The sequence below is a fragment of the Lactuca sativa genome, chromosome 8, assembly GCF_002870075.4.
Source record: "Lactuca sativa cultivar Salinas chromosome 8, Lsat_Salinas_v11, whole genome shotgun sequence".
Lineage (NCBI taxonomy): Eukaryota > Viridiplantae > Streptophyta > Magnoliopsida > Asterales > Asteraceae > Lactuca > Lactuca sativa.
Window position 1 is genome coordinate 238,316,826 of NC_056630.2, and position 144,179 is coordinate 238,461,004.

Consider the following 144,179-nt stretch of genomic DNA (forward strand, 5'->3'; position numbering starts at 1 on the left):
CAAATGTCTACGTAACAACTTCCTCTGGGTTCTGCTTGAACTCTCCAAATTCAGAGAGAACTAAGGTCTAAATTGAGTGCTCCAGATCTTCATCTGTGGAATACAGCTCTCGCAGCCGATCCCAGATTTCCTTTGTTGTACTGCAAGAACTCACCAATCTAAACGTGTCGGATTGAAGAGCGAATCGAATTAGTCTCAATGCCTTAATGTTGCATTGAAACTACTCATTTTCGTCCCGAGCAACATCTTTCACGTCTTTCAACAAATCATTGTATTCCTTTTGAGTTTTAATGATTCTAGATGTTCCTAAATGAGCAAATGGGCCAGATACAATAGCTTCCCATATCAGATACCCATTATCTTCAGATCCAATGACATAGTCTTCAAAGTGGTGCGTCCACACTTCGTAATCTTGAGTGTAGAGAATTGGAATCTTGGTTGTAGATCCTATATTGTTTGAGATGTTAATAGGATTAGATTGAGAATCGTCCATGCTTGATCGTTTAACCTGTTATAAGATCAGACTTTGTAATACGTAATATTAGGGCAAGATGAATAATTAATGAGATACGTCAATTATGGAGTGATGGCTTAATAAATATCAATGAATGCAGAATAAACACTAATCACTCCTTTCACAGAAGAGATGTGTATGAATTACACAGTCTCCTGCTCTGATACCAATTGATGAGTTAAGAAACTCTTTGACCGTTTAGATCTTTAAACAAGTTAATCACAAAGGCATAAACATAAAAATCAAACACAAGAGTGAATCAAAATATGTCGAATGATTCAATAGATTCAAGCCTCAGCAGAGCTCGACAAAGAACTTCCGATGTAGAGGCTACTAGGGTTACAAACGATAAAACAGTAAAAAAATCTATGAATGATCGACTTCCAATCTTACGTACAAAGATGCATGCAAGCATCTATAAATACTAAACCCTAGAAATAACTCACGGATGGACTGGCCCAATCCGGATACAAAAAATGGACTAAGGAACGAGCCCAAGACGCAATACTTAACGGACCCTACAAGAATGGAATAACGCAGAGCTTAATAGTGGTTTTCATATGTTGTTGTTCATTTGGATACAAAATTAGTCTTGGTTACTATTTAACTTTTTTACATGTGTATGGATATACTTACGACAAATGGTATCAAGTTAGTATATGTAACTTGAAATAAAATATCATCATTGTATTATGTGTCTGGTAAATAAAAAATAAACCATGCAGATGATATTATCTTAATAATTTTTTTGTGTAAATTTGTTATTGATAAGATATAATAGAAAAAAAAAGAGTAAAAGCAAGTTAAATACTTACATAGAAATGGAATAAACTTCCAATTAGGAAAATGAATATAGGAATGAAGCATCAAAGGTGAAATGTCATGTTTTGCAGAAAAGATAAAAACAAAAAACTATGAAACTACTTTACTTACTGCTCTAGAAGCTTCTTCAGAAGTAAAAAAAGTAATAACTTGATCCGAAAAGTATAGCACGAAAAGAAGAAGAATATTGTGAGGGATATTTTTTATCACAATTATTTCTTCTTATCAAAAGCTCAAGCAATATACACCAGACGCGTACAACACAGTAAGCATTGTAAAATTTTTAAAATTTTAAAAACAATAATTCAATAAAAGGACATTGTTTTATATTAATGTATGCCATCTCATAAATGATATGAGGCCCACATAACATGAAGCTCCTACTGTATTTCTTGTTACTGGTACCTATTGCAAAGAAAAGACAGTACATCATCATTCTCTAATTAACTTTTAGATAGCCGAATTCAATAACAAAAAATCTCCCATGTACACCAGCAAAAGAGATTATAATCATACAAAGAGTTCCCCTTTTTATTTCTCAGCCAACGGTGAGTAGTGGACTGAATTTGCTTTCATATCTTGATTGCCATGAACATTTTTTGACCATGCTATGAAAAAGTGTTGATACGATAATAAGGATGCAAATATAGGTTTCATATCAAGAAAAAAGATAATGTCACAAAATACCAACTTACTTTTTGATTTGTCCTACTCAAATTGTAGTTTTTTCAGGAAAATTTGGATAGCTGCTGAACATGCATCAACTACATATGAATATGATATGCATTATTGGTAAGAAGTTGAAGATCCTCTTCCTCACCAACTCAGAGATCTATGTTGCGGGCTAAAGGAATAAACTGAACCGTAGCTGACGGTTAACTCAACATCAAAATCTATAAGAATGTTATAAAATGGTGTCATACCATCACAAAATATTACAAATTGAGAAAAAAAAAAGAACTATGATAACTGGCCAGACCTACCAAATTGTATTTCAAGATGAGTCAAAAGAGAAACACATTTTTAAATGACCAAAAACAAATATGAAACATTACCTCATCTAGTTCCATTCTTAAATTGGACTTTATTAACCTTAACAGATGCTTTTGATTCATTAATGTATGTTTTTATCTCCAAATTCAACTATCATATCAGTATTTTCCCAGTTACTCCAGGGTAATTAACAAATTATTTGATTAGTCCTGCATAAAGGGAATTCGTTTCTCATTTTGTGACATAATCTAGTTACATCATTGGAATTTCACATTTAAGCAACAAAAAGTGATATAAAAAGATTAGAAAAAAAATCACCATCACAAATAAGGTTTGAAAGATTCAATAGATTTGTGAAAGAACTCCATGAAATCAAGAATCATAACTTATTGATCAATGTCAGAGACATGAACAGTTCTCCTAATCACATCTTCTCGTTATTCTGTTATTCATCATTCATTTCCCATGAGTAAAGAAACTCAGAACAATTGTTCGTTTCGGAAATTATCATCAAAGAAAGTAAATGAAAAGAGAAGAGAAAATACATACCGTTCACCATTGATGTTGGGAAAAGCGGTTAGGATAGTCTGAAGGAGGAAATCGTTGATGACAGAATAACCGAAGCGAACAGCAACACCAACAAGCGGTAAGTTATGTAAGGAAGTAGACCAAGTACCTTTGTCGTAAGCTATGAATTAAAGATGACTGCATCTGTTTCTTGGAGTATCCATTGACATTTCCTTTACGATTCATCCTTGAGTTCAAGGGGTTGTGAGAGGCGATGTTTAGGTTTTGAGAGTTCTTGTAGAACTGCCGACAATCATGGAATCATTTGCTGTAATTTTTGAATAAAACAGATTCGTAGTTCTCAAAGGAAACCGATTTGCAGTTCTTGAAGAGTGGGTGGTTCAAGTTTGGAGAAATCGAGTATTCATCTGAACAGATAGTAGGAGGAGATCGTGCGCGAGGAAGACGCAGGTGGAGAGGAAACCGCAGTTAGTCAGTTGTGGGAGCGAAGAAACTGTAAATGTTGAGTTATTACAGCTGAGATGTGTTGGACGGTTATAGACCCACCGTCATTCATAGTATAGAGAATGTAACTAGATATTTTGGATTGTTCATAAACCGTGACATATTTCATGAATAGTGTCAACTAAATTTCAATTACTTTTGCTTTTGTAAACAATTTTCTTTACTCAATATTTTAGATTGTTCATAAATAGCTAGTGACATGTTCCACTATTTTTGGCAACACTTTAATATTTTCCTCTTGAAATGACATTTCATAATAAATTTTTATAAATTTGTATTATAAGTGTATAACTTGTTATAAAAAAATTAGATAATTTTTAATATATTAAAAATGGTATAAATTTGAATTCGTATTCTAAATTAACGTTTAATATTGTAATTTCATATGTAATTTTGTTATATATGTCATATTGTAATTTAATGTTTGATTCATATTCTAATTACCGTTTAATTCATATTGTAATTTTGTAACACTATAATATTTCAAATATATGAAATAGTGTATCAATTTGAAGGTATCTGTTATGCTATGCTTAAAATAATACTTAAAGTTTCTAATAAACTAATTTATACATAATATACAATATGGGTTAAAAGTAAAAATTTTAAAACTAAGATATATAAATAAAATGATAGTTAAAAGTGTATTAATTGTAACAAGTTAAGGAGGCCTTATAAATATTAGAAAAAACCCCGAGCTTCGCTCGATGCCATGCTTTTTTTTTTTTTAATTGTGGAAGCATCCTTAAAAAAAAAACCAGAAGGCAATTAATAAATGACTAAAAATGTAAAAGTTTGAAAAGTAGTTTGACAAAATAAAAGTCCACAAAAGTTTACTAAGAGACTAAAATGTAAAAGTTTGAAAAGTGGTATGACAAAACCAAGATCAACAAAATTTTATTATTTCTAAATTGTTCAAGCTTTTATATATATATATATATATATATATATATATATATATATATATATATATATATATATATATATATATATATATATATATATATATATATATATATATATATATATATAGGGGTGAAATCTGTTGAGAATTCATAGTTTTCCGAAAACCCGAGAACTAAAAGTGGAGCGTTAGATCAAAACTAATTCATTAAGGACATGATCGCAATCTTAACAATCTCATTTAATGTTTATTTTTTGTGTTATTGTAAATATTAATAGAAATGCCTAAAAATTACATAATAAATCAAATTTTGGATTTTTAAAAAATAGTATTTTTCAGTTTTTTTTAAAAGTGCAGATTTTTTAATTTTTTTATAGAAAACATGAATTTTTGAAAAAAAAATGAAAAAAAAATATTTTTTTTTAAAAAACTGCAATTTTTTATAAAAAAAAATTAAAAATCAATAAAATTAAAAACACCGGAATATTTAAAAAATACTATAATTTTTTAACCAAAAAAATCAACATTTTTGGTACATTTATGCATATTTTTACAAATGCATATATGCATATTTCATTTACTATAATATTTGTAAAGAAATCATAAGAAAACTTATTTTACTTACTAATCTATAAACAAAATACAATAAGTATTTTATTTGATACAATATAAAATATAAAAAACAAAAAATGCTACCAAATTTCAAAGCGTTTTCATGTATTCGTGTCAATATTTCCATATTTTCTACAATTTATCATTTTTCACCTCATCAATATTCACCATAATTTCTTCCAAATCTACAAGAAAATTAAAAAGAAATTGATTGATGCAAAAACACTCACAAAAATACATATACGAATCACATATAATTCATATGTGATTCACATGTAAATCACATGTAATTTATATGTGATTTACATATGAATCACATGTGAATTACATGTGAATCGCATGTAATTCATATATGAATAACATGTGATTTGCATTTGAATCATATGTGAATTACATGTGATTTAGATGTGAATTACATTTGATTCATATGTAAATTACATGTTATTCACATGTAAATCACAAATGATTCACATGTAAATAATGAGAATTAAATGTGATTCACATGTAAATCACAAGTGATTCATATGTAAACCACAAGTGATTCATGAAGCTCAATAGAGAAGCAACTACCAAAAATCAGATGTGGTTAATTAGCTAATAGATAAAATATAATTTTATGAACAAATGAGCTGCAATTTTTATCACATTCGTGTATAAGTTGATCAGCATTGTATAGGTAATATTAATATGTAAAAGTTACTATTATGCTTTACTAAAAAGTGGTGGGGCTAATATTAATATGTGAATGTTGATCGTTTATAGTTTTATTAAACTTTTTAACAATTTAAAATGTAGATATTTACCTGTAGAGAATATTGTCACACCCCAAAACCGGAACGACAGAAACGTTCTGGGGTGGATGACGTCATGTCAAGTATCACAACATATGCAGTATAGTAATCAAAGTACAACAACCATTGCATTAATAGTAATAGTTTTACATGGTTTACATTACATAGAAACATCATAGTAATACAAGTAATAGTAGGTGTAGCTTGGTACTAAACTGTCTTCATCAAAAGCTCCTAGAATGTACCTGTCTATTGCTTACCTGAGAATACAAGTTATTTGAAAGCGAGTATCAACATTTTTACAAATGCTGGTGAGTTTATACGTATTTAGTGTCATTTTATCCAAATAACTTTATATAAGTAGTAGTTTTAGAGTCTATAGTGTATTAGGGTCCTTTCCAGAAAATCCTATATTTTCTAATTAAAAGCAGTCTTCTACCAAGACTGGACAGAGTTATGTTGTAAAAAGTAGTTTTCCCTTAAATACTATCATTATCAAAATACGGTGTTTGACTTTAAAGAAAGTAGGAGAATATCAGGGAAAATAATATATGCCTCAACAGTGAAGACTGCTGACTAAGGCAAAGAAATCATAGACTCCAGGAGGGTGTCGAATGGTCGACATGCCTGGCTCAGTCTAACAAAAGGAGACACAGACCCCAGATGGTATCAAACGAAAGATATGTCTAGCAAGGCCTAAAAACAGTGGACACAGACCCCAGACAGTATCAACTGAATGATACGTCTAGCAAGGTCTAAAACAAAGTGAAAAACACAGACCCCAGACAGTATCAAATGAAAGATACGTCTAGCAAGGTCTAAAACAAAGAGTGAATGTGAACTTGTATGTAACCATGCTGATCGAAAATGGAGTATCCGGTGACCCTCCAGGTCACGCGTAGTGGTAGTGGTAGTAGTAGTGGCAGTAGTAGTAGTGGCTTCATGTCACCCATGGGCCTTACCGGTGCAGATTGTAGCTAGTAGTCAGGGTGTGGGAGTGTCAGTCCCGTATAGATCTATACACATGATGTTCGCTCTCCTTCCCGGAGACTCTGGTTACACGACATTAGCGCAATGAAGCGCCGTAGTGGGAAATAGTGTGTCACATTCTAAAGTAAGAGAACTGGACTAATGATAGAGACTCATAACAGAACTGACTATTGTAACCCTATATGGCTATGCTTGTATACATAATATATAACTAATGATCAAACGACCTTCGGACGGACATCCGATCCCACCAGACCACATCTCAACGAAGAAAAGGAAATAGGGCGAACAAGCCTTCCTAATTCCTTTGAACATTATTTATATATATATCTATACTAGCACAGGCATACATTTAACTAAGTTTAAGTGTTTAACAAGTATAAGCGTATCGTGAAGTATAAGCGTATCGTGAAGTAGTAGCGTATCGTGAAGTAGAAGCGTTCCTCGAGTGGGAGTGTTAATAAAGTACAAACGTTTGTGAAGTAGTAGTATTAATAAAGTAGGAGTGGTTCGTGAAGTAGTAGCATAATTAAAGTAAGAGCGTTAATAAGTGGAAACGTTAATAAGTAGGAGCGTATCACTGAGTAAGAGTGTATCACGAAGAAAAAGCGTAAACAAGTATAAGCGTATTTCAAAATGGAAGTGTTAATAAAGTAATAGTGTTTAACTAAGTAGGAGTATAGAAACATGGAAGAAAACTTTGGAAAAACCTTTATGCTTAAGAAAATCATAACTTGGTATTCTTATGTAAAATCAGTTTGAAAACCTTTAGAATTCCTTTGGAAACCTTTCATAAACAAGCTTTAAGGGAAACTTTGATAAAACATTCAGTGCGAAAGTCAATTTGAGGAAGCTTTGTACAAGTAAAAACGTTTTTGAAAAAAACCATTTGCTGTATCATATATAGTAAAACAGTTGACATTGTAAGAAATCCCTGTGCATGCGGGTTATCAATCACATGTGATTGATATGATAACTGGCATGTTTAACTTGTATCCCCCCCATAAAAGTATGTAAAATCATTTAAAAGGTTCATTATGGGGTATGAACTCACCTGATGTAAGTAGATCCGACGAAGGTGCCGGTTGGGTGCTCGGTGTCAAGTAAAGACTTGAACACACTTAGTGACCTATTAACATATGATAACATATGTTTACATACAATTAGTACATATAATACTAATTAAACAAGTATACGCATCCTAAAGTGCGGAAAACACTTTGATAAAGTGCTAGGGGTGTCCCGGGTAACATCTAATGGTGTGCATGGATTAGGAATGGAGTTTACTCTCCAAGAGTAAACTCTATATATAGAGTTCACGGCCCTGGGACAACTCCCCATGAGTTTACGGCCGTAAACTCATGGTGAGGGTGTTCTAGGATGCTTAAAGGCCTCATACCAATTGTGGAATTTTGCTAGGTTCAAATCTAATGTGTTTGATTGGATTTAAGGCACTTATATGGACCAAATGGGAGTTTACGGCCCTAGACTAGGGATTTTACGGCCATAAGCTCCTATGTACATATCTTTTGGTGTTTTAAGGGCTTAAATGGTAGAGGATAAAATCACATGCATTTTTCCAAGTCAAATGAAGGAGTTTGGGCACCATTTGGGCACTAAATGGGAGTTTACGGCCCATGAACCACCTCTATGGGAGTTCACGGCCGTGAACTCCTACTCCCTTGGTTTTATTTAAGTTTAAGGCCCTTACAACTATGGTATTGCATTCAAGCTATTTTTCCAAGGCCATAGGGGGTGTTGAGGGCATTTCTAACACAAGGAAATGAGTTTACTCCCCATGAAGGGGAGTTTACGGCCCAAGCACAATCTTGGGCAGTAAACTCATGTTTACTCCCCAAAATGCTAGTTCAAGGTGTTCTAAGTCCGATTCCATAAGCCTACAAGTCATATCTAAGCCTTAGGGACAATTTGGAGGGGTTTTGGGGCTTAAAAACCCCATTAAATGGTGTTCACGGCCCAAGAGTGTTCTTGGGCCGTAAACACATGATTTTGTCCCTATTTTATGTTTTAAACTCGAATTTGCAGGCTAGGTAAGTTATACAACGAGTTATGATAGTTTACCTACTCGTTTGGGGCTTGAAACAGACGATTTTTGGCTCGAATTTAAGTTGTAGAGAGAGAAAGAGTGGGGAGAGTGTAAAAAGTCTCTAATGGACTCCACTCACCCTTATATAGGGGTTGGAGTTGGGGCTCAGTGGAAATCTACCCGATACTGCTGTTAAACGAGGCTTTTTGGTCGCACCCGGTTAAACGGTCAAATTTTGACTTGGTTGCAACCACACATTTTTAAGGGTATTTTGTGGGTGTTTCTAATTTGTTTCAACCCTTACCAAGTCATTATAAAAGTCTTAATTTAATTAACCTCTTACAAAAGGTTAACGGACAGTTAAATAAGCGAGGCTTATTAACGGAAAAGGTTAAAAATGACGGGATAGATTTCGGGTTGTCACAAATATGCACAAGTCAATAAAGCTTCACATTGATCAAGCTTTTTCTTGTGCTGCTACAGTCGTAAGTTCAGAAACCCACTCAATTTGTCACCTCCAACTATAGAAAATCAATTTATTTACAACATCATTCATTTTTATAAGCTTCAAATGAGTAGGTATTAAAAGATATAAAACCAACTCTTGATAGTGTAGATTGTAAGGAGGATCCAATCGATTTCATTACTTGAATGCATTGACCAAAAAGTAACACGACATAATATGGATAAAAACATAAAACAATTTTCTCATTGATCCCCAATAAACCACTACAAAGCCAACACATTTAATTAAAACCAATTAGTCAATCATGTCCTTCAGTGTGTGTGTCTGTGTGTATGTGTCTATATATATATATATATATATATATATATATATATATATATATATATATATATATATATATATATATATATACACACACATTATAACATTGTACTTTATGGTATTCGTTGTGCAAAATTGCCCTCACATTCAAAATTTCTTACAAAACAGCCAATGACATTAAAAATTCATTACAAAGTAGCCTCCAGTTTTTTTAATTTCTTACAAAACAAGTCATTAAAATAGTAACCAAAATACAATTATTTAATTGCAATCCAACTTTTATTAGGAAACATAGAATTGACATAACTAAAAAGTAATCGCATTGATTTCATTATACTTTTTAAAGTTTATTTTAAAAACACATTTTTAGATTCAACATTTTCAGATTATGATTATTGATAGATTGACAACCAATTTTACCACTACATATACCTTGAAGTTAAAAATATATTTTTAAAGAATATCATCATCATTCAAATAATCAATAAACCAAAGGTTTTAGTGAATACATGTATATATATATATGTATATATATATATATGTATATATGTATATATATATATATGTATGTATATATGTATGTGTATATATATATATATATATATATATATATATATATATATATATATATATACACTCTAATAACTGATAAAATAGCAATAGCAAATTTTTTGATCAATTGGTCTCATTCTCGACTTTAACAGTAAAAGCATAATTTTCAAATTCTTGTGTAGATGATATGCAAATAACACCATCAACATCTTACTTAATCAACTAAAACCTGTCATTTTGTCCTTGGTCTTAACATTGACCGAAAATTAGAAAAACTTACAACCACTACCACCATTTATAAGCTTAATATTATCAGTTTCTCTCAACTCTTAAAGAATGCTTAACATTATGGTAAAAGGATGATTACTAGTTTTAGACCAACATATGTTACATGAAAGACTTCACTTGCATTCGACAAACTTATTTCAAGCCTTCAAACATCAAGTGGACAAATCAAATATATAAATGATTGTTCACCATATCCACTATTATCACTATATCTATATCTTCTACCAACAGATGAAAAACTTACCTACAAAACGCTTGTCCATAGCTTGCAACTCTCAGTAGTGTCTGTTGTAGTGAAGGATCAAACTTATGTCCTGTAGCATCTACACAATGTTGTGGTGAAGGATCAAACTCATGTCCTGCAGCATCTACACAGGCTTCAACAGCCTCAGGCAACGATGTTTTTATTAGCCTCAAATTTTCATCAGCCTGAAATGGAATAAATTAACATTACAACTTAGAAAGAAAGAGTGAAATGTAAAGTCTAATTCACATTTCAAAGATCAAAATGAAACATAGACCTAGGAATCACAGATAAAATCATATCCACTATACAGAGATCAAGCTCCCAAATATTGTGCGAGATTGCATCAGAAATCCATAATTTTATTTGGGATGCATCAGAGGAAATACGACATGTTAGACTGAACTTTTCTAAATTTGATACATCCCGCATCCGGAGGACCGTTTCTATAAAGTTCATAAAGGAAAAGTTCATGAAGGAAGTGACCTTAGATAGATGCTTGTCATCAATCTCTCAAGGATAAATGAAAGGAACTATGATTAATTGAAACTGTGAAAAAATAACATAAACCAAAAACATGAATACACGAGGAAAGTACCTGATAACGAGCAACAAAGTCGAAGTGCTTTGGCAAGAATCTGGTGTAGAACATGTCGAAGATAGGCTGGAAATGAACTCAGACGACAAGGCATTAAGGTTTAGCGATTAATTCCAGATCTGGAGGACGATGGTGTTTATTTTGGGGAAACTCGGGCGAGTCGATAAGTGATCGATCGGCGGATCGGCGGAGGAGGTGGAGATAATGCAACAACGTTGGAGATCAATAAACATGGATTGACAGTCGCCGATGAAGGGAGGAGGGAGACGACAAGAGAGAGAGAGAGAGAGAGGTAGAGAGAGAAAGTATTTTGGTGATTTCCTCGTTTAATTGGCAATTTAAATTTTGTTTATTTTCTGGATTGACAAATTTACCCCTTAGATCTATTGATAATAACCTAAAATCTCCTTAAATTCACTTATATTTACAATTATGCCATCTTTAATCTAAGCCCTCAAAATTTTTGATCTAACGCTCCACTTTTAGTTCTCGGGTTCTCAGAAAACTATGAGTTCTCAAATGATATTTCTTCTCTCTCTCTCTCTCTCTCTCTCTCTCTCTTTATATATATATATATATATATATATATATATATATATATATATATATATATATATATATATATATATATAGTAATGGATGAAAATGGTGGGTCTTGTCTAATGTTTTAAAAACCGATTTGAACCAGTCAGTCGAATCGGTTGGACCAGGAACTGGGAGAATGAGCGGTTCAACTATCACCGGTTTTACGTCGATTTCTTAACCTAATTGAACGGACCGGTTTTTAGAAAAACCCGGTTGAAATGGTCAAAATAAACCGATTGAATCGGTTAAACGGAATAAAATTACATGAAAACTAATCATTTACATAATAAACGTTGGTGGTTTTTTTTTACAAATACATTTAGTTTTCTCTATATAAAAACATATGGTAAATGTTATAAAGTTTTTTGATATGTTTGTATTTATCTAAAACTATATTTTGTTTCGGTATTATACTTTATTTTGTTTTTGACGTATATAGATTGATGTAAAACACTAAAACTTATAGCTATATGTTATTTTAATGTATTTGGATTAATCTACAACTTATTTTTATAGGTATTTATAAAGTTTGAACTAGTAAACATCAAATTAATGATTTATATATGTATGTATGTATTGGAAAATAGGAAAAATGATGAAAATTATGGAAATCGGTTAACCCGACGGTCGAACCGAGAACCGGTCATTATACCGGTTAAACTACAAAACCGATTTTTATAAACATTTAAAAACTCCCATATTTTTACCAATCTTTTTTGAAACACCCATTCTTTTTGCGAAAAAATCGATACATTACGCGGAAGTTTTGATTCCGTTGGAAATCCGTCGGTAAAACTTTTCTCCGAAGGAATATTAAGGATTTCCGTTAGAAATAGCCCTTTTTCTAGTAGTGTTGGAGCGAAGGCAGATATTTTGTGACAATAGTACAACCATTGTACGAAGTTGAGCTCTCTTTCTTAAACAAATTAACCGAATATGGTACTTAAAAAGATGTTCATTCAAGGACTCTAAGATCTACTTCTACTAAACTCTAAGCCGTTGTGCGTTAATTTGCTCTTGGAAACGTAACTAAGGTTGTTCCTAAGAGCATGTTTGTTGTATCGGGTAATTTGTTCCACAGATTAATTTATTGCAAAGATGAACGAACTAATTAATTTGTTACAAGTATTGTCTAAGTAATAGTAAGTATATCGATAGCAAACGAGTGATCTGGCCATGTAATCAGATATAATCGCCATCATAACAACTAAAGAAGCTTCAAGAAGTCAGTACATCATTTGTTGTTCCATGGGTCTCGTAAATAAATGAAATCTTGCTACTTTTTTGAGAGTGGAAAACCAATTCCATGTCGAGTTGTAGGAAACGCAGCAAACAAGAGGCTGCATACCACTCCGACACCAATTGGTAATGTCGACAAAATCTCCTCCATCACTTCCGATGGTTTAGGATAGAAGCAGTTGACTACATTCTTGTCGACACCTGCTACTGCCACAAAAACTACCAACGACAAAAACCCATGAAAAACATCAATAAACCGCATCTTATACTCACTCGTCATCTCTCGTGGAACCTTAGTCAATCCATCAATAACCCAGAAACCTGACGAGGTCGCCACCCCATAGAAAACCTTCCCATTCTTATCACGAAAGCTATCACTAAAGCTCAACACAAAGCAAGAGATTCCACAAAGAAAAAGGAGGATCAACGTTAAAATCTGGTTAAATTGGGTCCGACATTTGCCTTCATGGGTGAAAACTGGAGCAAGGATCTGGAACGTGAGAACAGTGCCTGTGGGAAGAAGGTTGGCTAGATGAGCTGTGATCTTGAAGGTTTTCCGAACAGCCTTTTGTGTCACCGTCTACTTCTGCTTCCGTTCCAACATAGGTTCGTTCAGTTCATCATCTAGGCTCATTGTCATGCAGTTTTCGATGATTATATCTATGATCTCTAATGTCAATTTCTTCAATATCGGGAGTTTGATGTTAAAATTTGTATTATATATAGCGAGCTCTATATACATATAAGGACAACCAAAAGTGCAAAATGTGCAGAAAGTAAGTTGTGTGTGGCAACGTATGATGAATATATTTGAGAAAAGTCTTACGGTTTAAATATAAGACTTAAACACGAAAAATGGGGATCAAGCGTTATCTGTTAATTGTCGACTGTTTCTAGTTCAAGAAGGTTGTGAAATGAAGATTTGCATTTAATTGAGTATGTTACAAAACATCTGGCCTATTTTTTCAAATTTTTGTTTGTGGATGTATAACTATTAATATAAAAGTTCACCAATCACATTCAACTCGATTATGATATTGGATCGATTCGTTTTCTTTTTAATTGGTTTGTTCGCATGGAATGGCAAATTCAGAATCTATTGTTTTTTTTTCTTACCAAAATGGGTATCTCTTTGTAGTTATTTGGTTCCTTTTCTAGATTGTTGTTGGTTTATAAAATTCATGGATTTAATAAAAACTCGATTACGAGATATAAAGATTGTAAAGACGAAATATAAATGTCAAAAGATTTATACAATTTTGATTTGTGATTCGATTCTTAAGATGAGTTGCGTAGCCGGGTTTCCTTATTGTAGTCCGCACGGGCTTAAATCAACTATTAGCCTAGAAGGAAGAGAGTCATTCCGTCATAACTTATTCAACCCACTGTTACATCAATTTTTTTTTCTCTTCTTTATCATCCATTTATTCCAACCTACAACACCTTGAAACTCTATCTTTCACAACTCATTCAACCCATTTGCATAACCACTATTTTTTATTTAATTAAATAAAAAAATTATAAATAAAATAAAACATAACACTTTTTCTTTAAAAATAAACTTTTGCTTATTTTTTTATAAAAAAATCTAAAATAATTTGACAAACTAATTAGTTGTTGTCAAAGTAATTATTTGACAAACTAATCGACACAAAATTAATTACTCAAAATTGATTATTGTGATCCTTTGATTATTTGAGTGTTTATCAAATTGATTATGTATTTTATAAACAATTGAGAAAGAGGACACTTTTAACCCAACTGAGCCCAAAATTAAATACAGTGAAAAGAGAAGCGATTTTAGGATTCCAAAGAGAGGGCGCCTATCTTCTTAGACCGCAACGATCTAGGGTCTTTTCTTTCTTTACCTCCTTAAAATCATCAAAATCGAACCCTAAATTCCAACCGATCTTCACTCACTCATTTCTTTCATCTCCCTTAAATATTTCTGCAAAGATTTCCTTCAACAACAAAAGAAAGCATGGATTCTTCACGCATTTAACAAGAGGTTACGGGTTCACCAATCCGTTGCAGAGTAGTAAATCGTACAACTCGCTTCTCCCACCGACGACGGTACTACATCCCGGCGGTACTACACCCCGACCTAACTCGATCTCCAGCCTATTCCTGACTCCGTCCTCCCATATAGATATGTATAATATACATTGTATATATTGCTTTGTTAAATACTAGGTTAATATCCATTGAAACCACAGTCGAGAAAAAAAAATACTATTGATAATTTCAAATTGTAATTTTCAAAGATTAAACTTTTGTATGTAAGTTTATAAGGATTAATTAAAATTAATATACATATTTGTCATGAATATCCGATCTACGTTAAATTTTTTATATGAATGGCCCCTGTTACTTCTTTGGTGAAACTTAAAAAGCGTAATCATTAAACATAGATTTGCAAACAAAATTTTTTATATAAAGCTCAATGTCGTAATTATATAATTGTGAATTAAATTAATATGTAAAATTGTTTGAATATACAAATGCTCTTTATGTATAGATTAGATATAATGATCATATATAATGAAATATAAAATTTAATAGAATTAAAAAAAAAAATCAATCATAAAAATAACATTATTATGTTTAAAATTATAAAGTAAGATACTATTAAAAACATTCAAGAACACACAAAATGATAAAATAAATTACAAATCAAAATGATGAGTAAATATGTGTTACTAATGCTAAGGTTGTGTTTGACGTGTCACAACTACCTGATAAACTAACTTATTTTTCAAGTTCTTTTATGTTTTCGTATTTGACAAGTCAAAAGTAGCTTATAAGCTACTTATACTAGCTTTTTAGGAGTTTGTTTGTTTTTTTTTAATTTTCCAAATATATCCGTAAATTAATTATAGAAACAAATACTCTTAAATGTCCTTTTATGTAGTTTTATATATTTCAGTTAGTTTTACCAAACATCATTTTTTATCAGATAGTTTTTCAGCTATCAGCTAGCTTTTCAGCCAGTACGCCAAACATACCCTAAATAAAAGGTGTTATAAACATTTGTTTGGCACAAAGCTTTTGGAAGCGTTTGGGAGCTTCTAGTTTTTAGCTTTTGACAAAACGCTCTAGTTTAAACAAAAGTTTCGTTTGGCAGTACGAGCGTTTAGCTTTTTAGTTATAACAAAACACTCCGATTCTAAAAGCTACTTCATGTAGCTTTTAACAAAACGCTCCGAAGCTTTTGAAATCAATTTCCATATAATTACCCTTAAAAATATATTTATATATTTTTTATTTTTAATCAATTGTCCTTTTATGTAATTTTATATATTTCAAAAGCTTCCAGCTACTTTTTCCAAACATTCATATAACAAATAAAAGCTATAATTTACCGCTACCAGGTACCAGCTACACGCTACCAGCTACCCGCTACCAGCTAACCGCTACCCGCTTCCAGCTAACAGCAGTTTTGTCAAATACGCCCTAAGGATTTTGAATATATTATATGTTTGGTAGGCATGTTTTAAAATCAATGAATTCATTTAACTTAAATTTATTATTTGATTTATTTTTGTAGAATTTGAAATTTATAAAAACATTTAGATCTTTCAGTCGGAAAGGGGCGAGAATTAGGGGGTTGATAACAAGGATTTCAAAACCGAATCCTTTAATAGAATTAGATACCATTTTGCTAATCTAACATTGAATATTTTAATAGAATTAGATGCCATATAACTCATCGGTTCCTGATTTCTAGGCTTTAAGTTAAAAAAATTAAATGTTTACAAATTATAATTGTTGATTTTTATGGACAGATTACACGGATGAGTAATTGAGTGAGAAAAAAAGAATTACCACGATAAACTCACAAGTAACAAATGTTTGAGAATAAAATATACTCGTTTATTAGAATAAAGATTATTGTATTCGAATATTAAATTATAAATTTACAAATCATTACGTGAGATTCAACTTTTTTACTTGTTTTTTAAAAGTTTTAATCTCTAAGAACCGGTATCTTATGACCTATATGTTTGACTACTGTTTTTTAATATTCCTTTGATTCTTTCATTTGTGCCAACTTTATTCTTCATGGTGAATCATCTTTCTTTTTCTTTTAACTTCAAGGGTATTTTAATCGATTTTTAATTCCAGTAAACCAATAATATATGGTTCTTGAATTTGTGATGTGTTTGGTTGATACAATTTAGAATGAAATTGATTTTCTTTTGTAAAATTTTTATTAATAAAGAATTTATAATGTACATTTTAAAGAAGATTGGAAAGTTTGGAATTGACTGCTTGCCCTTTCTCATTGAACATCGACCAATATAAATACACAAATAATTCTTATAACTAAGGAAAGGATGTACACTATCAAATTGTAACATCCATAAAATTCGAGCCAATTTAAAATTTTTTAAATCATATAAAACCATTTAGTTATTACAATTTTTTTTTTCAAAATAGTTTAAACATCAGTGTTCCCATAAATCATAATCATCAATCGAAGAAGTGTACGGTCACGCCTTCGTCTTCCCGCGGTCATCCACTGAACCTAAAACAATAAACTGAAACTGTAAGCTCGAAGGCTTAGTGAGTTACCCCCAAAATACCAACCTCAACATTACCATAACCATATCATATAACAAACAAAAAACATCCATGCATCTCGAGTCTACAATGTGACTGGTCCGCCCGCACCGGGCCTTTAGTCTACCTGGTCCACTCTCTGAGTCTACAGTCTGACTGGACCGCCCACGCCGAGCCTTCAGTCTATCTGGCCCACTCTCCGAGCCTCGGAACGTCTGGACCGCCCTCTCGGGGCCTTCAGCCTATCCGGACCGCTCGTCGGGCCTTCGGCCTGACTATGTGTCCTCCGGGGTCTGCAGTCTATCCAGTCCGTCCTACATATGTTGGCCTACAACACAAAGCAGGACCCTCCTCAACCCAACGCCAATCAAACAACCATGTGCACATATAACAGATAATCACATAACAATCGAAAGACAAACAAACCGATCTAGCAGATCATCTAGCATAGTAACATCCTAACCAGGATACCGACCTAACCGGCCACTAACATAGCATCATCCTATATACCAGGATACCGACCTAACCTGGTCACTAAACATAATATCATCCTAACTAACAGGATATTGATCTAACAGATCAATAAACATATTAAACAAACCAATATACAGTCCGAGAAAGGGCTGGCCTTGGTGCCTTAGACCCTATTGATATAGTGAGTATAACTCACCTCGCAAGTAGTGTTGTTGCACCGAAAACCTCTGATCGCTGTCTCACCGGAAAACCCAAACTATCACATAATAAATGTCGAGTTAATACACAACATAACAGTCTTGGCTAAGGGGTCCACTCAATCCATCATTTCCATTCTCTTTTATTTGGCCAATGCCCAATTCCAAGTCCATAACCTTGAAAGTCTTTATGCAAGGCCCATTATTGGCCCAATTTACTAAATTGGGCCCAACTTCCTTATTGGGCTTAACCGCATTCTCCGCTATCACCAAAACTGGTCCAAAACATATCTACTTAGAAATTCCAGCTAGGCTCAAACCCAAAGCCCAAATCACCAAAAGTCCACAGAAGGCGTACATTGGGCGTACCCTAAGACTACACGGGGCGTACACGAGTCTCGCATTGACTGGAAAACGGGGTCATTGACTTAATACGTTGGGCGTACAGAACCTTACGTTGTGCGTACGCAGGGTTTCACCAAAACCCTAATAAGTGCTTAATGGCTTAAGCACTTAAGCCCAAACTCCAGAACTAGTGACCAAATGTGCCTAGGACTCATAAAGTCTCGAACATTATTACTTTGTGTTGGGTTTTTGGTATTATACATCCTATGGTGCACATACAACCCTAAATACCTTGGATCTATGTTTTCTCTAATTATACATGCAAATGGTTTCCAAGGCATTCAACCTATAACTAGCATACATTTGACATTAACCATATAAGATACTAGTTAGGATGACATACCTTTTGATGGATCTTGAAGTCTTGGTGTATTTGGCCTTAAAGAGCTTAGCCCCAATAGTGTGGAAGCCTCAAATGAAGTCACAACACATCATGGACAAAGGTAGAACTTGAGAGAGAATTCCATGCACCCAAAAACACCCATGAACTCCAAGAATGACTCAAGTGGCGTTTTTTAGGCTAAGAGCATGTATTTATATGTATGGATTCCAAGGGTCATGGGTATAACCCAAATCCATACCCATGAGTTTTATGATCCATGGTTCATGTGACCCAACTCTTTATGTATCCATACAAAAACTTGGTCCAACATGGATCATAAGCCCAACACATATAAATATAACTAATTATCATAATTAGTCCCCATAGATTTAATTAGTCTCTTTTGATCACTAAATTAATTCCAAATTAAATCTTGATCAATACTAATTAAAACATATGATTTCATATTAATATATTATAACTTATAATATATTAATAAACCATAAATTACCTTCTCTCAAAAGTCCATCCTAACAAATTTTCCTGATGATATGCAACCCAAATGGACCATGCTACACTCGGTTTGAGTACATACCAATAATAGTTATGGGGTTAGACATCTAATCCAACAGTCTCCCACTTTGATAAGTCTAAAACTATCATTGCAAGTATGACTTCATAACCCGACTAGCAATCGTAACTCTTAAAGCCGCTGTCGAACTCTGAACAAATCAATGACATGTTCATTAGATAAGGGATCGTATACTCCTCCATTCTACATATCATATGGACTGATACATGGATTATAATCATTCTCTCTGTCCATTTGTTGTTTCCCGATTTCCGATTTATGACGACTGACTGATTGAACAAATCAAATCAGTCATGGCTTGGCCAAGCACTCACAAGTTTCATCATTAAATCATCGATGGGCCCACAAATATCGCTTTTATCCCTTTAAGGATAAAAGGAATGGATAAACTTCGACTCATATGGCTTGTTATACTGCTTGTTGAATCATAGACAAATGCGCGTTTTATAACATTGAGTTACCAATGCGTTTTCGTGCAATCAATGTATAACCAACTCATAGTAACAACTCATATCTCTAGGTTTGAAGAATATAGGATACTATCGTCTCATGATCACTCGTGATAAAATCCATGAAGTGATTCAAATGAGCGTGGGTTTAATCCAATACTCAGAACTTATGAGTACTCATGAGTGTTGTAACAACTCTTGCTATGTCCAACATCCTAGACATCTACAAGCCAACTCATGACAGTCTTGATTTAATACCTACTTCCATTGTATTAACGACTGTGGATGGTTTGAATAACTTAGTCATTGGAGAAGAATGGCCTAGTTATTTTGGAAGTCAAAACATGCAAAGTGAAACATAAGAATAATACTAATCCTATATGGCCCCAACACTTTGAGAGTAAATAAAACACCTTTTATCTAAGCACCATATTGATTACTCATTATTCAATGTTTCGATTTTATCAACTTTATACTTGAATTTAAAAAACACTAGTTGTCCCATGTTCCAAGCATGTACACTATGTTTTTCTAAACACCAGTTATGCCATACACAAAGTATGCACACTATGTTTGTTTACGATCCTTAGTTTGTGAAATAGATCGATTGAATATAATTCCAATGATTCTCATTTCACACTCCCAAAATCCTTATCGAAAAATGTAAGAATTCCAAATTCCTGCCATTTACCGAAATATGTTAGATTTTAAACTTATATGCACTGATCTTCTGTAATGATTATGCACAAAGTCACAAAGACTTGTCACCAGACATTACAGATTATTCCAATGGAGATCAACTCCATGGAAACGAAGTCTCATATTCAAAGTACATTGCTTTGAACATCCCTCTTGCATTAAGTTTTCTAATCTTACACAGATTGAATAATTCCACCTATGAGAATATTTCCATATTCCCATTTTGACAATCACTTCTGAACAAGAGTTGCCTCTTTTCAGAATATGTCAATATGGTCCTTCCAAAATTAACACTATACTTCCAACTGTCCCTGAGAAACCAATCTTTGGTAAACCTTAGATTCTCTTCGACAATTGTTTAATCATTTTAGTCATATCCAATTCTAGACCTTTTCCCTTCTTAATGCCCTAGGCATTTGGAAAATTTAGAAAGGATAAATATTATAGCACATGTAATCGATCATATACTCAAAGCATAAGAGACACGATTCATGCTATAAAATTTTTATTTGCAATGTTCTCAAAATTTGAATATGAGGAGGGATATCATAATCATAATCGAATTTTGAGAACACAATATATAGAATTTTCTTATGTGGAACCATTCCAACATAAAATTCATATATATATATATATATATATATATATATATATATATATATATATATATATATATCTTTGACTAAAGGTGATTAAAATCTCAATCTAAGCTTTTAGAATTGAAATGAAGTATATCCTCTCCCTTAATTATAGCAAAACAACTTTTCCAACCCCTACAACTTCAAGAATTGAAACTTTGTTTTCTATAATTAACATTGCTAACTTGCAATACTTATCATAATTATCATGCTCCTACTAACATGATGATTATTAGCATAACACTTATGCTCCCACTAGCTTTGACATGTATCAGAAAACAGATGGACTTCTAGAAGTCAATACTTTATTGACTTTCTTACTAATGTTCAGATTTCTTATATAAGATTGCTTTGACAAGACTTTATCAAAATCATACACCTTTTCTTAGATAGCTCACATGTGTGTCTAAACAATTTAAGAACTATGAAAATGGATGTCGTAATCATAGTCTCAATTTTTTAGACCTTTTCCATTTCTCATAAGTCCATGTTAGTGTGCCGGTTAACCACGCACGCTCCACTAACGACTTTGAGAATGCAAAGATCACAATTGCTATCTACTTCAAAATCTACTTAGTGAAAGCGTTTCCTCACCATCATTTTAATGAATTGGAGAGAAACCTTATGACACTTAGATTTTTTATGGTGTAAGTGTTCCTATCCATGTGAATTTTTCATAACCTTAATCACAAGAATATGTCAACACAATAGGTTACAAACCTCAAGTTGTGTGCTAGTGATTAACAATAGGTTTACTCTTGATTAGTTCTTGAAACTATTCAAGATCTTTAAGACTCCCGATGTCCTCTTGACATATAAGATTCTTTTTGTCAAGAACCATTCCTTCACAAAACAAATATTCAAGAGTTAGTGCAGATTCTTATCAAGTTAAACGTTTCTCACAATTGGTCTTAGTTGGTCTTTGTCTTAATCAAAACATCACAACTTACCAATTTCAAATATACTAGAGTAAGAAAACATTTTACTCTACATTTGACAAGTGTTTTAAACCTTTCTTAAGATTATGTCACTCAAGTTACAATCTTATAGTATGACTCTAAGATTTGATTTTGGAACGAAGTACGATTTATCTTTTGATTTAACCATTTCAACAATTCATGATTCTTCTCCTTAGTCAAACAACTGCACTAATGTGTCCTTAGAGAATTAATTGTGATATGGTTTCATAATCACTAATATAGTCATAAAACAATATACTCAAGTACTCTCCCATCTCTTTAAATTGGAGAAACTTTTATCTTTCTGCCTTATTTGATTCTTCTCATCCAGTATGCCATACATTGAAACTTTTCCAATGTTTAAGAATTACACTTAAACTTGTAAGCATAACCATATTTACTAAACTTTAGTAAATCATAACAAATAATCGTATTGACCTTTGTGGTGAACCTGATCAGCGCACAACCAAGTGTACCCAATCCTTTAGTCCTTCACTCGACTCACACATACATGTGAACAAGGTCTTAGTCTTAATTTACCAAAGATGAAAATTCTCATTCATCACACAATACAACTTTCATGATTCCAAGTTTCTATCCAACTGAAACTTAGGTGATGAGAATCTTTCCTTATTTGGTAAATTATGACACTACCATAAATGAAAGAATCATATTTTATTTTCCAATATTGCTTTCAATGGAAACATATAAACAACAATTTTTCACAAATGCCATGGTAAGGATACTTAAAATAAATAAATCATTTTATTTTATTTTATTTTAAAACTTGCGGAAAAATCGTATCCTTACAATGCAAATACATATGAAAACTATGTTGATATCTATTCCTAAGCAATCTATCGTAACTCTTAAGCTGTTGCTCAAAATTCTGATCACCGAACCATTTTCACGATCAGAATCAACATACACTTTCTTTAAGCTTCCTTTGATTTTCTAGAACATCAAAATGTAATTAGATTACATTATGTATTAAGAATCTCGAAAAGATACTTAATAGATTTAGATAATAGACTTTACCTGAAGTAGAGTCTAACTTTTGACTTTACCAGATCTTTCAGGTAAATCTGGCAGCTTCGCAACCAATGTCCTTTCTTTTGGAAAAAGAAACATATGGACTCTTTGGAAATGGTACATGAGTCTATCTCAGACTTATGCTTTCTCTTTACCATTAGGTCAAATGACTTTACCATGGTCGATCCCTTTCCATTAGGAAGAGAGAGCTTTTCTGTACTTCTAATGTTACCATTGTCAATGTCCATGGAAGTTGATCTTCCAATTAAATTTTGCTTTACCAGTGCCCCTAATCATTGCTGATTTAGCAGCATCAAGCAAATAGGTAAGATCATTAAGGGTCATGTCTTGATCTGTCATCAGGGTGTGACTGAAGAACCAAGTCAACAGCCAGCTACCTCGAGACTTCGACACCCGACTCTCCCAGCTTGCCAATAGGGATTGAGTGACCTTGAACTTTTCAAGTATTTGAACTTGTGGGATAGGGAGAATAATTGGAGGAGGTGGAGGAAGTGAAGCATGATTTCCAGTCCCATTAATGCACAACAAAGGGATTAATCTTTCACCTTGATTGCCATGTGGGATATCATCTTCAATAGGAAAGCTTGTTCCTAATGATTTGGGAAGACCATAGTTGTCTTAACTAGACATCTATAATGGGAGAAATTCAAGTTTACTTGATTTAAAGTCCTTAATATAACACCCAATATGAAATATTAAGGCTAGGATCCAACAACCTATTTATAACCGGAAGAGGGATGCCGTAATCCAAGCTATAAAATAGTTGAAGGTAGGTAAATGACGATTTACCAATTTCCACCATGAAAATGAAATATAATTAAGTTTTAATTGGATTTGAAACTCCTAGATCTTTTGAGATACATTGAACTTTCAATGGCATGTTTGAATCTCGATTGTGCCCTCTCAAGTTTGTGACTGGGATGCTGAGGATCACCAAACAAGGTGTGAATAACCATGTAAATTGACTTGTTACCCTCAACTTTATCACTTAATTGATGTGCCGGTTAACCACACACGCTCCACCAATCTATGATAAAATTGAGTTACCCTTCGCCACACATTGTTAGTCCCATGTTAGTGTGCCGATTAACTACACACGCTCCACTAATGACTTAACAAAGGTCCAAAGTGTAATTTCATGGGTTAGCACCATTTCACATTTTCCTAAGTAACAAATATTGAGAATTTATAAGTGTTTAGTTACTTAATATTTATCATTATACTTTTAATAAAGGGAGAATTATAGTCTTTATCCTACCCGTTCGGCTAACGACCCTCCACCAGTCAAGGAAGCGGTGGGTGAGAGTGGACATCCATTAAACTGTCATTTTATAGGTAGTAACCTTATACCCCCTTATAGACCGGCTTCGTGAATGAGGCCTACTAATGGTAAGATTGTCTTTATCTTATACATATCTATATAATTAAAATTATAATAATACTATAAGGGTTGAATTTTAAACTTTTAAAATTCTAGGGCTTTATTTGGAATTAAAGCATTCATAAGTAAATCTTTACAAATTCCAAAACTTGAGGGCAAGTTTTGAAACTATTCAAAACTCTTTGATTTTCATAACTTATGATTTTAATTAAAGTTTTAGAGACTTAAATGAAGAGACTCTTGAACATCCATCACTTGAGGAGAAGTTATGGAGTTCATAAAAACTATTTATGAGAAAAAGACTCTTCATTTTGTAACCTATGGCATTATTTATGCGTTTTAAGAATCATAAATGTGTCTTTTCATATAACTTGAGGACAAGTTACAAAAACACATTTTATGAACAATTTGTAGATTAATTTGGATTGAAAACAACTAGCACAAACTTTTTTCATTAATCTAAATTAACTAATAAAACAAGGTAACACGAAAAAACTCTTGTAGTAAAGTGACTCAAATTTTACAAATAATTATTTTTCCATAAAATCAAGTAATTATCTTAAAATTTGACTAACTTCATGTTTTTTTCCTTTTTGTTTTCAACTTTGAAAATCAAACATTTGCATCAAATATAATAGAAAACAACTAATGACTCTAATACCGCTGTTGAGTTTTTGGTATAATACATCCTGTGGTGCACATACAACCCTAAATACCTTGGATCTACGTTTTCACTAATTATACATGCAAATGGTTTCCAAGGCATTCAACATATAACTAGCATACATTTGACATAACCATACAAGATACTAGTTAGGATAACATACCTTTTGATGGAGCTTGAAGTCTTGGTGTATTTGGCCTTAAAGAGCTTAGCTCCAATAGTGTGGGAGCCTCAAATGAAGTCACAACATATCATTGACAAAGGTAGAACTTGAGAGAGAATTCCATGCACCTAAAACACCCATGAACTCCAAGAATGACTCAAGTGGCGTTTTTGAGGCTAAGAGCATGTATTTATATGTATGGATTCCAAGGGTCATGGCTATAACCCAAATCCATACCCATGGGTTTTATGATCCATGGTTCATGTGGCCCAACTCTTTATGTATCCATACATAGACTTGGTCCAACATGGATCATAAGCCCAACACATATAAATATAACTAATTATCATAATTAGTCCCCATAGATTTAATTAGTCTCTTTTGATCACTAAATTAATTCCAAATTAAATCTTGATCAATACTAATTAAAACATATGATTTCATATTAATATATTATAACTTATAATATATTAATAAACCATAAATTACCTTCTCTCAAAAGTCCATCCTAACAAATTTTCCTGATGATATGCAACCCAAATGGACCATGCTACACTCGGTTTGAGTACATACCAATAATAGTTATGGGGTTAGACATCTAATCCAACAGTCTCCCACTTTGATAAGTCTAAAACTATCATTGCAAGTATGACTTCATAACCCGACTAGCAATCGTAACTCTTAAAGCCGCTGTCGAACTCTGAACAAATCAATGACATGTTCATTAGATAAGGGATCGTATACTCCTCCATTCTACATATCATATGGACTGATACATGGATTATAATCATTCTCTCTGTCCATTTGTTGTTTCCCGATTTCCGATTTATGACGACTGACTGATTGAACAAATCAAATCAGTCATGGCTTGGCCAAGCACTCACAAGTTTCATCATTAAATCATCGATGGGCCCACAAATATCGCTTTTATCCCTTTAAGGATAAAAGGAATGGATAAACTTCGACTCATATGGCTTGTTATACTGCTTGTTGAATCATAGACAAATGCGCGTTTTATAACATTGAGTTACCAATGCGTTTTCGTGCAATCAATGTATAACCAACTCATAGTAACAACTCATATCTCTAGGTTTGAAGAATATAGGATACTATCGTCTCATGATCACTCGTGATAAAATCCATGAAGTGATTCAAATGAGCGTGGGTTTAATCCAATACTCAGAACTTATGAGTACTCATGAGTGTTGTAACAACTCTTGCTATGTCCAACATCCTAGACATCTACAAGCCAACTCATGACAGTCTTGATTTAATACCTACTTCCATTGTATTAACGACTGTGGATGGTTTGAATAACTTAGTCATTGGAGAAGAATGGCCTAGTTATTTTGGAAGTCAAAACATGCAAAGTGAAACATAAGAATAATACTAATCCTATATGGCCCCAACACTTTGAGAGTAAATAAAACACCTTTTATCTAAGCACCATATTGATTACTCATTATTCAATGTTTCGATTTTATCAACTTTATACTTGAATTTAAAAAACACTAGTTGTCCCATGTTCCAAGCATGTACACTATGTTTTTCTAAACACCAGTTATGCCATACACAAAGTATGCACACTATGTTTGTTTACGATCCTTAGTTTGTGAAATAGATCGATTGAATATAATTCCAATGATTCTCATTTCACACTCCCAAAATCCTTATCGAAAAATGTAAGAATTCCAAATTCCTGCCATTTACCAAAATATGTTAGATTTTAAACTTATATGCACTGATCTTCTGTAATGATTATGCACAAAGTCACAAAGACTTATCACCAGACATTACAGCTTATTCCAATGGAGATCAACTCCATGGAAACGAAGTCTCATATTCAAAGTACATTGCTTTGAACATCCCTCTTGCATTAAGTTTTCTAATCTTACACAGATTGAATAATTCCACCTATGAGAATATTTCCATATTCCCATTTTGACAATCACTTCTGAACAAGAGTTGCCTCTTTTCAGAATATGTCAATATGGTCCTTCCAAAATTAACACTATACTTCCAACTGTCCCTGAGAAACCAATCTTTGGTAAACCTTAGATTCTCTTCGACAATTGTTTAATCATTTTAGTCATATCCAATTCTACAGCTTTTCCCTTCTTAATGCCCTAGGCATTTGGAAAATTTCGAAAGGATAAATATTATAGCACATGTAATCGATCATATACTCAAAGCATATGAGACACGATTCATGCTATAAAATTTTTATTTGCAATGTTCTCAAAATTTGAATATGAGGAGGGATATCATAATCATAATCGAATTTTGAGAACACAATATATAGAATTTTCTTATGTGGAACCATTCCAACATAAAATTCATATATATATAGATATATATATATATATAGATATATATATATATATATATATATATATATATATCTTTGACTAAAGGTGATTAAAATCTCAATCTAAGCTTTTAGAAATGAAATGAAGTATATCCTCTCCCTTAATTATAGCAAAACAACTTTTCCAACCCCTACAACTTCAAGAATTGAAACTTTGTTTTCTATAATTAACATTGCTAACTTGCAATACTTATCATAATTATCATGCTCCTACTAACATGATGATTATTAGCATAACACTTATGCTCCCACTAGCTTTGACATGTATCAGAAAACAGATGGACTTCTAGAAGTCAATACTTTATTGACTTTCTTACTAATGTTCAGATTTCTTATATAAGATTGCTTTGACAAGACTTTATCAAAATCATACACCTTTTCTTAGATAGCTCACATGTGTGTCTAAACAATTTAAGAACTATGAAAATGGATGTCGTAATCATAGTCTCAATTTTTTAGACCTTTTCCATTTCTCATAAGTCCATGTTAGTGTGTCGGTTAACCACGCACGCTCCACTAACGACTTTGAGAATTCAAAGATCACAATTGCTATCTACTTCAAAATCTACTTAGTGAAAGCGTTTCCTCACCATCATTTTAATGAATTGGAGAGAAACCTTATGACACTTAGATTTTTTATGGTGTAAGTGTTCCTATCCATGTGAATTTTTCATAACCTTAATCACAAGAATATGTCAACACAATAGGTTACAAACCTCAAGTTGTGTGCTAGTGATTAACAATAGGTTTACTCTTGATTAGTTCTTGAAACTATTCAAGATCTTTAAGACTCCCGATGTCCTCTTGACATATAAGATTCTTTTTGTCAAGAACCATTCCTTGACAAAATAAATATTCAAGAGTTAGTGCAGATTCTTATCAAGTTAAACGTTTCTCACAATTGGTCTTAGTTGGTCTTTGTCTTAATCAAAACATCACAACTTACCAATTTCAAATATACTAGAGTAAGAAAACATTTTACTCTACATTTGACAAGTGTTTTAAACCTTTCTTAAGATTATGTCACTCAAGTTACAATCTTATAGTATGACTCTAAGATTTGATTTTGGAACGAAGTACGATTTATCTTTTGATTTAACCATTTCAACAATTCATGATTCTTCTCCTTAGTCAAACAACTGCACTAATGTGTCCTTAGAGAATTAATTGTGATATGGTTTCATAATCACTAATATAGTCATAAAACAATATACTCAAGTACTCTCCCATCTCTTTAAAGTGGAGAAACTTTTATCTTTCTGCCTTATTTGATTCTTCTCATCCAGTATGCCATACATTGAAACTTTTCCAATGTTTAAGAATTACACTTAAACTTGTAAGCATAACCATATTTACTAAACTTTAGTAAATCATAACAAATAATCGTATTGACCTTTGTGGTGAACCTGATCAGCGCACAACCAAGTGTACCCAATCCTTTAGTCCTTCACTCGACTCACACATACATGTGAACAAGGTCTTAGTCTTAATTTACCAAAGATGAAAATTCTCATTCATCACACAATACAACTTTCATGATTCCAAGTTTCTATCCAACTGAAACTTAGGTGATGAGAATCTTTCCTTATTTGGTAAATTATGACACTACCATAAATGAAAGAATCATATTTTAGTTTCCAATATTGCTTTCAATGGAAACATATAAACAACAATTTTTCACAAATGCCATGGTAAGGATACTTAAAATAAATAAATCATTTTATTTTATTTTATTTTAAAACTTGCGGAAAAATCGTATCCTTACAATGCAAATACATATGAAAACTATGTTGATATCTATTCCTAAGCAATCTATCGTAACTCTTAAGCTGTTGCTCAAAATTCTGATCACCGAACCATTTTCACGATCAGAATCAACATACACTTTCTTTAAGCTTCCTTTGATTTTCTAGAACATCAAAATGTAATTAGATTACATTATGTATTAAGAATCTCGAAAAGATACTTAATAGATTTAGATAATAGACTTTACCTGAAGTAGAGTCTAACTTTTGACTTTACCAGATCTTTTAGGTAAATCTGGCAGCTTCGCAACCAATGTCCTTTCTTTTGGAAAAAGAAACATATGGACTCTTTGGAAATGGTACATGAGTCTATCTCAGACTTATGCTTTCTCTTTACCATTAGGTCAAATGACTTTACCATGGTCGATCCCTTTCCATTAGGAAGAGAGAGCTTTTCTGTACTTCTAATGTTACCATTGTCAATGTCCATGGAAGTTGATCTTCCAATTAAATTTTGCTTTACCAGTGCCCCTAATCATTGCTGATTTAGCAGCATCAAGCAAATAGGTAAGATCATTAAGGGTCATGTCTTGATCTGTCATCAGGGTGTGACTGAAGAACCAAGTCAACAGCCAGCTACCTCGAGACTTCGACACCCGACTCTCCCAGCTTGCCAATAGGGATTGAGTGACCTTGAACTTTTCAAGTATTTGAACTTGTGGGATAGGGAGAATAATTGGAGGAGGTGGAGGAAGTGAAGCATGATTTCCAGTCCCATTAATGCACAACAAAGGGATTAATCTTTCACCTTGATTGCCATGTGGGATATCATCTTCAATAGGAAAGCTTGTTCCTAATGATTTGGGAAGACCATAGTTGTCTTAACTAGACATCTATAATGGGAGAAATTCAAGTTTACTTGATTTAAAGTCCTTAATATAACACCCAATATGAAATATTAAGGCTAGGATCCAACAACCTATTTATAACCGGAAGAGGGATGCCGTAATCCAAGCTATAAAATAGTTGAAGGTAGGTAAATGACGATTTACCAATTTCCACCATGAAAATGAAATATAATTAAGTTTTAATTGGATTTGAAACTCCTAGATCTTTTGAGATACATTGAACTTTCAATGGCATGTTTGAATCTCGATTGTGCCCTCTCAAGTTTGTGACTGGGATGCTGAGGATCACCAAACAAGGTGTGAATAACCATGTAAATTGACTTGTTACCCTCAACTTTATCACTTAATTGATGTGCCGGTTAACCACACACGCTCCACCAATCTATGATAAAATTGAGTTACCCTTCGCCACACATTGTTAGTCCCATGTTAGTGTGCCGATTAACTACACACGCTCCACTAATGACTTAACAAAGGTCCAAAGTGTAATTTCATGGGTTAGCACCATTTCACATTTTCCTAAGTAACAAAGATTGAGAATTTATAAGTGTTTAGTTACTTAATATTTATCATTATACTTTTAATAAAGGGAGAATTATAGTCTTTATCCTACCCGTTCGGCTAATGACCCTCCACCAGTCAAGGAAGCGGTGGGTGAGAGTGGACATCCATTAAACTGTCATTTTATAGGTAGTAACCTTATACCCCCTTATAGACCGGCTTCGTGAATGAGGCCTACTAATGGTAAGATTGTCTTTATCTTATACATATCTATATAATTAAAATTATAATAATACTATAAGGGTTGAATTTTAAACTTTTAAAATTCTAGGGCTTTATTTGGAATTAAAGCATTCATAAGTAAATCTTTACAAATTCCAAAACTTGAGGGCAAGTTTTGAAACTATTCAAAACTCTTTGATTTTCATAACTTATGATTTTAATTAAAGTTTTAGAGACTTAAATGAAGAGACTCTTGAACATCCATAACTTGAGAAGTTATGGAGTTCATAAAAACTATTTATGAGAAAAAGACTCTTCATTTTGTAACCTATGGCATTATTTATGCGTTTTAAGAATCATAAATGTGTCTTTTCATATAACTTGAGGACAAGTTACAAAAACACATTTTATGAACAATTTGTAGATTAATTTGGATTGAAAACAACTAGCACAAACTTTTTTCATTAATCTAAATTAACTAATAAAACAAGGTAACACGAAAAAACTCTTGTAGTAAAGTGACTCAAATTTTACAAATAATTATTTTTCCATAAAATCAAGTAATTATCTTAAAATTTGACAAACTTCATGTTTTTTTCCTTTTTGTTTTCAACTTTGAAAATCAAACATTTGCATCAAATATAATAGAAAACAACTAATGACTCTAATACCGCTGTTGAGTTTTTGGTATAATACATCCTGTGGTGCACATACAACCCTAAATACCTTGGATCTACGTTTTCACTAATTATACATGCAAATGGTTTCCAAGGCATTCAACATATAACTAGCATACATTTGACATAACCATACAAGATACTAGTTAGGATAACATACCTTTTGATGGAGCTTGAAGTCTTGGTGTATTTGGCCTTAAAGAGCTTAGCTCCAATAGTGTGGGAGCCTCAAATGAAGTCACAACACATCATTGACAAAGGTAGAACTTGAGAGAGAATTCCATGCACCTAAAACACCCATGAACTCCAAGAATGACTCAAGTGGCGTTTTTGAGGCTAAGAGCATGTATTTATATGTATGGATTCCAAGGGTCATGGCTATAACCCAAATCCATACCCATGGGTTTTATGATCCATGGTTCATGTGGCCCAACTCTTTATGTATCCATACATAGACTTGGTCCAACATGGATCATAAGCCCAACACATATAAATATAACTAATTATCATAATTAGTCCCCATAGATTTAATTAGTCTCTTTTGATCACTAAATTAATTCCAAATTAAATCTTGATCAATACTAATTAAAACATATGATTTCATATTAATATATTATAACTTATTATATTAATAAACCATAAATTACCTTCTCTCAAAAGTCCATCCTAACAAATTTTCCTGATGATATGCAACCCAAATGGACCATGCTACACTCGGTTTGAGTACATACCAATAATAGTTATGGGGTTAGACATCTAATCCAACAGTCTCCCACTTTGATAAGTCTAAAACTATCATTGCAAGTATGACTTCATAACCCGACTAGCAATCGTAACTCTTAAAGCCGCTGTCGAACTCTGAACAAATCAATGACATGTTCATTAGATAAGGGATCGTATACTCCTCCATTCTACATATCATATGGACTGATACATGGATTATAATCATTCTCTCTGTCCATTTGTTGTTTCCCGATTTCCGATTTATGACGACTGACTGATTGAACAAATCAAATCAGTCATGGCGTGGCCAAGCACTCACAAGTTTCATCATTAAATCATCGAGGGGCCCACAAATATCGCTTTTATCCCTTTAAGGATAAAAGGAATGGATAAACTTCGACTCATATGGCTTGTTATACTGCTTGTTGAATCATAGACAAATGCGCGTTTTATAACATTGAGTTACCAATGCGTTTTCGTGCAATCAATGTATAACCAACTCATAGTAACAACTCATATCTCTAGGTTTGAAGAATATAGGATACTATCGTCTCATGATCACTCGTGATAAAATCCATGAAGTGATTCAAATGAGCGTGGGTTTAATCCAATACTCAGAACTTATGAGTACTCATGAGTGTTGTAACAACTCTTGCTATGTCCAACATCCTAGACATCTACAAGCCAACTCATGACAGTCTTGATTTAATACCTACTTCCATTGTATTAACGACTGTGGATGGTTTGAATAACTTAGTCATTGGAGAAGAATGGCCTAGTTATTTTGGAAGTCAAAACATGCAAAGTGAAACATAAGAATAATACTAATCCTATATGGCCCCAACACTTTGAGAGTAAATAAAACACCTTTTATCTAAGCACCATATTGATTACTCATTATTCAATGTTTCGATTTTATCAACTTTATACTTGAATTTAAAAAACACTAGTTGTCCCATGTTCCAAGCATGTACACTATGTTTTTCTAAACACCAGTTATGCCATACACAAAGTATGCACACTATGTTTGTTTACGATCCTTAGTTTGTGAAATAGATCGATTGAATATAATTCCAATGATTCTCATTTCACACTCCCAAAATCCTTATCGAAAAATGTAAGAATTCCAAATTCCTGCCATTTACCAAAATATGTTAGATTTTAAACTTATATGCACTGATCTTCTGTAATGATTATGCACAAAGTCACAAAGACTTGTCACCAGACATTACAGCTTATTCCAATGGAGATCAACTCCATGGAAACGAAGTCTCATATTCAAAGTACATTGCTTTGAACATCCCTCTTGCATTAAGTTTTCTAATCTTACACAGATTGAATAATTCCACCTATGAGAATATTTCCATATTCCCATTTTGACAATCACTTCTGAACAAGAGTTGCCTCTTTTCAGAATATGTCAATATGGTCCTTCCAAAATTAACACTATACTTCCAACTGTCCCTGAGAAACCAATCTTTGGTAAACCTTAGATTCTCTTCGACAATTGTTTAATCATTTTAGTCATATCCAATTCTACACCTTTTCCCTTCTTAATGCCCTAGGCATTTGGAAAATTTAGAAAGGATAAATATTATAGCACATGTAATCGATCATATACTCAAAGCATATGAGACACGATTCATGCTATAAAATTTTTATTTGCAATGTTCTCAAAATTTGAATATGAGGAGGGATATCATAATCATAATCGAATTTTGAGAACACAATATATAGAATTTTCTTATGTGGAACCATTCCAACATAAAATTCATATAGATATAGATATATATATATATATATATATCTTTGACTAAAGGTGATTAAAATCTCAATCTAAGCTTTTAGAAATGAAATGAAGTATATCCTCTCCCTTAATTATAGCAAAACAACTTTTCCAACCCCTACAACTTCAAGAATTGAAACTTTGTTTTCTATAATTAACATTGCTAACTTGCAATACTTATCATAATTATCATGCTCCTACTAACATGATGATTATTAGCATAACACTTATGCTCCCACTAGCTTTGACATGTATCAGAAAACAGATGGACTTCTAGAAGTCAATACTTTATTGACTTTCTTACTAATGTTCAGATTTCTTATATAAGATTGCTTTGACAAGACTTTATCAAAATCATACACCTTTTCTTAGATAGCTCACATGTGTGTCTAAACAATTTAAGAACTATGAAAATGGATGTCGTAATCATAGTCTCAATTTTTTAGACCTTTTCCATTTCTCATAAGTCCATGTTAGTGTGTCGGTTAACCACGCACGCTCCACTAACGACTTTGAGAATGCAAAGATCACAATTGCTATCTACTTCAAAATCTACTTAGTGAAAGCGTTTCCTCACCATCATTTTAATGAATTGGAGAGAAACCTTATGACACTTAGATTTTTTATGGTGTAAGTGTTCCTATCCATGTGAATTTTTCATAACCTTAATCACAAGAATATGTCAACACAATAGGTTACAAACCTCAAGTTGTGTGCTAGTGATTAACAATAGGTTTACTCTTGATTAGTTCTTGAAACTATTCAAGATCTTTAAGACTCCCGATGTCCTCTTGACATATAAGATTCTTTTTGTCAAGAACCATTCCTTGACAAAACAAATATTCAAGAGTTAGTGCAGGTTCTTATCAAGTTAAACGTTTCTCACAATTGGTCTTAGTTGGTCTTTGTCTTAATCAAAACATCACAACTTACCAATTTCAAATATACTAGAGTAAGAAAACATTTTACTCTACATTTGACAAGTGTTTTAAACCTTTCTTAAGATTATGTCACTCAAGTTACAATCTTATAGTATGACTCTAAGATTTGATTTTGGAACGAAGTACGATTTATCTTTTGATTTAACCATTTCAACAATTCATGATTCTTCTCCTTAGTCAAACAACTGCACTAATGTGTCCTTAGAGAATTAATTGTGATATGGTTTCATAATCACTAATATAGTCATAAAACAATATACTCAAGTACTCTCCCATCTCTTTAAATTGGAGAAACTTTTATCTTTCTGCCTTATTTGATTCTTCTCATCCAGTATGCCATACATTGAAACTTTTCCAATGTTTAAGAATTACACTTAAACTTGTAAGCATAACCATATTTACTAAACTTTAGTAAATCATAACAAATAATCGTATTGACCTTTGTGGTGAACCTGATCAGCGCACAACCAAGTGTACCCAATCCTTTAGTCCTTCACTCGACTCACACATACATGTGAACAAGGTCTTAGTCTTAATTTACCAAAGATGAAAATTCTCATTCATCACACAATACAACTTTCATGATTCCAAGTTTCTATCCAACTGAAACTTAGGTGATGAGAATCTTTCCTTATTTGGTAAATTATGACACTACCATAAATGAAAGAATCATATTTTATTTTCCAATATTGCTTTCAATGGAAACATATAAACAACAATTTTTCACAAATGCCATGGTAAGGATACTTAAAATAAATAAATCATTTTATTTTATTTTATTTTAAAACTTGCGGAAAAATCGTATCCTTACAATGCAAATACATATGAAAACTATGTTGATATCTATTCCTAAGCAATCTATCGTAACTCTTAAGCTGTTGCTCAAAATTCTGATCACCGAACCATTTTCACGATCAGAATCAACATACACTTTCTTTAAGCTTCCTTTGATTTTCTAGAACATCAAAATGTAATTAGATTACATTATGTATTAAGAATCTCGAAAAGATACTTAATAGATTTAGATAATAGACTTTACCTGAAGTAGAGTCTAACTTTTGACTTTACCAGATCTTTCAGGTAAATCTGGCAGCTTCGCAACCAATGTCCTTTCTTTTGGAAAAAGAAACATATGGACTCTTTGGAAATGGTACATGAGTCTATCTCAGACTTATGCTTTCTCTTTACCATTAGGTCAAATGACTTTACCATGGTCGATCCCTTTCCATTAGGAAGAGAGAGCTTTTCTGTACTTCTAATGTTACCATTGTCAATGTCCATGGAAGTTGATCTTCCAATTAAATTTTGCTTTACCAGTGCCCCTAATCATTGCTGATTTAGCAGCATCAAGCAAATAGGTAAGATCATTAAGGGTCATGTCTTAATCTGTCATCAGGGTGTGACTGAAGAACCAAGTCAACAGCCAGCTACCTCGAGACTTCGACACCCGACTCTCCCAGCTTGCCAATAGGGATTGAGTGACCTTGAACTTTTCAAGTATTTGAACTTGTGGGATAGGGAGAATAATTGGAGGAGGTGGAGGAAGTGAAGCATGATTTCCAGTCCCATTAATGCACAACAAAGGGATTAATCTTTCACCTTGATTGCCATGTGGGATATCATCTTCAATAGGAAAGCTTGTTCCTAATGATTTGGGAAGACCATAGTTGTCTTAACTAGACATCTATAATGGGAGAAATTCAAGTTTACTTGATTTAAAGTCCTTAATATAACACCCAATATGAAATATTAAGGCTAGGATCCAACAACCTATTTATAACCGGAAGAGGGATGCCGTAATCCAAGCTATAAAATAGTTGAAGGTAGGTAAATGACGATTTACCAATTTCCACCATGAAAATCAAATATAATTAAGTTTTAATTGGATTTGAAACTCCTAGATCTTTTGAGATACATTGAACTTTCAATGGCATGTTTGAATCTCGATTGTGCCCTCTCAAGTTTGTGACTGGGATGCTGAGGATCACCAAACAAGGTGTGAATAACCATGTAAATTGACTTGTTACCCTCAACTTTATCACTTAATTGATGTGCCGGTTAACCACACACGCTCCACCAATCTATGATAAAATTGAGTTACCCTTCGCCACACATTGTTATTCCCATGTTAGTGTGCCGATTAACTACACACACTCCACTAATGACTTAACAAAGGTCCAAAGTGTAATTTCATGGGTTAGCACCATTTCACATTTTCCTAAGTAACAAAGATTGAGAATTTATAAGTGTTTAGTTACTTAATATTTATCATTATACTTTTAATAAAGGGAGAATTATAGTCTTTATCCTACCCGTTCGGCTAACGACCCTCCACCAGTCAAGGAAGCGGTGGGTGAGAGTGGACATCCATTAAACTGTCATTTTATAGGTAGTAACCTTATACCCCCTTATAGACCGGCTTCGTGAATGAGGCCTACTAATGGTAAGATTGTCTTTATCTTATACATATCTATATAATTAAAATTATAATAATACTATAAGGGTTGAATTTTAAACTTTTAAAATTCTAGGGCTTTATTTGGAATTAAAGCATTCATAAGTAAATCTTTACAAATTCCAAAACTTGAGGGCAAGTTTTAAAACTATTCAAAACTCTTTGATTTTCATAACTTATGATTTTAATTAAAGTTTTAGAGACTTAAATGAAGAGACTCTTGAACATCCATCACTTGAGGAGAAGTTATGGAGTTCATAAAAACTATTTATGAGAAAAAGACTCTTCATTTTGTAACCTATGGCATTATTTATGCGTTTTAAGAATCATAAATGTGTCTTTTCATATAACTTGAGGACAAGTTACAAAAACACATTTTATGAACAATTTGTAGATTAATTTGGATTGAAAACAACTAGCACAAACTTTTTTCATTAATCTAAATTAACTAATAAAACAAGGTAACACGAAAAAACTCTTGTAGTAAAGTGACTCAAATTTTACAAATAATTATTTTTCCATAAAATCAAGTAATTATCTTAAAATTGACAAACTTCATGTTTTTTTCCTTTTTGTTTTCAACTTTGAAAATCAAACATTTGCATCAAATATAATAGAAAACAACTAATGACTCTAATACCGCTGTTGAGTTTTTGGTATAATACATCCTGTGGTGCACATACAACCCTAAATACCTTGGATCTACGTTTTCACTAATTATACATGCAAATGGTTTCCAAGGCATTCAACATATAACTAGCATACATTTGACATAACCATACAAGATACTAGTTAGGATAACATACCTTTTGATGGAGCTTGAAGTCTTGGTGTATTTGGCCTTAAAGAGCTTAGCTCCAATAGTGTGGGAGCCTCAAATGAAGTCACAACACATCATTGACAAAGGTAGAACTTGAGAGAGAATTCCATGCACCTAAAACACCCATGAACTCCAAGAATGACTCAAGTGGCGTTTTTGAGGCTAAGAGCATGTATTTATATGTATGGATTCCAAGGGTCATGGCTATAACCCAAATCCATACCCATGGGTTTTATGATCCATGGTTCATGTGGCCAAACTCTTTATGTATCCATACATAGACTTGGTCCAACATGGATCATAAGCCCAACACATATAAATATAACTAATTATCATAATTAGTCCCCATAGATTTAATTAGTCTCTTTTGATCACTAAATTAATTCCAAATTAAATCTTGATCAATACTAATTAAAACATATGATTTCATATTAATATATTATAACTTATAATATATTAATAAACCATAAATTACCTTCTCTCAAAAGTTCATCCTAACAAATTGTCTTGATGATATGCAACCCAAATGGACCATGCTACACTCGGGTCGAGTATATACCAATAATAGTTGGGGCTTAGACATCTAATCCAACACTTTGTACGTCCAGAAAGCTCTTAATCCAAGGTCTTAATCCATTAAGACCCTTCTACTTCATGCATGGGACGTCTTAAGCCATTGGAACCTCGTTTTTATCACTTAAGACCTCTTCAAGGTCGCAAAAGGACAACTTATCTCGTCCAAAATGCATCATGCACCATATTGGGGTTTTGGGACAAGAAATGGTTCCATAATGCTAGAAAGCCTAGATCTATGACCTACAAGCATAAAGTTTGAAGCTTTTTACCTTATGGAGCTTCTAGGGAACAACACAACTTTAGATCTTCAAACCAATCTCCTTCTTCAACTATTTGTTGCAATAGCTTCACCCTCAAGAGCTCGAAATACCCAACAACTCACTCTCACACATAAGAATTAGGGTTTGGGGATGTTTCTGGAAGATGGAGGCTGAGAAGGAGGAGAGAAAATGAGCCATAAGGATGTTTATATAGCCCCCAACCCGAGATATTAGGGTTTCCTTCTGTTATGAGTATGCCCAGCTTACACAAGTGTACGCCCAGCGTAATAGGGCGCGCCCTAGTAGACTCAACGTACCCTTATGTACACGCAACGTACTCCTCCTGGTCCCAAAATTACAATTTAGCCCTTAGGCTCTTCATGGCTTTACCCTTCCATCCCCACAGACTATAAATGACAAAACTTGGGATGTTACATAAATACATAATTACCATGATTACAAATATAATGGAATCAGCTCCATATATGTCGAGTAAGAGACCCCCGCAGTTTGAGCGGGAGGAGAGCGGATGCTCAAGCTGTCTCAAAAATCTAGAAACAATTGTCGCGGTAATCCTTTAGTGAAGATGTCAACGTATTGGTAGGCGGAAGGGACATGAAGAAATCATACTTGACCAATAGCGACCTCTTCCCAAACAAAGTGTATATCCATTTCAATGTGCTTTGTACGCTGACATTGGACAGGATTTCCAAACAAGTATACAATAGAGACATTATCGCAATAGATGATTGTAGCTCGTCGCAATGGGGTGTGCAACTCAAGTAGCAGGTTGCGCAGCCAACAAGCTTCGACCACAATATTTGCAACACCACGATATTCTATTTCAGCGCTTGAACGAGAAAGAGTCGCTTGTCGCTTGGCAGACCAGGAGATGAGATTGTCGTCGAGAAAAACACAATATCTAGATGTCGGGCGTCTATTGTCTGGGCAACCCCCTAGTCGGCATCATTATAAAAAACTAATTTTGTTGTAGGTGAAGAATATAACATTAAACCATGATCTGGAGTTCCATTTACATATTGAATGATGTGTTTTAATGCATTAAGGTGAGGTAGCTTAGGGCATGCATGAACAAGCAGATTTGTTGCACGACATATGCGATGTCTGGATGAGTGAAAGTGAGGTATTGAAGGGCACCAACTAAACTCCGATATATTGAGGGATCAGCCACTAGTTCGCAGTTATGAAGACTGAGCTTAGAATTAGTGTTAACTGGAGTAGCTACAAGCTTACAAGTTTACATATTGGCACGATTTATGATTTCATCAATGTATATTCGTTGGGAGAGAAAGATACTACTATTGGTGCGAGTGATAACAATGCCCAAGAAGTATGACAATGGGCCAAGATTAGTAATATCAAATTCTTTCTGTAAGGCCTTAATGAGGCAAGTCTTCAATACTGGAGAGGAATTAATTAAGACGATGTCATCTACATATAAAAGCATGTATCTGATTTCAGTTCCTTCTTTGTAGATGAACATAGAAGTGTCACTTTGGATGCACACAAAACCAATAGTTAGTAGATAAGAGGCAAATCATTGATACCATGTGTGGGGTGCTTGTTTCAAGCCATATAGAGATTTGCGCAATTTGCACATGTGGTTAGGGTATCTAGTGTCAAATAAGCCTGGTGGTTGGTGCATGTACACCGTTTCTAGAAAGTGGCCATGTAAGAAAGCATTTTTAACATCCAATTAATGGATATCTCACTATCGTTCTGTAACGCCCGAGTTTCGGGGCTAAGCATTTTAGATAATGTAATAGTCTAGGTCAATTATTGTAACTCTTTTTGAAGTAATAATGATGAAATATTTTAGTATTATGTGAATTATGTGTATTTATGTGCTTATTACTTATTTATAAATGTATAATAACAAAGGATAAAAATAAGCGTCAAAATTAAAGTGTGAGATATGTCCGATATCTTTGCATAAAGTTGTAGTGGTCGAAACAAGGATTCCGGGGACGCCGAAATCCGAGTTATAACGAAGAAGTTATGACCCATCGAAGTTTTGCGACGGAACCGGCACGGCACCGGGAAGCGTAAAGAGTGAATTTATGATAGAAGAATTTTTAGCCTTAGTGATTTAAAACAAAGTTGTAGAGTATGTTAAACCGAGAAAATCTATAAAAATAATGCCCAAATATGACTTCGTATGAGGAAGTTATGATTTTTCGAAGTTTCAGCTTAGCAGTGTACAGCCCGAAACTCGAATTTTTGTTCGAGCGGTTTTTGGCTTATGCGACCTAAATGAGAGTTGAATTTCTCATTAATAGGAACTCAATGGTAAAAAGACAGACAAAAACGGAGTCTGTATGAAGGAGTTACAAATTCTTCGCAGTCATTTAGCAGTCTAATCTCCTCCTACTCTTAAATTTAAGATCGGTCGAGAATTAGCCGATGGAGTCAAAATGAAAGTTGTAGATATTATTTTTACCTACGCATGGATATAAAGAACGTCAAAAAATGGAGCTCGTATGTAATAGTTATGATTTTTCTAAGACGGGAAGGTGTTGTGCTAAATCGGATGACGTGGCGCAATCCTGACCGTTGCTTCCTCCCCAAGGCTAGCCACCAGATGGTGACACCTGGCCAGGAACTCGACGAGTTGGAGGCCAACTCACCGAGTTTTGGTGATTTCCAGCCTATAAATAGAGTGTCGGGGCACCCACATTTCTCACACCTTCCAACTTCTCTTTCTCTCTCTACACTCTCTTTCTAAGCACCCTAGGCCCCCCTAAAGTCTAGGTAAACCCCCTAGCACCCGAAGGAAGCCCCGAGGCTCCCAAAGTCCTAAGAAAAGAGCCTTCAGCTCGGTAACACTACTCCAACGAAGCCCGGTTTTGAGAAAAACTCGCTGTAAGTGAGCTACGCCTAACCTATCTTTAGTTTAGCTTATGTTTTAATATAGTAATGTTATTAGGACCTTATAATAAGTACTTGGGATATTATTATGCGTTATATAAGTATCGTTTAATGCTTATATAATAGTAATAATAGCTACACTATTAATTAGTCTCAGCGAATATTAGATTAAACCCTAGTGGCAATGATACTAGGTTTTGCCGAAGGAAAAGTGTGTTAAGAGTAACGAAGTGTTGTCCAAGCGCCGAGTCACCACCTACTCAGGTGAGTGCATAGTTACTTTCAGCTTACACATAGATATGAAGTATATTATATAAAATATGTGCTATGTGTGCATATTATCTGCATACTTGATGTCTATGTTGGATGAACGTTTTTATACATGTTTTCAATGATTTAAACTGTATATGTATTTTATATCTACAAAAATGTTGGGGTAAAATATGGGTTGATGTAATAGGTGATGTGTGATAAAATCATGAGAGGCCTCGATGTTGATGTTGTTGATTCTGTTATCTAGCGGAGTATGGATGACGAACACGGACTCTTCTAGACAGTCCAGTGGAACACTAGCAAGCTCGCAACCTGTAGGTGTTTGTGAACGATGTGTTCACCGGTGTACTCCATCCCCCACATGGTTGCCTTTAGGGCATTTATGGTTGAGGAACCCCCTTAGTAGTAGTGTCCATCCCGATGATGATCCTTAGGATAGGCCCCTTATGATATGTGTTTAGGGACGTAAAGTGAGGATAACGGGAACGGGTAATCGTGTTGTTGATTGATGAAATTAAATAACTTATTTATTGTGGGTTGAAAACCCTATGTGCTCACCAGTCTCCCAAGCCTGACCCACTCAGTTTCTTGTATTATAGGTAGTGGCGCATGAGCATAGATGTGATGTTTTGGATGAAGGATTACGGATATAGGCCTGTAGATATGAAATAATGTAGGAAGGCTTATATTGTACTGTTTATGCTTTTGATCTGTAACGAACATGACATCCCAAGTCTTTTAATGAAATACATTTATTTGGAAATGCTTTTGATAAAACATTATCGTAAATTGTTTTGAGACAAATTCCGCATCACTTTTATTTAAAATGTTACTTTGATTTTCAAACAAAGCATAAACAAAATCGATCTTTTCAGGCCGTGGAAATGGGGATGTAATAGTTGGTATCAGAGCATTAGTTTCAACGAACTAGGAATTTGTAGGATTTCTAGACTTAAACTTAGAATGCTAAGTGATGATTGTGAGGTGTGAGCACTAGCTTATTTTAGGAATTATGCCTAAAACGCTTCTATGTGCTAAATGCTTTGTGCCTTGTATGTTGTTATTTATTCGGATCTATGGTCTGTTGCCGACCGGATCTAGAAACCTTTTGTGTTTAGGATTCTAAACGTACGAGTATGATATTAGAACTAGCATATAAACGTTTCGGAGAGATAAGGATGATTTAAACGTCTATCCTAAATAAAGATCTAAATTCACCTTATTCGGTGTATAGATCAAAATGGCGAGAACCCGCAGTGGAGCCGGGAATGTGAATGGAAACCAACCCCCAGTGATTCAGCAAATACATATTGTTGTAGAAGCTGCACCTGAGCCAGTCACCATGGATGGAGTTCAAGACATGATTCGGGCTATGCTAGCTAAACAAAGGGAAGAAATGAGACATATGTTCCACAAAAATAGGGATGAACCTACCATACATGTTGAGCCGACCGAGCCAATTCCCGAGCAATCTGAGGAAGGGAACTACAGCCGCCAAGTGAGTCAAGTAGGGACTCATGGTGAGCAAAGGGATGGCCCGAAGAGGAGAAACAACAAGGATGGGCGGATGTACAAGAATTTCTTGGGTGTGAAACCACCAAGTCTATCAGGAAGCCCAAAGCCTGTTGAGATTACGGATTGGATCTCCGAGATGGAGATGGTGTTTGAGAGCTGCGACTGCAGCGAGAAGCAGAAGACCGTCTTTTCTATAAGACAACTGAAAAATGGAGTCTTGAGCTGGTGGAAACTATTGGCGGATACAATCCGAAGAGGAGAAGCTCTAACGATGTCATGGGATGAGTTCTTAGAACAAATGAAGGCACAATACTGTTCGGAGATAGATCTGATTGATCTGAACAATGAGTTCCAAAACTTGAAGAAGGGGAGAATGAGCATCGATGACTATGCTGCTGCATTCACGGAAAAGATGAAGTTGTTTCCATACCTAGTGCCAACCGAACTCTCCAAAATTGAGAAATTCGCAAACGGACTGTCGGTTGAATTTGGCCCAATAGTCAAGATGGCAACCACTCTGAAGGCAGCTGTTCAACCAGCTAAAAATGTGGAGACCCAACAAAAGGAAAGGGGTCTGGAGAGGGCTGAGGTTGGTGAGAAAAGGAAATTTGATGGATCCTCGAAGTCCAACAAGAAGAGTAGATTCTCGAAGTCTAGTTCGAGATGAGGAGGATCAGAAGCGAAGTGGTGTGACAAGTGCAAGAAGAAGCACTCTAGGAAGTGTGACGGAGGGGTCACTTGTTTCAAATGTGGAAAGCCTGGGCACTATGCCAATGAATGCACCCTCACCCAGAAGGCCTGTTATGGGTGTAATGAAGAAGGGCACGTTTTGAGGGACTGCCCAAGGAAGAAGGAGGCAGGAAGACCCAACATTCCACCGAAGCCGAAGGCAAGAGCCTTCCAGATGACACTTGAGGCTGCAAAGGAGGCAGCAGACGTCACTTCAAGTACCTTTCTTGTAAATGGTTTGCCTGCCAATATACTATTTGATTCCGGAGCAAACTACTCCTTTTTGTCGCATAAATTTGGTGGGAAATTAGCATTGCCTGTAGAAAAACTTGATAATGACCTGATTGTAGAAGTTGCCAGTGGCAAATTCGTACCTGTTAGTAATTGTATTAAGAACATCGTCATCGACCTAAACGGAAATGAATTCCACAAGGAGCTGTTACCCATAGAGTTAAACGGTTTCGACATCGTTTTGAGAATGGATTGGCTTAGCGCCAACGATGTTGAGATTCTTTGCCGGAAGAAGATAGTAAGGGTGAACCCACCTGGAAAAGATTCATTTATGGTGTACGGGGACAAACGCAGAGTAAATTCTGGAATCATATCCCTGATGAAAGCCAGAAATTGTTTGTACAAAGGATGTGCATCATATTTGGTGTTTGTTATCGATGCTGAGAAAGAAAAGAAGGAGGTGCAAAACATACCGGTCGTATGTGATTATCCGAAAGTCTTTCCCGGAGATCTTCTCGGATTACCACCTGATAAACAAGTGGAGTTTCAGATAGACTTGTTACCAGGTACAACACCGATAGCAAAGGCACCTTACCGATTAGCACCGACGGAGATGAAGGAGCTTATGACGCAACTTCAGAAGTTGTTGCACAACGGATTCATTCAACCTAGTTCATCACCCTGGGGAGCTCCGGTGTTATTCGTGAAGAAGAAGGATGGAAGCATGAGAATGTGTATAGACTACCGAGAGTTGAACAAGGCAACGGTGGAGAACAAGTACCCATTGCCGAGGATTGATGACCTATTCGATCAACTGCAAGGTTCGAGCTATTTCTCAAAGATCGATCTTAGGTCAGGATATCATCAACTGAAGGTGAGAGAGCAGGATATTGAGAAGACTGCATTCAGAACTAGATATGGACACTACGAGTTCTTAGTTATGTCATTTGGACTAACCAATGCTCCAGCAGCGTTCATGGATTTGATTAATAGGGTTTGTAAACCATTCCTCGATAAATTCGTGATAGTGTTCATCGACGACATTCTGATTTACTCAAGAAGCCAGGAAGAACATGGAAAGCATCTACGAGAAGTGTTGGAAGTATTAAAGAAGGAGAAGCTTTACGCTAAGTTCTCCAAGTGTGATTTTTGGATCCGAGAAGTCCAATTCTTGGGTCATGTGGTTAACCAGGAGGGGATAATGGTTAACCCAGAAAAAATCGAAGCGGTAATGAAGTGGGAACGTCCAAAGAGTTCCACGGAGATTCGATGCTTTCTAGGATTAGCCAGATATTATCGACAATTTATCCAAGGCTTTTCTTCGATAGCTGCTCCATTAACAACTTTGACCCACAAAGGAGCTACATATACGTGGAGTGAGAAACACGATGAGGCATTTGAGAAGCTAAATAAGAAGTTATGTGAAGCACCGATACTTTCTCTACCCGATGGAGTTGAAGACTTTGCGGTATATAGTGACACATCTGGAGTCGGGTTGGGTTGTGTTCTGACCCAAAGAGAAAAGGTGATAGTATACGCATCTCGATAATTGAAAGAGCATAAATAGGACTACCCCACTCATGATCTGGAGTTGGCAGCGGTAGTATTTGCCTTAAAGATATGGAGTGTGACAACCCGAAATTTATCCCGTCATTTTTTAACCTCATCGTCCGTTAACCTTTTGGATTAGGTTAATTAAATAGAGACTTTATTATGACTTCATAAGGGTTGGAACAAATTAGAAACACCCTTAATATTCCCTTGAAAAATTTTAGTTACAACCAAGTCAAATTACGACCATTTAATCGGGTGCGACCAAAAGCCCTGTTTAACGTCAGTATCGGGTAAATTTCCTCCGAGCCACAAACTCAAACCCTATATAAGGGTGAGTGGACTCCATTTGAAACTTTCCACTCTCTCTCTACTCTCTCTCTCTCTCTCTACAAGTTGCTTTCGATCCAAAAACACCCATTTCGAGCTCCAAAATCGTAGGTAATCTATCCTAACTTGTTGTGTAGCTCATTTAACATGCAAATTCGTGTTTAAGACATCCAAAAGTGGCACTATCATGTGTTTACAACCCAAGAACACTCTTGGACCGTAAACACCCATAAGTGGGGTTTTGAAGCCCCAAAACCCTTCTAAATCACTCCTAGGGCTTAGATATGACTTGTGGACTTGCATATACGAGTTTAGAACACCAAAACCTTATCATATGGAGAGTAAACATGAGTTTACGGCCCAAGAACACTCTTGGACCGTAAACCCCTCTTCATGAGCCTTGAACACCTTTTAAGGTGTTAAATTTTCCCTTAAACACCTCCTAAGGCTTGGGTAAATGTCTAGAATCAACCACAAATGAAGTAGGGCCTTTAAACATCAAGGAAACCAAGGACCTAGGAGTTTAGAGCCGTAAACCCCCCGAGGATTGGTCCATGGGCCGTAAACTCCCATAATAAGGCCAAATGATGCCCTGACTTCTCCATTTGACTTGGAAAAATGCATAGAACTTTATACTCTTTCATTTAAGACCTTAATTCATGAATAGAATGACCAAGTGAGAGTTTACGGTCGTAAAGTCTAGGTTTACATCCGTGAACTCTCTTAAATGGTCCATTTGGAGCCTTAACCCTTTCCTATGCCCTAGATTTGAACCTAGCCTAATTCTACAAGTGATATAAGACCTTTTAGCATCCAATAACACACCACCCATGAGTTTATGGCCGTAAACTCATGGGGATATGGTCTTAGGGCCGAAAACTCCATAAAGAGTTTACTCTTGAAGAGTAAACTCCCTAACTAGGCCATACACTCCCTTATTGTAACCCAATAGCCTCCTAGCACTTGACCAAAGTGTTTTCCGCACATTAGGATGCTTATACGTGTTTAATTAGTATTATAATCACTAATTGTATGTAAACATATGTCATCATATGTCAATAGGTCACTAAGTGTGTTCAAGTCTTTACTTGGCACCGAGCACCCAACCGGCACCTCCATCCGATCCACTTACAGCAGGTGAGTTCATACCCCTGAATGAACCTTTTAATGATTTTAACTGCTTTTATAGGGGGTACAATTTGATCTATACAATTATTATATAAATCACATGTGATTGATAACTGTATAGCAAAATGGATTTTCGCATGTTATACTGTTTTATCCAGCTTAAGATTTTCCAATCTCACTTTCAACTCTTGATAAATGTTTTCCAAAGGTTTTTCTTCACTTAATCTGTTTTATACAAATAATTTTCAAAGTTGTTATGAAAGGTTTTTCAAAGGATTCCAAAGATTTTCAAACTTGTTTTACAAACTAACATCAAGTCGTAAATTTCTTATGTGTAATGGTTTTTCCAAAGTTTTCATCAAAGGTTTTCTTCTATGTTTTTACTTCGTTAAATACATGTCTGTATTTGTATAGTTATATAAATAATGTTTAAAGGACTTAGGAAGGCTAGTTCGCCCTATTTCCTTTTCCTTGTTTGGATGTGGTCTGGTGGGTATCAGTTATCCGTCCGAAGGTCGTTTAAACATTAGTTATATATCATGTATACATATATGGACATAAAGGTTTCCATCGGCCAGTTTACCTCCCTTGGGTAGCAAGGGCATCCTTCCATTCGTCATTCATAGATCAGAGACACTAGTAACTATTATAGGCATAGTTTGGAGATTCTAACCACTCTTTCTAGTTCAGAGAATTCCAAAGGAGTCAGTTCATTCATGAGTCTATATCGTTATTCCAGTACTTACAATAGAATTCAAAATACGATATGTATCTTCATGACACGGATCTCCCCGTCGTCAAGTTGGTAACCAGAGTCTCCTGGAGGGAGAGCGGGCATTGTGTGTATAGATCTATACGGGACTGACACTCCTGCACCATGACTGCTAGCTACAGTCCTCGGCCTACCAAGCCAAGGGGTGACAAATGTCACATTTATTCCAACACTTGCAGGGCGTCAGGTACTCTAGTGTCAATCAGCATGGTTACGAGTATCTCCATGTTTACCTTATAATTTATGGCCTTAAGGTAACGAGAATTAACACAGTATTCTTGAAACAACCCACTTAGGATTACCATTTGTTTTAGACCTTGCTAGCTGTATTGTTCATTTGATATTGTCTGGGGTCTGTGTTTCTTTGTTTTAGACCTTGCTAGCTGTATCATTCATTTGATACTGTCTGGGGTCTCTGTATTCTTTGTTTTAGACCTTTCTAGCCATATCGTTCATTTGATACCTTCTGGGGTCTGTGTTTCCTTTTGTTAGACTGAGCCAGGCGTATCATTCATTTGATACTCTCCTGGAGTCTATGATTTCTTTTGCCTTAGTCAACAGTATTTCTGCTGAGGCATATGTTATTTTCCCTTAGTATTTTTACTAGTGATATTCTCCTACTTTCTTTAAAGTCAAATACAGTATTTTGGTAATGATAGTATTTAAGGGAAAATTACTCTTTAAAACATAACTCTGTCGAGTCTTGGTAGAAGACTGCTTTTCTTTAGAAAATATAGGATTTTCTGGAAAGGACGCTAATACACCGTAGATTCTAAACTACTACTTTTCATAAAGTTATTTTGAATAAAAATGCGTATTTATACAAATGACACTAAATACCTATGGACTCACTAGCATCATAAAATGCTGATACTCGCTTTCAAAATAACTTGTATTCTCAGGTCAGCGATAGACAGGTATGTCCCAGGAGCTTTTGTGTGAAGACAGTCTAGTACCGAGCTGCTTCTATGTTATGTTTTCTAATTACTTTGATATTACTATAACATGTAACCGATGTAAAATTCTTACTATTAATTCAATGGTTGTTGTACTTTGATTACTATATTGCATATGTTGTGATACTTGACATGACGTCATCCACCCCAGAACATTTCCGCCATTCCGGTTTTGGGGTGTGACATGGAGGCATTACCTCTATGGCACGAAGTGCAAGCTTTTCACTGCTCATAAGAGTCTCCAGTATCTCTTTAATCAGAAGGAGTTAAATATGAGGCAACGACACTGGCTGGAATTGCTTAAAGACTACGACTGTGAAATACTTTACCACCCCGGTAAAGCAAATGTTGGCACTGATGCTCTCAGTCGGAAAGTCAATCTTGAAAGGAAAAGGCCAAGAGCGTTGAGAATTGAATTCGTCTCGACGATTGTGGAAAGCATCAGGAAAGCTCAAAAAGAAGCTTCAGAGAAGAATGACCGAAAAGAAGAACGTTTGGGAGAAACGTTAGTGTTCGGTGCAAACAATCGAGGACTAAAGGTATTCCAAGATCGGATTTGGGTACCTAAGACAGGAGGAATAAGAGATCTTCTGAGGGAAGAAGCACACAAAACCATGTACTCGATTCATCCCGGTAACACTAAAATGTATAGGGACCTAAAACCCTACTACCGGTGGCCGACGATGAAGCTCGATGTTGCGTAGTATGTGGCTGAGTGTGTAACATGTGCAAGAGTTAAGGCACAACATCAAAAACCGTATGGGAGTTTAGAACCTTTACCTGTACCCATGGGTAAATGGGAAGAAATCACCATGGATTTTGTGACTAAACTGCCTAAGACAAAGAACGGACAAGACATGGTTTGGGTGGTCATGGATCGTTTCACTAAGAGTGCACACTTCATAGCAGCCAACGAAAAGTTGTCTATGGATAAACTCGCAAATGCTTACGTGAAGGAAATTGTAAGACTTCACAGTGTTCCTCTAACAATTGTATCAGATCGTGATAGTCCTTTCTCGTCAAGATTTTGGAGAAGCCTACAAGAGGAATTGGGTACGAAATTGTGTTTGAGTACGGCTTACCATCTGCAGACCGATGGCCAGAGCGAAAGAACGATTCAAGCATTGGAAGATATGTTGAGAGCATGTACCCTCGAGTTCCAATGGAATTAGGACGAGCACTTACCTCTGGTAGAATTTTCCTACAACAACAGTTTCCACTCGAGCATCAAGATGGCACCCTACCAAGCATTGTACGGACAGAAGTTTCGTACGCCGTCTTGTTAGCTTGAAGCTCGAGAAAAGCAGTTTATGAGCCCCGAGATAGTCCATGAGACTGCTGAAAAGTTAAAGGTGATTAGAGAAAGAATGTTAGCAGCTCAGGATTGTCAAAAGAGCTATGCTGACAAGAAAAGACGACCGATGACCTTCAAATTTGGGGATTCGGTTTTGCTTTAAGTCTCACCGTGGAAGGGACTTATACGATTCGGGAAACAAGGAAAGCTGAGTCCACGGTATTGGACCGTGTAAAGTTCTTCAGAAGATTGGGAACCAAGCTTACAAGCTAGAATTACCCGAAGAACTCGATGGTATTCACAACACTTTCCATGTGTGTTATTTGAGGAAATTCACAGGAGAAGTTCCCGACATAATTCCAATCTCGGAGTTAAGAATGGATGATAATAAGAGGCTAATCGAAGAGCTTGAAGAAATTATTGACTGTAAGACTAAGAAGTTACGACGCAAGATGATCGCCTTAGTGCTAGTCCGATGGAAACATTCGAATGGGCCGAATCTCACTTCGAATATAGAGAGTGACATAATGAGTCGCTATCCACATCTGTTTGTTGATGCATGATTCTAGGACGGAATCATCCTTAGGGGGAGAAAATTGTAACGCCCGGGTTTCGGAGTTAAGCATTTTAGACAATGTAATTGTCTAGGTCAACTATTGTAACTCTTTTTAAAGTAATAATGTTGAAATATTTGATTATTATGTGAATTATGTGTATTTATGTGCTTATTACTTATTTATAAATGTATAATAAATAAAGGATAAAAATAAGCGTCAAAATTAAAGTGTGAGATAAGTCCGATATCTTTACATAAAGTTGTAGTGGTCGAAACAAGGATTCTGGGGATATAAAGAACGCCGAAATCCGAGTTATAACGAAGAAGTTATGACCCGTTGAAGTTTTGCGACGGAACCGGCACGGCACCAGAAAGCGTAAAAAGTGAATTTATGATTGAAGAATTTTTAGCCTTAGTGATCTAAACCAAAGTTTTAGAGTATGTTAAACCGAGAAAATCCATAAAAAGAACGCCCAAATCTGACTTCGTATGATAAAGTTAAGATTTTTCGAAGTTTCGGCTTAGCAATGTACAACCCGAAACTCGAATTTTAGTTCGAGCGGTTTTTGGCTTACGCGACCTAAATGAGAGTTGAAGATCTCATTAATAGGAACTCAACGGTAAAAAAACAGATGAAAACGGAGTCCGTATGAAGGAGTTACGAATTCTTCGCGGTCATTTAGCAGTCTAATCTCCTCTTACTATTAAATTTAAGATAGGTCGAGAATTAGCCGACGGAGTCAAAATGAAAGTTGTAGATCTTATTTTTATCTACGTGTGGATATAAAAAAACATTGAAAATGGAGCTCTTATGTGAGAGTTATGATTTTTCTAAGACAGGAAGGTGTTGTGCGAAATCGGATGACGTGGCGCAATCCTGGCCGTTGCTTCCTCCCCAAGGCTAGCCACCAGATGGTGACACTTGTCCTGGAACTCGACGAGTTGTACGCCAACTCGATGAGTTTTGGTGATTTCCAGCCTATAAATAGAGTATCGGGGCACCCTCATTTCTCACACCTCCCAACTTCTCTTTCTCTATCTACACTCTCTCTCTAAGCTCCCTAAGCCCCCCTAAAGTCTAGGTAAACCCCCTAGCACCCGAAGGAAGCCCCGAGGCTCCCAAAGTCCTAAGAAAAGAGCCTTCGGCTCGGTAACACTACTCCAACGAAGCCCGGTTTTGAGAAAAACCCGCTGTAAGTGAGCTACGCCTAACCTATCTTTAGTTTAGCTTATGTTTTAATATAGTAATGTTATTAGGACCTTATAATAAGTACTTGGGATATTATTATGGGTTATATAAGTATCGTTTAACGCTTATATAATAATAATAATAGCTACACTATTAATTAGTCTCGGCGAATATTAGACTAAACCCTGGTGGCAATGATACTAGGTTTTGCCGAAGGAAAAGTGTGTTAAGAGTAACGAAGTGTTGTCCAAGCGCCGAGTCACCACCTACTCAGGTGAGTGCATAGTTACTTTCAGCTTACATATAGATATGAAGTATATTATATAAAATACGTGCTATGTGTGCATATTATCTGAATACTTGCTGTCTATGTTGGTTGAACGTTTTTATACATGTTTTCAATGATTTAAACTATATATGTATTATATATCCACAAAAATGTTGGGGTAAAACATGGGTAGATGTAATAGGTGATGTGTGATAAAATCATGAGAGGCCTTGATGTTGATGTTGTTGATTCTGTCATCTAGCGGAGTATGGATGACGACCACGGACTCTTCTAGACAGTCCAGTGGAACACTAGCATGCTCGCAACCTGTAGGTGTTTATGAACGATGTGTTCACCGGTGTACTCCATCCCCCACATGGTTGCCTTTAGGACATTTATTGCTGAGGAACCCCCTTAGCAGTAGTGTCCATCCCGATGATGATCCTTAGGATAGGTCCCTTATGATAGGTGTTTGGGGACGCAAAGTGAGGATAACAGGAACGGGTAATCGGGTTGTTGTTGATTGATGAAATTAAATGACTTATTTATTGTGGGTTGAAAACCCTATGTGCTCACCAGGCTCCCAAGCCTGACCCACTCAGTTTCTTGTATTACATGTAGTGGCACATGAGCATAAATGTGGTGTTTTGGATGAGGGATTACGGATATAGGCCTGTAGATATGAAATAATGTAGTAAGGCTTATATTGTACTGTTTCTGCTTTTGATCTATAACAAACATGACATCCCAAGTCTTTTAATGAAATGCATTTCTTTGGGATGCATTTGATAAAACATTTGTTGGATTAGTGTCTAAGTCCATAACTACTTCGGTATGTACTTGACCCGATGGTGCATGGTCCTTTTGGGTTGCCTTCACCAAAGCAACTTGATAGGATGAATTATGGAGAGAAAGGATTAATTATGATTTATTTATATATTATGAGAATAATATATTAAAGGAGAAATCATATTGTTTAATTAATATTAGTCAAGAATTAATTGGTAATTAGTTTTGTGGCTAAAAGAGATTAATTAAACTTATGAGACTAGAATTGTAATTATAAGATAATTGCAATTAGGCTTTGGATTACCTTATAATATAAGGTTGGATGAATTCTATGGGGAAACCCATTAGAAATCGTCCAAGGCTTATTAAAGAAGGGTCCATGGGCTGCTTAGGGCTTAAGCAGTCAGTTTAGGGTTTCCTAGTTCAAAACCATAATAGCCTACATGTATATAAAGGACCCTTAAGCCCAACAAACGTGGTGGACATGTTCCTTAGGGTTTTCACACGTTTTGGGCAGCCTCCTTCTCTTCCCCACTTCATCCTCTTGCTCTTGGTGTTTGTGAACCATTAGAGGAGTGACATTTATGACTCTAAGCTTTCTAAAGTCATTACAAGGAGGATTTGAGATTGTTATTGCTACATAACAATCAAGGTAATATCTTAAACCCTATTTTATGTTAATATGATTAATTGCATGCTAGATCTAGGGTTTATAGCTTTGAATATTCAATTGCATGTTCATTAGATAAACTAGATCCAAAAGCTATTAGGGTTTGCCTGTACACCATAGGAATGATGTATAGTCTAAAACCCATCAACATTATCATAAATTGTTTTGGGAAAAATTCCACGTCACTTTTATCTAAAATGTTACTCTGATTTTCAAACAAAGCATAAACAAAATCGGTCTTTTCTGGCCGTGAAAATGGGGATGTCATACGTCCCAAGGCAAAACTGAGAATCGTTCGTATCGTAGCTGGTTTGACAACGGGACTAAAGGTTTTTTCACAATCGATCCCAACCTCCTGAGTTTTCCCATTTACAACAAGGTGTGCCTTGTATCTTTCCAAAGTACCATCAAACTTGAATTTATGCTGAAATAACCAATGACAACAAATAATATTATGATTTGTTGGCCTTGTTACATGCTCCCATGTTTCCTATTTCAATAAAGCCTTATATTTTGTTTGCATAACATTGAGCCAATTTTAGTCATGAAGAGCAACCCGTGGGTTTGATGTTATAGGAAATGTTTTAAATGCGAAGGGTGAATTTAGGATTTGGTTTTACAATCCACTTTTGGAACATGTGTGCATGTAAGAGGGTGGGGGTGAGGTGGGTTGGTGAGGGTATGTATGGAGGAGAGTGTGAGGTTGTGGATGAATTTAGTGGTGAGGTATTAGTAGTAGGTATGATTAAGGATAGGGATGGTGGGCTAGTTTGATTTGACGATGGAAAGATGTGGTCAGAGGTGGAGTCATGTGGTAAAAGGTAGGGATGAGCATAAGCGGGTACCCACCTCATTTGGCGAGAACCGAAACCGGCGGTTCCTAGAAAGTTAAAACCAGAACCGGAACCGCTCTAGTCAGTTCTTAAATGTTTGGAACTAGTCCCGGAACCGGTGGTTCCGGTTCCGGGAGCGGGTAACCCGGTTACATTAATTTTTCTATATTTTGTCGATAAAACCGCAATTTAGTTTGATCCAAATCAAATCAATTCAGATCAAAGACGGACAAAATCGGACCAATATATTCTAAACCGATCTAAGTAACACACACATACACACACACACACATATATATATATATATATATATATATATATATATATATATAAACCGGTTCTGGCGGGTACGCAGCAGGTAGCGGTTCCGAAAAAATGAGAACCGAAACCGTAACCGCTTAAGGCGGTTCCAGTTCAAAAACCGGAAGTTTCGAGGCGGTTCCGGTTCCAAAAGTGGGTACCCGGTTCCGATGCTCATCCCTAGTAAAAGGTGAGGGTGAGTTATATAATGAGAAGGGTCGGATTCATATAGGAAGTCATATGAATTGAATCGATATTTAGTCAGATTGGAATATGTGAAGATGTGCTCATGGAAGGTAACATGGCGTGAAATGATAGGTTTAGATTTGGAGAAGGGGAGGCGGAGGAAGCCTATGTGATTATCGGGATAGCCGAAAAACACACATGGAAGGGAGTATGGTGCTAGTTTGTGTTGTATGGTGGAAGAGGCGTTTGGGTAGCACAGGAAGCCAAAGGTTCGTCAGTGTTTGTATGTTGATTTTCATAGGTATAGGATTTTAGCTGGAGTTTTATTCGTAATTGCTTGATATGGAAGAATATTGATGAGGTAGGTGGAGGTGATGTGTATATTCAATGCACTGGTTTTTTATTTATAATTCCTAGTTTATCGCATCTAAACCACACCTTACAAGCAATGAACCCGATCGGGTATAGTATAGTTTTGATAGGCAAGGGTGTCGAACACAAGGGGAACGGTAGTGAATTAATTTAGAATGTTTGATTATAGGTTACACAAAACACATGAAAGCAGTAAAGAATGGTTTTATGGAATTCAATCTCAAACAATCGACTAAACAATAAATCTCGATAAACTGACTGAAGACAAATCTCTTTAGGTACTTTGGTTTAGACAAATTACATCTTAAAATCATAGATAATTGCACACACATATTAATTTATTCATGTTTACTAATTTCTAAAATGATTAGGTTCATGTTCACTATTACTTATCCTTTAGCAAACAAGTCAATTCAAGCAATGATCAATTGATTAAACTAATAGGTTTCTTATTGTTCAGTTCGTATCAAGCAAGACTTGTAATACTAGTTAACTAAATTTGTCAATTAAATCAACTTATATGTGGTTGTTCATCACACATTCTCACACATTAACTGACTTATTTTCTAGTTAACCCTAGGTTCATGTTCATTAATACTAGGCATACACTCTTGTTTTCACAAAACTATATGATTCAAGCAATTAAGAAGATGTTCATACAACTTAATAAACTTGATTATTAACATAAAATAATTATCATTAACACATAAGGATCTTTTAAAAAGATTAACAAGATAAATTAAACACAAATAAAACAATCCAAAAAGCAATTAATCCATAAATCAAGGTTTCATCTAATCATAAACACAAAGCAAAGGGTTTTAACACCCAAATTAGAAAGTAATTACATATAGAATCATAATCACTTTAACAAACTACATGATTACCAACATGAATCTGCTCTCTAATCCTTCAGATCTTCGCTCTTGTCATCTTAATAGCTTTTGGCTGCCTTCTAAACCCTCAAAACGGCAGTTATGAAGTTTTCTTGTCGCACAAGTCGAAGTGGAATATCATAGATGATGAAAATGGTGGAATGATATTCGGTATTTATAGTTGAATGGAGATGGAATTAATATTGAATATTAGAGTTGGATTGGAATAAGGAAACTAATGGTGGCTTAGGGATTAAGAAAATAAAAATAAGGTAAGTGGTGCTTGGGGAGTAAGAACTTGGAGGGAATTTCTGTCCAATTTTAATGCTTCATCTTCAAGGCCGATTTTGGATATGACAAAATGTCGAATTAACAAAAAGGCCGACTCATATAAGTCGTAGGAAATTTCATCTAGTTTTCAGAACATTTCGAATCTCATCAGTTGGACTTATGAGTCATCAGATATACCCGAAACAGTGAAGAGGGCTCAATCAGCCAACAATATTGTTTTTGCGTCTTTTTAGCTCATTTCTCCTCCTTTTGCATTCCAGCTCCCATTTTAACTGTAAATGAACATTTCAAAGCGTATTAAGTATATATTAGTTCTGAATAACATAAAAACATAGTATAAAATAATAATAAAATATCATAAATATATGCATAAAAAAGACGTTACCAGGAGGTGTGGAGAGCATAGTTCCAAAACGAAGGAGGGAGAAATGCATGGATAAGGTAGCATGTGATTGCATTTTCATGACCAAGAATGGGGACCCGAGTGTCATCACCCACAAGAATATAATTGTTGTTATTGAAACGAGAAAGTTTGAGAGGTTACCAGCTTCATTTGTGAGATGCGACGTCGAGCTTGTGTCCATTTACCACAAGCTATTTGGGGGTCGCATCTGCATGGTCTGAAAGGTAGCTGCAAGCTTAGTAGGTGTCATTAGGTTGCTTTGGGCCCGTTGTTGATTAGTAGTAAAATGGACTTGTGGCTCGGTTTGTAACAGCCCGGATTTCCAGGTATTTTATTGTTTTGATATTTTTGAGTTTTGAGAAGGGACTCGGCGAGTTGGAGCTCAGACTCGCCGAGTAGGGTCGCGATTCTGGACGCAGGATTCGTCTGGACTCGGCGAGTCCAGGATATGGACTCGGCGAGTCCATGCTGTTTAATGAAACCCTAATATCTCGGGTTTGGGACCTATTTAAATGGCCTTATGGCCGTCATTTGCATCCATCAGCCCATAGAGAGAAACCCTAAAAGTGCTTTAGCGATTTGAGAGAGAAAGGAGGCATTTCTTGACATTTGTGTGTTGTTTAGCAAAGAAGAGGGAGGCTCTAGCCAAGAGGAGGCAAAGAAGACTGCTATTTGGTGGATTTGAAGCTTGACCCTTCAATCTAAAGGTATGATTTCGGCTCATCTCCTGTTTTGTGAAGTATAATCGATTTTAGGGTTTCTTGTGGCCTTGTTGAATTGATTTGATGGCCAAATAGTCCCATGCTAGTGATGAGACTTCGGATCTGGATCCATAGAGGTCCAGAGAACCTCATTCTTCAAGCTTTATAGAGAACAATGGAGGTCATGACTTTGTGTAGTGAGATTTGTTGATGATTCTTCATAATTGGTCATATAGAGGTTGTTAATGCATCAAGACTAGGACTTTACGTGATGAATCAGTCTAGGAGGGCCAGATCTATGAATTGTTGGAGTAGATCTGACCTTAGAAGCAAGTTTGAGTGGTTGCATGGCATGGACTCGCCGAGTCCGATGAGCAGACTCGGCGAGTAGCTTGAAGATTGCCTTAGACCGGTCAGTGAGTGGTCCAGTCGAGTCAGGGGTTGACTCAGTGAGTCAGGGCGAGTTAGAGAGGGTTGTCAAAGTGGACTGAGTAGAGCTGGGACTCGCCGAGTCGTTCTTGAGACTCGGCGAGTTGACTCGGGGTGGCCCCGCGATTTTTCTGCCAGGTGAAACTCGTCGAGTCAAGGGGGAGTACTCGACGTGTAGAAAGGGAATCCTAGAGAGTTGGTGAGAACGTCTAGACTCGCCGAGTTGCCGTGTGCACTCGCCGAGTCCGGTCAAAGTTGACCGTTGACCGTTGACCGTTGACCTGTGTTGACTTCTTAGGGATAGTCAACCTTAGAAATAAAAAGTGTTAATTAGAGTCTTGTGATGTTATAGGAGGATTAGAGCTCGGAGGATCGAGCACGAGGGATTTCCAGGGATTGTGAGATACCGAGACACGCGAGGTGAGTCTTCTCACTATACTTTACCTTGAGTAGGTAATCAGAGTCATGTGATAGAGTATGTGTATGTTATGTGTATGCTATGTGTTGTACTGCATGATGTCTATGTGATTTATGTTGTGCATGCTTATAGAGTTGGAACCGGAAGGTTCCCAGAGTTAGAACCTAAGGGTTCACAGAGTTTGGGTGCACGGACCCACAGAGTTATAGCCTCGAGTGGCTAATATGTGTTATATGTGGTATTTTGGGGAACTCACTAAGCTTCGTGCTTACAGTGTTAGTGTTGTTGTTTCAGGTACCAGCGATGACCGTGGGAAGGCGCCGGCTTGATCTGTACACACGCAGGGGACTTTGATATAATTATGTGATCTTGGGATTTGTATGATACATATTGGAATTTGAAACTTAATGTTTTATGAAATTAAATGAGAAATGTTTTTTTTATATTGCGAAAAATTATTTTGAAATTCACGGTGTAACAAGTTGGTATCAGAGCCTTGGTTTGAGGGATTCGAGTACACTTTCGGGCGTATTTGAACTCAAACTGAGGATTTGAAATGTATTTTCAAAAAGAGTAAAAGATTTTTGAAAAAAAAAAACGCAGAGCAAGAGATGTGTGTACGATCAGTCAGCGCCCGAACGGTGATTTCCCAAAATACCCTTGTATAATATGTGATATTTATATTGTTATGATGTATTCGCATGCTAGAGTAGGCTAGGTATTGCTATTAGGACTAGAGTGGCCTGAATTGTGATGCCTTAGTCTAGGAAGAGGTGAGCTGCTATGAGATGCTTGAGAATGAGTAAGTAGCAGTGATGGATTTGAGGGTGGTCTATGCATGATAGAGTACTTGAGACCTGGGATCCAAAGAGAAGGGCTTGGAGTGTATTCTGGTGCGGTGCGGACAGTAGTATTGGGCCCGTACTACTGGAAGCACCGGGGCGGTGTACAGCCCAAGTCAGAATCGTTGGAATGCCAAGAATCAAGCAGGAAAGAGTTGATGAGTGTGAGTATACTCGTGTGGATTCTAATTTATCGTATGTTGTATTTCTGAGATAGATCATGGTGAGGACACGTTTGATGCCCGAGAGCGGTGGTACCAGTGAGGAGGAGATCCGCCGTATCATTCAGGAGGAGGTGGCTGCGGCCATCAGGGCTGAGATACCGGAGATGTTTGGGTCTATAAAGACCACATTGATTGAGACGTTTGATGAGCGTTATGCCGCTCTTTCAGAGGTTGCTGCTGCAGCGGCTACCGCAGCGATTGCTGCTGCGAGACCGCAGGGTGGGGGCGTTGCTGTTCCGTGAGTTCAACAACACAAAACCACCAGAGTTTGATGGTACTCAGGATCCGGTGGCAGCTATGAGGTGGATATCTTATATTGAGGGATGTTTCTTCACTTGCTCATCTCCTGAGCATTTGAAGGTACGGTTCGCGCTGAACCAGCTTCGCTTGGGAGCGAAGGACTGGTGGAAGTTTGTGACGGCGCATTATTCGCCTGCTGAGCTTTCTGCGGTGACCTGGGAGAGGTTCACCACTATGTTTCGGGATGAGTACGTTCCCCAGGTGGAGAGGGAGCGTTTAGCACAGGAGTTTCTGACCCTCAAGCAGGGTACTGAGTCTGTTACAGCGATCACGAGGATGTTCCATGAGAGGGCGATGTTCTGCCCTGAGCACGTGTCCACTGAGCAGGCACGTATGAGCCGCTACTTGAGCATCTTGAGGCGGGATATTCGGGAGTTCGCTGCGAACTCCTCGTACCGGACATTTGCCGAGCTTCAGGCAAATGCCCGGAAGAGGGAGATTGAGCTTGAGACTCAGGCCAGGGAGGAGGCGGAGTCTCAGGGGAGGGATCGGCGACCGGCACAGTTGCAGCCGGCTGCTAAGCGGGCCAAGCCTGCTGATCCCAGACCAGGGAGCCAGAAGGGCCGCACTTGCGGAAAGTGCGGCAAGGGTCATGACGGAGTTTGCCGAGCGGGGTCTTGCTACAAATGTGGCAAGGAGGGGCACATGGCCAAGGACTGCCCCAAGGGGTTTGCAGTGTGCTTTCACTGCAACCAGACCGGACACCGGAAGGCCGAGTGTCCGCAGTTGCGCGGAGCATCTCAGGGGTCTGCTCCTGCCGCCACCAGAGTTACAAAGAGTCGGCCTGTGAAGGCCGAGACGCCGAGAGCTCGAGGGAGAGCCTTCCAGCTGACTGCGGAGGAGGTCCGCGCTGCGCCCGATGTTGTGGCTGGTATGTTTCCTTTCGTGTATTTATTTTGATATATGATGTTATGCTTATATTATGTTATGTGTAGGTACCTTTCTTGTGAATTCCGTACCTGCTTTAGTGTTATTTGACTCGGGTGCGAGTCGGTCTTTTGTATCTTTGGCCTTTAGCCAGCATATCAGTGCTAGTCGTGAGGCACTGAGTCGGCCTCTGAGAGTCTCCATAGCTGATGATAGAGTGATTTGTGCCGCGGAGGTTTTCCGGGGATGTGTGTTAGAGATTTTCGGGGTTGAGTTTCCGATTGATCTGATTCCTATTGCGATGGGTGATGTTTGCGTCATTGTGGGCATGGATTGGTTGAGCCGATTCGGCGCGGTTATCGACTGTGAGCGTCAGCTGGTAACTATACGAGACCCTAGTGGGGGAGTTCTTTCGGTGTACGGCGAGGGTACTCGTTCGGGATCAGCCTTTTGTTCTGCCGCTAGGGCGAGGCAGTGTCTACAGCAGGGCTGTAAGGGTTTTGTGGCGTATGTGTTGGATACGCGGGCGACTTCCGGGAGACCAAGTTCAGTTGAGGAGGTACCGGTGGTGCGTGAGTTCCCAGATGTCTTTCCCGAGGAGCTGCCGGGAGTACCTCCTGTGAGGCAAGTGGAGTTTGGTATTGATTTGGTCCCGGGGGCCGCGCCTATAGCTAAGGTGCCGTATCGTCTTGCACCTCCAGAGATGCAAGAGTTATCCTCGCAGCTTCAGGAGTTGCTGGGGAAGGGATTTATTCGGCCGAGCAGCTCGCCGTGGGGAGCGCCTATCCTGTTCGTCAAGAAGAAGGATGGTTCACACCGGATGTGTATCGATTACCGGGAGTTGAACAAGCTGACGGTCAAGAACCGTTACCCGTGCCGAGGATCGACGATTTATTTGATCAGTTGCAGGGAGCATCTTGGTTTTCCAAGATCGATTTGAGGTCGGGATATCATCAGGTGAGAGTGCGAGATGAGGACGTCCAGAAGACAGCTTTCAGGACGCGATATGGGCATTATGAGTTTGTGGTGATGCCTTTTGGGCTCACCAATGCCCCGGCAGTGTTCATGGATCTCATGAACAGGGTATGCAGGCCGATGTTGGACCGGTCGGTGATTGTATTTATCGATGACATTCTGGTGTATTCGAGATCTAGAGAGCAGCATGAGGAGCATTTAAGGGAGGTCCTTGGGGTGCTGAGATCGGAGAAGCTTTATGCAAAGTTCTCCAAGTGTGATTTCTGGTTACGGGAGGTCCAGTTCTTAGGACATCTCGTTAACCAGGAAGGGATTCTGGTCGATCCGGCCAAGGTTGAGGCGGTGATGGGTTGGGAGGTGCCAAAGTCACCCTCTGAGATCAGGAGTTTCCTTGGATTAGCAGGGTATTATCGGAGATTTATCAAGGATTTCTCCAAGATCGCAGTGCCGCTCACCAGATTGACCCGGAAGGGTGTCGCATTCTCATGGGGTCCTGAGCAGCAGATCTCCTTTGAGACACTTCACCAAAGGTTGTGCGAAGCCCCGGTGTTAGCTCTCCCGGAAGGGATGGAGGATTTTGTGGTATATTGTGATGCATCGATTTTGGGGTTGGGTGCGGTATTAATGCAGAGGGGTCATGTGATAGCATATGCATCGAGGCAGCTAAAGCCTCATGAGACGAGATATCCCACGCATGACCTAGAGTTGGGGGCAGTAGTGTTCGCCCTCAAGATATGGCGTCACTACTTGTATGGGGTTCGATGTACGATATACACGGACCATAAGAGCTTAAAGTATTTGATGGACCAGCCCAACCTCAATATGCGCCAGAGGAGGTGGTTGGATGTGGTCAAGGATTATGATTGTGAGATCCTGTACCACCCGAGCAAGGCCAATGTGGTGGCTGACGCGTTGAGCCGCAGGGCGGAAAGCACTCCCTTGCGAAATGTATGTTTGAGATTGACCATGATAGCTCCGGTAGTGGATGCCATTCGTGGGGCACAGGCCGAGGCTGTGCAGCCGGAGATGCAGAAGAGGGAGCGGGTTGTGGGTTTGGTTTCAGAGTTCGTTACGGATGGTCGAGGGCTTATGACTTTTCAGGGTCGGATTTGGGTACCGTTTGTGGGTGGTACGCGCACTTCCTTGATGGAGGAGGCTCATCGGTCGAAATTTTCGATCCATCCGGGGGCTACGAAGATGTATTTGGATTTGAGGAGAGAGTATTGGTGGCCCTGTATGAAGAGGGACGTCGCATGGTTCGTTGAGAGGTGCTTGACCTGCAGTAGGGTTAAGGCCGAACACCAGAGACCGCATGGCAAGTTGCAGCCACTGGAGGTTCCCGAATGGAAATGGGAACAGATCACTATGGATTTCATCACCAAATTGCCGAGAACTGCCAGAGGAGTTGATGCAATTTGGGTGATTGTGGATAGGCTGACGAAGAGCGCTCACTTCCTTGCCATCAGTGAGAGTTCTTCAGCAGAGAAGTTGGCAGAGTTATATGTGAGAGAAGTGGTATCTCGGCATGGGGTGCCGATCTCGATTGTTTCAGACCGTGATGTGCGCTTTACTTCCAGATTCTGGAAGAAATTTCATGAGGAGTTGGGTACTAGATTGCATTTTAGTACCGCATATCATCCCCAGACAGACGGTCAGAGTGAGCGGACGATTCAGACGCTTGAGGACATGCTTCGAGCATGTGTGTTGGATTTCGGGGGTAGTTGGGATGCGTATTTACCCTTGGCAGAGTTTTCCTACAACAACAGCCATCATTCGAGCATTGGTATGCCACCCTTTGAGCTGTTGTATGGTAGGAGGTGTCGGACCCCCATTTGCTGGGGAGAGGTTGGGCAGAGAGTGATGGGCAGTACCGAGATCGTGCTTCAGACGACAGAGCAGATTCAGCAGGTCAGACAGAGGTTATTGACCGCCCAGAGTCGACAGAAGAGTTATGCAGACAGACGCCGGTCCGAGCTTGAGTTTCAGGTCGGCGACTTCGTTCTCCTGAAGGTGTCTCCTTGGAAAGGAGTGATTCGATTCAGGAAGAGGGGCAAGTTGGGGCCCCGGTATATTGGGCCATTTCGTGTGATTGCGAGGGTAGGACGGGTAGCCTATCAGTTGGAATTGCCAGCAGAGTTGGGGCAAATCCACGACACTTTTCATGTGTCGCAATTGAGGAAATGTATTGCCGATGAGTCGGCAGTAGTTCCATTAGAGGATATTCAGGTGGATGCGAGCCTGAATTATGCCGAGAGACCAGTAGCCATCAGAGATCGGAAGATCAAGGTTCTGAGGAACAAGGAGGAACCTCTGGTGTTGGTTTAGTGGCAACACCGGAAGGGATCAGAGATGACCTGGGAGCCGGAGCGCGAGATGCGGGAACAGCATCCGGAGCTATTTTTAGAGCGAGACTTCGAGGGCAAAGTCTAATCCTAGTGGGGGAGAATTGTAACAGCCCGGATTTCCAGGTATTTTATTGTTTTGAAATTTTTGAGTTTTGAGAAGGGACTCGGCGAGTTGGAGCTCAGACTCGCCGAGTAGGGTCGCGATTCTGGACGCGGGATTCATCTGGACTCGGCGAGTCCAGGATATGGACTCGGCGAGTCCACGCTGTTTAATGAAACCCTAATTTCTCGGGTTTGGGACCTATTTAAATGGCCTTATGGCCGTCATTTGCATCCATCAGCCCATAGAGAGAAACCCTAAAAGTGCTTTAGCGATTTGAGAGAGAAAGGAGGCATTTCTTGACATTTGTGTGTTGTTTAGCAAAGAAGAGGGAGGCTCTAGCCAAGAGGAGGCAAAGAAGACTGCTATTTGGTGGATTTGAAGCTTGACCCTTCAATCTAAAGGTATGATTTCGGCTCATCTCCTGTTTTGTGAAGTATAATCGATTTTAGGGTTTCTTGTGGCCTTGTTGAATTGATTTGATGGCCAAATAGTCCCATGCTAGTGATGAGACTTCGGATCTGGATCCATAGAGGTCCAGAGAACCTCATTCTTCAAGCTTTATAGAGAACAATGGAGGTCATGACTTTGTGTAGTGAGATTTGTTGATGATTCTTCATAATTGGTCATATAGAGGTTGTTAATGCATCAAGACTAGGACTTTACGTGATGAATCAGTCTAGGAGGGCCAGATCTATGAATTGTTGGAGTAGATCTGACCTTAGAAGCAAGTTTGAGTGGTTGCATGGCATGGACTCGCCGAGTCCGATGAGCAGACTCGGCGAGTAGCTTGAAGATTGCCTTAGACCGGTCAGTGAGTGGTCCAGTCGAGTCAGGGGTTGACTCAGTGAGTCAGGGCGAGTTAGAGAGGGTTGTCAAAGTGGACTGAGTAGAGCTGGGACTCGCCGAGTCGTTCTTGAGACTCGGCGAGTTGAGTCGGGGTGGCCCCGCGATTTTTCTGCCAGGTGAAACTCGTCGAGTCAGGGGGGAGTACTCGACGTGTAGAAAGGGAATCCTAGAGAGTTGGTGAGAACGTCTAGACTCGCCGAGTTGCCGTGTGCACTCGCCGAGTCCGGTCAAAGTTGACCGTTGACCGTTGACCGTTGACCTGTGTTGACTTCTTAGGGATAGTCAACCTTAGAAATAAAAAGTGTTAATTAGAGTCTTGTGATGTTATAGGAGGATTAGAGCTCGGAGGATCGAGCACGAGGGATTTCCAGGGATTGTGAGATACCGAGACACGCGAGGTGAGTCTTCTCACTATACTTTACCTTGAGTAGGTAATCAGAGTCATGTGATAGAGTATGTGTATGTTATGTGTATGCTATGTGTTGTACTGCATGATGTCTATGTGATTTATGTTGTGCATGCTTATAGAGTTGGAACCGGAAGGTTCCCAGAGTTAGAACCTGAGGGTTCACAGAGTTTGGGTGCACGGACCCACAGAGTTATAGCCTCGAGTGGCTAATATGTGTTATATGTGGTATTTTGGGGAACTCACTAAGCTTCGTGCTTACAGTGTTAGTGTTGTTGTTTCAGGTACCAGCGATGACCGTGGGAAGGCGCCGGCTTGATCTGTACACACGCAGGGGACTTTGATATAATTATGTGATCTTGGGATTTGTATGATACATATTGGAATTTGAAACTTAATGTTTTATGAAATTAAATGAGAAATGTTTTTTTTATATTGCGAAAAATTATTTTGAAATTCACGGTGTAACACGGTTTGAGTCGACTGGTGTTGGGCTGTCGACGACCTACAATTGGGGCGCGGAGCCATGATGTCGGGTTAAGAAGCAGCTTGTAACATACACGTTCAATTATCATGTTTCATAATGAATAATATTATGAAATATTATATGAATTTGAGTATTGAGTTCTAACAGATAGTTTTTACTATAAATGAAGTAAAACTATGTTTAGAATCATTCAGAATGTTTTTGAAGTCTTATGAGATTCCGAACAAAAGTAAAATATTGAAATATAACGAGAATATAAAAATTGAAATAAGTATAATTTTATTATTTAAAGTTGTAAAGAATCTCGTTAGAAACATTTAGGCGAAAACCTCATCGAAATCTGAGTTATAACGAAGAAGTTATGACAATCGAAGATCCACGACAAAACCGACAAACACTATTTAGCGTAAAAAAATGATTTTTCAATAAACTACTTTTTTAGCCTTAGTGATCTAAATGAAATTCATAGTATTCGTTAAACCGAGAATTTTCATAAAAAGAACGTCCAAATCTGACTTCGTATAAGGAAGGTATGAGTTTTCTAAAGATCAAGTGATTTTTAGCCGACACAACCTAAACGAGAATCGAAGGGCTCGTCAATAGTAGTACAACGGTAAAAAGACAGACGAAAACGGACATTGGATGAAGAAGTTATGATTTTTTAACATATTTTTATGTCCTTGTCTGTTAAAAATAATAATATAAAAAATAAAGTCAAAATTAGCCGACGGAGTTTAAACGAAAGTTGTAGAGCATAATTTTACCTACGTGTGCATATAAAGAATGTCAAAATCAGAGCTCGTATGCGAAAGTTATGAATTTTTGAAAATAGGGGCACAAAAACCGAGAAATCTCGCTTAAATAAGGTCAGAGTTCGGACACGTCACCCGGATTCTCGTAGCTTGCCCCGTGTCCGACCTGCGTGTCACAACCTCTCGCATCCGATGGCGCGTCCCAATCCAAGACCAACGTGTATCTTCGTGGTGGAGGCTTCCGAACTGAGCCACCTGTCTTCGCCTCGCATCCGATGCTTGGCACCCTCGCATGCGAGCCACGTGCCCCCCCCCCCCCACCGGTCCGAAGTTCACCCTATAAAAGGGAGGTGCAAACCCTCCTGGATATTCTTTAGAAAACTGCCCATTTTCACCCTTAAATCAATATTTCTTTCATTTCAACTTTCCCCGAAGCCCCAGGATCATACCAAACATCTGAAATACGTTCCGAAGTGCCCGAAGACCCCGAAAAATTTTTCTTTTCTGTGTTGAAGCTCAACCTTCGCAAGACTCGGTTTTCAATAAAGCTCCCGGTTTTCATCAACGAAAGCTATTTAATAGAACAAAATGCTACCCAAATTACTATTTTAAACCTCGATTATTTCACGCTGAGTTCAATATATAGGAACAATTGTATGTTATGTGTTATATATACTATGTGCTTTATCCATGTTATTTTCCCGTGTTATTATTTTCTGCTATTTTAGCAAAGTTGTACCTTTGGCCATGTGATCAGTCAAAGGACTTAGATTCACAGTGGTATTTGTATTTAGCCTCTGGCCATGTAGAGCATTTCTCGCAAGAGAATGACTTCTACCCCTATGGCATTGACAGAAGGTTAGATAGAGAGATGAAAGCCTAAAATCTACCAAAATGTTTAATCAGAAATTGTATGTCTTCTGTGCCACTTGGGCTGAAGTGTTATTGATGTATATCAAGTTGAAATTGTTGTATCTCATTGATTGTATATCTTTGAATCAAATCATTGATTGATATGGAAAGTTTGTCACATGAATCACATATGCCTTGGTTGTTTCTTGTTCCTCTTTGCTTCTACCATATTGATGTATATATATGGCGTAACATTATGTCTATTATTGAACTCACTAAGCATCACCGCTTACCCCTTTCAGTATTTAACAATTGCAGGTGATAAGCATCCAGTATAGTCATATATTGTTAGAAGATTATGAATAGTTAAAAGCTATTACTTTTCTATTTAGTACTCATGTATGTATAAAATTATAGTATCTTGGGAAGTTATGTAATATATAACACTTTATAATAGTCAGTTTGTATCCAATCTTATGTAACCAAATTATCAATGTAAAATATTATTTATGAATATGCAAGCAGCATGTTTTGGTATAACAATGTCTTTAGTATGAAAGTTAGGGTCTCACAATCATGATATCAGAGCAGTAGTTTAAGTGAACTAAATTCCACGGATTGGTATTTAGACTTAAATCGCGAGAAGTTCAATATATGAAGGGAGTCATTATAATTATATGGATACAAACCTTTGGAAAGACTTAAGTAGAGTATTAGGTAATGATAAACCCGAATATTCTAAAATACGATGTTACTCCAAATTATAGAGCAATGGCTGAACAGGTGAGTAGGCATACACCAGAGGTGGGTGGAGATCCTCAACCTGATGAAGTAAATACTCCAGTATCTCCTCGTGAGGAGCGACTCTTGGGTAAACTTACTGGTGCTATTCGACAGACTCTCGAATAACACAAAAAGAATGGTGATAAAGGAAAAGAGAAAGTCACCGGAGAATCTTCAAAAGGAGAGACGAGGCATCCTTCTTTCAAAACTTTCAAGAGTAGTGGTGCTATAGAGTTTTCTGGTGTCCTTAATCCCATTGTTGTTCTAACTTGGATTCAGAACACATAAAAAGTATTTTGTATCTCTCATGTGGATAATGAAGACAAGGTTAATTACGCTTCTGCTATGCTCGTCGGAGAAGCCTTGGTCTGGTGGGATGCAACATATGAAGCTCTCAACGGGTTTGACTAGGAGAATTTTGTGACAACCCGTAATTTATTCCGTCACTATAAACCATTCCCGTTAATAAAACCGCTCGTATTCCAATTTTTCCGTTAACTTTTGGTTTAAATTAATTAAAGTGGGGACTTTTATTATGACCTCATGAGTGTCCAAACCCATTAGAAACGCGTATAATACCCTCGTTAAATATTTGGAAAATTTTAGTTACGACAAATTAATCGGGTAAAATTTTTAAACCCCATTTAACGTCGGTATCGGGTAGATTTCCACCGGGCCACAAACTCAAAACATATATAAAGTTGAGAAGACTTCATTTGAACTTTTCCTCCACCTCACAACTTTCTCTCTCTACTCTCTCTCTCTCTCTCTCTAAAACTCGAATTTGAGCCAAGAACACCTCTTTCAAGCTTCAAAGTGGTTAGAAATCTATTCTAGCATGTTTCTAAGCTTGTTTAGCTTACAAATCTATGTTTAATCTACCCAAAAAACTCAAGAACAAGTGTTTACGGTTTGGGAACATCTCCCAAAACCGTAAACTCTCTTAAAGGGGTTTTGAAGCCCCAAAACCCTTCCAAGTCCCTTCTAGTGCTTAGATATGGCTTAAGGACTTGCATGTACGAGATTTGAACACCAAAAATCATGATTTGAGGAGTAAACATGAGTTTACGGTCCAAGAACATGCTTGGACCGTAAACCCTCATTCATAGACCATAAACACCTTTTAAGGTGTTAGATTGCCCTTTAAACCCCTCCAAAAGCTTCCATGAGTGCCTAGAACCTTATATTCCTTCATGAGATGCACCAAAACATATACAAATGTGTCACACTTGAGTTTAAGGTTTGGGAAGGTCTCCCAAAACCGTAAACACCTTCAATGAGGTGTTTAAGTGCCCTTAACACCTTATATGACTTAGATTTGGGTTTAGAACTTTATATGCTTAACCTACAACCACCAAAGCACATGATTCATGGACAAACATGAGTTTACTGCCGTAAACTCATGTGTTTACAGTAGTAAACTCCTCAAGTGCCATTCAAGAACCGTAAACTCCTTTTCCAAGGTCCATTCAAGTCCCGATCACTTCCTAAACCATGGAATCAACCCTAGAACCTTCCTTTGTGCATTGTAAGACCTTTAAACATCCAAAAGCACACCACCCATGAGTTTATGGCCGTAAACTCAAGGGGACATGGTCTTTGGACCGTAAACACTTCTAAGGGATTACTCTTTAAGAGTAAACTCCTTATTTAGGCCATACACACCCTTAGATGCCACCCAGATCACTCCTAACACTTGAAATAGAGTGTTTTCGCGTCTTGGAATGTATTGTCTTACTTATTTAGTAGTTCAAAGTCTAATTAGATACAATTATTTATCTCTTCATATTACATAGGAACCTCGTGTGTACTCAAGCCCCGGTCTAACGTTTAGCATCCAAACCGACACGTTTCTTGACTGGTGAGTTCATACCCCTACGCCTTTTTCCGTGTTTTTCAATGTTTTCAGATGGGAATACAAGCAAATTATAAATGTTTTCGAAACATAAAACTGATGTAATTCAATAAATATCTGGCAAACTTTTAGATATATTTACCCCTTATGTATTATGCGGAGCATAAGGGATGTTTTATCGAATATAACTACATGGATTTCAATTACAGTAAAGGAAACAATCAAACCAATCAAATTATTATGGGAATAATTTGGGATCTTCAATTCTTGTTTTATGAATTTGGATTTCATGCAATGCCAATAGATAAACTATGTCTGATTCAGTTTTATCTCTATTTAATGTGGAGTATTATGCCAGATAGTTTCTTTGTATTCAATTATTTATACTCTATTATGTTTCGAAATGATTATGATATTCGATAATGACTGAGTACACCGTGAATAATTCAATACTAGCTTGTGAGATTAGTCTTCATTATACCCTTCGGATTATCAGTAAATCCTCCCCGGAAGTATAACCAGAGTCTCCTGGAGGGAGAGCGTGGAATTTGTGAATAGATCTATTCGGGACTGACAATCCCACACCTTAACTGTTAGCTACAGTTAGGCGGGCATGCCTGGGGTGACAAATTCTGGATGACGTTTGACGCCTGAAGAACGTCAACGAGGTCTTGGGTCACATTAGCATGGTTATACGACTTACAATACGTATTAAAATATAAGTTTATTCACGAATTCTATATCTTCCTATAATCTATAGTTTTATGTATTAAAACTACCTACTGTTGTACTGGATGGTATTCCCAGGGGTTTTCAATTTATAGTTTTATGTATTAAAACTACCTACTGTTGTACTGGATGGTATTCCCAGGGGTTTTCAATCTATAGTTTTATGTATTAAAACTACCTAGTGTTGTACTGGATGGTATTCCCAGGGGTTTTCAATCTATAGTTTTACGTATTAAACTATCTACTGTTGTACCAAACAGAAATTCAGATGTTCTAACTAAACTGTCTTGATAAGAAAATATGCGATTTTCTTGGATAACAACTTTTCAGAAAACCAAAGGAAACATGTTCTTATTACATAAACAAAAAGCTTATGAACTCACCAGCTTTATGCTGATTTTCAAACTGTTTGTATTCTCAGGTCCACATTAGACAGGTACCCAATGATCTTTTGGAAAAGATGGAACGTATAGAAGACTCGTCTTAGATTTTGTTCATATGATGTATACGTACAAAACTGTATCACTTTACTTTCAAACAAATGTAAATAGTTCTATGTAATGTAATGGTTGTGTTTACTACGCTTACTATGTACATTGGTTGTGATACTACATGACGTCCTCCGCCCCGGAATGTTTCCGCCATCGGTTTCGGGTTGTGACAAATTTATCCTGGGAAATGTTCAAAACTCGTTTTCTAGGGAAGTATTGTCCTTTGGACATGAGGAGAAGATTGGAGAAAGAATTCCTCGAGCTTAAACAACAAGGAATGATTGTGATTGATTATGAAACTCAATTCAATCAAAAAACACGGTTTACTACAAAGTATATTCCAACTAAAGACGATAAATTTTAGTTATTTCTGGATGGACTATGGTTTGTAATCCGCGATTTCGTGGCTAATCGGGATGTTCTGTCATTTGAAAAAGTTGTTGAGTATGCTCGAAAGCGAGAGCATGACTTAGAAATACGTGGTGCCACTCTTTCTGTTCCGAAGCATCCACGTATTGATCGAACTGCTCCTATTTCCTCTATTCCACCAACTCAGTCTATTCGAACTGAACCTGGTAAACAAGTGCAAACTCAAAATGCCCCCCGTGACTGTAGTAGGTCGCAATCTTTTTCTCTTTAATCGACATCGTGTCGGAATTGTGGAAAGAATAATCCGAGCGAATGCAGATTAGAAAAAGGATCAGTGGTCTGTTATGGATGTGAAGAAGTAGGCCACATGAAGTTTGTTTGTCCGATGAAGAATGTTACATGCTTTTCTTGTGGTGTTGCTGGCTACAGGAAGCGTTTTTGCCCTACTCTTACTCGTCAAATGACGGGAATTCAAGCTTCTCTACAACAACCGGCGAGGCGTCAAGCTCCTGTTCAACAATTAAAGGGTACTCCAACTAAAAAGGAGGAAGTGCCAAAAGCTAAGGGTCGTGCATTCCAAATTACCACATAGGAGGTACGCGAGGACCCGAAAGTTGTGACGGGTACATTTCTTGTCAACTCTAGACCTGCTCACATTTTATTTGATTCTGGTGCCTCATATTCTTTTGTGTCTCATGAATTTGCGCATTCCTTTCAAATTGCTTGCTATGCACTCGCGCAACCATTTCATGTAGATATTGTGGGAAGTATTGTTGGAATAGTGTCTAAGGCTGCAACTATATTAGGCAAGTATTTGACCCAGTTGTGCATGGTCCTTTTGGGTTGCCTTCACCATAGCAACTTGATAGGATGATTTATTAAGAGAGAATAAATATTATTAATATATTATGAGAATAATATAAAGAATAATAATATTGTTATTTGATTAATATAAATCATAGAATTAATTGGAATTAATTTGGTGACTTAAAGAGATTAATTAAATAAGAGGGTATAAACTGTCAATTGTTTGATAGTTAAACTTTAGACTGTAAATCCATATTGATAGGGATTGGACGGATTCTAGAAGCTAGGGATAGCTTCAAATCGTCCAAGGTTATCTAAGGAATGGATTTGGATAGCTTTAAGAGAAGATTATCCAATTAGGGTTTAAGCTGTAACCCTTAAGGAGTCTACAAGTATAAATAGACCCTATGGCATAAGGAAATCGGCACTTCATCTAAAGTAGAGAATCCCTGGCCGATTTCCTCCCCTCTCCTCTCTCCCAAATCATCCTCCTTGCTATTTGGTGTTTGTAAGCCATTAGAGGAGTGACAATTGTGACTCTAGAAGCTCCAAGACAACAAGATCAAACAAGGGATTCAAAGGTATGATTCTAGATCTGTTTTACATTGTTCTTATACCTAAATAGTCATTAGAAGTCTTGGATTCAAAGCATGTTTAATTAGAAAGCCTAGATCCAAGCATTAGGGTTTTGCATGCGCACATAGGAAAGTTCTTATGGCTAAAACCCATCAAGTATATCATTACTTGCTGATAAAGTCTATATGGATTGTGTCGTAGAAATTGAAGGCTATAATTTTCTTGCTAATCTGATTCCTATCTCCTTGCCCAACTTTGAGATTATTCTCATCATGGATTGGTTGTTAAAGAACCACGCAGAACTCTTATGCTATGAAAAGATAGTATGTATTCCCATTGAAGGGGAGAATCCTATTTATGTCTATGGTGAACAAAGACTTCAAATCGGAAAAATAATCTCTTACCTAAAAGCTCGTAAATTTATATCGAATGGGTGTTCTATCTATCTAGCCTACATAGTTGATATCTCAAAAGAGGAGAAGAAAACGGTAAAAGATGTTCCCATTGTTAATGAATATCCTGATGTTTTTCCCGAAGAATTTCCTAGACTTGCTCCGGACAGGCAAGTAGAATTCCGAATTAACCTTGTGTCTGGTGCTGCTCCGATTGCAAAGACTCCTTATCATCTTGCGCCAGTTGGGATGAAAGAAATGATGATCCAACTGCAGGAATTATTTGACAAAGGCTTTATTTGAACGAGTACCTCTCCTTGGGGTGCTCCAGTGTTGTTTGTCAAGAAGAAGGACGGATCGGTGCAAATGTGTATTGATTATCATGAGCTAAATAAGGTGACTATCAAGAACAAGTATCCACTACCTCGCATTGACGATTTCTTTAACCAACTTCAGGGTGTTAGCTATTTCTCAAAGATTGATTTGAGATCTGGCTATCATCAGTTGAAAGTACACGAGCAGGATGTACCGAAGACTGCTTTTCGTACTTGATATGGGCATTATGAATTCCTTGTCATGTCGTTCGGTTTGACAAATGCTCCTGCTGTATTCATGGATATGATGAATCACGTGTGTCGTCCAATGCTCGATAAATCTGTCATCCTACCAAAATCCAAGCCATTTAGAATTGGTAAGTGCCCAGTAATGCTTCCGAAATTCGTAGTTTCTTGGGTCTCGCGGGATATTATCAGAGATTCATTAAAGACTTTTCTTGTATAGCCGTACGTCTCACAAGTCTTACACGGAAGGAAGTGAAGTTCGAATGGGGTGAAGCCCAAGAAAAAACTTTCTTAACTCTAAAAGATCTTTTGACTCATGCTCCAATCTTATCACTTCTATAAGGTGATAAAGATTTTTCTGTGTATAGCGATGCTTCAAGATTAGGACTCGGTTGTGTGTTGATGTAACGTGGTAAAGTGATAGACTATGCCTCAAGACAACTGAAAGAGTATGAAAAGAATTATACCACCCATGACTTCGAACCCGCTGCAGTGGTTTTTGCCATAAAACTTTGGAGGCATTATATTTTTGGTACAAAATGCCAATTATTTACCGACCACAAGAGTCTCAAGTATATGTTCAGTCAGCAAACTTTGAATATGAGACAACAAAGAGCCATAGAGCTGATCAAAGATTATGACTGTGAAATCCTGTACCATCCAGGAAAGGCCAATGTAATTGCCGATGCACTTAGCATAAAGGTTTATCGTAATAGTATGTGTTATGCTATTACTCACACTACAGTAAAGTTCACTATTCTAGATGAACTAGAGAAATGGAAAGTAGAGGCCCTAAAGCCAGAAAATGTGAAGAAAGAAGGGATGGTACATTATACTGATGTTTTACTTGATAATCCACGAGGATTAAAGGTATTCAAGAATCGGCTATGGATTCCAAAGATTGGTGGATTAAGACAGAAGATTTTAGATGAAGCCCATAAGTCTAAACTGTTAATACATCCTGGTACAAGTAAAATGTACTATGATGTAAGAGCTGATTATTGGTGGCCTGGATTAAAGAGAGACATTGGAAGATATGTGCAGGAATGTCTAGTATGCTTACAAGTCAAAGTAGAGCACCAAAAGCCATATGGAACTCCAGAAAGTCTTAGTTTTCCTGTGTGTAAATGGGAAGAGTTGTCCATAGATTTCATTACCAAATTGCCAAAGACTGCTAGACAGCATGATAGCATTTGGGTAATTGTTGACCGCCTAACTAAGAGTGCACATTTTCTCGCCAATGTGAAACGGCTCCAATGGAGGAATACGTAAAAGTATACTTGGATAAAATTATTGCAAGACATGGTATGCCACTAAAGATCATTTCCGATTGTGATACTCGCTTCACTTCTCACTTTTGGGCGAGTATGCAACGTGAATTGGGATCTCGAGTTGCTCTCAGTACGGCTTATCATCCCCAAACAGATGGTCAGACGGAATGAATAATCCAAATAGTAGAAGATATGCTTCGTGCATGTGTCTTGGAATTCGGTGGTAACTAGGACAAGTACTTACCTCTTGTCGAATTTTCATATAATAACAGTTACCACGCTTCTATCAAAATGCCACCATATGAAGCACTATATGGTCGTGAATGTCGTACTCCATTATGTTGGCATGATATAGGACATAAAATCCTTGGAGGCCCTGAGACGATTCAAGACACCATTGACAAGATTCAAATTATACGAGAAAGAATGAAATAGGCCCAGGATCGACAGAAGTCCTATGTAGAAAAGAGGAGATGACCCATAGAATTCCAGGTGGGTGATTTCGTAATGCTGAAGGTATCCCCGTGGAAAGGTATTATGCGATTTGGGAAGAAAGGAAAATTGAGTCATAGATTTGTTGGTCCTTTCAAAAACATCCAGAGAATTGGTAAGCAAGCATACCGCTTGGAATTACCGGAAGATTTGGCAGGTATTCATGATGTGTCTCATGTGAGTTATCTGCATAAATGTTTAAGAATATATGATGAAGCGGTTCCGTTATCCGAGGTGAAACTGGATAATAAGTTAACATATGTAGAACAGATCGTAAACGAAAGAACGACTAATCTACGTAATAAAGAAGTGGAATTGGTTCTTGTCAAGTGGAAACACCATCGAGGCCCAAATTATACTTGGGAAAGTAAGAATGAGATAAGAGTGAAATGTCCCCATTTGTTTTAATCGTTGTAATTTCGGGGACGAAATCCTCAAAAACAGGAGGTAAATGTAACATACACGTTTAGTTAACGTGTTTTATAATGAATAATATTATGAAATATTATATGAATTTAAGTATTGACTTCTAACAGATAGTTTTTACTAGAAATGAAGTAAAACTATATTTAGAATCATTCAGAATGTTTTGGAAGTCTTATGAGATTTCGAACAAAAGTCAAATATTGAAATTTAACGAAAATATAAAATTTGAAATAAGTATAATTTTACTACTGAACGTTGTAAAGAATCTCGTTAGAAACATTTAGGCGAAACCGTCATCGAAATCCGAGTTATAACGAAGAAGTTATGACCAACCGAAGATCCGCGACAAAACCAGCAAACACTATTTAGCGTAAAAAGTGAGTTTTCGAAAAACTACATTTTTATCCTTAGTGATCTAAATGAAAGTCGTAGTATTCGTGAAACCGAAAATTTTCATAAAAAGAACGTCCAAATCTGACTGCGTATGAGGAAGTTATGATTTTTCTAAGTTTCGGTATAGCAGTAGATAGCTAAAAACTCGTATGACAACCCGAACCTTTTTCCGTTACCGTTAGCTGATTTCCGTTAATAAAATTTGAATTTTATCGAGTCCTGTCAAATTCCTTTGGTTTGGAAACAATTTAGTTATATGATTGAACTTTATATATGAGTCGGGACCAAAACCACGCGAAATTTTGAGTTTTCCTTCGAACAAAACAACAGTTCACGGCCTGACTGGAGTTCACGGCCGTAAACCTATTTATGGCTGTAAACCCGCTTACGGTCGGTGCCAGGTGGCCCCCACTACCGACAATACCCCCAGCCTATATATATGGGACCCCTACCTTCATTTGAACTTTCTTAGCCTAAAACCTCTCTACCTCTCGACTGTAAACCCCAAAACACCCTCATTTCTTCCGAAAATCATCAAGAATCACCTCTGGAGGTTGTTTTGGAGCATCTAAAGCACGTTTTTCATCGAATCCAACATACTTGTTCTTGAGTTTACAGCCGTACACAATTCAAACCTTCAAAGGCCGTAAACCCTTCAAGAGGTTGTTCACGGCCGCAAACCCCCTTCACAGCCGCAAACTCCTTCACACCGTGAATCTTGGCCGCAAATCCACTTTTCCACCTCGATCGATTCTCAGTAACATTCCTATACCAATAACAAGTGTTTTTCCAACACTATAAATAATGGTTTCATTAATAAAATACAATTATGTATTTAATTGTTGATTAGGATTCCGTTGAGTACCGCGTGCATCCAACGAACGGTCTTCACTCCCAGTCTCGCTATCCAACTAATCACATGACCAAAAGTGAGTTCATACCCCTATGCTTTTACTATTTTTAATGTTTTCAGGGGGGAATACAAGCCAAAATCAAATGATTTTGTGAACTTATACAAAAGAATTTCAACACGTTTAAAACTTATGCAATTGATACAACCAAAAGATTTCCATGTTTTATAAAATATTTAGATATATTATTCCTTTTGTAACATGCTGGCATAAGGGACGTTTTCAACGTACAACCATAATTGCATAGTTTTCAAATCAATACACGGTTATACATATACAAACATACATACTATAATTGGTATAGTTTGGGAATTCAATACATCGTTATACATATACAAGCATACAAACTATAATAGGTATAGTTGGGAATTCATTAAACGGTTTTACAAACTTATCTTTTATAAACTTATCTGTTATTTATAAAAACGGTTTCCCATATTATTACTTGTAAAGTCGTTAATCTAGTTTGAGAGACACGTCTTTGGGTACAATTACATGTACTAGTGGAAGACTACCCTTATGAGCCAGAGTCTCCTCAAGGGAGAGCGTGAGTTTGTGTATAGATCTATATGGGACTGACAATCCTGCACCTTGTTGTTAGCTACAATAGGACTGGTAGGTCTATGGGTGACAAAGTCATAAAGGATATTGGCGTCCGATTCACGTCATATCAGTTAGTATGGTCATAAAACTCGCAAGTAGATAACAACGATATATTTACGTAGTAATATACTTTACATGAACAATGCTTATTTAACATAAGTATGGAAAATACACGGTTTCTTTTCCAGTAATTAAACATTCTATACATACTGGTGATAACCAGGGTTTTCAAATAGAACATTTTATTCATACAGGTGATAGCCATGGTTTTCTTACAAAAAAGGATTTTTACATTCAAAACAATATTATACAATTCTTCTGGTGGTAAATAGACATTCGAACTAATACTTTATGGAACATTGTGACGAACTCATATGTTAGAAAATATTGGATTTTCTTGAAAACATACAAACATTTTACAGATTCACTGACATGATTATATTACAAAAACATGCTTATGAACTCACCAGCTTAATGCTAATACTCTTTTCAAAACCGCTTGTATTCTCAGGAAATCAGTAGACAGGTACGTCGACAGACTTTTGAGAAAACGGAGCGTATAGAGTCTCGTCTTTATTTTTTATATACTTTTGATGTATACAAATTATGTATCAAACTAATGTAAATATTGTACCTATTCAATGTAATGGTTGTGTTTACTTCGATTATTATGATGCAATTGTTGTGATACTACACATGACGTCATCCACCCCCGAACGTTTCTGTCGTTCCAGTTTGGGGGTGTGACAACTCGAAATAAAGATCGAGAGACTTTTAGTCGACACAACCTAAACGAGAATTGAAGGTCTCGTCAATAGTAGTACAATGGTAAAAAGACAAACGAAAACGAACATCGGATGAAGAAGTTATGAATTTTTAACGGATTTTCTAGTCCAGGTTTGTTAAAAATAATAATACTAAAAATAAAGTCAAAATTAGCCAACGGAGTCTAAAAGAAAGTTGTAGAGCATAATTTTACTTACACATGCATATAAAGAACGTAAAAAACGGAGCTCGTATGTGAAAGTAATGAATTTTTGAAGATAGGGGCACAAAAACCGAGAATTTCGCATGGATAAGGTCAGATTTCGGACACGTCACCCGGATTCTTGCAGCTTGCCCCGTGTCCGACCCGCATGTCGCAACCTCTCGCATCTGATGGCACGGCCCAATCTGAGACCGACGTGTTTCTTCGAGGTGGAGGCTTCCGAACCGAGCCACCTTTCCTTGCCTCGCATCTGACACCTGGTACCCTTGCATACGAGACACGTGCCCTGGGATCATGCCAAACATTTGAAATACGTTCTTAAGTGCCCGAAGACCCTGAAAAATTTATCTTTTCGATTTTGAAGCTCAACCCTCGCAAGACCCGGTTTTCAATAAAGCTTCCGGTTATCATCAAAGAAAGCTATTTATTAGAACGAAATGTTGCCCAAATTACTATTTTAACCCCCAATTATTTCATGGTGAGTTCAATATATAGGAACAATTGTATGTTATGTGTTATATATGCTATGTGCTTTATCCATGTTATTTTCCCATGTTATTATTTTCTGCTATTTTGTTAGCAAAGTTGTACCTTTGGCCATGTGATCAGTGAAAGGACTTAGATTCACAGTGGTATTGGTGTGTAGCCTCTGACCATGTAGAGCATGTCTCGCAACAGAATGACTTCTACCCCTATGGCATTGACAGAAAGTTAGATAGAGATATGAGAGCCTGAAATCTACCAAAATGTTTAATCAAAAATTGTATGTCTTCTGTGCCACTTGGGCTGAAGTCTTATTGATGTATATCAAGTTGAAATTGTTGTATCTCATTGATTGTATATCTTTGAATCAAATCATTGATTGATATGGAAAGTTTGTCACATGACTCACATATGCCTTTGTTGTTCCTTGTTCCTCTTTGCTTCTACCATATTGATGTATATATATGGCATAACGTTAGATTGTATCTATTATTGAACTCACTAAGTGTCACCGCTTACCTCTCTCAGTGTTTAACAATTGCAGGTGATAAGCATCCAGTATAGTCATATACTGTTAGAAGATTTTGAATAGATAAAAGCTATTACTTTTGTATTTAGTACTCATGTATGTATAAAATTATAGTATCCTAGGAAGTTATGTAATATATAACACTTTCTAATAGTCGGTTTGTATCCAGTCTTTTGTAACCAAATTATCAATGTAAAATATTATTTATGAATATGCAAGTAGCATGTTTTGGTGTAACAATGTCTTTAGTATGAAAGTTAGGATCTCACACAGCTGTTGGATACGGACAAGGTGGAGCGGCCCACATGTAAGGGGAAAACAACTTGGCCATTTCCATGAAAAATGTTGAGATGAAGATCGACCATTGCCACGAACACTCGTCCTCTGCTGCCATGTTGTCAGCCACTAGACCACCTGTCACCGCCTCGATTGTTTCCACGAGATTGACCACGACTATTGTAGTCGGAGTTGTTTTGGGATGCCGAAGAGATGTCGTTGGGATCTTGGTGAGCCCGTTGTGTAACAAGGGCTTGGGGATTAGAATGATCAGGTTTGTTGCGTCTAGCTTCTTCAAGGAGGAGAGATGATTTGGCTTTGTTGAAACTTGGGAGTGGGTCTGTTTGTTGAATAATAGTGGTGACAGAGTCATACTCGCCTTTGGTGAGGCCGGAGACAAGCCAGAGAACCATTTTTGTTTCTGACACGGGATTTCCGACATTCTCTAGTTGATCGATGAGGTTTTTGAGGTGTGCACAATAGTCAGTCACGCTGGAGAAGGCAGGGAGACGAGTATTGTTAAATTGTTACTCAAGGTATACAACCCTGATAGTTCGATTGTAAAGGAATATTTCTTGGCGGTGTTTCCACAGATTAGGGGCCGGAGCACTAGGTTTCATGATGGTATGAGCAAGTTTTGTGAAGATAGTGTTATATAACCACTATTTTACAAGGGTATCAAGACGATCCCATGTATCATTGTCAATATCGGACGATTTTGGACGCGTTTCGTCGATGTGATCTTTCATGTTGTATGTAAAGACGTGAATGCTGAAGAACTCAACCCATGATGCATAGTGGACATCAGTTTGATTCAGAATGAGGGGTATGTCATTCTTAATATTGTTCACAATGAAATCAGGGTGGAAAATGGGCTTGCTGCCTGATGTATTACCTTCAGGTGTACCCATGATGATTGAGAAGAAGAAGAAGAAGAAGAAGAAGAAGAAGAAGAAGAAGAAGAAGAAGGAGAAAATGATGGGTTTGAAGGAGTGGCGACAAGGGTTATGTCAGAGAAGGCTCTAATACCATAAAGAAGATTGGAAAGATTGGAATTGAATGTTTGCCCCCTTTTCATTGAACATTGACCAATATAAATACACAAAGGATTCCTATAACTAAGGAAAGGATTTACACTATCAAATACATAATTACAATGATTACAAATATAATGGAATCGACTGCATATATGTTGACTAAGGCTTTTGTTTAATGATATAAAACTTTTTTTTGTTTATTATATAAATTATATAGAGTTAGAAAGAAACAAAACTCATAGCTTATGTTTGAATAAAAAAATAATAACAACATTTATGTAAATTTGAAGCTAAATAGTACGTTAAACCCAAAAATTTTGAAAATGAGTTTGAATTTTGATTCATTTTGACAATTTTGACAATTTTTGTAAAAAAATGCCTATCATAATATGTTGATCTGAGATCATCTTTTATACATATCACGGGCCACGAACTACCTCCACCTCCACCTAGCCATCACGAACCACGAACAAACTCCGGTATACCTATCACGACCAAGAAGAGAGAACGAAGAGAGAGAGAGAGAGAGAGAGAGAGAGTGGGGGAAGAAGTAGAAGGCTCAGAGAGACCCTATCTCTCATTGGTCGTTGTCATTCGTCTTCCCCACCACAAATCACCATGAAAACGCTCAGCCATGATAGGCGAGGGTGGTGTGCACGAACAACGCTCGTGGCATCGTAGACCACAAGCATCATCGTCATTGGTATACGGGAAGGTCTAAGATGAAACCAACACAACAAAAGTGTATAGCCTGTTAACTTTCTGTCACTTGTATTTGATAAATCAATATTATCGAGTTTTCACTTTTGTTACTACAAACAAACAAAATCAAACCTTATGCGTTTGTCCGGACTTCTTTTCTTCTTGAATAGATTATAACATTAATCAAGTTCACATGTGTTAAAAAGTACAAATTCAAAAGTCTTGATGTAATAAGTCGGTAAGATTTATAAAGTCCTACGAAAAATGCTTAGTTTTGCTTTCATTTAGTGTATAAAGCATAATCCTATGAATAAGCCTTATTATGAAAAAAAAAAAAAAAAATTTGTAATAGAAAGAAACATAAATAGGATGGATAATTTGAAAGATTTTTATGTCCAAGAGTTATTATAAAATAATATTGCTAATGGTTTGTGATTCTATAAGGTTATACCTTATAAAAAGTTACCACTAATTGATTATTTATTAGAATAATTCAATTATTAATAAATGTAATCAATAGTTGTATTTAATTAGAAAAATATTATTTTATAAAAGATAATATTTTATAAATATATTGAGAAATATTGTTTGGGAAATCTCCGATAAACTCCCAATATTTTAGGTCAATTTACAGTTTAATCACAACTTTTATATTTTGAATAGAAAATTCCTGATTATTTTATATTTTGCTCAAATTAACGAAACAATTCTTACTTTTTTTTCAATAGAAAATGACAAATTATCATATAAAATTAGGTAAACAAGAATTTTTTGTTCAAAAATTAAATATTGGGATTAAACCGTAAATTGACCCAAAATATTAAGATTTTATCAGAGATTTCTCATTAGTGTTTCTAGGAAATAATAATAATATGATAACAAAAAACTTGTAATATTTATATGGTATGAATATATATAAGTAATATACACTTATTTTGGATTTGTTGAAGTCAATTCGTAAATAACTAACACATGTAACTATCTGGTTGTAAGAACAAAATGAAAGACAAACTTGGTTTTGACTTCTTTGTCAAAACCATAATGGGCTCTCTTTAGCGTGAGGTTGCTTGTTGGCTCAAGTCTTGCACTATCATGGTTTATGACATTGTTTTGACTTTGTAGAAGGTATTACTCATAAGTACATATGTTTAAATATATACAAAAGTATTATGTGAAAAAACTAGAGTTTGTTTTCATTCTTTTTCTTTCTCAATTTGCCAACCATTATTTACTTGTGAAGAAAGAAGATAGAATAAAATGGGTGGGAACCCATCCTACATTGGTCGAAGGGAAAAAAACAAAGAGAAATTGCATATAAAACTTTTTATATGCAAAATTTCTTTGACCAATTTAGAAGAAATCGTACTCATTGTACTTTTATTAAAAAGGGAACCTAATGAGACTTGGAGAGGAGAAAGAGTAGAGCTTCTAGCTTCTACCTTCTAGCGATGACTTGTTAATGGGCTAAAACTTTTGTTCATCTGGTTTATTTTAGATTTCGATTTTGATTGGAGTATTTTTTTTTAACTGTAGTTAGGGATGGTTTAATCCTAAAATTTATTGTTTGTAGACTGAGTTGGGACTAAGATCAGTCTAACTTAAGGCTGAGCCACGATTGGCTTGTGGCTGACGATAAAATGAATTTAAAGAATTTATCCCGAAGAGAGGTATCAACTACTAGGGGTAAGCATTTGGACCAAACCACACCCGACAAGACCAACCCTTGGACTAGACCAGTTTAACAAAAATCGGTGGACCTTGGACCAGACTTGTTGAGGCTTATCGGGTCGGTCTAGGGCTGTGTCTAGATCCAAGTTTTCCGGTTTTTGTACCTGTTAGTCTGACATAGCTCTAGATGTATACGATACATCTCGTTGAAGCCTACCGGAAGTTAGTTTATCTATTACAAAGCTTCAAACGAATACAAAACTAAAAATGACAAAATTATAGGCCAAAAAATAGTTGAAAAGTTGAAAATTTCCAGAGTTGATATCCCAACTTTAGGTGATTGTAAGTCATTGAATATAAAACAAAAAAGACAAAATTATAATTTAAAATTATGTACAAACTTTAAACTACACCTTGTAAAAAATCACATGTCAATCCGATTTCAAACAAATGAGATATACATGTTTTAAATTTTTTACAGAATACAAAAGTCTAAAAAAATAGTTGAAAGACTAAAAAATTCTAGCTTTGATATACCAACATCAGAGGACTGGACTATAAGTATTTGAATATAAAACCAAAAATGACAAAATTATAGTCTAAAATCATGTACAAATACTAAACTACACACTGAAAAACCGGCATGTCAATCCGACTTCAAACCGACCGGAGTACCCAGACTGATTTTGCTTGATTCATAGAATTGTGAACCAGACTAATTCTAGAAACCTAAAAACCAGTCCATGTTTGTTAGTTTGCAAGTGTAGGACCTGCTTTAATCACAAGCAAACCAAGAACAGTGGAATAAAAGAACGACCAAAAATTTGAGAGTACTTGGTCAACCAAACTTTTATTGCTGGAAAATCTTAATTAAAGTTAGCCAAAACATAGTCCCTATTTATACTAATTATGATTGATTCCTAAACAAACACAAAAACTTAATAAAAAAAGTTTCCTAAAATACCCCTAGAACTAAAAATATCCCATAATTCCTCCCTTAATCGGATTTTTCATACCATCATAAAGTTGTCGATTCATCTTCAATTAGACTTGCCTCTTCTTTCTCCCATTTAGGACACTCCTTGCTATAATGACCAAACTCGCCACATTTGTAACATTTAACATGACTTTTATCTTAGACACATTCATTACCATCTCGACTTCTCCCAGATCCCATACCTCTTCCCCAACCATGTCCAAAGTCATCCCGATTTGAACGTCTATTACCACAATGCTTACAAACATGTGATTTTTCCTCACTAGCCAATAACCCACCTTGAGTGTCCTCCACTTTCTCGGTTCCTCTTATACGCTCTTCGTACACCTTTAATCTACCAACCTTTTCATTGAATAACATCGAATCTAACTCGAAACATTGCTCTATTGAAGCCACGATTTAAAGAAACGACTTAGGAATTGAATCTAGTAACCTTTTTACTAGATCGCCTTCTTCAAGCTCATATCCAAGACTTTTTGCTTTTGAGGCTAAACCTGATAATTTTGTCACAAAATCATCAACCGTTTCATCATCCTTCATGCGCAAACCTTCAAGCTCCCTCTTCAAGGTTGCAACCCGAACGGTCCTTACCCGATCCACACCCAAATACCGTGTCTTCAAACCATTCCACGCTTGTTTTGGATCTGTGAAACTCGCCATCTGCAAAACCATGTCTTCCGGTATAGCTTGAAACAAGAAAGCAAGAGCTTGTTTTGACTTCTTTTTGATTTGGTGCTTTATCTAACATCTTCGGTTCGACCGTCTCCCATATGTCGTGTGCATCCATAATTGATTTGACTTTGACTGCCACACCGGATAATTCGTTGGAGTCAAAACCGGAACTTGATACGTCATCAAACCTTCTTTCGTCACCATTCTTCCTTTTTATAACTTCAACCCTATTCCGATCAAACTTTTTAAAGAGATCTATTCCACCGACCAAGAAAACAAGCAACCCGATCTAGCGTCTTCTTGCACCTACAAAACAAACCAAATCCAAAGCCACCTGCTTTGACGAATCTCTTCCGTTCATTTATTCCACACCTCCCCGGTTAGTCTCTTTCACCCGAACAAGCCTCCGATCAAAGGATGAAGCCTACACCCCCTTTACTCGAATCAACCCTCTTCAACCTTCGCTCAGATACCAAATTTTAGTTTACCTTCGCTCAGATACCAAATTTTAGTTTGCAAGTGCAGGACCTGCTTTAATCACAAGCAAGCTAAGAATAGTGGAATAAAAGAACGACAACAAATTTGAGAGTACTTGGCAAACAAAACTTTTATTGTTGGAAAATCTTAATTAAAGTTATCCAAAACATAGTCCCAATTTATCCAAAACATAGTCCCAATTTATACTAATTATAATTGAATCCTAAACAAACACAAAAACTTAATAAAAAAAGTTTCCTAAATTACCCTTAAAACTAAAAATATCCCAGAATTCTTCTTGTGATAATCCGATTAATCCAACAATATTAGATGGGTTTGGGACTAGTTCTAATGTGCACGCTTACTCGGTCTCTTTATATCTTATTTCGTAATTTGTGTTGATTCTTCATATAAATATATTTGTTAATCTTTATGGTTCTTATCTCTTTAAATAGAAAAATATGCTATAATAATAATATATACGAAAGCAATTCGTTTGAAGCATGTATAAAATTCGCATTTACATACTTTATGCCACATCAAAATAATTAATTTTATTCTTGAAATAATTCTTTATAGCCAAATACATGGTAATAATAAGAACCTTGAAGTATTCTATAACTATAGAGTGCTTAGCCGGTACATAAGAATTGATAATTGAAAGTGATTTTAAAGTTGAGCTTGATTGATATACACGTTCAAATTCAATAAAAATAATTGGTTTAGTCGGAATTCAATATTAATATATATATATATTTTTATTTATCGGTGATCGTTTAGATTCGGAAGCCTACACACTTGATACTCGAGCTCAATTTGGGGTCATTTAACCTAGTCTTAAGTCATGAGTAGCTTGAGTTGCTTACACCCTTGTATCTAATCCTACCAAATAAATAAAAATAATTTTGTCACATGTCATTATCTCATTAACTTGGACACATGTCATTTTTTGGTATTTTTGAATAAATATTTTTTTTTTCATTTGACTTTTTTTTTTTATCTTTTTCTCAATTAATACATCATATTCATACCTTAATTAATAATTGCCTTAATTGAAAATAACCAATAAAGTACAATATTATATATTATTTAATATGTTTCTTTTTAAATTCAAATTCAAATTTAAAATTTAAAATCAAAATAATTTTTTGTTTAAATGTTCATGTTTAATTTTTTTTGTTCTATCCAACCCGTATAACATACGGTCTCACAACTAGTGTTCATATTATAAAATTTTTGAATAATTCATGGCTTTGTACTTCGAAAGGAAACTTCATGAAAATATTAGTTTAAAGACAATTATACAAGACTTCAAAGACACCAAATAGTCGATAAGTTCCACTTCGATGAACATTTAAGAATATTTCATATTAAGTTTTTGTTTTGAAGGTTTAGTTTCACCCCTCTAATTCTACAGCTAGTGTATCGCTCATGTCCATTTGTAGATTTTTTTTCTCTTCTTTATCTTTTCTTTTCAAGATTCACATAGACTACAACAGGTAAAAGAGTTGAAGAATATTTGTCATAAATGAAAGAAATCATCAGTTGGTTGTTGGTTGGGAACTAAGTTGCAATGTCCCTCTTTTCCTCCAATGAAATGAAATGGAAAAAGACAAACCCATTGAGAATCAAAGGGTGTCCCTCGTATGTACCTTTCTTCGCAAATTTTATCTGTACACTATGGATTCATAATTGTACTTTTTTTTTTTTGGTTTATGCTCTTCGTTCAAGTGTTTATGATCACTGAAATGCCTATTATGAAATCGATAAGGAAGATTGAGATATAGAAAACCATATGATGCATTGGATGTTTGTACCTTTGGTAGTGATGATGACCACTTTAAATATTAAAAAAATAATAATAATTTGAATGATTACAGTCTTAAAGATTAATTTCATAACTTTGTTTTTGTTTTTCGTTTCAAACGTGATGTAAGAAAAAAAAATTCTCATTTTTTATGTATGGTATAAAGATTAAAGTCTAATGTAATTGTTGTTGTGGAATTTTGATTTATATATCTTTTATTATAATATTTTTATAAATTTTATTATTAAATAATTATTAATAAAATAAATTAATCTACTTAATTATTTTGTATAAATATAATATTTTTAAGGCAAATATATTACAAAGTAAAATTTGTTATTTACGTTGTTATATCTTATAAATTAATATCAGAATAAATTTTAATACGATATTATAAAAGACAAATATTACTGTTAAAATACCATTTAAATTTGAAATATGTGGAAATGTTAACACTAAAAAAATATCAATACTTTACTGTTCGCCAAACATTAAAATAGTATAAATGTGTATGAACATCAAGACTTTGAAATATTATTCAATATGCTCAAAATATATATTTTGTTTATATAGATATTAATTTTTAAATTGTCTATTTAAAACTATATTTAATAAACTAATTTGATGGTTGTTAGTAGTTGTCTTTCCCCGATCAATTATGCTTTTGTTTACTCTAAAGTCCCCCCTTCATTGAAAAACAACAATACACAAATTTTCACATCTCCTTGCCAAATCCTCCATTCCCACCATGCCACCGCCACCCCTGCCGTCGAGACCACCGCCGTCGCCACCTTCACTTCTATTGTTATGTCTCTTGCTATTATCAACCACCACCTCCCTCTCTTTGAACCAAGAAGGTCTTGATTTAATCCAAATAAAATCCACCCTCATCGATCCCAGTGGAATCCTCTCCGACTGGAACCCCGCCGACGACAAACCATGCAACTGGTTTGGCGTCACCTGCAGCCGCTCCACCGTCACTTCCATCGAACTCCCCTCCGCCTCCCTCGCCGGCCCATTTCCCATCGGTCTCTGCCGTCTACCTTCTTTATCTATCGTCTCGCTCAGCGACAACAGTCTCAACTCCACCATCCCCGCCACCATCTCCACCTGCCGCAACCTCACGTCTCTTGACCTCTCCGCAAACTATTTCGACGGTCTGCTTCCATCGACGCTCTCCGACATCCCAAACTTGGTTTATCTCAACCTGCAAGACAACAGCTTCTCCGGCGAAATCCCACGTAGTTTTGGATTGTTCCGGCGACTAGAATCACTCATTCTCATCAACAACTATCTGAATGGATCATTCCCTGTTATTCTCACAAACGTAACCACGCTTAAAGAACTCAGTGTTGCTTACAATTACTTTCTTCCTGCTCCAATTCCTCCTCAACTCGGAAACCTTTCCAACATCGAACATCTTTGGCTCAGTTCATGTAGCTTCGTCGGAACAATCCCGGAGACATTTTCGAAATTACAGAAGCTTTCTGATCTCGAATTATCTTACAATTCACTCACTGGTCCATTCCCAGCTGTCATTTTCCAACTCAGGAAACTCTACCAACTCGAGCTCTATAACAACTCACTTTCCGGCGATTTGCCAAAAAAGGATTGGTCAAACCTCCCCGAACTGAGAAAAATCGATCTGTCGGTGAATAGTTTCACCGGAACAATTCCGGTTGAGTTATGCAAATTGCCCCTCGAATCACTCTGTCTCGCTGATAATAAACTACAGGGTCTGATACCGGAAAGCTTAGCTCGATCTCCAAACTTGTATGATCTCAGATTATTCGACAATTCGTTAACTGGTCCTCTTCCCAGTGATCTCGGAAGCAATTCCTCTCTGAAAACACTTGATGTGTCGTTCAATAAACTCTTCGGTGAACTTCCGAGTAGCTTATGCGAAAAGGGCGAATTATTTGATCTAGTACTGATCGGAAATTCCTTTTCCGGTGAGCTTCCTGTAAGTCTGGGAGAATGCAAGAGTTTAGGAAGGGTTAGGCTGAGCTCGAACAAACTTTCCGGGGAGGTTCCAGGCGTAATTTGGGGGTTGCCTCATGTTTATCTCCTTGATCTTGCTGATAATTTGTTCTCAGGTAACCTCTCATTCGCTATCTCCGGCGGGGTCAATCTTTCGTCGATTATTGTTTCCGGGAACACCTTCTCTGGTGGCATACCGGATGAAATAGGATCTTTAAACAATTTGGTTGAATTCATAGCTGGTGATAATAAGTTAACCGGAGGTATTCCAGAATCATTCTTCAAATTGAATCATCTGGGGACACTTGATCTTAGTGGAAACGATTTCTCCGGCCAGATTCCTGCACAAATTGGATCACTAAAACAGCTCAACGAGCTAAATTTAGCAAACAATAGGTTCACCGGAGAAATCCCCGACGAAATCGGTGACCTCCCAGTTCTTAATTATCTCGATCTTTCCGGTAATTCGTTCAACGGAAACATCCCATCCGGATTAGATAACTTGATGTTGAATTCACTCAATTTATCAAACAATCATCTCTCCGGACCAATCCCTTCTGCATACGCTAAAGACGTTTACCGAGATAGCTTCTTGGGGAACCCAGATTTATGCGGCGGATTCACCCGTCGTTGTCCCCAAACCGACGAATCAAAAACAAATCATAATCTATGGCTGCTCCGGCTCATTTTCGTATTTTCCGGCATAGTTTTGGTAATCGGCGTATCCTGGTTCATTTTCAAGTATCGAAGCATCAACAACACGAAAAATGAATCCCCAATTTCAATATCGAAATGGCGATCGTTTCACAAATTGGGTTTTAACGAATTCGAAATCATTCATCGATTAAACGAAAATAACGTAATTGGAAGCGGCGCTTCTGGGAAAGTCTACAAAGCGATTCTCAGCAACGGTGAAGCGGTGGCTGTGAAAAAACTCTGGGAACGATCGATTAAAACTAATACTATAACAGATTCAGCACAAAAAGACGAGTTCGAGAGTGAAGTCGAAACATTAGGGAAGATTCGGCATAAAAATATTGTTAGATTATGGTGTTGTTGCAAGAGTGGAAACTCGAGGTTTTTGGTGTATGAATATATGCCAAATGGAAGCTTAGGAGATTTGTTGCATAGTAGTAAAGGTGGATTATTGGAATGGCCGATGAGATTTAAGATTGTTCTTGATGCGGCTGAGGGACTTTCATATTTGCATCATGATTGTGTTCCTCCTATTGTTCATCGTGATGTTAAATCGAATAATATTTTGCTCGATGAGGAATATGGTGCAAGAATTGCGGATTTTGGTGTTGCGAAGTTTATCGAGTTGGGAAATAAAGGATCCGAGTCGATGTCGGTTGTTGCCGGTTCTCGTGGTTACATAGCCCCAGGTATGAATTCATCGACATAGACTGTATTAATCATAGGACTGACTGAATAAGTTTTTTAGGATTGTTTTAAAAGGACATTCATGACATTTGCACAAACTAGAGACTAAAACCGAGTACATGACACGCATTGTTCTACATTATTGTCATGTCCTGTGCATCAAACGTAATAATACATGACATAACATATTGTATTGTGTTTGACGTACATTTGACTGGTTGAGACACATGTCAATATGACAATTATTACAATTTGTTTCTAAACTCAATAATTTCGGTTGAATTTCGAACAAAAGGTTAAACGTTTGACCATGTATGTGTCCCTTCTAGACTCTACCACTAGTTTTTCGTACTCATTTGGTAAAATTTAATAAACTTTTCTCATAAACCTGTCTCAGAATACGCATATACACTTCGTGTCACCGAAAAGAGCGACATATACAGCTTTGGAGTGGTGATCCTTGAACTCGTGACCGGAAGAAAACCAGTTGACCAAGCGTTTGGTGAGCGAGACCTAGCCACATGGGTGCACACAACGGTTAACCAAAAGGGTTATGACCACGTGATTGACCCTGAGCTAGAGTATGAGTCCAAGGATCAAATATGTCGGGTTCTTGATATCGGTTTGTTATGTATTAGCCAACTTCCAATGAACCGACCCTCGATGCGAACCGTGGTCAACTTACTTCAAGAGGCTGCAGCCGATGGCAAACTAAAAGCTACCATGAATAAAGATGTGAAATCATCTCCTTATTATGAAGAAGATAGCTCCGATCAAGCAAGTTTGGTTTGATCGATTGAAAGACTTGTACATTGTGCGACGAATGTTGTACATTATGCATCGAATGGTGTACATTGTGCATTAAAAATGAGCAAGATTTGTAGGAGTTACGAGTGCAACTAGCTAGACTACTACACTTAGGTTTTATTAGTGCAACTCTAGTGATTTTATGTATCATGTAGTTGTATCGTTAGCAATGTAATTGTATCATTAGCGAAAAAAGAGTTGCAAAAACAAGTCTTTTTCAATGGTTTATAAATATAAGACTATGCTTAATTGTTTATACTTTATATCTATGTAACTTTCTTCAATTTGTTTTCAAGATAACTTGAAGTTAGGGGTAGATGAAAACCGGTCCCACAAATAAAATCAAATAATTGAAGCAAAAACAATTTAAGTTGAACTGAAACTAGTTATATTTGATTCGATTTTTAGGATGAATTTATTTAAACTGTTATATGATGGAGATATGAGCTGAACCTGTGTTTCTATATTTGTTAAAGTGAAAAATATATGCCATTATAAACTTGCACTTTATAAATTACAAAAGTTTAAATTTGTACTCCACTCATGTTTGGAATTGACATAACCCGGTTTAAGGAGACCGGTTTAAGTCGGTCTATTTTGGGAAGTGAGAGGGAGTTGTTGAAGTGTTATCGTTCGTGAGGAAGTGTTTGTCACTTTGTTAGCATTTTGCCGTCCATATTAAAGTAGAATAGATTTTCATTTAGAGCCCTGGAAGTTTATTTATCTCACAATCACCCCCAACATAATAATGAAATTGGCATAATGATCCCTTTTCTTCTCACAAGTTATATCATTATGCTAATGGAATGAAAAGATTTTCTGTCAGTCAGTTCCTAGCTAGACTTCATATATATAAACAATCCATTAATGACTTAATGGGTCTACGAAAGCAACTGAATAAATAATAGTAAAGGTTCTAACCATTTGTTATATATATATATATATATATATATATATATATATATATATATATATATATATATATATATATATATATATATATATATATAAAACCACTCAAATATGACAATCAAGCAAATTTCTTACGCTTAAGTTGGTTTTATGTTCTAATATAAGGATTATATGATTTATTTTGTGAGTATATGTTTGATTTGTGTTATTCTTCTTTCCTTTTATTTGAAAAAGATCATGCATGTGTTCATTCCAAATCATTTTTCGAAAAATATACATATATTCACCGGTTAACCTTTGTTTTAATGCCACTTATTAAGTAAATGTACATACATTAATGTATTGCATAGAGATTTAAAGAGCTAACGGTCTCCTTCTTAATTATGTTTATATCTATTTTTAGTTATCTTTCTTTTATTAATCGCATGGTGACATTCATGTACGCGGAGATCTTACGAAAGGATACATTGTCACACTTACAACGTTTTTATTATTCATTTATATTTATTATTATTATTATTATTATTATTATAAATAAGTAAAAGTGTCGGAGGTGTTTTATAGAAAGAGTCCTCTCATCGCATTGTTATGGACTTGGGTTGTCCATCAATTTACCTTCCATTTCTCCATGTATATAAGACTTAATGTTTTTATTGTTGTTATATTTTCTTTTAAAGATGGTTTGACAATTTATGTAACTGTCAAAAGGAAATAATACTAGTTATTTGTAGTATTTCTCTTATAAATACACAGTTCATGTTACGAATGATTTTTTGACATAATTTTAGAATTATAAAGGTTCTTTTGACATAATATATGGAGTAGGCATGAAAATGGAGGGTGGTTTGTGTAATATGGATAAAAGAGTAAGGATTAAAAGTGTACAAGTGAGTAAGTAGACAGATGGAGACCACTACCAGCTACTTAAGAAGAAGAAGCAGATGGACTTCAAAAACGAAAGGCGTAGAAAATTAGCAAAGTGAAAGGGACATAAAATTATGGGCGGTCAAAGAGTTGACTGGAGACTCATTGTGACTTCTTCTAAAATGCCGTGATTGCCTCTCATTATTTTAAATTAATAGATAGGAACGTATTATTATTGAGCTATTCATTTTAATATTATTATAGTTCAACAATAATATCATATCTTAACAAACTATTTAATAAATTAATAATATAATCTAGATACAATTTAAGTTTAAATGAATATTCATATGTAAAAACTTAAAACATAGTATTTTAGTTAAAAGGTAAGAATATCATGTTATAGTTAAGTTGATTTTTATGTGTCTAAATGTTTAATAACTATTAATTAAGCTAATCATAATGTAGGTTGATATTAAAGAAAATAGCCTTATAAGGATAAGTTATATTTAGCACACTTGAGAAACGCGAGAACAATTGTGGACCAATCATTTCATAATGGTCAAAAATAGGAAAGTATATAGTTACGTAAACAGTAATTAGGCAACATAAAAATAACCTAAATGTATTAAATAAACACGTAACAGATGTTTTCCATGATTGAAGCCAGAACGATGAAGAACGTTAATTGGATAAAAGTTATTGAAACCATATTGGTTATTGCTACAGTCTATATCGCCGACATTAGACGTGAAATCGAAATTTGCAAAATATTACAAAAATATTGTTGTCGTCGTCTGGAATCAGATTACGATACGTTGATTGAATTCGGCTGCGATGAAGCACACCGGTTGTGGGGATATTTATGGCGATGAAAGTTACTTCAATTCACTGATCGATATTGGGGATGAATGTAGCACCTGGTTCCCGGTATGTATTCTTGGTTATTAACTCTCTTTTATATTCCATTTTAACCTTGGACTCGGCGAGTTGAAGGACTAACTCGCCGAGTAGAAGCGGGACTAGACGTGGGATCTACTCTGTCTACTCGACGAGTAGGCTCGTGGGACTCGGCGAGTAGACCCAGTTTGGACTAAAACCCTAACTCGGGTGTTTGCACCCTATTTAAACGATCTAACCCAGCCTCCATTTCCCCTAGCACTCCCAGAGATCTGTAGAACGAAACCCTAGCCCCCTTTGTGTCCTTGTGGGTGATTTTTAGCATTGTGAAGGTGGTTTGGAGCTTGGGAGAAGAAGGAGAAGGTTGAAGAGTGCAAGAAGGGAAGAAGATCTGGAATCTACTATGTGAAGGGCTTCTATTCAGGTAGAAAAGTTCCTACCTTGATCTTTAGTTCTTTAAATCCCCTTTTTGTCCCTAAAAAGTGGTTTTAAGCCCTAAGAACCTAAATCTCTATGTGTTTATGGTTAATGTTCTGTAAGGACTTCGGATTTGGACCTTTTGGATATCCTAGTAGCATAAAGTCTCTGTGGTTGAGGTGATTGAGGTCCCTATTGAGTGTAGGACCTCTTAAAGAGCTTGGAATTGCATGTTTGAGCTCATAGGGCCATGCATGCACGTAAAGTTTGCAACTTTACGTGGTAAACACGCCCTAGGACCATAGATCTGTGGTTTTTGAAGCGTTGCATGTCTCAGATCTGGCCTACTCGGGAAATGGGTCGAGGGACTCGGCGAGTCCTAAAGTGGAACTCGGCGAGTTCTATGAAGATGGTCCTAGACTTGGCGAGTTGGATGAACAACTCGGAGAGTCCTATGAAGATTGTCTGTAGCTCGCTGAGTTGTTCTTCAAACTCGGCGAGTCATATGACCTTTCACAGAGCAAGAGGGGTTTAAGCGTTGAAGGTTCAACCCTTCGTACCTGCACGCGGAATTAACCGTGTAACGTAGTCCCAAAACCCCAAACCCTCGTATGGGGTGTTCTGGTGTGGATTGGAAGCGAGTAGGGGATCCGCTCGAGGAACTCGGCGAGTTGCTCACGGACTCGACGAGTCGGGACTCGAGTCCGCCCTATAGTCCCGAGTGGTGAGTCAAGGGTAACTCAGTGAGTGGGGAGAGGGACTTGGCGAGTAGGATCGAATTAGTAAGGGAAGGACTCGGCGAGTTGCTCATGGACTCGGCGAGTCCAGTCACCTGGAAGTTGACTTTGATTTGGATTTCGACTTGGTCAAGGGTAAAAGGGTCATTTTACCCTAAGTACATCTAGCAGTGTTTGACTGATTGTTTTGTGGGAATTATAGCCGGAGGACGTCCGGAGCAGCAACAACAGTAGTAGACAGTCAGTTCCCAATCAGATCAGCAGCTACTTTGAGGTGAGTTACCTTCCAGTAGCGGTTGGTCTACGGCCACAATGCCGGCCCACCAGTAGGAGTTGTACGTTAGATGAATGTCTTTGTGATATCATCTAGGTTTGCTACTACACTATATGTTATATGCTAGCATGATGTGTTATATGTGATAGAAGTAGAGTTCGGTTGTTAGGACCGAAGGGTAGTTCAGACACCCCAGATATGTTTGATAATTTGTTATGTTATGATATATGTGTAAGTAGCAGTAGGGGGTGAAATAGTCCCCGAGGATCGGTTGTCAGGACCGACGGGTAGTCAGCACCCCAGAATAGCTTGACACGGGTAGACGGCACCCCAGAATGGCCGTACGGGTAGTTGGCACCCCAGAATGGCCGTACCGGGTAGTCAGGCACCCCAGAATAGTCTGGCAGTATGTATGTTATGTGTTTGTATGGTATGTGGTACGATGGGGGAACTCCCTAAGCTTTGTGCTTACGTTTTCATTTGTTGTTTCAGGTACCTCTTCAGGTAGGGGAAAGGAGTCGGCGCGGTAGCGTCATATCACACACACTCTTGTTTCTGCACTATGGATTTCTGGGATGTACTCTGAATTATTACTATGATATTACCGGTTTTCAGACATGGATTATTGTTATGAATGTTTTGTAATGATGTTTCTATGTATTAACCTAAATTAAAAATGAAATTTTTACCGGTATTTTTGGGACGTTACAAGTTGGTATCAGAGCCCTGGTTTGAGGGATTCGGACACACCTTCGGGGGTGTCTGAACTCAAATCGAGGGATTAAAAGATTTTCCAAAAAGAAAATGTTTTCTAAAAATTGAGAAAATAGTTTTGATAAAGAACGATGTGTGTGATGTGCACGACCGGCCGAGCTCAAGTAAGTATTCCCCAAAGTACTCATACAAGTTTATGTTATGTTTATCAGCTTTTGTAGAACAGCATGCTAGAATAAGACTAAGGATATAGGAGTGATGCCTTATGTGCCTGCTTTACATGTTTCAGCTGTATGAGAATTGCATGCTAGTATTGAGTAGACAGCAAGTAGGATAGCCTGATTAGGTTATGCCTGATAGTATGAACTTAGCATTGTATGCTAGTACAGTTCCTGTAAGCAGATAGAGTTGATTGAGATTGTTACCCTTGTATGAATGTTGATTGCTTCGTGCTTTGTGGGACTCTGAATAATGGGAGTTAGCCATTAGGTAAATACGTCACGTCACATGTGATCAGGGTTGAATAATCTTAGAGTGCTGGATTTGATCCTATTGCACAGCTCTTGTTTGAGTCCAACCATTGTAGGGACGAGTCTGATACTCGAAGGATCATCTGAGCCTCATCAAATGTGATGGTATTCAGGTAATGGCTAATTGGCATTACAAGGAGGCCTTCAGCAGCTGAGGACTGGTTGGGTAGAGTCAGAGGATTCCTAGGGCAAGCTTAGGATATGAGTAGCAGTGGTATAAGGGATCTGGTGGAGTCAAGGTAGTCCTTGAAGAAGGTACGGATAGATGTGGAAGGTAGTATGGGACCATACTACTGAAAGCAGAGGATCCGTACCCGAACTAAGGAAGGCTGAGATAAGACCGAGGAACTTGTAGTAGTTGTGATCCCTCAAGAAGTAGCAGTATCACTAACAATTGTTATTTATGTAATGCAGAATGGTGGTACTTCGATCGAGGCTGATAGATGGCGGTTCAGGAGAGGGGTCAGGTTCGGGATCAGGTTCCGAGTCGGTAGATGAGGGACTACGCGAGTTCATCGTGTCAGAGATCACCAGGGGTATCCTTGAGTCGACCCCCATCATCTTCGGGTCGATCAAGGAAGGGATAGTTGAGCTGATGGAGGATCGCCTCAGGGCGTTTAGGAGCGACATGGCATCTGGACAGTCGGGATCTCGCACGTTGTCCTTTAAGGACTTCAGGGGTAGTGGTGCGCCGGATTTCCACAGGGTGAAAGTCCCCATTGCTGTCAGGCGATGGATTGCAGACATCGAGTCTGCACAGTTGACTAGCTTCTGCCCCGAGGGGTCGAAGGTGAGGTATGCAGCAGGGTGTTTACGAGACCGAGCTCGAGATTGGTGGGAGTCAGTGGGTGACTCGTTGGGAGCCTCAGCGGTCGAGGCTATGACCTGGTCGGACTTTGTGACTAGATTCAGGGCGGAGTTTGCGCCAGCTGTCGAGCTTCAGCAGCTGGCCAGGGAGTTTTTTGATATGAGACAGACGACGAAGACTGTGGCGGAGATCACCGCCAAGTTCCGGGAGAGGGCACTGTTGGTGCCCCAGTATGCGGGTGATGAGGACATGAGGAGGACCCGCTATCATGCATGCTCCGAGCTGACATTTGGGAGCACATTAGTTTTTCAGATTGCCCCACCTTGGACTCTATGATTGTCAGGGCGAGGGAGAGGGAGATAGATTTGGAGCATATCCAGAAACGGAAGTCAGAGGAGGGGCAGACGGGAGGGGCTTCGGGGAAGAAGCCCAAGGGATCAGATGGTAGGCCGAAAGGCCAGTCAGGACCGGGCCGCTACAGGAAATGCGGCAGGCCTCATGAGGGGGCATGTAGACTGGGATCGTTAGGCTGCTATAAGTGCGTCAAGACGGGGCATTTTAGTAGGGATTGTACTACCCCTGCACCTGTGTTGCAGACACCAGAGTTGCTGTGTTTCCACTGCAACCAGAGGGGCCACAAGAAGGCCAATTGTCCCCAGTTGTCAGCTACAACGTCAGTGAAGGCGCCAACACCAGCGACCCTGCGGATTACTGATGGCCGGCAGGGCAAAGCAGAGACTCCAGTGGTGAGGAGTCGAGCATTTCAGCTGACTACCAAGGAGGCACGCGCCGCACCCGATGTGGTGTCACACCCCCAAACCAAGGATGGCGGAAACGTCCAGGGGTGGAGGACTTCATGTACAGTATCACAACAACGTGTATAATAGTGCTCAAAGTAATACAACCATCATAAATATAATTGAAAAAGTTACATCAAAGTATATGTTTACATGTTTCAAAATCAATTACAATATGATGACAAAAATAAATTGTTGACGGTTTAACGTCCCATCCTCAAAGCGCTGAAGTTTTCCTATTTCACTGATTTCCTGAGAATACAAGTAGTTTTGAAAAGTGTCAACAATTAAGTTGGTGAGTTCATAAGAGTTTTGTTTGGAGTAGAAACCGTTTTCCTTTTTAAAATTGATAGAGTTTGATCTCCAGAAAATCCAATATTTTCTTAGTTAGGTGTAGACAAAAAAATATTCCTATATGATGTGTTGAGGAACCCTAGATTAACCCGTAGATTTCCTCTATAATCATCCAGCGTATATAAGTTATAGAAGATTTAAGTCAGATAAAACGTCGAATGTAGTGGGTCTGCCCTAGGTCCACAACCAAACGAGGAACAGGAGATGAGGCGGGCACCACCAATTCTAAGCCAATCCAGACTAAATTCTTGTATGACTCAAGCAACGCTCAATGATTATAGTTGAAGTCTAACAATGCTAACCTTTAATGTGAATATAACCTATACATACCATAGTTCACCGGGGGGTAATAGAGATTAGTGAACCTGAACTATGCATATGAATAGCTTATCGAAAGTGATGGTGATTGTGAATATAACCTATACATATCATAGTTCACCGGGGATTATTAGAGATTAGTGAGCCTGAACTATGCATATGAATAGCTTATCGAAGGTGATGGTGATTGTAACCTATACATATCTTAAGTGATGGTGAATATAACCTATACATATCTTAAGTGATGGTGAATATAACCTATACATATCTTAAGTGATGGAGAATATAACCTATACATATCATAGTTCACCGGGGGGTGATAGAGATTAGTGAACCTGAACTATGCATATGAATAGCTTATCAAAGTGATGTGATGGTGAATATAACCTATACATTTCAAAAGTGATGGTGAATGTGAATATAACCTATACATATCATAGTTCACCGGGAAGTAATAGAGATTAGTGAACCTGAACTATGCATATGAATAGCTTATCGAAAGTGATGGTGAGTTCCTTTCTTGTAATTACGTTCCTAGGGTAGATGAAACATAAACTATACCTATTATAGTTTATTACTTTGTTTGTAATATGTATTTACCATAACTATACCGATTATAACTAACGCTTTCGTTTGTGGGGGTATAATGGCTTAACTATACTTGTTATAGATTACCTTAATCGTCCATGGCGGCAATAACTCTTTTGTAAGTGTAAGACCTTTAATATTGTTTTTGTTATATGAATAACCCTAAACTATACCTATTATAGTCTATCGATTGATTTCGTGGGAAAATGAGCATAGGCCTTACTTGTCATAATTTATCAATGTTTATATTTTAATGGATATAGCCTCGTAATATCGTATATATATGTATTTGTCATACTTGTGAAGGTGTAAATCCATTTGTTTTCTGATGTATGTCTATGTAAGAATACAAAATTTGTTATATATTGCAACTACACATAATCACATAACGATGTATACCTTGCTCAACATGTTACAAGGTGAAATGAAATTTATTGTGTTTTTCTGTTAATAACATTTTCTGTAACTGTTATTAGAAAAATTGTAGAAAAATCATAAAATGTCCAAATCAGGTTCTGTAACTTCTGAGAGTTTGGAAAATGAGTCTAGTTTGTTCATAATTTTTATTATAATTTGTAATGATCTCTAATTTGGGTGAAAAAGTCCATAATCACAGACTGGTCCGGATTGATGTTAGAAATGATAGGCGGTTTTGTAAAAATCACCATAAATTGTAGAAAAATCGTATGGAGATGTGCAAGTAGTCATTTTAAAGCTAAGAAGTGGAACTACATGCACCTAAAACAGTTTTGAAAACAAAAATATTTAAGATGTCCAAAACAGTCCGTGAATGGAGTGAAACTTTTCTGATGAAAGCTGTTAGAAAAATGTAGTTATGTTCTAAGCATTTTAACTTGTATTCCCCCCCTAAAAACTTGAGAAAACGTGAAAATGTAGGGGTATGAACTCACCTTGTGTGATTTCAGTAGATAAGTGATGAAGAAGAGAAGTGTTCAACCCAAGAACATTAGAAGAACCGTTTGAAGATTCGAAGCTCTAACACAAATATAATGGAGTTTGTGTAAGATATCCATGATTTGAGTGGAAATAATAGAGGTAATCATAAAGGAAATGGATTATGCTTACCAAAGGTGGAGGAAACTCTCAAGATCAGCCCTTGAATCTTGGATTTCTAGAGAGAGAAAGTGAGAGAGAAAGGAGTTTGATCTTGTGAAATGAGAACAAATGAAAGAAAAATGAGGAGAGAGGATGATTATCCAGCCCTCCAAGCATGGAGGTGGCTTGTGAGGGAGGTAAAAAGTACAAGGTATGGTGAGGAGGAGTGTGGGTTGTCATGGAGTGGGTGAGGGGGTTGCTTGCGTCATAACTAAGGTAAGGTCAACACTTCTTCTTTTTGTACTTTACCAACTCCTTTTTAAATAAGATTTTACCCTTAAAATGTGATTAAATCATTAATTTAGGGGGTCTTATAATTAAAAATAAAGTTTTGGGTGAAAACCCCATGTTAAAACAATTAAAAATGGGTTTAAAACGCAAAAATACGCAAAAATGTGCGAAATCCGAGCTGCCCCAGCGAGACCCTTCGGATCTCGGCCGAGGCTCGGTCTCTGGGCCGAAGTTCGGTCAGATGGGGGCTCGGCTCGGACGCGGGTGGCTGAGGCGGGGAGGCGAAAGGCGAAGCGAGCTCGGTCCGATGTGATGCAGTCCGAAGCGAAGTGGGAAACAAAGGCAGGTTCGGTCCGAAGGGAGGCCAGAACCGAAGGTACTGTAGTGAACAGTAATGAACAGTAGCTTCGGTTCGGACCTTCCTTCCAAGTTGGGTTCGGTTCGGATCTTCTTCCTTGCATGGTTCGGTTCGGATCTTCTTCCTTGCATGGTTCGGTTCGGATGAACAGTACTTTCGGTTCAGCTCATGAACAGTACTTTCGGTTCAGCTCATGAACAGTACTTTCGGTTCAGAGGGTTCGTTTCCTTAAGTCCGTTTTTCGCGTAGACTTCCGTTCTTGGGCTATTTTTCGCCAAATTCGAGGGTCGGGATGCCCCGAGTGATTATGGAAAGTTGGGAGAGATTTCGAGGGAGATTTGGGAGAGATTCCTCGTTCTCAGAGAGATTTGGGAGAGATTTGACGTACTTGGAGAGATTTCGCATACGAAGAGATACGTGAGAGAGATTTCACATACTTAGAGAGATTTGGGAGAGATTTGACGTACTTGGAGAGATTTCGCATACGAAGAGATACGTGAGAGAGATTTCACATACTTAGAGAGATTTGGGAGAGATTTGACATACTTGGAGAGATTTGGGAGAGATTTGGCATACTTGGAGAGATTTCGCATACAAAGAGATATGTGAGAGAGATTTCACATACTTAGAGAGATTTGGGAGAGATTTGACATACTTGGAGAGATTTCACATATAAAGAGATATGTGAGAGAGATTTCACATACTTAGAGAGATTTGGGAGAGATTCGACGTACTTGGAGAGATTTCGCATACGAAGAGATACGTGAGAGAGATTTCACATACTTAGAGAGATTTGGGAGAGATTTGACATACTTGGAGAGATTTGGGAGAGATTTGGCATACTTGGAGAGATTTCGCATACAAAGAGATATGTGAGAGAGATTTCACATACTTAGAGAGATTTGGGAGAGATTTGACATTCTTGGAGAGATTTGACATACTTAGAGAGATTTGGGAGAGATTTGACATACTTGGAGAGATTTCACATACTTAGAGATATGTGGGAGAGGTTTCACTGGTGACCTTTTTGAGTGTCCGGCCACGCACTGCAAGGTCCTTAAACCCAGTTAAGCCTTGATTAGGGATCTTGCATACTCCCGGTGAGTATGTAACATTGTTTTATCGGTTTGGCTCTCTACGTACCACTGTTTCAGGTTAAGGAGATTTAGGTGAACGCACTTTTCAATTTATGATCTCTCATTAGAATAGAGAGTTGTTTAGAAGTTACTTAACGTAAACTCTAGTACTCACGGCAAATTGGGTTGACCGGTTTGACTTGTTGACTTTTGTTGACTTTGACTTGACCGAAAATTGACGGTTGTCACATGTGGTGACGGGTATGATTCTTTCCCTCTATTTTATTTTTATGATATTATGATATTGACATGTGCTCTGTGTGTATATATATATGCATTAGGTTCGTTCCATGTGAACGGCATCCCAGTTCAGGTGTTGTTCGACTCGGGTGCCTCCCGATCATTTGTTTCCTTTGCGCTTAGCAAGAAGTTTCCTGAGTCTTCGGGTGTGTTAGATTGCCCTTTAGAGGTAGAAATTGCTGATGATCGATCGGTGCAAGCATCGATGGTATTTCGGGATTGCGTATTGCGTTTGTTTGAGGAGCGCTACCTGTTAGACTTGGTTCCCATTCCGTTGCGTGGGAACAAGGTGATTATAGGCATGGATTGGTTGAGCCCTAATGGGGCGGTGATAGATTGCGCGCAGCAGCTAGTGCGAGTCAGGACCCCAGGTGGGGGAGAGTTAGTGATTCATGGCGAGAGGCCACAGTGTGGACCCACAGCCTGTTCAGCAGCGAGGGCTAGACGATACCTTCAGCAGAGATGTGCAGGTTATGTCGCGTACGTGATGGATACCCGGGAGGTGGGTAAGGCGACGGTGAGCGAGGTTCCGATGGTGCGAGATTTCGTAGATGTTTTTCCAGAGGAGCTTCCTGGGATACCTCCGGAGCGACAGGTGGAGTTCAGGATTGACCTCGTTCCTGGTGTGGCTCTGATAGCCAAGGCACCATATCGATTGGCTCCTCCTGAGATGCAGGAGTTGTCTACACAGCTGCAGGAGCTGTTAGACAAGGGATTCATTCGACCAAGCAGTTCACCCTGGGGAGCCCCAATTCTGTTCTTGAGAAAGAAGGACGGGTCGCATCGGATGTGTATAGATTACCGGGAGCTAAACAAGGTAACGGTGAAGAACCGTTACCCACTCCCGAGGATTGATGATCTCTTTGACCAGCTTCAGGGAACGTCTTGGTTTTCCAAGATTGATTTGCGTTCGGGTTATCATCAGATGAGGTCCAGAGAGGAGGATGCGCAGAAAACTGCGTTTCGGACGCGCTATGGCCATTATGAGTTCGTGGTGATGCCGTTTGGGCTCACCAATGCTCCTGCCGCGTTCATGGACCTCATGAACTGCGTATGCAGACCGATGCTGGATCGGTCTGTGATAGTTTTCATTGACGACATCTTGGTTTATTCCAAGACACAGGAGGAGCATGAGGAGCATCTGAGAGAGGTTTTGGAGACCCTGAGGAAGGAGAGCTTGTATGCCAAGTTCTCCAAGTGCAAGTTTTGGTTGCGCGAGGTGCAATTTCTCGGACACCTTGTCAACCAGAACGGGATTCTAGTCGACTCGGCCAAGGTCGAGGTCGTGATGAGATGGGAGGTTACTAAGTCTCCATCCGAGATTTGGAGCTTCCTAGGATTAGCAGGCTACTATCGGAGATTCATTAAGGATTTCTCCAAGATAGCCGTACCCCTGACGCGGCTGACGAAGAAGGTCGTAGTCTTTCGGTGGGGACCCGAGCAGCAGGCTGCGTTTGAGACACTGAGACAGAGATTGTGCGAGGCGCCAATCTTAGCCCTGCTAGAGGGCGTAGATGATTTGTTGGTTTACTGTGACGCGTCCATTTCAGGGTTGAGGATGGTACTGATGCAGAGGGGGCATGTCATTGCCTACGCTTCGAGGCAGCTCAAGCCTCGCGAGGCGAACTACCCGACGCATGATTTGGAGTTGGGGGCAGTGGTTTTTGCCCTCAAGATTTGGCGGCATTACCTCCACGATGTACCATCTACATGGACCACAAGAGTTTGAGGTACCTCATGGATCATCCGAATCTGAACATGAGGCAGCGTCGGTGGTTAGACGTGGTGAAAGATTATGATTGCGAGATCCTCTACCACCCGGGGAAGGCCAATGTGGTGGCCGATGCGCTTAGCCGCAAGGCGGCGCCGATCAGGGATATTTGCATGAGGATGACCGTAGTGACTCCCCTGTTGGAGCAAATTCGGGAGGCTCAACAGGAGGCTATCAAGGAGGAGCATCAGAAGAGTAAGCGTGTGGTGGGTCAGGTTTCCTCCTTCGATTATGATAGCCGAGGACTATTGACACTACACCGTAGGGTGTGGGTGCCGTATCATAGGGGCGTGCGCCAGATCTTGATGGAGGAGGCGCATAAATCTCAATTCTCTATTCATCCAGGGGCGACGAAGATGTATAGGGATCTTCGTCTAGATTATTGGTGGCCTTGCATGAAGCGGGATGTGGCTTGTTACGTCGAGCGGTGCTTGACCTGCAGGAAGGTCAAGGCCGAACATCAGAGACCGCATGGCAAGATGTAGCCGTTAGACATCCCGTTGTGGAAATGGGAAGATATCACGATGGACTTTATCAAGAAGCTTCCCAAGACCGCGCGTGGAGTAGATTCGATTTGGTTCATCATGGATCGATTGACCAAGAGTGCTCATTTTATTCCGATTCAGGAGAGCATATCGGCCGAGAAATTGGCCGAAATCTATATTAGGCAGATTGTGGCGCGGCACGGTGTGCCAGTATCGGTTATCTCGGACAGGGATGTGCGTTTTACTTCCAGGTTTTGGAAGAGGTTTCATGACGAGTTGGGCACTCGTTTGCATTTTAGCACCGCCTTTCACCCGCAAACAGATGGTCAGAGCGAGCGGACCATCCAGACTCTGGAGGATATGTTGCGGGCGTGCGTGCTAGACTTCGGTGGTAGTTGGGATACTTATCTTCCCTTAGCTGAGTTCTCGTACAACAACAGCTACCACGCGAGTATCGACCGCCCCCCATTCGAGATGTTGTACGGACGGAGGTGCAAGACCCCGATATGCTGGGGAGAGGTTGGTCAGAGGGTCATGGGGAGCACCGAAGTGGTGCTCAAGACTACCGAGAGGATTCAACAGGTTCAGAGCATGCTTCAGACCGCGCAGAGTCGGCAGAAAAGTTATGCCGACAAGCGCCGATCCGACCTAGAGTTCCAGATTGGGGATATGGTTCTCCTGAAGGTGTCGCCTTGGAAGGGTGTCATTCGATTCAGGAAGCGGGGCAAGTTGGGCCCGAGGTATATTGGGCCGTTCAGGGTTGTAGCCTGGGTAGGCAAGGTGGCGTATAGGCTAGATTTGCCAGCCGAACTCAGTCAGATACACAACACTTTCCATGTTTCTCAGCTACGGAAGTGCCTACTAGACGACTCCGCAGTGGTTCCGATAGAGGACATTCAGGTCGATGGCGGCCTGAATTATGTTGAGAGACCAGTAGTAATCATCGACCGGAAGTCGAGGGATTTGACGAACAAGCGAGTGGAACTCGTGAAGGTGCAATGACAGCACCGGAAGGGATCAAAGTGGACTTGAGAGCCGATGGAAGAGATGATGGAGCACTACCCCGAGCTATTTTTGGAGCAAGCAACAGACTTCGAGGACGAAATCTAAAATAAGTGGGGGAGATTTGTAGCACCTGGTTCCTGGTATGTATTCTTGGTTATTAACTCTCTTTTATATTCCATTTTAACCTTGGACTCGGCGAGTTGAAGGACTAACTCGCCGAGTAGAAGCGGGACTAGACGTGGGATCTACTCTGTCTACTCGACGAGTAGGCTCGTGGGACTCGGCGAGTAGACCCAGTTTGGACTAAAACCCTAACTCGGGTGTTTGCACCCTATTTAAACGATCTAACCCAGCCTCCATTTCCCCTAGCACTCCCAGAGATCTGTAGAACGAAACCCTAGCCCCCTTTGTGTCCTTGTGGGTGATTTTTAGCATTGTGAAGGTGGTTTGGAGCTTGGGAGAAGAAGGAGAAGGTTGAAGAGTGCAAGAAGGGAAGAAGATCTGGAATCTACTCTGTGAAGGGCTTCTATTCAGGTAGAAAAGTTCCTACCTTGATCTTTAGTTCTTTAAATCCCCTTTTTGTCCCTAAAAAGTGGTTTTAAGCCCTAAGAACCTAAATCTCTATGTGTTTATGGTTAATGTTCTGCAAGGACTTTGGATTTGGACCTTTTGGATATCCTAGTAGCATAAAGTCTCTGTGGTTGAGGTGATTGAGGTCCCTATTGAGTGTAGGACCTCTTAAAGAGCTTGGAATTGCATGTTTGAGCTCATATGGCCATGCATGCACGTAAAGTTTGCAACTTTACGTGGTAAACACGCCCTAGGACCATAGATCTGTGGTTTTTGAAGCGTTGCATGTCTCAGATCTGGCCTACTCGGGAAATGGGTCGAGGGACTCGGCGAGTCCCAAAGTGGAACTCGGCGAGTTCTATGAAGATGGTCCTAGACTCGGCGAGTTTGATGAACAACTCGGAGAGTCCTATGAAGATTGCCTGGAGCTCGCCGAGTTGTTCTTCAAACTCAGCGAGTCATATGACCTTTCACAGAGCAAGAGGGGTTTAAGCGTTGAAGGTTCAACACTTCATACCTGCACACGGAATTAACTGTGTAACGTAGTCCCAAAACCCCAAACCCTCGCAGGGGGTGTTCTGGTGTGGATTTGAAGCGATTAGGGGATCCGCTCGAGGAACTCGGCGAGTTGCTCGCGGACTCGGCAAGTCGGCCCCATAGTCCCGAGTGGTGAGTCAAGGGTGACTTAGTGAGTGGGTAGAGGGACTTGGCGAGTAGGACCGGATTAGTAAGGGAAGGACTCGACGAGTTGCTCATGGACTCGGCGAGTCCAGTCAACTGGAAGTTGACTTTGATTTGGATTTCGACTTTGTCAAGGGTAAAAGGGTCATTTTACCCTAACTACATCTAGCAGTGTTTGACTGATCGTTTTGTGGGAATTATAGCCGGAGGACGTCCGGAGCAGCAGCAACAACAGTAGACAGTCAGTTCCCGATCAGATCAGCAGCTACTTTGACGTGAGTTACCTTCCAGTAGCGGTGGGTCTACGGCCACAATGTCCGCCCACCAGTAGGAGTTGTACGTTAGATGAATGTCTTTGTGATATCATCTAGGTTTGCTACTACACTATATGTTATATGCTAGCATTATGTGTTATATGTGATAGAAGTAGAGTTCGGTTGTTAGGACCGAAGGGTAGTTTAGACACCCCAGATATGTCTAATAATTTGTTATGTTATGATTTATGTGTAAGTAGAAGTAGGGGGTGAAATAGTCCCCGAGGATCGGTTGTCAGGACCGACGGGTAGTCAGCACCCTAGAATAGCTTGACACGGGTAGACGGCACCCCAAAATGGCTGCACGGGTAGTCAGCACCCCATAATGGCCGTACCGGGTAGTCAGGCACCCCAGAATAGCCTGGCAGTATGTATGTTATGTGTTTGTATGGTATGTGGTACGATGGGGGAACTCACTAAGCTTTGTGCTTACGTTTTCAGTTGTTTTTTCAGGTACCTCTTCAGGTAGGGGAAAGGAGCCGGTGCGGTAGCGGCATATCACACACACTTTTGTTTCCGCACTATGGATTTCTGGGATGTACTCTGAATTATTACTATGATATTACCGGTTTTCAGACATGGATTATTGTTATGAATGTTTTGTAATGATGTTTCTATGTATTAACCTAAATTAAAAATGAAATTTTTTTACCGGTATTTTTGGGACGTTACATTGAAGGTAAAGGTACGTGTGTTTGATTTCATAATTTATTATTTGACTGTAATCATATTGTGAAACAAAAAAAAAGTGTTAGTTTCTGCTAAAACGAAGTAGAACTGTTCGATTCGATTGAATTGATTTATACTGATGAATGATACAGAAGTGAAGTAAATTTATATCAACGGTAAAAGCAGTGGTGATTGAGTTAGATGTTGTATGGGTATTAAATGCTAGAATATGATAATCTATAATGAATCAGTATGGTGTGATACGGAAAATAATTAAATTCAGTGATGATTATGATGTTGTGTATGTTCGTAGCTAATTAACATGTGAGAAATATAGAGGTATTTATTCCAAAATTTGTGGTCTTATGTTGATTCATATCTGAATATGTTGATTAGCACGTAGACCCTTATTCACTGATGATTATAATGTTTTGTATGTACATATATAATTTACCAGTGACAAATATAGACTTGTTATTCCTTTAAGTTGTGTAATCTTGGTTATACGTGAATCATTGATTAATTTATGGAATTATATAGTTTTACGTTGAAACATATTTGAATAGGTTTGTAATCACAAATGATTTATGTACTTGTGATGGAATTGGGGTATCTATAAATGTTGTTGTTTTCATTCATGATTGAATTGAATAATATTTGAGGTGACAATCAATAATGTTTGCAACTTTTTGTTAGGCAAAACAGTTTTGTGTATTTCAAATTTAGACTTTTTATTCCGTTAGGTTGCATAGTATTGGTTGTATGTGAATCATTGCTTAATTTAAGGAATTTTTGTGGTTTTACTTTGAAACAATTTTGAATAGGTTTCTAATCACAAATGATTTAATGTAATTGTGATGGAACTGGGGTATCATTTGTAATCACAAATGATATAATGAAAACTCCAAAAGACCATTGTCCAAGTCCTATTCCATAATTATTTCAATCATCTTTGAATATAATTGTTGTTTATGGAATTATGTGGATTTATGTTGAAACTGTTGGATATAGTGTCTAAGTCTATAACTTTATTTGGTATGTACTTGACCCGACTCGGCATGGTCCATTTGGGTTGCATGGCATTGCAATACTTGCATAGACAAAATGAGAGAAAGTACACTTGTGATTATTAATATATTATAAGTTCTAATATATTAATAATAATATTATTTATTAGTATTGATCAAGTATTAATCTAGTATTAATTTGGTGATCAAAGTGAGACTGATTAAATATATAGGGTTGATTATGACAATCATCAATTCTTTCATGGTGGATTAATGATCCATGGTTTATGGGTTTGGTTATAACCATATGGAGCTCCATGTATAGTCCATGCACTACTAGAAAAACAGCCTTTTACGACGCTCATTGCGCGTCGTAAAACGCTCAGACAACGCGCAAATGCGCGTCAAGGAAGGCCATGTCATAAAGAGAGACAACGCGCTTTTGCGCGTCATCTATAGACGATGCGCATTTACGACGCGCATTTATGACGCGCATTTACGACGCGCGGTTATGACACGCAATGCGTATCAAGGAAGGCCCTGTCATAGAGGAAGACGACACGCATTTGCGTGTCGTAACCTTACGACGCGCGTGTTTATGACACGCAATGCGTATCAAGGAAGCCACTGTCAAGAAAGGCCATGTCATAAATGAAGATGACACACATTTTTGCGTATCATAATTTTAAATGTTAGAAAAACAATATTATTTACAGATTTACTAATTTTCAAATTAAATTTGCATTTAATGTCTCATAACATAAAATAAAATACCATATACAAAAAATACAATTCATTGCATAAAATTTATTGTCATACAAATAACAAACTTTATTTCATATTCATACATATGATTACATTATTTATTAAAAAAACATATACCTACATCTTCTCCTAAAATGTTATTACATGAAGTTGACCACTTCATTGATGGATCACCAAAAGGAAAACCAACAACTTCCCTAAAATGTTCCATGATGTGCCTATACTGATGTCCTATAACTTTAAACATTTAATAAAGTAAAATACCTCCTAAAAATAAAATTGCACAAGAAACAACAGATCATAATGAGAAATTACTAACATGAATGGAAGAAGTACACTATAAATTTGTTTTACCAAGAGTGGCACGGACGATCAGGTGCTACAAAGTTCGTCCAAGCTGCCAAACAAAGACTGCGTGCAAACCAAAACATACATACACTATAAATTTAATTACCATACAAATCATATTCATACATACGAGTTTGTTTTACCTTTTTTGCCTCATATCTTTATTTTTTTTATTCTTATTAGCCATGGAGTGTTGGTGTTTTCTTTTCTCTCATTCAATCAATCCTTTGTTTTAATTTGAAAAATTAACAATTTCCCTACTAGTTGACTCTGCATCAAATAGAAAAAGTAAGTCAATCAATACCAACTAAAAGCTTTTACTAACCTGACACCATAAATACTTTGGTTTAACGAACAGGAACATGTATGTATAAAAATCGCAATTGAAGTACTTTGGTATAATACCTCCATTTCTACTAAGTGTCCAATCATTGTTTGGGAAGGTTGAAGACCTTCAAACAAAAAACTCCCAACAATGTCATTAATGTGCATCTTAAGAACAGGAAACCGTTGTAGTTCATGCACTAGAAAACTATGGGTGATCTGAAATATTTCCGAAATATTTATTTATTTTGAATTATAAAAAAAAGAAAAAGAAAAAGAAAAAAAGATAATACCTTTACTAATTCATTGCATACAAGTCTAGCACATTGAAGACATGATCCAACAACCGAGCTATTTGTCTTCGAACCAAAACTTGAAGTGGAACCTATATATATGTATTAAAGGGTTAAATTATTAATATAAATAAATAAATAAATAAAAATTTAAACCTCTGGCACGAATAAAGCGGATCTAAGACCAGTTGCATTATGGATTGCAGTGCGGATGTCTTGATCAGTTAATCTCTCAAATGGATCTACTTCCTGTGACAAGGACATATGATATATATATATATATATATATATATATATATATATATATATATATATATATATAATGAACATGTTTCTAAATATTATTAGTTGGAAAGCTGTAATGAACATGTTTCATATGCTTTTTCAAATGGGATCCTTCTTCCTCTCCCTCTCCCTCTGGTAATTTCCTCTTCAAACCTGATCCTCCGGATTTAATAAAACATAAAACTATCTGTCTATAACCTCAACAATAAAAACAAAACAAATTATTATTAAAATCAAATAATGATAATACAAATTGTTACAAAATGTGGGACAGTCGAGTCTTCTTCTATGATGACATATAAAATAGGCCTGTTACAATATTACCCTTGTGGGACAGCAGGGTCTTCTTCTATGATGAAAAATTGTGGGACAGCAGTACATGACTAAATGCATGTAGATGGATAAGGTTGTTTCTTTTTTACTTAGTAAAATCAAAATGACTTGTCGGGCTAAGTGAGAGGTTGGTCACTTTATGTATTAAGACCCTCCCTATTACAATATTACCCTTGTTTATTTTTTTTATTTTATTCAACTTTTGACAACCTCATGAAAAAGGCACTATTGACCTCGTTTTTTTTTCAATGTTTACAAAATTTTATGCAAAATGTTGGCATCTATTTACCTGTTGTTGTTTGTTTTAGAATTTGGAGAGAGAGAGAGAAAGAGAGAGAGAGAGAGAGAGAGAGAGAGAATCTTCATTCCTTTATGGTGTATCAAAGGAGGGCGCGAAAAGGCAACCCAGTTACCATCCTAAGCAATTAGTGGTCCTAGACCAGTTTTTGACTTCAGGGTCAAAATGGTCTTTTATGCTTATTATTATTATTATTATCTGTTTCAATTATTTAGACTATTACCAACAGGTGGAGATGGTATAGGAGTAGTTGGGGGACAATATATTCTCCTCCTTGGATCATTCTTTGTAATACCTTGAATATTTCAAATTAATAGTTACAAAAGACCCGTGAATGTGATAGTGAAAATATAGTTATTAATCAACCTCTATATAGTTGCAGAGTTTAGTTGTTAAACCCTGATTCATGTAAGAATCAGAAAAGAAATATTGTTACACAAAGTCAATAATACAAAAAGATCAATCAGTTAGCTATCAAACGCCCTAATTTCAGAATGCAAGAAAATGATGAAGAACAGAAACAAAATCAAATGAAGTTGCACAAGGTGAAATATTACTATATTAGCCCATAGAATGGAAGAAAAAGATCAATCAGTTAGCTATCAAAAGCCCTAATAAGTTAGCACCTTTGGATAGAAGTGTCCTGATGGCCTTTTGCAAGGGTGAAATATTACTATATTAGCCCATAGAATGCTGGGAATATATTATATGGAGCTGAGATGACATACCTTTCTTGAAATCCCTTCTACTGCTTTAGTTTTGGTAAAATCACAAGCATCAAAGAGGGTATCCTGTCCATGTGAAAAGCAGAGCTCATATACATGTTGAGGTCGAGCAGGACTACCTCCAACTTCATAATGACCCTCCATGGGATTTGACAGGAATTAGAATCCATGGATTGGTGTTCAAAGTAAGTAAAGTAACATGAAACTTTGTATTGGTGTTCAAAGTAACTTGAGGTTCTTCATATTATTTGCCAAACCAAATAAATAATATACTGATTATAAAATAAAATTAAGAAAAACATTTTAATTCAAAGTAAGTAAAGTAACCTGAAACTTTGGATTGGTGTCCTGAGCTAAAGTATGTGCTAGCATGCAGGTCTGCTCCATAGCAGCCAAAGATGGAATGTTTGCACCTGCCATTCGGTCCACAGACATCATCTGCGTTTGCTCCTGAAATCAATAACATAAGAATTAATAGTAAGTCAACATTTAACTATTATTTTAAGTATTGTTGTGAAAGAGCTCACTAACATGTTGGAATTTAAAAGCCCAACCCCCAGTACCATGTTGTTGCTCAAAGGATAAAGCCCAAGCATTCGGGTCCCCACCATGTTGTTGGGAAAATTCATCAGCCCAGCCATCTGCACGGGGCCCGGGCCCCATGACTTGCGACTCCCCCCAATACTGATCCAGCTCTGCGTATCTACCAGGCATGTGCTCCCTAACCAACCCCCCATGATTATCGATCTCTAAAGAAGATAACAGAGCATTCATCAGAACAAGTATTAATGTATGTATTCAGTTCATATATCAAGATTGTATCTTAGGTAGGTCAATAGAGTAGTTGTAGCTACTCTAATTTTCATGGTTTATAGAACACGTGATTTCATCTTTAATAGCCCTGCCAAATATTTTGATTTGAATACTTAATTACCAAGCAACCTTTCACATTACAGAAAATGATAAGAACACCAAGCATGGCCATGTCACTAAACGAGGCCTTAACTTATAACAATAAAATTGGTTGTTGTTGATGGAAAGAAGAATATTTGATTTTCAGCTAACTTTCCTAATGCCTAGTTTAATTCTCTTGTTTATATGTAAAATCTTCATCAACTTCTTTCTGCTCACATTTCTTACATCAGGTCTGATTCCTTTGACCTTGAGCAGAATATCCAACTTCATCCCTTATCAATGAGACAATTGTAGTAGGTACAAGTTTTAAAAATTTATCAAATACTTTTATCCCTTTATCTATTCATTTCTTCATGTACCAAAACATGATTCTAATTATAAAGACTACAAGGACATTTATGATGAAGAAAACAAATACCTGACACAAGATAAACCTTCGACAGAACAAGCCTTTTTTGAATAAGCTAATTCATTTGGGGCATGCAATTGGTTCTATTCATATTAAGTATTAAGATTTAAGAAACAAATAAATGATAGACTAGGGCATCCTACTTTTGATTATCTAATAAGGTTGTTCCCTCCATGAATCATAACATGGAACGTGAAGCAAAATCTCAAATCTTTTTATTGGTCAAGACTAAGGACCATATCAACCTTCAAGGCTGTTAAATCTAACTCATATAGTGATCAAAGATCCAAAATATCTTTTCTAGAAAAATTGGTTACTTGGCTGCTTAAAATTGCCAGCATCTTGTTAATAATTTAGATTCTTGACTATATTACTCCACCTGACAGTCTTAAAATTGCAGTTCCCAGTTCTCATACTATTTTTTTCACATTTGCCTCAAAAGGTCTTTGGTTTGGTTGTACCACTTGACTAATGAGGGGCAGCCAAAAGAGTAGAGAGCTAATTATTCCCTTGGCACCAAGGCAATCCAATGAACTTGCTAACACCACTTCAGGCATCCTTATAATGTTCCTTTCCCTATTCCTCTTGAATTACTGAAACTTTTATCTTGATATTCCCATTGCAATCAGAAAAAGGAACTTGATTTTGCATTAAACGTCCATTTATGTCTCTCTCAAAGTCATTAAACAATTACATCAAAAATATCCAAGAAAATTTCAGAAGCACCAGAGGATCCAAAATGAGAAGTAGCAATAATGGATCAGAAAAAGGAACATGCTCTTGCATTAACCATCCATATATATATATATATATATATATATATATATATATATATATATATATATATATATATATTGATAGCCCATAATATAAATAAGAGCAACCAATAAAATATGTAACTAATATTATAAGAACTATAAAAAAAACTATGCTATTTCCTATTCCTGCCTACCATGACATCACACAGAAACTTTGTGCTTCCATCAACCCCCACCAAAATGACCCAAGATAGTAAATTAGAAAATGTGGTTGAGGAGTCCCAGAAGCTGCAGAGAGAAGCAAAGGAGAATTCAAAGGTAACATCAACTTTTGGTCTTAGTTTCCAAAAATGCCCTCAAAAAGAGTGTTTTCTTAAAATCCATACTTTCTTAAAATATGTTGCTTACCCTTGGTTGAGATTTCTTTGCTTTATTTGGAACATACTCATCATCATCATCTTTACTCATCATCATGTCTTGGATTGATGATGAAGTGTTGTCTGATTTTGTTCCCCTTTTAGCAGTAGTGGACCCCCTCCCTCTTCCCCTAGGAGCAACGCCTCTTTTTCGGCCCTTACCTTGTATACTTGTGTCATCATCCTTAAAACAATTCAATTAAAAACAGAAGGGCAGTTTTGTCATTTTTCATAACTCAGAATGTAAATGACTATTAAAAAACAGAAGGGTAGTTAAGTCACTTTTTGGCTTAATCAGTTAACTCCTTATGTGCTTAACCATTAAGCTAATTAAGTAAAAAAGAAACAAAAGCTACATAAATAAATAAATAACAAAAACATTCATACCAAAGTATGATGAAGCTAATTTAATCCAAGTTTCACAGGTTCATCAGCCGAATCAGAAGCTAAATTTTCTTCATCAACAGTTATCCTCTCAATAGAAGCTGATGCAGCAACTGATGCTGATCTGGAAGACCAAAATAAACTAACTTTATTTTATTAAACAAATATATATATATATATATATATATATATATATATATATATATATATATATATATATATATATATATATATATGTATATATTAAAAATGAGGAGACCTTTCTGAACGACGAAACATGTTGGATGCATCAAGGGTAGTTTGCTTCAAACTATTAGACCCCCTACCCCCTACAACCCCTACCCCTTCCTCTTGAAGTCTTGCTGACTTCAGTGACATCACGAGCTGATTTAAATCCTTGTAATGTTTCTTTTTTTTCCCCTGGCAGTAGACTTTGACCCAATAATCTGTATGCTTTCATCATCATCAGCATCTGAAGCGGCCTTTCTTTTTTCATGTCTATTTCTCTTAGGAGGATCCTCTACATGATCTGTTTCTTGCGGTAACTTATACAACTGTAGCTCCCGTAGTCTAGGAAAGGATCCTAGAGAAAACCAAAAGTTGAGATTTATTTATTTAGTAACTTATCAGCATCTGAAGCAGCCTTTCTTTTTACTTTTTTTTGCCCTATTAAAAAAAGGAAAGGATCCCAGAGAAAACCAAAAGTTGAGATTTATGTATTTGGTACTGAAACTAATTAAAAAATGAATGTGTACAAGAGAAGATGGTTTAGTAGAACTGTCTATTCAGTCTTGAGCACTCTTTATAAGCATGTCGTAATTAATAGAAGCCAGCTGAGACAGGTTCTGATCATCAAAAATACAAAAGTTAAATTAATATGTGTTTTAACTTTAAATCATGATCTGTATATACAGAAAAAGTGTAGGTTGTGTCATCATACCTTAAATGAGAAATTACTGAATGAGTAATTCACATTGAGAGTTGAAGCACCAAATTCTACCAGGTTACCACATTCATCACCCTGCTTAATTAAACAACCAAATCATCAAAAGGAACATACCAATTCATTATACAGACAATGTGTGTGTACATATTAGTATTAATTACGTCATCCTCTAGTATATTGCTGAAAGAACTTCACCAGTGTTCGCAACATGTTGATGTAAACAACTTAGGATATCAAAAGCTTATGCCACATTTTTAACTGAAAGACTTTGTCATCAAATGTCTTGCAAAGAAATATATCAATCAATGAATGGAAACATAATCTACAAAATCACAGCCATATCACACATAATTTTTGAAACAGAATCTGTTGATAGAACTCATTACACATAAAACCAGAGTACAAATTTTTTGCTATGCAAGACAACATTAATAAGTTTTTCTATTTAATTACTAGGTTTGGATAGAGCACAGATCATGTTGTATTCCATAAATGTGGCATTCAAATCTCATTGCCACCAAGTGTTATTAATAGTTAACTCAAATGAAATATTACCTTATCGGAAATGTTCTTGCTAAATGATCTCCTCATACACTTCATCCTTACATGATAATCTGAAAGCAAAATTACAAAGATAAAGAGAACAAATATCAAAAAGTCATCTTGATTCATACACTGAAAACATGAGGATGATAATGCATTATCAGGGATGATTATGTCAATTTTTTCATTAGGATTTTCTAAGCCAAAGCCTAAAAATGGTAAAATCCCAAAGGCATTCGAGAATAAATTTCAAAAAAACAAAGATGTAGGGAGATTTCGTACAGAAATGTTTTAGAATTTTTGATCTATATAATGTCAGAGTATAATTGTTAGAGTATATGAGAATCAAGAATGGAAATTCGATTCTGATTCTAATTTCTAGTAACGAAAAATAGCTAAAAGAAATCTTATTTACCTTTGCTATGAAATAACAAATCGATTAGCTTGGAGAGGAGCACGAATGAAGAATAGTTATCGTTTATAACTAATTTCTTGATGGAATTAGACATGATTGATTCTAACTTTGCCTAAAAACCCTAGCTTTCGTGGCCCTATGAGCATCAATCCTTCGATTTCAGTGACAAACGAGACCCTAACACTTTAATTTCAAATCTATGACCTGGTGACCAGAAACCCTTCGATTTCAATAAGATCCAAAACCCTAGTTCCAGCAATAGTCGATTTTGTGGCCCTATGAATGTAAAGTGTTCGATTTCTTGTGAGAAATGAAGCAACAGAGATCGATCTATGGAGGATGTGGGTCGTTCTTTGAGGGATGAAAAAAACCCTAGTTTCTTAGACATTGTGAGGACGGGGTTTTCTAATTTTTAGATTCCTGCAAGGTATTAAGGAGGGGACACGATATTTGATGAGACCGATAAGGAGGTCAGGAGCGGCGGAGAAGCAGATCGGAGAGCAGAGATAAGGAGCGAGAGGGTAGAAGTTGAAAGATAGAAAGAAGGTAGAAGACGGGTGTTCAAAATTTTAGGGATTTCGTTTCCCCCTATACTGAACGCGCGTTTCATTAAAATTATAAAGCGACGGGTATAGAGGACGCGCGTTTAAAATAAAGCACCCTCCGTGTTTTTTATTTTTTTTCTTGAGACAGTAATTGAAGGGCACATAATAATGCGTGACGTAAATTCTTAAATTTTTTGAAGAGATGACATTTTTTTAATGTCTCTCTCTTTTGCGTAACATAAATCAATAAGTGTCGTGGTTTGCGCGTCGTAAAAGGGTATTTTTCTTGTAGTGATGGGAGTTACAAACTTATGGGTCATGAGAAATGAAGGGTCATGACAATTAAGAGTATTCATGTGAAAACCCTAATTGTGACAACACTATAAAAGGAACCCTTTGGCTAACAAAATCGGACCTAGAGTTCTTGTGAGGGCACAACCGATTTTTGATTGTAGAAGTATTCTCTCAAGTTATTCCAAGTGTTGTGGTGTTGTGTGAAGCTTTTAAGGCACAACATTTGGGGTGCTAGGCTCACAAAGTCTTGAAGGAATCCAAGCAATAACAACGTATGTATTTCTACTAGTTTTTTATGTTTTATATATTCCCCATGCCATGCTAGTTAGGAAATATCCTTGAGAAAGAAATTTGCATGTATATAGAGAAAACATAGATTCAAGGTTAATAGGGTTGCATGTACACCATAGGAGTGTTAGAATGCTCTAAACCCATCAGAAACATATTTGAATATGTTTGTAATCACAACTGATTTAATGTAGTTGTGATGGAACTTGGGTATCTATAAATGTTATTGTTTCAGTATACAATTTATTTGATTTGAATTCCATTGTTGTGTATTTGTACTTGTATTGAAATCATTAAAGAATATATGTTGACCACCATTGGGATAAAGGTCCAATGCTGCCTGTTAATCTGTTTTGCATTGTCTGGCCACCATTGGGATAAAGGTCCAATGCTACCTGCATCAGTAGAACTGCCACCTCCATATTTCATGGATGCTTCATTAAGGAAGATTCTATTCTTGGCTTTCCATTCGTAGAAATGACAAACAAGAGGATGCCTTTCGATTGCTTCTACAAGTTTTGAGGCCAACAGATGATTATCCTCAACTAGCTTGTTTAACATACTTTCAATGGTGGAAAGGTATTCCTGAAAATATTATGAATGATTTGTAGTATGTGATAAATATGAAAAAATGATGCAAATATTTTGTTACCTCCACTGATCCATTCACCGAGTTAACATTTTCGGCATTGTCATCTTGTGGTATGTAAGGATCCTGAAGTTCACCAGAACCAATTCCACCATTTCTGATTTCATACTCCTTACGTAAGCGCATGGTTTCCACATCCCAGAAACATATAACAGGTCTTCCACGATCGATCATAACCGCATCACATGAAACATGCTCCAGGTATATAAGCTTATATGTTTAAAAAAAAGATGATTAAATCATTAGTGATCAAGGAGTAGTCAATAAGTCATTATTGATGTAGTATTGTAATCATCAGTGACCAATTCAATAATAAATAAGTAGAATTAATGTTGTGAGTTAGGATGTAGGATAGGTACCGTCAATAGGACAATAGGGCCAACATAGTAAGATGTATCACTCATAGAATTCCATGCATGTTTTGTATTTTTCAAACACTCTAACACGTATGAACACCAATCTATGTCGCTTAAATCTAAATCCTCTGAAACCCTTGAAAGCATTGATACATCAGAGGTGCCCATGCTCTTGGATTGTCCAAGGGTGTTACAAATAAGAGCCCAAAAAATTGATTTTAAACAATAACCCAACATCTTTTAATCTCTTAATCGCCCTTTGTACGCCTTTAGGCCTAATATCATTTTTTGACTTAAACTGTGCAGAACATAAATCAACAGTTTTGTCTTCAGCGGGAGTGACCTTTAGTGAATTGATATTGATGATTCCCATAGGGAGACCCAACATGTCATGTATCAATTGCCTAGTGATTGGTATCTCACCCTGCTCGACATTCAATACCATGCGTTCAGGGTCAAAGTTGTTGACTGCATACTACCCAATTCGTGATGCCAACCCATCTATTTGTATAGTTAAAAGGGGACCAAATCCAATGGATGATAAATACTCCTTCTGTCCATTCATCAGACTGTGCATTGTGGAGAATAATATTTTTGGTGACGTACAAATATGTATTCGCCTTGGTTGTGTTGGAATACCCATATGAACTCCCTTCTTTGATTTTCTGTTCTCCAGTTTCTTGACTTTAACTTTTGTCTTAATTGCTTGAGGGCTGGCCACATCTGCTCTAGCTTTCTTTTCCTGATGTTGTACAACTTTGGTTGTTACAAGTGATAGCTGTTGTTTCTCTTTAGGCGTAAACAACATTTTTCTAATATATGTGTACTTTTTTGTGGAAAATACAATACAACAGCCAAACAACAGTAAGGTGCTGTTTGTTTTTTTGAAGTCAAAATGTCTGCAGTCTGCGGACCACATCTGCAAGCCTCTGCGGCAGAAGAGGTGGACCAAATGTCTGCAGTCTGCAATAAGAAGACTGTTTGTTTTTAACGTCTACGGGATGTTAAAATAAATTGATTTTTTAAACTTAATTTCATGTCATAAACATTAAAAATACATTTTTAACAAAAAAAAAAAAAAAAAACTGCACGGTGGCCCATGTTTTTTTTTTGGTTTAGGTTAAAATGAGGTCTGAAGACCTTTGAAGACAGTGGCCCATGTCTGCGCCAGGAAGACCTCACGCAGACGTTTTCTGATCTGCGCACTTCCAAAAAACAAACAATCTGCGAGGGCATATGTCTGCGCGGCGCAGACAAAAGTGGTTGCACAGATCTTCACACAAAAAACAAACAGCCCCTAAATAAGATGAATGAATTATACTAGCAATTTAAAAAAGACAGTGTTAATGAGCTACCTGATTTTGTATAACCATGCACAGGTGAATGGGAATTGGAATGTGGATCAAATTTCTACTTTGAACGATTTTCATGAAGCACTTTAACAGAAACACTATGTCCGGAATGTTGACCTTGTATTGATACTGAGGCATAATAAAAAATAATGAAAAATATGCTTTTTAGTGTAATAACTAATTCAAAAAATAATAAAAAAAACTACCTTCTTTTTGAATTGGTTTGACAGTTGAAACAGGTCTAGAGTTTAACCTTTGAGTTCGAACTCCAGCTTTAGCAATGGTTGGTAAGGAGGTAATCCTGATAGAATCGGATGCATCTACATCGATATATATTATTATTGGGTTTGATGGATCATTCTTGTATTTCATTAGTGAGTATCTGTTATGGATACGCTCGCTTTTCATGCCCCCTATTGTAGTTCATACATGATAACAAAATTATAAGTCTAATCTTACTGGTAACTACCCCATAAACAAAATGCAAATTGACACATATGAATAAAACAGAAATAACATACATTTATATGGAATCTATGGTGAATAAATGTAAGGCAAATAATTTAACATGTAAAACATAAGCATGAAATTAGGGGAAATAAGATCATACATGATAACAAAGGCATAAATCTAATCTTACAGATAACTACACAAATTAACAAAAAATTGAAACATATATATATATATATATATATATATATATATATATATATATATATATATATATATATATATATATATATCAGGGGCGGCTCAACTAGTTTGGAGAATCTAAGCGAACCAAAATTTTGGGGTCCTTTGGCAACTTCCAAGTTCCAACCAAAATTGTTCCAAAATCCAAACCTGATTCAATAAATAGATTCATTCCTTCTTTTGTGCAGAAAATAACAAAATTTATCATTGATTATCAGATTATCACAAGACATAAATTCACAATCATAGATAATCAGTAATGGACACAATTATCAGTTATGGAGAATATAGAATCAAATGAAGAACAAAAGAAGAACATACTTGATACCTTTTCAGAATTCAACCTTGTCAAGATCCTACATTGTCCACATAATGAAGTGTCACATAAAAAAAACATAAAAGAAATAAAAATAAAAAAAACTTAAATTACCAACTTCATGTCTTTTGTAACGTCCCGTTCCTGGTACGCATTTAATTTATTTAAGTATTTATTTTGTAAGAGCTACTCGACGAGTTGGTAGCCCTAACTCGTCGAGTAGATGTCAGTTTAGACGCGGATTTTTAGTGGTCTACTAGACGAGTCGAGAGTCTTGACTCGATGAGTAGGTCCGTCAGGAGGAAACCCTAATCTTTAGGGTTTGCACCTTATTTAAGCATCATATTAGGCCTCCACCCAACCTCCATCACCTCCACATCCTACTCTCTAAACCTTAATCAGCCCTTGAGTGTTCTTAAGCTTTTTCTTGCCATTTGTGTGATTTAAAGCTTGGAGAAGGAAGGAAACCCTTGGTAATTCAAGAAGAGGCAGTAAATCCAGAGCTTGTGTTATGTTTCAGACCCTTTGGAGGTATAAAGCTTATACCTTGGCTTCTTTTCACTTAAATCTTCTTCTAGGCTTGCATGTTGTCACTTGTGAAGGGACTCGACGAGTTGACTCATTTTGTCCCGATTCTGTACAAGTTGGAAATCGACGAGTCTGTGAAGGAACTTGACGAGTTGACCCAGTTATCACGATACTAGATAGCATAGAACTCAACGAGTTAGGAGATGACTTAATGAGTTGGGTTGACTAGGAGTTGACCTTATCTTTGACTTTGACTAGAGCATTGACTTTGACCAATGGTAAGTTGGTCATTTTATCCCGTGAAGGATTATCATATCTTGACTAAGTATTATTGTGATTTATAGTCGGGGAGTCGTTGGATCAGATACCATGCTTTCCTCATCGTGAAATTTTCCAAACAGCTTTGTCAGGTGAGTCTTCTTTCAGTAGGAACGGGTCGAAGGCACCAATTATTGCCCGTTTATATATGTTAGTATGTGTCGGACTTCGGTCCGATGCCGAGGCTAGCCCGATGTAGAGCATATGTTCCGGACTTCGGTCCAATGTCGGGGCAGTCCCGAGAAGTAGTTATGTATACTTGATGTCTTTGTGCTTCATGCATGGTATGTGTTATGGGTTCTGGGCCTAGGTTCGATGTCGGGGTAAGCCTGATGTATGCTAGTTATATGTTATGTGTTATGTGTTCCAGGATTCGGTCCGATGTCGGGGCAAGCCCGATGTATATTATATGTTATGTTATGTGTTTATGATATATGTTATGCAGTGTGTATGTCGGGGTAAGTCTGAGGTCGGGCGGGGCCTGATGCCAAATGTGGTCTGATGTCGGGGTGAGCCCGATGCCGGACAGGAGTCCGATGTCGAGTTCATCCCTATGCAGCTGGGAGTAGTCCCAAAGTTATGTTATTTGTTATATGTTATGTGTATGGTATGTGGTAGTTTGGGGGAGCTCAATAAGCTTCGTGCTTACGGTTTTCAGTTTGGTTTTAGGTACTTCAACTAGCAAATGGAAGGGTTCGGGATAATCGCATGGCACACACCACAGTTCTCTAGCCTGGGAGATTTACTCTAATAATTGATATGAGATTTTGATATGTTGACAGATATTTTGATATTTTGACACACATGGTTTATGATTTCATATTATAGTACGATATTTATGGTTTTAATAATGATTTAAAAACGAAAATTTTGAACCGTATTTTTGGAATGCTTCATCTTTAAAATCCATTAATATCATTAAAGAAAGCATAATAGAGACTGGATCTCTTTCTACAACCTAAACAAAACACGTATGTATCAGCTGTTTCACTTATGTGGGTAACAAAACAATTCAAAGGCAATTCTCTATTTGTGTTTTAATAAACCAATTCCATATATTAACAGGAACTTCTAACAACTAGTTTTCAAGTGCATTAGATGTTAAACTAAAGATCCTTTAAAGAATACAAGCTACAAATGTTCAAACAGTGCAATCCCAATTTCCACAGGATGGCAAGGGAAAAATCGTAAGTAAGAAAACCATTCGACTTAAAACCGAACTCTATCTGAATCAGGATTCAAGAATCACCAAATAAGTTGAATTATTCACACTTGACAACCTTTCGGAAAGAAGAATCAACAATGGAGCTAACCTCTTTATTTATAAGAAGAAGAAGAATTGAGAATCGGAGAATCAGACTGGTAATGGTTTCTGGCTTTCTGTAGTTCTTAGGAGAATGAAGAATGAAATCAGAGGACATAATCACAAAGAATCATAGAAAGAAGAATAGTCGCATTCAATTTCTGCCGAGAATGGTTTCTGTGGTTCTACTCCTGCTGTTGATGTGCGCAGGAATCTGAATCGATAAACCCCTAATATTTGGGTTAAGTGGGGCCTTTAGAATTGAGGGCCCTAAGCAAGGGTTTAGTTTCAATATATGTCAAACCGGGCCCGATATATATATATATATATATATATATATATATATATATATATATATATATATATATATATATATATATATATATTGATAAAAAACAAATAATTTGGAATGGATCGTTAGGAGACTATAAAAAATACTTTTTATTTTAGAATTCGGTCCAGAATTCTGAATCGAAATTCCGGATTTCGGAAAAAATAACTTCATAATTTGAAAAATAAATCCGAAATCCGATAAATAATCCAAAATATTTGAGAAAAATACTTCATTTTTTTTACTATAATGTAACAAAATGTTAAAGAAACATATCAGATAGGAAGTATAAACGATACAATAGCTTAAAAACATATATCTGATTGGAAATTATGATATTAAAAACTGCGAAATAAACATTTCATACATAAGTAGAGTTTTATGAAAAAAAACATTATGAATAAAAAAAACCTCTTAAATTTCAAGCAAAGAACAAATCTAGAATTTGACATTTCGAAAAAGTGGTTATTTTTTCAAAAATTGTTTTTTTGTTATTTTTTTATATTGAATAAAATATGATTATTTTAATTAGTATTCTTATAAATATGATGTTTTTATAAAAGTTTATAAATGTGTAACACTATAACGAGGGGCGTAGGGAGTAAGGGGACTAGCAGGTGTGCTCCCCCCCTAACGTTCTCCTATTTCGATTTTCATTTCTCACCCTTAAACTTTATTTGTTTTTTCACATTTTCCCCTAAATTTATTTTTAATGTGGCGGTTTCCGACCCTCATAAATTTTAAATTATATGATTACTATTTTATAAATTATGATTTTGGTCCCTTACTATATTGTAAACTTACGCTTTAGTTCTTATACTTAATTCATTTTTAGTTTTCGTTTTTGTAATATTACCTTTTACTATTATAAGTTTTAAATTAATTGTCTTTCGTGTATTATATGAATCAAAATATATTTTCATATCTTATTTTTGTTGTCTCCTTAATACATAATTGTATCAATCGAAACTTTATTTTATATTTTTATGGCTACTTTGCAAAGGTGTTCTCCGCCGCAACGAGCGACATGACAAAATACTAGTTTGGATCATTTAGTATTAGTAATAAATCTCATTTAATTGTTTTAAGCTCAAAATAGAAAATCATCCTAAGCCCACCAGCCCCTTTTATAACCCGATTTCTTTAACTTTGTATTGGACAATATGGAAGAGCCAATTAATATTGAATTTGAAAAAAAAATGTTATTTCAAATTTAAGAGAAGTAAACTTAGATTTTTTGATTCGTGATCACCGAGTACCACTTTCAATCTAAAACTATCCAAGTCACCAAGGTATACTTCTAATCCTAGTATAAAGATTTAATTTTAATATATACAAGCCCCCTTATTCTAAAATCCTGGCTCCGCCGGTCCGCCCCTGACTAGAACACAAATATATTAAAATATATATTATTTCTTTATACGAAAATAAATTAAAACCTATCCTTATATAACTCTTATATATTTAATATTTTCTTTAAACGGTAATATTGACCATTTGGATCCTTTTAGTTCATTTTGTTTATAGAAAACGTTTTTTTTATAGAACTCGGATAAACTTTTTATTGATAAGAATGGATTATACACCAATCAAATCAAAGTCTCTAACGCAAGAATGTGTGACACGGAAATTGACACTTGTTATATTTGCCTTCCATCTTTTAAACCTGTTATGATTAATGATATGCATGTTTTTAAGGTTATTCAGTTCGTTTCATTGGATACACATAAAGAAAAAAACAACTATTAATCCTCCACATGAAATTAGAAATAAGGTTACGACATAAGAGACGAATGAAAGGAACAAAGGGAAAGGCAATTGGGAAGTCAAAAAAGAATGAAAAGAATAAAGTAAAGGCTATTGACAAGTCAAAAAAGAATGTAATGCTATGTAGGGGTGGCAAATCGGATCATCGTGTCGTGTTTTTGTCTGACACGACACGACACGACAAGGTTGTATGTAACACGAACACGACACGACACAATGTCGTGTTTTTTTTAACTAACACGAAAACGAACTGATTAAAAAACGACAAACACGACACGACAAAGATAACATAATAAAAAATTAGTTTATTTAATTAATATTTAATCATACATAACACGAAAAATAAGACAGACACGAAAAACACGACAAATAAATGCTAATCGTGCCAATTTCATGTCAAATTTTAAACACGAACACGAAACGACACAACATCGTGTTTTTTACACTTAACACGAATACGACACGAACACGAATTCGAATTTCAGTTTCATCCAAATTTTGTTTCGATTTGCGTATTTTTGTCGTGTCGTGTCAACAATTGCCACCCCTAATGCTATGTAGCGGGCTGCAATTAGGTGACACATGATTTTTAATTTTTATAATATGGGTAACAACAGGGAAATATCCTGTAAATTCTATTGGAATAGGATAAAATGCGGGATGGGTAGATGTCGATAATTGTGTCTCTACATTGGATACAATCATGTAAAGCGATTGTTTCCAAAAAAGGAAAAAGAAATGAAAAAAACTATGGGTGAGTCTTCTACGATATATAGGGTTTAAATGTTATCAGGGGTGTCTTTGATATTTGGTCCAATATTGGTATATGGTGTGGTAGATGCTCCTTCTACGACTTCGATGGATTCCTTTATTCATTGGGTTGATCATATTCTTCTTTCAGGGCTGCAACATAAATGTTTTGATGATATTATTATCATTGGTCTTTAGGTTTTATGGAATTTTCTAGGGATGTTGATCGGGTAAAATTTTTGGGCTTCGGGTAATTCGGGTTTTTCATGTTAAAAAATACGTGTTACTCGACCCGAATTAAATTCGGGTAATTCGAGTTCGGGTAATTCGGGTAGTAGTTCGGGTTTAGGTAATTCGGGTATTACCTGAAAATAAATGTAATGAAATAAATATGTCGTACTCTATTAGTCTTATTTATATAAGCAAACAAGACATAAACGAAGTCACACAAACTTTGGAATATTGAGATTTTTAGTCAATAATACTTAAGTTATCAAGTAATCTTTCACAAAACTAATACCATTTACAAGAAACCAAAATGCAAGAAGTCGATGCTCTATTTTCAAAATTATTTACAAGAAAAGCACTTACTTTGAAGTTTGAAGTCTAAATCGGTGAGTGTTGGTGACGAGTTGATGACCGGTGATCATGACTTGACTTAAGTTTGAAGTCTACTTGAGATGTCTCTTTGTCTTTGTAGGGTTCGATACTTCGATGGTGTTGGAATCCTAAGTCGAGTAGGACTTGGAGACCAACCTAGTTTTTAGGAAATCATAAACAAGTCGGTTTCTAGTTTCCTAATTGTGATCTAATTCTACAAGTCGGTAGTTTTAGGAGTATATATATATGTATAGATATCGAGGTATGATATTGTGCAGAAAAACATAATTGGTTTTTGAGTTATTTTTCCAATTAATCAAAGAGGTGTTTGATTAAACTGTTTTTGCAATTTTGTTTTACAAACTTGAATTGGTATTAGAGCCAAGGAATCGAAGGCTGTAAGATCAATTTTATTACCTGTTGACAAGCTAGGTCAACATGTCGGATGGTGAAGATGGTGCACAGCCTCCTCCGGTGAGAGTGAAGGAGATTGGGTCAACCACTGTAGCGTGTCCGATGCTCACACCAAAAATTTACACCGTGGTCCCTGCGTATAAAGGTGGTGCTTAGAATTCATAAGGCTTGGACAGTGATCGATCCAGGAAGACACAAGAACGATGAGAAAGATTACCTTGCAATAGGATTGTTGTATTAGGCAATCCCGGAGGATCTAATCATGCAAATCGGAGATGTGGAATCTGCTAAGGGACTCTGGGAAGCGATTAAGGCGAGATATATAGGTGATGATCGTGTGAGAGAAGCTCGATTGCAAACCCTAAACGCTGAATTCGATCGGCTGAAGATGATGGAGTCGGAAACCATCGACGCGTATGCTGGAAAGCTGTCCGGTATCGCCTCGAAATCAGCAACTTTAGGAGAGGTTATTGATGAATCGAAGTTGGTAAAGAAGTTCCTCAAAACCTTGCCTCGATCGAAGTTTATACACATCGTCGCCTCTTTAGAACAGGTGCTCGATCTAAAATCTGTTGGCTTTGAAGATGTAGTGGGACGACTCAAGGCTTATGAAGAAAGGATAAAAGAAGAGGAGGACGACGGAGGGAGTCAGGTGAGAGTTATCCTCAGAAAATCGGCGTTGTCTGGAGGTGGTGGATCATTGGGGCATCAACGAAAGGGAAGAAGAAGAGGGAACTGGAAGGGGAATGATGGGTCGAGTGGATCTAACCAGGGAACCGAGTCAGATTGTGGGTCAACTGGACCAGCTCCAAATGAGTTTAAAACAAAACAGGCCCAAGGTGGGGAGCCCAATTCTAATTCTGATTTATCTTAATCTAATTCCAACAATTGCAAAAAATGTAATTGTTATTGTGACAAAAAATGGAAAAATAGGGAAAAAGACCGATCTAAGGTGATTTGTTTTCGGTGTGACAAACCGGGTCACTTTGCGTCTGAATGTCCGGAACGACTCCAAAAATTACAAGAAGGTGGTTTATCGGAACATGACGACAGCGACGAGTCCATGTTCTAAAACCGGATCGGGGTTGAAGAATTCTCTAGAAGGACTTAGAGATTCGGGGGTGATTGTTGGAATCCTAAGTCGAGTAGGACTTGGAGACCAACCTAGGTTTTAGGAAATCATAAACAAGTCGGTTTCTGGTTTCCTAATTGTGATCTAATTCTACAAGTCGGTAGTTTTAGGAGTATATATATATATATATATATATATATATATATATATATATATATATATATATATATATATATATATATATATATATATATATATATATATATATATATCGAGGCATGATATTGTGCAGAAAAACATAATTGGTTTTTGAGTTATTTTTCCAATTAATGAAAGAGGTGTTTGATTAAACTGTTTTTGCAATTTTGTTTTACAAACTTGAGATAGATGACTAAAAAAATAGACAAGGTTTTTTTTTTTTTTTTTTTTTTTTTTTGGAAATCAATGATCGGGAATGAGGATAAAATCGTAAACAACATATGGATAAATGTTGATATTACCTAAAGGCCCTTTTATTTTTAAATAAATCGGGTATACTCGAAACCCTAGACAATAGAACCTCTATAATTTAATACTCGATAAATTAATAATCTCGTTAAAATTAATAATTTGTCCGGTTTCAACTTAAGACCAGTATAAAATTGGACCCCAATCGATAAAATAATAAAATAATATTTTTTTTTGAAATCCCAATGTAATATATTGGTCCCAACGAAACTATAAATTATTAACTAGTAAAATATTCCAAAATTCTAGAATTGTCATCGTTTATTTTTTAACATCTTTTAGTTTAGAAGCATATAGTAGATATGATTTTAAAATTTATCATTAGAAATTTTATAGAGATCAATCTAGATCTATGTACATTGAACTTGACAAGTTCATTAATGTGTAAATGTACATGAGAATTTTGAAGGTACTTGTTTTTATTTTATTGAAATAGATATAGTGAACGGACAAGTAAATTTTAAAGGTCGATGCATTAATTTGAGAGTTGCTCACGAATATAAAACAACTCTTTAATCTAATAATTTATTAATTTATCGATATAATAATATCTTGCTAAATTAATAAAATATCACAGTTCCAATATTATCAATTTATAGAGGTTTTACTGTACATATACCATATACTCGGTCTAAAAAAAGCGGGTAACTTGATAACCAAAATATGTACCCGATACCCGATTCACCCGATTTATAAACAAGTAGGTTCGGGTAATTGGGTATTTTCAACAGGCCTAGAATCTTCACAATACTCATATTCTTGGAACAGAAAGGCCTAAGAAGTCGTTCATTTTTTACGATATAATAGCTAGATTAATTTTGGGTCTGTAATAGAAGGATAATTTGCAAGATGAACCGAAGGATTTTGTTTCATAACCCTGATGTAGTTTGTACTTAATAACTTTTTTGACAGTTTCTTGCTAGTATATCTTATGTTATCTCTTTCATTCCAAAAACGAAAATTATTGTTGGTGTTTGCTAAATTTTAAATAATAGACATTTGTTCGTAAGGTTGCTAGCAACAAAGAACAACATATTTTTGGTTGAATTGTGTTTAGAATTATATCATGAATGATATGATATCATTATGTGAATCATAATACCTTGAAAATACAATTCTATAATTGGACAAGGCTTTAAAACTGTATAATAACTGTAATAAAATAGTATATTGTTACAATAAGGTATATTGTCAACGATAAATTATCTATATAGATTTTGACTATATAAAGATGTTAAATCACAATATTGGACAATACAATGTTATATTTATGCGGATTTTGCAAATAATAAAAATATAGAAGCATGATGTTATAATTCCTCATATCATATCGTATAATTGGACGAAATTTCAAAAATATATCAGCTTATTTAAGAACTAAAAAACGTTAATTGATTTTCTTAAAAAAAGTTTCTTAAGAAAAAAAATACAAACCAAAATTAGTTTTAGATCATAACATATATAATTGGGTAAATTTATAAAAATATAATGCTATAGTTGTCTACAAATAATAAATATTTTAAAAAACATTCCGATAAATTGTTCAAACTATAGTGTTAATAAAGTATTTGATGGAATTTTTTTAGATAATGTCATATATTGAACTACAAAATTACAATATATTCGTATAGATTTTGCAAAATACGATACATGAATAGAAAAAAAACAACTATGATGGTGTAATATATGAATATAGAATATTTTAGATCATAACTATAAAGTTCTGTATCATAGAATATTTTAAATCATATTCATTTATTTATTATAATAGATGTATATTTCCAAACACCATGTAAATTTGGAACTCTCATGTTGTTTCATTTTGTTCAATAACTAACTTTTCAAATGTCATTTAATAGTAATTAGGGAAGAATCCCGCGTTGCGGGGTTGGATTCGTAAAATAAATTCTTTAGTTGAATTTCAACATTTGACTATTGCAGTGTACACAGTTAAATCACTTGTTACCAAAAAAAAAAAAATACATTTGAGTTTTCCACACCTTCTCTCCGGAGGTGAAATATGTACATTAGCCAAGAAGGTCATATGTGTGACAATTGTCAATTTCTGGTCAAGTCAAAGTCAAATAAAGTCCACAAGTCAAACCGGTCAACTCAACTAACCCTTGTGTAGTAGGGCTTACGTTAGGTAATTACTATACAACTCGCTATTCTAATGAGAAATCATAAATTGAAAAGTCCGTATGTCTAGATTTCCTCAACCTAAAACTGTGGTAAGTAACGAACCAAACCGATAAAACAATGTTGCATACTAATCGGGAGTGTGTAAGATCCTTAAACATGGCTTAACGGGGCTTACGGACCTTGCGTTGCGGAGCCAAGCGCTCAAAAAGGTCACAAAAGAAATCTCTCCCAAATCTCTCCATGTATGTCAAATCTCTCCCAAATCTCTCTAAGTATGAGAAATCTTTCCAAGTATTTGAAATCTCTCCCAAATCTCTCCACGTATGTCAAATCTCTCCCAAATCTCTCCACGTATGCCAAATATCTCCCAAATCTCTCTAAGTATGAGAAATCTCCCCAAGTATGTGAAATCTCTCCCAAATCTCTCCATGTATGTCATATCTCTCCTAAATCTCTCTAAGTATGAGAAATCTCTCCAAGTATGTGAAATCTCTCCCAAATCTCTCCATGTATGTCAAATCTCTCCCAAATCTCTCTAAGTATGAGAAATCTCTCCAAGTATGTGAAATCTCTCCCAAATCTCTCCACGTATGTCAAATCTCTCCCAAATCTCTCTAAGTATGAGAAATCTCTCCAAGTATGTGAAATCTCTCCCAAATCTCTCTCAAAAGTTCCTTAAACTTTTTATAGTTTTTCGGGCCATCCTGACCATTAATCGGGTAAAAAACAGCTCGAAAACGGGAGTCTACGCGAAAATCAGTCTTAAGGAGCCGAACCCTCTTAAGGAGCCGAACCCTCTTAGGAAGCGAACTTGTCAGAGCCGAACCCTATCTCGGACCAAAGGCTCGCATAGACCGAACCCAAAGGTCCCTCCGGACCGAACCTCGCCGAGCACCGAACCCTACCTTCGCCTTCGCCTCCTAACCCTTTCGCTCCATTTCGCCTTCGGCTGTAACACCCCGAGATTCAGGTGCATTTTTTTCACCCTTATTCTTTGTCAATTGGTCATGATTAGTCCTTGAGTGGAGGGAAACTAGCAAGCGAGTACGCTGGGCGTACCAGAGGGGTACGCTGCGCGTACTCATGCGCTTAGTTTGGACGCGGAGTCGCCAAGGTACACTGGGCGTACCCAGAGTTACGTCGGGTGTACCCGGCCCAGGAGCAAAAACCCTAATCCGTCTTGTGCACTATTTAAAGGGTGCTAAGGGTCATTTCTCAGCCTCCATATCAGTGAGTGAAACCCTAAGAGAGAGCCTCCCATCGTCCTTAGTGTGTGTGAGTGTTGTTGGAGCTAATTGTGTTTTGGTGGCTTAGTGAAGAAGAAGGAAAGGAGCTCTTGGAAGCTAAAGCTTGAAGTGCCATTTTGGATCTGAGATCTATAGAGAAAGGGGCTACACTTAGAGGTATAAAGTTCAAAACATTCCTCTTCTTTTGGTTGTTGTTGCATGTGCCATTTCTAGGGTAAAAACCCCAAAGGTGGAGACTTTATGAGTATAAGGTGCTCCATGGTCCGAGATCTGTCCCTTTTCAGTGGTATTAGTGATTTAGAACCATAAAGTTTCCATCTTGGCTGTTAGTTTGAGGTCATGCTTGAGTATTAAGCCTTCTAGAGGTAGATGATGGAATATTATGGGAGTTGGTGGCTTGTTCAGCCATGCAAAGGCTTAAAGTCATCAACTTTATGGATTAAGAGGCTCAGATGTGGTCAGATCTAGAAATTAGACATGGGTCTTAACTGTTTAAGACCTCAAGAGCTAAGGGGCTGAAGCTGGGGAGGATGCCGGGCGTAATCCCAGTACGCGCCGCATACTAGGTGGCGTTCCCCGATTCTGGGAGGCAGCCGGGTACGCTCAGCGTACACATCTGGTACGCGCAGCGTAACCCGGAAAGTTGACTTTTGGTTGACTTTTAGGGTATGGTCTATTGAGGGGCCTTTTGAGTTATGAGAGGGGTAAAATGGTCTTTTACCCTTCTGAGAGTGTCATAAGAGGACATAGTCTAGCCTTTGAGAGTTATATTAAATAGAGTATTTATTTCATATGATTAGGCGGAGGCTAGGCCAGCGTTTACCGAGACAGAGATTTACTGAGATAACAGAGGTGAGTCTTCTCACTATACTTTACCTAGTGTGGTAACAGAGTCATGTGACAGTGTAATTTAGAGCTGTGTGCTAGTGTATTTGCGTGTTATTTATGTGTTGTGTTTTATTGTGATACGTGATATGCATGATTCAGAGTTTATAGAGTAGGACCAGTGGGTCCATAGAGTTAGGACCTTTGGGTCCATAGAGTTAGGGCCAGAGGGCCCACAGAGAGTTGGGGTTGGAGGGTCCCACTGAGACACATTGACCAGACGGTCAACAGAGTTATAGCCTCGAGTGGCTAATATATGTTAGAGTGGTATTTTGGGGAACTCACTAAGCTTTATGCTTATAGTGTTATGTGTTATGTGTTTCAGGTACCAGTGATGACCGTGGGAAGGCGCCGACATGATTCGTACACACACATGGGATTTTATGTATTTCGATCTTGGGGGATGTTTTGTGAAATAAGGATATGATACAATGACATTTTATTAATAAATGTGTTTGGAAAATGTGTTTTAAAAATGCGAAAAATTGTTTTAATTTTTACGGTGTTACAAGTTTGTATCAGAGCCTTGGTTTGAGGGATTCAGGTGCACCTTCGGGCGTATATGAACTCAAACTGAGGATTAGAGAAAATTTTGACAATGAAATAGTTTTCAAAAGAATAAAAAGAGCTTTCGAGACAAAACAGAGCAGAGTCGTGTGTACGAACAGCCAACGCCCGAACGGTGATTTCCCAAAATACCATTACAATAAGTGTTATGAGATATGATATGATATGATATGTGATGAGTTATATTATGCATGCCAGAGTAGACTAGGTATTCTTATTAGGACTAGAGTGGCCTGATATGTGATGCCTTAGTCTAGGAGTCTTGCTGCTAGGGATGCTTCAGAGTGTTTAGATAGCAGCGAGGAGGTTATGAGAGATCTGCTAGCGAGTATCATATGATTAGAGAGAGTAGAGTGCTTGGGATTGGGACTCTGGGATGCGGACTTGGGGTGAATGCTGATGTGGTGTGGACGGTAGTATTGGGCCCGTACCACTGAAGACACCGGGTCAGTGCACAGTCCAAGTAAGAATCCTTAGAGTACCAAGAAACAAGTAGGGTGGAGTATTCGAGTGTGAGTATACTCGAGCAAGTCCCTGATATGTTTTTATGTTGTATTTCAGAGAGAGGGGGACCATGGTTGGGACACGCCACACACCAGAGAGCAGCGGTACGAGTGACGAGGAGATCCGTAGGATCATCCACGAGGAGGTGGCTGCGGCCATCAGGGCAGAGATACCAGAGATGTTCGGGTCTATCAAGACCACACTGATAGAGACATTTGATGAGAGATACGCTGCTCTTTTGAGGCTGCTGTTGCTGCGGCCACTGCAGCTATAGCTGCGACTAGGCTGCAGGGTGGTGATGCGTTGCTGTTCCGAGAGTTCAGCAACACAAAACCACCGGAGTTTGACGGGACCCAGGACCCGATTGCGGCGATGAGGTGGATTTCAGACATAGAGGGGTGTTTCTTTACTTGCTCATCTCCAGAGCATTTGAGAGTTCGGTTCGCGCTGAACCAGCTTCGCTTGGGAGCGAAGGATTGGTGGAAGTTTGTGACGGCACATTATACGCCTACTGAGCTTGCTGCAGTGACCTGGGAGAGGTTCACTGCTATGTTCCGAGATGAATACGTTCCCCAGGTGGAGAGGGAGCGTTTGGCCCACGAGTTTCTGACCCTCAAGCAGGGTACTGAGTCTGTTATAGTGATTACGAGGATGTTCCATGAGCGGGCGATGTTCTGCCCAGAGCACGTGTCGTCCGAGCAGGCACGTATGAGCCAATATCTGAGCATTTTGAGGAGGGATATACGAGAGTTCGTGGCGAACTCGACGTACCGGACATTTGCCGAGCTTCAGGAAAATGCCCAGAAGAGGGAGATAGAGCTGGAGACCCAGGCTAGGGAAGACGCTGAGTTTCAGGGGAGGGATCGGCGACCGGTGCAGTCTCAACCGGTAGCCAAGCGGGCCAAGCCCGCTGATTCGAGACCAGTGAGTCAGAGGGGCCGCACTTATGGCAAGTGCGGCAAGAGCCACGATGGGGTGTGCAGAGCAGGGTCTTGCTACAAATGTGGCAAGGAGGGGCATATGGCCAAGGATTGCCCCAAGGGGTTTGCAGTATGTTTTCATTGCAGCCAGACCGGACACCGGAAGGCAGAGTGTCCATAGCTACGGGGATCGGCACAGGGAGTATCTCAGGGATCTGCCCCTGCTGCTATCAGAGCTACTGAGAGTTGGCCAGTGAAGGCCGAGGCACCGAAGGCACGAGGGAGAGCCTTTCAGTTGACTGCGGAGGAGGTCCGCGCAACGCCCGATGTCGTGGCTGGTATGTATTCTTTCGTGTATTTATTTTGATGTTGATATATTGTGCTTATATTATGTTATGCGTATGTACTTTTCTTGTGAGTTATGTACTTGCCTTGGTGTTATTTGACTCGGGTGCGAGTCGGTCTTTTGTATCTTTGGCTTTTAGTCAGCATATCAGTGTTAGTCGTGAGGCGTTGAGTCGACCTCTGAGAGTTTCCATAGCTGACGAGAGGGCGGTGTATGCCACAGAGGTGATCCGAGGGTGTGTACTCGATATTTTCGGTGTTGAATTCCCGATTGATTTAGTTCGTATTGCGATGGGGGATGTCTGTGTCATCGTGGGCATGGACTGGTTGAGCAGATTCGGAGCGGTTATTGACTGCAAGCGACATCTGGTGACCATACGAGACCCTAGTGGGGGAGTTCTTACGGTGTATGGCGAGGGTACACGTTTTGGGTCAGCATTTTGTTTGGCCGCTAGAGCGAGACAGTGTATACAGCAGGGCTGTAGGGGCTTTGTAGCGTATGTGATGGATACGAGGGTTGATTCAGAGAGACCGAGGTCAGTTGATGAGGTGCCGATAGTGCGTGAGTTCTCGGACGTATTTCCGGAGGAGTTGCCGGGAGTGCCTCCCGTGAGGCAGGTGGAGTTCAGTATCGATTTGGTTCCGGGGGCCGCACCTATCGCCAAGGTGCCCTATTGCCTTGCGCCTCTAGAGATGTAGGAGTTATCCTTGCAACTTTAGGAGTTGCTGGGGAAGGGGTTTATTCGGCCGAGCAGCTCCCCGTGGGGAGCGCCTATCCTTTTTGTCAAGAAAAAGGATGGTTCACACCAGATGTGCATTGATTACCGGGAGTTGAACAAGCTGACGGTCAAGAACCGTTACCCGTTGCCGAGGATCGACGATTTGTTCGATCAGTTGCAGGGAGCATCTTGGTTCTCCAAGATCGACTTGAGGTCTGGGTATCATCAGGTGAGGGTGCGAGATGAGGACATCCAGAAGACAACGTTCAGGACTCGTTATGGGCATTACGAGTTTGTGGTGATGCCTTTCGGACTCACCAATGCACCGGCGGTGTTCATGGATCTCATGAACAGAGTGTGCAGGCCGATGTTGGATCGCTCGGTGATCGTATTCATCGATGATATTTTGGTGTATTCGAGATCCAGAGAGCAGCATGAGAAGCATTTGAGGGAGATCCTCGGAGTTCTGAGATCGGAGAGGCTTTATGCCAAATTCTCCAAGTGTGATTTCTGGTTGCGAGAGGTCCAGTTCCTAGGGCACCTCGTTAACCAGAAAGGGATATTGGTCGACCCGGCCAAGATTGGGGCAGTGATGAGTTGGGAGGTGCCGAGGTCACCCACCGAGATCAGGAGTTACTTAGGGCTGACAGGTTATTATCGGAGATTTATCAGGGATTTCTCCAAGATCGCCGTGCCACTCACCAGGTTGACCCGGAAGGGTGTTGCATTTTCATGGGGCCCAGAGTAGCAGACCTCCTTCGAGACACTTCGCCAGAGATTGTGCGAAGCCACAGTTTTAGCCCTTCCGGAGGGAGTGGAGGACTTTGTGGTGTATTGTGACCGTCGATATCAGGGTTGGTAGTGGTACTGATGCAGAAGGGGCATGTGATAGCATACGCATCGAGGCAGCTGAAGCCTCATGAGACGAGGTATCCCACCCACGATCTTGAGTTGGGGGCAGTGGTGTTCGCCCTTAAGATCTGGCGTCATGATCTGTATGGGGTTCGGTGTACCATATACATGGACCACATGAGCTTGAAGTACTTGATGGATCAGCCCAACCTGAATATGCGACAGAGGAGATGGTTGGATGTGGTGAAGGATTATGACTGCGAGATCCTATACCACCCGGGTAAGGCTAATGTTGTAGCCGATGCACTGAGCCGAAGGGCGGAGAGCGCCCCGATGCGAGATGTTTGTTTGAGGTTGACAATGATAACTCCGGTGTTGGACACCATTCGTGGGGCCCAGGCTGAGGCAGTGAGATCAGAAAACCAGAAGAGAGAACGAGTTGTCGGGTTGGTATCGGAGTTCGTTACCGATAGCCAGGGGCTTATGACATTCCAGGGTCGTATTTGGGTACCGTTTGTGGGCGGGACGCGTACCATTTTGATGGAAGAGGCTCATCGATCGAAGTTCTCGATCCATCCTGGGGACACTAAGATGTATTTGGACCTAAAGAGAGAGTATTGGTGGCCTTGTATGAAGAGGGATGTCGCGTGGTTTGTTGAGAGGTGCTTAAACTGTCGTAAGGTTAAGGCCGAGCACCAGAGACCGCATGGTAAGTTGCAGCCGTTGGAGGTTCCCAAGTGGAAGTGGGAACAGATTACCATGAATTTTATCACCAAATTGCTGAGGACTACTAGGGGAGTCGACGCAATTTGGGTGATTGTGGACAGGTTGACGAAGAGCGCCCACTTCCTTGCTATCAGTGAGAGCTCTTCCGCTGAGAGGTTGGCAAAGTTGTACATGAGAGAGGTGGTATCGCGACATGGAGTGCCGATCTCGATCGTCTCAGATCGAGATGTGCGTTTCACTTCTAGATTCTGGAAGAAATTTCATGAGGAATTGGGTACGAGGCTGCATTTTAGTACCACATATCACCCACAGACTGACGGGTAGAGCGAGTAGACGATTCAGACGCTCGAGGACATGCTTCGAGCATGTGTATTGGACTTCGGAGGGAGTTGGGACACGTACCTACCTTTGGCATAATTTTCCTATAACAACAGCCATCATTCGAGCATCGGTATGCCTCCTTTTGAGCTGTTGTATGGGAGGAGGTGTCGGACTCCCATCTGCTGGGGAGAGGTAGGGAAATGTGTGATGGGTAGTACGGAGATAGTACTTCAGACGACGGAGCAGATTCAGTAGGTCAGACAGAGGTTGTTGACCGCTCAGAGTCGCCAGAAGAATTATGTGGATAGGCGTCGGTCCGAGCTTGAGTTTCAGGTCGGAGATTTTGTGCTCCTGAAGGTATCTCCTTGGAAAGGAGTGATCCGGTTCAGGAGGAGAGGCAAGCTAGGGCTCCGGTATATTGGTCCGTTTAGAGTGATCACGAGGGTGGGCGGGGTAGCATATCGTTTGGAGCTACCTGAGGAGTTGGGGCAGATTCATGATACTTTCCACGTGTTGCAGTTGCAGAAATGTATAGCCGATGAGTTGGAAGTGGTGCCATTAGAGGATATTCAGGTGGATGTGAGCTTGAATTATGCTGAGAGACCGGTGGCGATAAGGGATCAGAAGATCAAGGTTTTGAGGAAAAAGGAAGTGCCTCTGGTTTTGGTTTAGTGGCAACATCGGAAGGCGTGCGAGATGACTTGGGAGTCAGAGTCGGAGATGCGAGGGCAGCACCCAGAGTTGTTCGAGGAATGAGGCTTCGGGGGCGAAGTCTGGTTCTAGTGGGGGAGAATTGTAACACCACGAGATTCAGGTGCATTTCTTTCACCCTTATTTTTTTTCAATTGGTCATGATTAGTCCTCGAGTAGAGGGAAACTAGCAAGTGAGTACGCTGGGCGTACCAGAGGGGTACGCTGCGCGTACTCATGCGCTTAGTTTGGACGCAGAGTCGCCAAGGTATGCTGGGCGTACCCAGAGTTACGCTGGGCGTACCCGGCCCAGGAGCAAAAACGCTAATCCGTCTTGTGCACTATTTAAAGGGTGCTAAGGCTCATTTCTCACCCTCCATATCAGTGAGTGAAACCCTAAGAGAGAGTCTCCCATCGTCCTTAGTGTGTGTGAGTGTTGTTGGAGCTAATTGTGTTTTGGTGGCTTAGTGAAGAAGGAAAGGAGCTCTTGGAAGCTAAAGCTTGAAGTGCCATTTTGGATCTGAGATCTACAGAGAAAGGGGCTACACTTAGAGGTATAAAGTTCAAAACATTCCTCTTCTTTTGGTTGTTGTTGCATGTGCCATTTCTAGGGTAAAAACCCCAAAGGTGGAGACTTTAAGAGTATAAGGTGCTCCATGGTCCGAGATCTGTCCCTTTTCAGTGGTATTAGTGATTTAGAACCATAAAGTTTCCATCTTGGCTGTTAGTTTGAGGTCATGCTTGAGTATTAAGCCTTCTAGAGTTACAAGATGGAATATTATGGGAGTTGGTGGCTTGTTCAACCATGCAAAGGCTTAAAGTCATCAACTTTATGGATTAAGAGGCTTAGATGTGGTCAGATCTAGAAATTGGACGTGGGTCTTAACTATTTAAGACCTCAAGAGCTAAGGGGCTAACGCCGGGCGTAATCCCAGTACACGCCACGTACTAGGTGGCGTTCCCCTATTCTGGGAGGCAGCCGGGTACGCTCAGCGTACACATCTGGTATGCGCAGCGTAACCCAGATAGTTGACTTTTGGTTGACTTTTAGGGTATGGTCTATTGAGGGGCCTTTTGAGTTATGAGAGGGGTAAAATGGTCTTTTACCCTTCTGAGAGTGTCATAAGAGGACATAGTCTTGCCTTTGAGAGTTATATTAATTAGAGTATTCACATAGGAAGTTAATAACTCATAAAGTTTACGGGAATTTTTATTAATCAAAAGGGGTTTTTATGTCGATTTAAAATCACTTTTTATATCAATAAGTACGGATATTACTGTACACTTTCAGTCTTGGTATTTAAGATTACACGTCATTCATTACGGGATTTTCCTCAAATATGAAAGGGTTTTATGCCAATTTAAAACCACGTTTATATCTTTAAGTATTGCAAATACTTGTTTATTCTTGGTCCTGGGATTTAGGACCACATAATTTTTATAAGGAAAATATTGGATTTTTCTTGGTAACACACAACATATTACAAAGAACGGTTTCCAAACTCTTTATCTAAAAAGCTTATGAACTCACCAACTTAATTGTTGACACTTTTTCAAAACTACTTGTATTCTCAGGAATTCAGTGAAACAGGAAATCAACAGCGTTTTGAGGATGGAACGATAAATAGTCAAACAGTTCATTTTGTCATCATAATGTAAATGATTTGAATCATATAAACATATAATTTGGTGTAACTTTTTCAATTATATTTATGATGGTTGTATTTACTTTGAGCACTATTATACTCGTTGTTGTGATACTATACATGAAGTCCTCCACCCCGGACGTTTCCGCCATCCTTGGTTTGGGGGTGTGACAATATGTCACCCTGATAAGATTTCCAAGCCCTCTTTCATTTACACCAAGAGATGTCAAAAACTCTATTCTTTCTTCTGTTGGGAGTTCTGTTAGCTCTGACTCCACCTGTAATTAAAAGTTTAAAAACCAAACCCTATATTTTTATTTTTAAGAAAGATTGTTTTATTGGATAAATATAGCAAAGTTTCAGTACCTGAGCAGAGATAGTGACTAATCCAGATTGTAACTTAGAAGCAAGTTCCATGACATTTTTGACATGAGGATTATTCTCAGGTGAAGCTAAATCAGACTTTGCAACATTTGCCACATAAATCATAGACTTCATTGAAAGTAAACAGAGGGCTCATGAAAGGTATATAAAGTTGCAAGCACATGGGAAAACTGATCAAGCAAAGAAGGATCTAGGTAAGCATTCTCATAGTTGATCTATTTAGATGGGGATTTGAGTAACATGTAGTCCCTAGTAAAGCTTCTAGTAGGACTGAAAGCAGCTACATCTATAAAACAGGTCACATGTGAATGCTTTATCAAGTTCATCTATCGTCTAGGGCATATCAGTCTTTTTAGATTCGAGATTCATCTTCATCATTGAAGAGTAAAAAAGAAGTAATATCTATGAACCGGGTACACGTTGCAAGCATGCCAAAGTTGTATGATTTCTTTTTGTAGTCTATTAAACTCTGAAGATCATGACCCACTTATGAAATAATCTTCAATTGGATCCATTTTTTTTTTGTGTATTTTAAGGGGTAGAAAAGTAATTTACTTACTACCTTTTCAAGTTGATGGTCTTTTTCCCTTAACAATGCAGTGGTATCTTCAAGTTGATGGTCATTTTTCCTTAACAATGTAGTGGTATCTGGAGTCAAACGATTAGCAAAATTTAACAATCCAATAAAATTTACCTTACGAAAAAACAATAATATTAATGAAATCATAGGTCCAGAACCTGCAATGTATTGAACATCTACATAGACAGTCCATTTACATAGGTTGAAACATTTTGTTTTCTACAAAGTACTCTTTCATTCAATCAAGGGTTGACTTCATCTATCAAAATAAAATAAAAAACATAACTTTAGTTAAATCAATTTTGGGTAAAACAAAAGGTATTAGATTCTTGAAGATCCACCTCACCCAATTTGTCTGTGACAACCCGATATTTTGAGACAATATAAAGTAACACCAGTCCAACTTAGGTCAAAAATCTAACTCTTCTAAAAACTTATTTGGGTTGAATAAAGCGATAGATATCGTAACAAGGTTTTCAAAACATATAAAGAACACTAAAATCTGAGTTATACTGAAGAAGTTATGACCAATCGAAGATCCGCAGCAAAACCGGTAAAACATTGTTAAATGTAAAAATGCGAAGTTTCAATAAAACAATTTTTAGCCTTAGGTATCTAAACAAAAGTTGTAGCTTATGTTAAGACGTGAACGCGCATAAAGAGAA

The 144,179-nt window shown here is 37.5% G+C and overlaps 3 protein-coding genes across 3 annotated transcripts; 2 read left to right on the forward strand and 1 right to left on the reverse strand.

Moving 5' to 3' along the window:
• Positions 1-13,035: 13,035 nt before the first annotated feature.
• LOC111906693 (protein DMP4-like) lies at positions 13,036-86,496 on the reverse strand. Its single transcript, XM_023902463.1, has 3 exons — positions 86,266-86,496; positions 86,071-86,166; positions 13,036-13,578 (listed from the first exon to the last, which is right to left on the reverse strand). The coding sequence occupies exons 1-3, from the start codon at positions 86,494-86,496 to the stop codon at positions 13,036-13,038; spliced, it is 870 nt and encodes a 289-aa protein (XP_023758231.1).
• Positions 86,497-89,401: 2,905 nt separating this feature from the next.
• Positions 89,402-93,213, forward strand: LOC111906706 (receptor-like protein kinase HSL1). Its single transcript, XM_023902476.3, has 2 exons — positions 89,402-92,145; positions 92,541-93,213. Exons 1-2 carry the CDS (start codon positions 89,529-89,531, stop codon positions 92,933-92,935), a joined length of 3,012 nt encoding a protein of 1,003 aa, XP_023758244.1. The 5' UTR covers positions 89,402-89,528; the 3' UTR covers positions 92,936-93,213.
• A 36,218-nt stretch (positions 93,214-129,431) lies between these two features.
• Positions 129,432-130,281, forward strand: LOC111906692 (uncharacterized). The gene is made up of 2 exons (XM_023902462.1): positions 129,432-129,536; positions 129,649-130,281. The coding sequence occupies exons 1-2, from the start codon at positions 129,432-129,434 to the stop codon at positions 130,279-130,281; spliced, it is 738 nt and encodes a 245-aa protein (XP_023758230.1).
• Positions 130,282-144,179: the final 13,898 nt, after the last annotated feature.

What these genes read in the sequence shown, in the direction of transcription:
- LOC111906693 (XM_023902463.1), bottom strand. Translation starts at nt 86,496, where the DNA reads ATGGTTTTGCAGATGGCGAGTTTCACAGATCCAAAACAAGCGTGGAAT. An exon ending in AGCTTGAAGAAGGCGATCTA is followed by an intron (nt 86,167 to 86,265) that starts GTAAAAAGGTTA and finishes TTCAATGAAAAG; the next exon opens with GTTGGTAGATTAAAGGTGTA. An exon ending in CTAGTGAGGAAAAATCACAT is followed by an intron (nt 13,579 to 86,070) that starts GTTTGTAAGCAT and finishes AAGCAGAAGTAG; the next exon opens with ACGGTGACACAAAAGGCTGT.
- LOC111906706 (XM_023902476.3), top strand. Translation starts at nt 89,529, where the DNA reads ATGCCACCGCCACCCCTGCCGTCGAGACCACCGCCGTCGCCACCTTCA. An exon ending in TCGTGGTTACATAGCCCCAG is followed by an intron (nt 92,146 to 92,540) that starts GTATGAATTCAT and finishes AACCTGTCTCAG; the next exon opens with AATACGCATATACACTTCGT.
- LOC111906692 (XM_023902462.1), top strand. Translation starts at nt 129,432, where the DNA reads ATGTCGGATGGTGAAGATGGTGCACAGCCTCCTCCGGTGAGAGTGAAG. An exon ending in CACCAAAAATTTACACCGTG is followed by an intron (nt 129,537 to 129,648) that starts GTCCCTGCGTAT and finishes TTGTTGTATTAG; the next exon opens with GCAATCCCGGAGGATCTAAT.